Source organism: Notechis scutatus, chromosome 3 (assembly GCF_049901735.1).
Source record: "Notechis scutatus isolate UNSWTSFEM ecotype Mainland chromosome 3, rNotScu1.2, whole genome shotgun sequence".
NCBI lineage: Eukaryota > Metazoa > Chordata > Lepidosauria > Squamata > Elapidae > Notechis > Notechis scutatus.
The window spans coordinates 79,202,268-79,346,446 of NC_142011.1; the positions used below are offsets into that span (position 1 = coordinate 79,202,268).

The window sequence follows — 144,179 nt, forward strand, 5'->3', positions numbered from 1 at the left end:
TTTTCTTTGTTTTGTTCTTTGCAAAATAAAAAAAGGCTGCTAATTCATTTTAGTTTTAGGAAGACAGCCAAGATTGTTCTCTTTCTTGCTCTCTTCCTCTCATATACACACATACATGCATATACATGCCACAGCCAGAAATGCACAAACACTGGGAGAACAACTCAGACAAATGGACTCCTCCTCTATTGTAAAACTTATTGTATTGTTTCATCCCTTTATGTTTTTTTCTCCCCTCCTCCTGCCCTCTTTCCCCTAAATATATGCATATATATTGACTTTTTGAGGGGAGAGGGGAGAAGGAAGAGGGGAGAAGGGAAGGGAAGGGAAGGGAAGGGGAAGAGAAGAGAAGGGAAGGGAAGAAAAGAGAAGAGGGGAGAAGGGAAGGGAAGAAAAGAGAAGAGAAGAGAAGAGAAGAGAAGAGAAGAGAAGAGAAGAGAAGAGCTTGCATGAAAGAAAATACTGTGTGCTCTATAAACAAGAACAATTTGGCCAAGGCAAAATGTGCCACTTAAATCAAACTGTTCCAAATACCATACACCGTAAATTATAAGGTGTTTCTCAGCACGATGGCAGACTATAGATGTATAAACTTGCTCCTTCCAAGACCTTGCTTTTTCCACGAGCCTCAGTTTTGGGGGGTTACCATGGGGTTCTTTCCTGGCTATTGCCAACTGTTTAAGCATGCTGCCCCTGCTTCTCCTGTCAATATAAAACTATATCATAATTCTCCTTGTTCTGTTAGTCTGTATCATTTCTGAACTATAGTGTGGTTGAAATTCATAGTGAGCTAAATGACCTTCAGCCTGTCCCTACAGTTCACTAAATAACTTCTGAGGAAATAATGAGTTGATACAATTTTGGAGTTACTGAAATAACGGAGATCAAGGCATTTCCTCTGTGCAATTGATAGACGTACTCAAAATGCCTGAGATAATAAGAGCAAGAGATTCTACCTAGCTGCCTAAAGCATACCTGTACTGCAAATATATATTAGACTGGTATCAATTTAACCAGTATGATTGCTCCCCCCTCCCCCGAATCTTGGAAATTGTGAGAAGTCTCTGCAAGAGCTCCTTAGCTCCTTGATCATACAACAGCAGCTTCTCAGGTACCCTGCAGTGAGGGAATGACTATTAAACCAGTTTAGGTCTGCAGTTAAGATATGCCTTAAAGGCAAAGCACGGAAGGCTCATCCACTTTATGGCAGCAATATCTCAAAATATGCAAATCTGAAATGGTCTATGAAATAACACAACCTTAAATCCTCAACTATCAAATTATAGGTTATTGCTGGCACTCAGAGACATAAAAAAAGGCAGATAGCTTCAAGGCAATCCCTCAGGCCTAGAGTTATATCTGAAGCAGAATGAGGTTACTAACATGCTGAGTTGCTAGCATGAGATATACCATGTGGGAGATTTACACTTTTGAATGTTCCTTTATACTACCTTTTTTTTTAAAGTCATGTCTATAGAACCAAAAGACACAAGGTTTATTTAGAGACTTCTCTGCATTATCTTTTCTGTTTGAGGGTGGTTGATGTCTGGCTTGGTTTGGTTGCCATAGTAGAACAGTCAAAAATGATATATTTTTTCCCAAACGGAAATCTCACTTTAAAGAACTCCTATTTAGTGTACTTTAGATGTAGAGGATCAAATTTCTACCTGGATGTTTCCCCACATAATGAATAAGTTTGTTGCATCCAAAGTAGCCCAGACAAAGCCATAAAATCCACTGCTCCTCAGTCATATGAACACACACACACACACACACACACACTGGATTTTTGTTTTTTTTAAAAAAATAGTGTTACCAAATGTTGACTGCAAAACCGAAGCAACCATTAAATGTTAGCAGACACACATAGAAAACTAATTCTTTCCTTCCTCCCTCACAGTGATCATCCAGACTTTTTCAGATTAGATCTGTTAAACCTACTATTCAATTAGTGTCTCATGAAATGATGGGAGAAAAGTCAGAAACATAAAAAAGGCAGACAAATGATGTTTCCATCAGGGGATGAAGATGAACAAGAACAAACGTTATAAAATCCAGACTGTCCAGCATCATTCCATGGCCAGCCTAATCTTGCAACCCACATGTTAAAGCCAAATAAGACCCAATATGATATGGGGGGAAATACCGTGTTTCTCATAAAATAAGGCCGGGTCTTATATTTTTTTGAACCCCGAAAAAACAGCTAGGCCGTCTATTCAGGGGTGACTTAATTCCCCCCCTTGCATCCTCATATAGAGCGCCCCGCAGGCAGCCTCGCCACCAGCCGCTCCTAACGGGTGATCATGGTGAAGCGCAGAGAGGTCCCTACTCCCACCAAACACCTTTGCTGCAGACCCAAGACCTTTGCCACCCGCCGCTGTTGCTTTCCCTTCTGCCCATTCCGCCGCCACATTTGGAGCTGCCACTTCCGTGTTTGGAGTGCCGCTGCCATTTGGAGTGCTGCCGCCATTTGGAGCACCGCCGCCACGTTTGGAGCTGCCGCTTCCGTGTTTGGAGTGCCACTGCCATTTGGAGTGCCACCGCCATTTGGAGCACCACCATCTGTTTGGAGCTGCCACTTCCGCGTTTGGAGCTGCCGCCGTGTTTTGAGTGGCGGCGGCGCTCCAAATGGCGGTGGTGCTCCAAACAGCGGCAGTGCTCCAAACGCAGAAGCAGCAGCTCCAAACGTGGTGGCAGCTCCAAATGCGGACATGGCAACTCCAAACAGCAGCAGTGCTCCAAACAGCGGTGGGGTTCCAAACGCGGAAGCAGCAGCTCCAAATGCAGCAGCAGCTCCAAATGCGGAAGCAGCAGCTCCAAACAGCAGCAGTGCTCCAAACAGCAGCAGCGCTCCAAACGTGGAAGCGGCAGCTCCAAACGCAGCGGCAGCTCCAAATGCAGAAGCGGCAGCTCCAAACGGCAGTGGGGCTCCAAACAGCAGTGGGGCTCCAAACGTGGAAGTGGCAGCTCCAAACGCGGCGGTGGCATGGGCAGAAGGGAAATCAACAGCGGCGGGCGCTGAAGGTCTTGAGTCTGCCGCAAAGATGCTTGGCAGGAGTAGGGAGCTCTCCGCGCTCTGCCATGATCGCACATTAGGAGCACCTGGTGGTGAGGAATTGCTGCCCATGGGGCGCTCCTAAGTCCCCCCGCCTTTCCCCCCATTTTGCATGTTTTAAAATAGGCCTAAATTTGGGGTGAGGGGCTTAATTTAATTTTATGCCTAGAAAACATGCTGGGTTTTCCTATTGATGGAGGTCGTATTGTTGGAGAAACACGGTAGTAGATTAATGGTTCTATGTTTGTTACCTTGAGCTACTGAATGAAAGATAGGATATAAATAAAAGTTTAATGCAGCCATACTGCATTAAGGTAGTTTAGATCTGGAAACCAAATTTATTAATGCTAATACTATTTTTACTGTCAGGTTAGAGTAACAGAATCTTGAAGGTCTGAATGTGTTTTTGCTTTACATTTAGGAGAATTGGGAAGGATCTTTCTCAAATCACACTCCTGCTTTGGATTCAGATTTCTCTTATCTGACCTTTGCCTTCTATGTGACTCTTCTTCCTGCTCCTCAAGGTTATTCTCACAGCCTATTATGCATACCGTCTGGGACAATATGACAACTATAATCCAACAGATCTGGAGCAACAATTTGGAGGAGATTCACTCAATGAATACAGACACCATAAAGCAATGAAATCCCTGGGTTGGGGAGAAATCAAATGTGTTGGAGTCAGGGGTGGGATTCAAATTTTATAACAACCGGTTCTGTGGGCATGGCTTAGGTGGTGGGCATGGCTTGGTGGTCATGTGACTGGGTGGACATGGCTTGGTGGTCATGTTATTGGCTGGGTGTGGCCAACTCAATATTACTCACATCGAGGCACGCATCTCCTCATCTGGCCTCTCATGACTGTGGGGATGCGGCAGCAGTCGTAAGTGTAAAAAAGGGTCATAAGTCACTTTTTTCAGTGCCACTGTAACTTTGAATGGTCACTCCACACAAGCAAAGGACCAGCTAAGGAGGGGAAAAAACTCCAGAAAAGTTCCTGAGACAGGAAGTCTAATCCTGCCAAGAATGTAATAAGGGTTAATGGAGAGGCAGTTTCTGTAAGCAACACCAGAATGTTTCCTTCCTGCCTTCCTTACTGTAAGCCATCCAGAAAGTATCCGTGATATCAATCACTCCGAGACATTTCTCTCCAATTGATTTATTTAGAAACAGATCTGGCATGTCAAAGGCAATTTCCCAAGTGAAATTATTTTCGTGTGTTACACAGAATCCACCTTCTCTCCTCCCTTCTCTCCTCCCTTCTCTCCTCCCACTTCTACACTTCATAAATCACGAGAACCAATTAACTGCCACTGGAATTTCTTAATACGACATACAGAATAATCTTGAACTTTTCAACTCCTCCAACTCTCTTTAAAAAATGTGGCAGCTGAATTTTAAAGCTGACAGGTGTCCCAGCTTGAAAATTCCTCCTCCTAAAAGAAAGGGGGAAAAACAGATACAGGGGTTAACACATTTTCTTTAACGCCCTCTCCCCCCACAAGGACCCCTCAGTTTGTGGGGAAAATCCTCATGGAATTGGTTAACCAATTGATCAGCATGAACATCCCAACTCTTTACCCAACTAGCATCCGAGAGAAGGTATCTTTTCCATGAGACCAAATATTGCAATTGGCCACAGTGTAATCTAGAATCGATAATATTTTGAATTTCCCTCTGTACCTTTAACGGTTAAGGGGGAGCGATTGGCAGTGGTATTATCATTGATGTAGTAGCTGGTTTTAGTAAACTACCATGGAATACTGGATGAATTTTCCCCAATAGTCGAGGAAGACTTAATTGGACAGTGACCGGATTATCTTTGAAATTGGGAACGGACCCGAGAATTTTGAACCCAGATTCTTACTGGCAGTTTCAACCTAAGATACTTGGTTGACAAATATACTTTGTCCCCTACTTTAAAAGGCGGTTGAAGGGATCTATGTTTATCCGCCTGTTTTTTATAAATTTTTGCAGCTTCGGTCAAAGCTTTTTTTGTATCTTCCCATCCTTTCTTTAATGAGTTCATCCATTCTTAGGGACATGGATGAGGGAGGTTGTCTAGGTAACTCTGGCATCGGGACAAAATCCATTCCAGTGTTGATTTGGAATGGAGTTAATCCGGTGTTGCTATGTACTGCATTATTATAAGCAACCTCTGCAAAAGGTAATAACTCAGCCCAATTTTCTTGTTGATAATTTACATAGCATCTAATGTATTGTTCAATCATGGATTTAGCCCTCTCCACTGCTCCGTTACAAGCAGGATGGAAAGCTGAGGATAACCCTAGAGAGGAACCAATGGATTTCAGAAATTCCCTCCAAAATTTTGCGGTAAATTTTACCCCTCTGTCTGATATTATTCTACGAGGTACTCCATGTAGATATGTTTCACGAATAGCTTTGCAAGTTTTTTCACAGATGGAAGTCCTTTGCAGGCTATAAAATGGGCCTGTTTAGAGAATAAGTCAATTATAGTCCAAATGATCGTATTCCCTTCCCTCTTAAGTAATTCAACAATAAAGTCCATTGCGATCTCTTCCCAAGGTTGGGTTGGTTCAGCAACTTGTTGCAGGAGGCCAGGGGTTTTTCCAGTTCTGTGTTTCACTGTGGCACAAATTGAGCAACTTTTTACATAGTCCTCAACATCAGGTTTCATTTTTGGCCAGCAGAACTGTCTTCTCAGTAAATGTAAGGTTGTTAGGAATCTGAAGTGGCCTCCCAGCCAGGAGTCGTGGCTATGCTTTAGTACCAGTAGTCTTAGGGTTGTGGGTACATAAAGCTTAGTCCCTTTCCAAGCTAGTCCATCATTCATTGTCAACTCGGTTTGATGGTCCAGGAACCAAGGGTCAGTCAATAGGGCCATTTTCAATTCTGTAGTCAGCTTATCTTCCAGGTGTTTGGGGTTGCAGTTGGCTTGGGCTCGAGTGGTCACTTGGCCTGCCGATTGAGTTTCCGAAATTAAGGCTTGTACTATTCCCTCTCAGTGGCTGTCAAACTGAGGTTTTCTGGACAGAGCATCCGCCAGTACGTTTTTTCCTCCGGGGATATATTTAATGTTAAAGTTGAATTGCTTGAAATATTGGGCCCAGTGGATTTGTTTGGGTGATAATCTCCTAGGGGTCTTTAGAGCCTCAAGGTTCTTATGATCAGTCCATACCTCAAAGGCCTCTGATGCCTCTTCTAGAAAATGCCTCCAAGTCAACAAAGCCCATTATATGGCAAATGCTTCTTTCTCCCAGACTGCCCACCTTTGCTCTGTGTCTGTCAGCTTTTTGGACACATAAGCGCAAGGCATCAGTCGGCCTTGAGAGTCCTTTTGCAGCAAAACAGCTGCCACCCCTACATCACTTGCATCCGTTTGGACAATAAAAGGCTTGGTTGCATCTGGGTGCTGGAGGATGGACTCAGCTGCAAAGAGTTGTTTTAAGGCCTCAAAAGCTTTCTGACAGTCCATAGTCCAAGCCAGGGGTTGACTTGGCTTCAGTTTGGTGGGTGACGGGCCCGTTTTTAATAGCTCCATCAACGGGAGGGCAACTTCAGCAAAGGATGGAATGAATTATCTATAAAAGTTGGCAAACCCCAACTTTCTGGGGGGTTGCCAGTCCAGCACTGCTTTCACTGCTTTCACCTTTCTGGAGTCCATTTCAATCCCCAGGTTGGATATTCAGTAGCCTAAGTAGTCCAACGACTCTTTGTGGAATTCGCATTTTGAGAGTTTCACATATAATTTGGCGGCTAGATGTTTTTCTAGAACTTGTCGGGCCAATTAAACATGTTCTTCCATGGTTTCGCTGAAGATAAGGATGTCTCTCAGGTACACGAGGAGTCCCCAGTAAAGGTGTGGGTGTAGCACCTCACTGATGAGCTGCATAAACACCGCAGGATCCCTCTGAAGTCTGAAAGGCATGACTTTGAATTGGAAGCTACCCAGAGGGCAGTTAAAAGCAATTTTCCACTCATCTCCTTCTTTGATGTGGACCCAGTAGTAAGCTTCCCTGAGATCTAGCTTGGTGAATATTTTGCCCTTCAACAGGTGTCCTTCATAAGGGGGAGAGGGTACATGTTTTTGACACATACGGTGTTCCTGCCTCTAAAGTCAACACATGATCTCAACCTGCCATCTTTCTTCTCCTTGAACAACACGGGAGCAGCTAATCTTGATTTGGCAGGCTCAATAAAACCTCGTTGCAAATTGCTGTTGATGTATTTCCTTAATTCAGTCATTTCAGCAGGCGTCATGGAATACATGTTTGATTTTGGTAATTTCACCCCGGGCTCTAATTCTATGGCACAATCAGTGGCTCGATGGGGAGGTAAGACATTACACTCTTCTCCACTAAAGAAGTCTTTGTATTGGTTGGGTACCTGGGGGTTATCTGGGAGAAGGTGGGATGCCAAGGATGCTGGCTCAGGCTCTGGGTTCAAGCTGACCGGTGGCTTTGTAGTGAGTGGAAGAGGGGGCAATGGGGTCCAATGAGGATTTTTCTGAATCCATCCTCCCATTTGATTGTCGGGGCCCATTTGTCTAGCCAAGCAAGTCCCTGTATGATTGATTCTGACATCTTGGGGGCCACTATGAAGTGTATGAGTTCACGATGGGGCCCTAATTCCATCTTGATCAATTCAGTCATCTGAGTGGCTGCCCCCCCCTCAATTAAGGTTCCATCCACTTGCTTAAATCTGATTGGGCGTTTTAGCAGGTTAGTCTTTATGCCCAATTGTTCAATGATGGGGAGTCCGATAAGGCATCTAGAACACCCAGTATCAATGACAGCTTCTAACTCCCTGGCCTCCCCCATGTTTGGTACCACTAACTTGACCTTGACTGTAAAAGGTATGGTGGGATCACTCACCATTGGGTCGTCTTCGCAGGTCGGGTTCTCGGGGATGTAGTGGCAGTCTGGTGGTCCATTGCTCCCATCTGCAGAGAGGGGGCTTTCCCAGCTGTGTTTGGTGAACCCGCCCCTGGCCGGAGGTCTTTCTTGATTCTTCCGACCTCTAACAGCTGGATTAGACTTCGACTGCAGAGCATGTGGTACAGGAGGAGGGGCCAAACAGTCTGCTGCTCTATGGCCGGCTTGGCCACATCAGTAACATTTCAGCACCCTGGTAAGTTGGGTACGAGCAGGTTCAGCTGATCCGGTTAGTGGTCTCCTAGCCACAATTCTCTTTGGCAGGGCTGCTGGAAGGGGTTTCCTGTGTGGGTTGATGCTGCGATCTAAGCTGAGAGATGCGACATATCACGATTGTAAGGTCTCTGGGATTCTCCTAATTTCACAGGCCTTATTTACTTCTGGATCAATGGCATTCTTTCAGGCCAGTCCATGAGGTGGCTTTCGACCCTTCTAAAGTCCCAAATAAATTCTGACAAGGGTCGCTTGCCATGCCTCATTTCCATTAACTTCTCTTCACTCTCTGCTACCCTGTCTGGATTTTCAAATCTGAGTCTTAATAATTGAATAAATCCTTTTACATCATGTAATTTGGGGGTTTGTTCATTGTGTAGTTGGGCCACCCAGTCTGAAGCATCCCCTTCATTCATCCCATTTGTTATGGCCGTAACGAAATTGCGCTCTGTGGCGTATTGATCTCCAAATTGTTCTATATGGGATCGGATTCGAGTGAAGAAGTAATTGAAATGTTCATGGCAGCCATCGAATACGGCCTTAAAGGGTATTTGGTCCGGCCTGGGTCATGATTGCAGAGGTGGCACAGGCCAGGCCCCTGCAGGTTGTACTGGAATGAAAGGAACCGGCCTGGTGGTATACATAGGCTGGGTAGGCCCCCTGTATCCTGGCTGGGTGGTGCTTCTCTGGAATAGGGGTCCCTGTGGCCTCACTGCCAGTTGGGGCTGCATTTGTGGTGGCCAGGAGGAAGATGAGTGTGGCCTGGTTCCCTGGTCGGGTGGAGGGGAAGTGGCTGCTGTCTGTTGTCTGGGCAACCCCCCCTTCAGACCAGGGCTGGGTTAGTGCTGACTGCCATTGGCATTGAATCCACCCCTGACCTGGATAAAATCCCCACCCTGGAGGGGTACTCTCTGCAGGGGGCAAAATTTCCTCTGGAAAATGAGGGGATTGCCTCGGAGGCTGCAACATGCCTCCGTCAGTTGATGCGTCTTTCTGGCTTCCTCCAACTGGCATCTGTATAGACTCCTCCCTCCAATCAGACAGAATAGCAATCTGCCTGGGGCTCGAGAAAGATTTCTCTTCAACCAGCTGGGTTACCTCTGGGTTATAACAACTTCTTAAGTTGAAACGCTTCGGTATAGCTCCCAAACCTCTTTCCTCTACTGTCATTCTGGAAGCATCCATCATCTCCTCCAAACAAAGGCTTGCAGATTCAATTAATGTTCCGGAGGGAGGGCCCCCATACTCTCCCCCCTGCATATCTCCAAGTTCGGCTGATTGTTGATAATTCTCCATCTCAGGAAAAAGAACTCCGGGGTATCAGTCAACCTCTTCAAAAAATAAAAGTTTGACTTCAGAAATAAATGTAAGGCATCCAGAAAGTATCCATGATATCAATCACTCTGAGACATTTCTCTCCAATTGATTTATTTAGAAACAGATCTGGCATGTCAAAGGCAATTTCCCAAGTGAAATTATTTTCGCACGTTACACAGAATCCACCTTCTGTCCTCCCTTCTCTCCTCCCATTTCTACACTTCATAAATCACGAGAACCAATTAACTGCCACTGGAATTTCTTAATATGACATACAGAATAACCTTGAACTTTTCAATTCCTCCAACTCTCTTAAAAAAATGTGGCAGCTGAATTTTAAAGCTAACACTTACAGGATTAGGCCAGTAATTTCTTCTAACAACCAGTTCTCCAAACTGCTTAGAATGTTAACAACCAGTTCTAGCGAATAGGTGCGAACTGGTCAAATTCCACCCCTGGTTGGAGTGATGAATCAAGGTGGAAACATCTCAAATTTTTTTGCCCATGTGTCATGATGGCATACTATTTTTTACACATCTCATGTCTTCAAACATATATCTGAAAGAGTCAGAGCTTTAGTGCAACATTATTTTCATCATAATCCCAGGGTCCATCTAGGAAACATACTTACTTAAATATACTTACATTTAATTTTAGCAACCGGGTTTTTTCCAACGTATCAATCTCCAGATGTTTTACAGGATTACATTTCCCATTTTTTTTCATGGCTGGGCACATCTGGAACCTAATGCATCTCTGAAAACAAGCTGCATGGGTAAAATAAATTTGGATCCCAAGCACTTGTATCCTTGAGCACAAGTTCAATAGGCCTATCACAGAACCAGGAAGACTTCTTGTGGCTCAGCTGGAGAAGCTGTCTTCACAATTCTCCATTGCCCCAATATCTGTCTCTTCTACTGCTTAATATTCTAAAGACACCCTGTGCCCTGGGACTCACTTGAAGTTGTTATGCCTCAATGTGATGATCCTGGTGCTTGAAATTTTAAAATGAATTAATTATTATGTATAAATTATGGAGAGAGAAAAGAGAGAGAGAGAGAGATTAATTGAGCCATATTTCAGTCAAATGATTGTCGTGGAAGCCATGAATGCTGACAGCATTGTAGGATAATTTATAAACAGCACAAGACCTCTGGGGCAGGAATACAGCCATTTTAATTAATTGTTCCATGTTTTTCTTAACAACAGACAGTGGAAAGGAATCAAAACAAGGGTGCTTTTTTTGTTTGGACCAAAGGATGTTATATATGTGGTAATAATAGAAACAGCTGGAGCTGTTTCATTCAAATGTCAGAATGAAAAGCTAGGGAGAGAGAGAGAGACAGAAAGTGGGAGAGATGACAACTGATGCAAGAAGATTAAGGTTTTAATGTTATTGACAGAGAAGAAGAAATATGGTAATATAAGTAACCCGGGGGAAATCATTTCCACACAAGAATAATCAATGAGGATATTATCTTCTCTATAGGTCAGTGGAAAAGAAATATATGTCAAACCTTTTAAAAAATACAGCATCGAGTCAAAGTTGCATGTGTATTTTAAAATGCAAGAAGGGGCATTTAAAACAGAACGCAGACACCAAAATCAATGCACAAATTCCTGCCTAACCCCAAATGTGAATTATCTGTGGTGGGGCAGTTGCTTGCACTAATCCAAAATGTAGGCCAAAGAATAGAATAGAATAGAATAGAATAGAATAGAATAGAATAGAATAGAATAGAATAGAATAGAATAGAATAGAATAGAATAGAATAGAATAGAATAGAATAGAATAGAATAGAATAGAATAGAATTCTTTATTGGCCAAGTGTGATTGGACACACAAGGAATTTGTCTTTAAAGAATTATTAAAATAGCTGCAGTTAGGGCTAAGACATGGGCCAGGGTCCAAAAAAATCCTGAAATGAAGACAGAAAATGTAAGAACACTGCAGACTTTGTTTGAGCTGTTTATTCGTTTTTGAAACAGATACCTCAGGAAAAGGACACATGATAAATGGCTGTGAATGAAAGAGGCATTTACGAATATGATGTGAGGTCAGATGTTCAAATTTCAAAATTCCACTAGGCCAGTGGATTGTGCTTTGGATCTCAGCCAGATGTGGGTTTTTTGTTAAAAAAAACAGCCATCAATTCACTTTGTTTCAATCCACTGGCTTTCTTCCAAGACATTCTGATAAAATATCCCCACATAATCTGTGATAGACTGAGCTAAACAGCCAGACGGCTATAATAGGAAGTTACTTAACCTCCTGGTTAGTTGGAAATGGGTTCCTTCTTTCTTTTCTCCCTCTCTTCCCACTTTGGGGGATTGTTTATTTGTTTATTTGTTTGACTGGAACTGCAAAATGAAGAGAGGGAGGCATTGCCAAAGGCCTGTCAAGCTTTCATCTTAAAAAAGGGGTGCAACTATTCAAATCTGAAAGACAATAAGACCTGACAGTAAAAGATGAATGCCTTCATATTTCAAATCAAGCCCTCCTGTGGCTTCTCCTTGTTAACAGAATCAGCTGAGCAGAATAAATAAATTGGAATCCCAGCATATCAGATCTGCAGGCCTTTACACAAATAAATTGGCATTAAACAGCTAGAATTCCTATTCTGTAAATGAGCAGAGTACTGGATTAGGTAGAGCTGCTTCCCAGCAGGAAACACAAACTAAGCACATATGTGATTGTGGGCCTTCCTTCAGGTCCTGAGGGAACTTTTTGTGATTAAAGGTTAAATCCTTACTTTCCAAGCTTGGTGTGAATCTTCTTTTCAATCGATTTTGGAAAGACTTGAAGACAATGCATCAACTTTTGGACATTCTGAAATCATGAAAAATTGGATCTGAAATCAGGAATATTCAAAGAGGCTCAGCTCACACGATTCCATGATATTTTTTTAGGCTGGGTTTTATTGCTTATGATGAGTTCAGTCTAAAAAAATGCAACTTATGTATATATTGGGAATGCTGATGAAGGTTAGGTCACTGGTACAGAGATGAGATGATTTAATGGTTGTGTCATGCCCCTGGTGGAGTCTGACTCTGAGGAAGAGGAGGAACAGCCAACAGGGAGTGGGAGTGTGGCTCCAGAGGTGATGGAGGAGGCTGGGGAAGGGCAGAGGCCAGCTGAGCAGTCAGAGGAGGATCCAGGCCCATCCCCTATCCATCCTAGGTCACGCAGGGAGGAGAGGATCAGGGAAAAGCGAGGTCTACTCTAGAGGAGATTACCATGATCGTCTTGGCTTGCAGGTGGGAGCTATGTATATAAGTTTGCAACTGCACAGTTAGAATTGCTGAAGTCAATTAGTGTTTACCTTGAGGCTTATCTTTGCTGGCATTCTTCCCATGGACTTTTCTCAGTTATTTTCCTGGAGTTTATACTTAGTTATCTTGGCTTGCTTTGGAACTCTCATCAATGCGGTTTGTTTTGGGTTTTCTGTTTGCCTCATTATTTACTTTTGTGACTTTAAACTGTGCCTAATAAAACAGTGAAGTTAAGTTGAAGGCTTTACCGGACTTTAATATATGTTTTGGGTTTTGGGTTATTTTGAGAGACTACGGGTCATCACAGGTTGGTAAATTGCAAGCAAATATCCAGAATGAAGAGCAAAAAAGAGTTATACTTTGCTGATAGAAACAGCTATTAATCCTGTGATCACAACTTTAAAATTGAGAATTTTCAGGGTGTCTGATACCAGCCAGATACTCTGCCTACAGAGTAAGAAACATAACCTTGATAGAAATATGTTTCATCTAGGGGTGTCAAACTCGGGGCATCATGGCAGCATCACGTGACGTATCGGGACATTTTCCCCCTTTGCTAAACCGGGCAGGGTGGCACCAGCACGTGACACATCTGACCCTCAGGCCACGAGTTTGACATCCCTGATCTAGACAAAGGAAGCTGAAACATTTTTAAGCCTGGGAAACAAGATATAGTCATGGCTAAATAAAAAATGTTAGGTACCAAAACCTGGGCCCAGATTATCTGTGGAGGTGTGTGTGTGTGTGTGTGTGTAAAAAGGTAAAGGTTCCATTTGCACATACGTGCTGGTGAATTGGAAACAGAAGCCAACAACCAACTTCCCTTCCTGGACGTCCTAATTTTAAAAAAACCCAATGGCTCCCTAGGACACACCATCCACCGGAAGAAAACACACACCAACCGCTACTTAAACGCACAATCCCATCACCACCCTGCACAGATCAACTCCATAGTCAAGACCCTCATCTCCAGAACCAAACGCCTAGCTGACAAAGACCACCTGAGAACAGAATTACACACCCTCACTAACGTATTAATTTCCAATGGATTCCAAAGAAACACAATTACCAACCTAATCCTAAGGGAGACACCCCTCAAAAACCGAGACACAGAACAGGACAACAGTATCACCCTCCTCCCCTACATCAAAGGCACCACAGATAAAATCAGCAAAATTCTCCACACAGTATCAGGATAGCCTTCAGCACTGACAAAAAAATAGCCAACATCCTAAGAAACCCCAAGGACAAGATCCAGCTAGAAAACCAAGGAGTTTATGAAATACCATGCAATAATTGCCCAGCCACATACATTGGACAAACCAACAGGAGAATAAATACACGCATCGCAGAACACAAGAACGCAGTCAGAAAAGAAGAAAATACTTCCACCCTTTTCCAGAACCTTAAAGCCACAGGACATGAAATTAATTTTGAGGGAACCAAATTAATCTCCAATACTGAACACTTCAGCAAGAGAATAATCAGGGAAGCCATCGAAATAGAGAAACACCCCCATAACATGAATAAACGGGATGATACCGCCTGCCTACCAGACATCTGGAAACTAGCCCTTATCAACAAAAGAGTCACAAAAACCAACACCGAACCCAATACAAGACATGATGCCACCACCAATCTCCCTCACCAGATTCAAACCCAAACCCATCCTATAGACGAAAGGCAACCACCATCCAGAAACCAGACCATGGCTGCATCACCAGCTGCCACACACCCCAACCCCCAAACTGACACACGCCATGAACACATAGCCAGGCCTCAAACTCAGAACCAAACTAAAACCCGGAATGTCACATCACAGCCACCCGCTCAGGATATCACATCACGAAACTCAGGAGGTAACACCACAAAACCTCAGGATGTTACAACACAGCCAATGACCCAGGAGATTACAGCACAAGACCCAGGATGTCACAACAGTAGAACTCAGAAGGTCATCACATAGCCCATTTACCCAGGTTGTTACAACACAGGAGGCTGTTAGACACACAGCCAATACCTCAGCCACACATGTTCCTACGAAAAAGCCAACCAATCTGCAAACATCAACTCCATCAACCAATCAAGAAATAACAACACAGCCAACCTTCCCACCGTATTTATAGAGAGACGGCAGCTCTGATCACGCTTTGCTCGGACAAGCACGAAGCCGAAAGCACCAGCCTGAAGATGGCGAGTGGGACCTCGTCAAAACGTCACCAAGATACTTTCAATCTTACACAGGAAAAGACCCGAACACACCAAGACCTGTGTATATATGTATGTATGTGTGTATGTGTATGTGTATGTGTATGTGTATGTGTATGAATGTATGTATATGTATATGTATATGTATATGTATATGTATATGTATATGTATATGTATATGTGTATATATATATATATATATATATATATATATATATATATATATATATATATATATATATATATATACATATATACATATATACATATATATATATAATTAAAGTACTCCTTTACTCCCTATATACTTGCAAGCCCAGCTGTGTATAACTTGATTCTAAAACTTTTAACCAAAATACCATGAAAAATGTGCAACTGTGGATAAGCCAATCGTTAAAATTAAAATATACAAAATATACAAAAATATTCAGGATCATCTTACCCTGGATGGGCTTATTCACTGGTATATGCAGTATTTTTTGGAAGTGGCTCAGGCAGACACCTCCCTAATTTATTGGATTATAAAAAGGAGGGAAAAGGTACTGCACAATCAGATTACAAGCATCTGTTATTATAGCCAGTCTCAATCAAAATAGTTCTAATCTTTCTGTGAAGTTGATTTCCTGGTATGATCTACCTAGTGAGATAAAATCAGGTTGCTCCAAAAGTTAACTAATCCCTAGAGATTAAGATTGAAGACATGGATTGTTCACAGACATATGATATACAATCTGTGCTAGACAGAATAAATTAAAGGATCTAAAGACATGTCATAGAGGTAATGGGGCAGAATAATATCACTCCTTAATTTCTTTTCTTGTACTCTTCTGTGCTTTACACTGTATTATATAGTTCTTAGTGGATGATAAAATGGACTCTATAATCTGTTTAATAACATTTAATCAGCTTTCATGCATGCTGTTTAGATGATGTATTGATAAAACAAGCTTTTTATGAATAACCAGAATATTATATGAGGAACAAGCTTTGGAGTTTTTCAGAACTAGATGTTAGCCAGCATGCTAGATGGGAAACAAAGAGGGACTAGAGAAAGAAAGGAAAAAAATGACTTGATGTAGCTACAATACTTTTAATCCCATTGGTTTGCAAAAACAAAAGAAAAGTGATTGTGCCGCAGAGTGATTAGATCAGATCACGCTCCTGTGGGAATGTCCATAATCAGTGTTTGACATTTGTTTAATCTACGTACTATAACAGACACTGACTTGATTAATTTTCATTTGCTCTCCTTTCATCTGACCAAGTCACTATTTCCTATAAATCATAAAAACCCAATGAAAGCTTTGCCTCAGACCTAAATTAAGAAGAATAAATGTTTTTTTAAATGGGAAACATGACATGTACTCTTTGTGTTCCATGTCAACAACACCTGTAATTTCTGACAAAGAGTGAGGGCCTTGGGGGTAATTGTACGTAGCTCTATCCCTCTCTCCCTGCATTAGAAAAGACAGAGATTTATGTCCTGGTATTATTTTAAATATTAAATTGCATTTCTGTCTGGTACATTCCACTGAAATCAGCAAGACTCAATCAACATGCATAGAAGTGCACTATCAATAATTATTTAAAACTCTAGGATTAATCTGCTCTTCAGTCAAAAGGTTCATATATTCTCATCATTTTCTGCTTTCTGTTTGTCTGTAGCTGTTACCCCTTTCGTGACCAAACGTGTGTGTTACCCACTTAACAGGGAACTACATCATCAAAAAAAATCCGTATGCTGTTGGCACTTGTAATATTGACTGGGTTCACATTTAGGTTTTCATATCATGATTTATTGAATCCAGGTTGGAGGTCCAAATCCAAAGGTAGTAACTTTTCAGCATCTCGTGATCTAATTACCACAAAGCAGCTGTAGAAGATAGATAGCTAAAGATGGCTATCTGTCTTGTCTTTGACTATCACTTTGATTGTTCTTTCTCTAAATGGCTGATGATCTGATGTCTTTTGTTCCAGACACATACAGTACATGCAGAGCACATATTCCTTGAGTCTGTTCTTGTACTATTTTTTTTTTTTTACTTTTTGGTAAAATAATTCTCTTCAGTTATAGTTATAAAACCAGCTTCACTAGTCATTGCTTAGATGAGACTTCTGCTCTCAATATTCAGAAGTGCACACAGAATGCTTCAATCTTCAATGTTTTGTGCATTTTATTTATTTAATTTCTATAGCTACCCATTGCAGACAAGTAAGTGTGGGTGTGGTACAATCATAAAACAATGAAAAACAATTGCAATATAGATATCAATATTGCTAGGCAATGGAGCCATTCACGCACTCAGGGTCCAAGGTCCAGCTATCTAGCTAGGTCTTCAAGGCTTTATAAAAGGTCAACCGGTCTGGGTCATCTTAATCTCTAAAAGAAATATGCTCTAGAGCAGGGGTCACCAACCTTTTGGACCTCAGGGACCACCAACTCATAATTTTAAATCCCACGGACCAGAGACCCTGGGAAAGTCCCCCAAAAAGTCTGCAGGAAAATTCCCCACCCCGTTTTCCTACTGATCGATCATTCTTTATTTGGGATCGCAGGATACTGTCTCCAGCTCCATTCTCAAGGGGAAAGAGAGAAACAGACTTTTGGCTTCATGCAAGGAAAGCAGCAGAAGCAGCAGAAGTCTTTATTTCTCTCCCCCAAATTCTGCCAGAAATGAATCTTTGTGAGACTTGTCGTGCCGGCACAGCCTCTTAGAGAAGGATGCCTTGCAGGGTCCCAAAGACTCATTTCTGGCAGAGTTTGGGGGAGAAAAAGAAAGATTTTTGCTGCTTTCCTTGCATGCAGCCAAAAGCAGAAGAAGAAAGAAGTGGAAAGAAGTAGCCCGGTGGCCAGGCTAGGCACGTGGGGCATGTGGGGCAAGTTCCCCCCTCCACCTTTCCCCCTCCCCTCACTACCTCCTGTGTTTGCAGTGCAAGCAACGCAAGCCTTGTGTTCCCGTGGACCATGTGGACAGTCCAGCCTTGTGTTCCCATGCAGCCTGGATTAGTTGCTTTGGGGGTGATATTTCTCTGCGGACTACCAAAATTTTCTCACAGACCACCAGTGGTCCCCAGCCCACTGGTTGGTGACCACTGCTCTAGCAAACAGGTATAAGAATGAGGGTACATTTCCTAGTTTCCACCAACTGACATTTCTTGATTGATGGGACCCATAACATGTCCAACCTGGTGACAGGCAGAAACAACTGGGAGGAGACACTTCCAGGTAACCCAGTCTCAAGCCACGGAGAATATTAAAGGTGGCAACCAGCACCTTGAATTACACCCAGAAACAGAAATTACAACCGATGCAGCTCATGCATTAGGGTCTTACGTGTGCCGAACAGCAAGCATCATTTATGGACTACGTAGTTACATTGTGCACCAGCTGAAGCTTCCAAATGCTTTTCAAGGGCAGCCCCATGTACAGCACCTTCCACTGATGCAGACTAAAGGTCATGAAACAAAGCCTCCCAGTCCAAGAAAGGGCACAACTGGCACATGATCCAAAGGTGTTGGGTTCATGCGTTATACCAGGGGTGGGATTCAACTGGTGTAATAACCGGCTCAGTGAGCGCACGTGCATGCGCAGCATTGAAAATCATCTTCTGCAAGCCTCTCGTCTTCTCCTCCTGTGCAAAATCATCTTCTCCTGCCGCACAAAGCAGCTGTGGTTGAAAAAGCAGGAAATAAAGGACAGCCTAGAGCCCGAGCAGGTGGGTGGCCCAAACAGAAGAACAGAAGATTGTCGGAGCAAACTGGTTCTCTCTCAGCTGACCTTCGGAGCTACCGGTTCAGTAGAACTGGGCCGGACTGGTAGAGTCCCACCTCTGCATTATACTGAGTCTTGCTCATCTGTTCAATCCAAAATGGCTGTGTTTTCCAACATAGTTATATAAACAAGTCAGATAATGTTTTAGCACAATAGGTAAATTTGATCAATGAGTCTGAGAAATTCTGGTCAAATTGTTACACAGCGTTGAGCATTCATAATAGCAAGATCTTAACTTCCAGCTAAATGCTGATTGCTTCTAAAGAGAACAGTCACAGATGGATAAGTATAACTTGTGTTAATTATACAGAGTGTGCCTATCTTTCTTTCATTTCTTTTTACTCCAAAATAAAGATACAGAAGTGGACTGGGAATATCCTGCCTGGAGAGCAGAAGTTTAATTTTTCAACTCCTTCTCCCTCCGAACCTCTCATGAGTGATTCCATTGGCAGCCATATGATCTTTTCAGTACAGCTGGGATTTTATGGATGCAAAGAAAACAAGAGGAAAATGTTCTTCATAAACCTTCACTACAGGGGCCAAAACAGAAGTATTAAGCTAGTGAGCTTAATCTTTTAATTAAATGTAAGCATTATTATTCAGCCTTTGTACTCACTTTGATTTCTGTTAGCTGTCTCATATGGAGACAACTCTATTGCTGTTGACCTTGAGACTTCGTTCCTGAACACACTTACCGTGTTGCCGGCGTATAAGGCGACTTTTTGCCCGAAAAACATGCCTCCAAGTGGGGGGTCGTCTTATACGCCGGTATATCCACTGCCGCTTTCGGATGCTTGTTGGACGCAGCGAAGGCGCCTCTGGCTTCCCGGATCCCCTGCGCCGCTTCCGCTTCATCCCGCTCGCCTCGCTCCGCCCGAGGCTGCAGCCTTCCTGCTCTTCCCACGGCCCCTGGCACTCCGCCCTGCCGCTGCAGCCCCGGGATTTCTGGAGGGCGTTTCTGGTGGTGGTGGGGGTCGTCTTATACGCCGGGTCGTCTTATACGCCGGCAAATACGGTATGTTGAAGCAACTTTGAATGAAGTCCATGGCACTTTCTTTCGAGTTAGCATGTTGACAATCGATGTGTTATTCATTTCTAGTCTGATAGGAATTTACTAGGTAATTAAAATATGATGATTCCCCTTCCCTTTATCTTGTAGTTTAAATAGCAAGAAAAATCTGCACTTAGGCTATAAAAGCCCAAAAGAAAATTAGCTGAGCTTTATTTGAAATGGATGCTTTTAATTGCAATGTCAAATTTTAAATAAGGTTCAATGGAGTATTAAGAATCTTAAGTATTAAGACTATTTACTGGACGATCAATCTGAAAATGATCAGCTTTGCATTTGTCTGATAATCTGCCTTCCACCCATCTCTATAATTTATTTATAAAGTTTCAAGTTTATTCATTTTTACATTACATGTACCAGCTTGCAATCTATAGAACAAGAATTTACCATGATCTATGTAAGCTAATAGCCTATCTTGCATTTTTTCCTCTGATCTCTCTGTAATAGCAAATATTTCTTCCACTATAGACTTGAGATGTGACAAAACAAAACAAAATGAGGGAAAGACTTTAACTTTCCATGACTAACTCTTCTCCCCCTTTATTGGTGTGAATGTGTTTGAATTGTTATGCTTGTTCTTCATGGACTATCCCACCATTTCTCAGATCTGATTCTGGAGCAAATCTCTTCACCCTAAACCATAGTGAGTCTTGCAATAAATTGTGCATGCCATAGGAAATGATTCAAGAAAAGTCAGTTTGCAAAAAGTGGATCTTAAGTGTAACTTCCTTCAGTGATGGAGGCAGAAAGCCTCTGTATGTCAATTGTTCAATAGCTTGAGTTGTTGCATTAATTGTATGCACGGCCATTTCCCTGGCCATATTAAGTACAAAATGTTGCATTAAATAGAAATTTAAGCCAATCAAAGCAATTGTCTTCTGTTCTTATGGAAAGAAATGATTCATCAGGACAAGATCAATAACACAGGTAGTCCTCACTTAGAGACCACAATTGGGACGAGCAACTTCATTGCTAAGTGCCACAGAAAATCTAAGTAGAAAACCTAAGCTTACCACATTATTTTCCATTTGGTTGTTAAATGAGACATCATGTGATTGCAATTTGCAATTTTACTCCATTTTCTCTGTTAGTGATGGATACTGGTTGTGAAGCACATGAATGGTGATTGTAAACGCACAGGACACTGCAACAGTAATAAATTTTAGGATTTGTCACAAAGCTTTTTTTTTTTACACCACTGTATTTTTTTTAATCAACTCCAGTCAACTCAAAGGAGCATGATTAGGACTACAAGATTTGGGCTGCAAAAATCTGGATCACCACTAGATGGGAACAAAAAAAAATATAGAAAATCCTAACTCTCTGATGTCACCTAGTGACTGTCCAGATTTCTGCAGCCCAGAGCTTGCAGTTTTAGGTATGTTTAGTATCCAGGGACAGAAGGAGATTTAGAACATCTGGAGGAAAATGGTTTCTTTATCCTGGGCTAATAGAATCCCATAAATATGCAATCTGAACAGTCTTGCAATGCATTTTTCAAAAATAGGTCCTCCCTTCAGCTTAGATCCCTTTGGGTGTATGGCCTTCAAGTTGTAGAATTCTCAGCAATGGCCATAAGAACTGAGAAGTTTTAGGAGCTGGTACAAGTTCACTTTAAAGAATACTGGTTTGGAGCATCTTGCAATAATCTAATCTTTAAATATAGTAAACAGTTTGATACTTGTGAAGTCTGACACGAATGCTGTCACATCTACATTTTCTCCACACTATGCATGACATTATCAGTGTCTGTCATCAAGTATTGCCTCTCACCAAGTGTATTTTTCCCCCCGAATCAAACAAAAAACAAAGCTAGTTATTTTACCTTTGGCTCATGGGAGAATTCCTCTAGCAAGCTGATCATCGTATGTGTTTTTTATTGACATTTTTTTCCCTAGCTCTGTCATTTCTTTTTCAGATGATGTGATCAGAGGAAGTATCCCAGTTGTGTCTGCATCACAGATTTATCTAAAGGCATTGCCACAGTGGTCATGTTTTCACATCTCCAGAATAGATGTTTAGACAAATTTTAGCACATCTATCTCAGTTTTATATCTCTGTGTTGCACATGTTTTGAAGGCAAAGGTGTTCTTGCAATCTGGAGAGAACATCTTTTAGTGAAAGCTTTTAACCTGCTGGGCTATGTAATTCATGCAAAAGTCTTTTTCAGCTGCTCCTTTCGATTCAGAATGCAGTGCTTTTTCGGCTTTATAAAACAAGGATATCAACAAAGTGTGGTGTGCTTTAGGCCTCTTCAGATATCACAGAACTGGAAAATGCTGTTCATCAACATCTGCTTTTAGCATCTGGAAAACAGCTAATAAAAGGGATGAATAGAGAAAAACTACATAGAATTGAGAAAATACAGCATGTGTGTATATGTATGTATGTATCTATGTATTTATATGTGTATACATACATATACACATATGTATTTTGTGTACAGTATGTGTGTATATGTGTATGTATATGTATGTGTGTGTATATATATATATATATATATATATATATATATATATATATATATATATATATATATATATATATATATATATATTCTTAAGTTTTCACGGGTACTTACATGTATGGCATTCAGCTTTGTTCGGGTATTTTCCCATGTCATTGTAGTTGTGCTTTTAAAGTTGTAGTAACGTTTCGGCAGAATCTCATCTGCCATCATCAGGCTTCTGGTTGTGTCCGTCTGTGAGTCAGGCCCCCACAGTTAACTAACAGAACACTGCTTAACCAACACATATTTCATATACAAAGGACAAACATACAAACAAATTGAAGGAGCCCCTATGGGATCACCACTGTCACCCATCATTGCAAACCTGTTCATGGAAGAATTCGAATCCAGAGCCCTGGCCAATGCCATCCACAAAGCCAAACTATGGTTAAGATACATCGATGACACATTCGTGATTTGGCCCCATGGAAAAGAAAACCTAAACAATTTCCTAACACACCTAAACAGCACACACCCCAAAATCAAGTTCACCATGGAAACGGAAACAAACAAACAACTACCATTCCTAGATGTACTAATCTACAAAAAAACAGATGGCACACTAGGACACACCGTATACCAGAAGAAAACACACACTAACCGCTACCTCAACGCCCAATCCCACCACCACCCAGCACAGATAAACTCCGTGGCTAAAACACTAATTACTAGAACCAAATGCCTGGCAGACAAGACACACATTAAGACTGAACTATGCACCCTGACTAAAGTACTGACAGCCAACGGCTTCCACAAAAGCAAAATCACTGGCTTGATCCACAAAAACACACTGAGACATAATAGAGACCCAGAAGATGAACAGACCTATGGAACAGCTGTCCTGCCCTACATAAGAGGTACTACAGACAAAATTAGTAAGATACTACACAGACATCACATCAAGACTGCCTTCAAAACAGACAGAAAAATAGCAGCTATCCTTAGAAACCCCAAAGATAAAATTGACCTGGAAAACTAAGGCATATATGAAGTCCCCTGTGCATCATGCCCGGCCACATACATTGGACAGACCAATAGAAGAATAAGTACCCGCCTGGATGAACACAAAAATGCAGTCAAAAAGCTGGAACACACTTCCTCACTAGTCCAACACATGGAAGCCACAGGTCATAGCATCAACTTCAATGGCACCAAAACCCTAGCCACTATAGAAAACCACAGCCACAGAATCTTCAGAGAAGCCATAGAGATTGAAAAAAGACCTGAAAGCATGAATAGAAGAGATGATTCCACCAGACTGTCAATCATTTGGAAGCCTGCACTCACAAACAAAAAAATCTCCACACCACTAGCCAGGCAAACACCTGGGCACAAACAGATCCCCCCTGATACCTCCAGCTCAAACACACCCCAAACAGGCACCCAGATGAAACCTAGCTTCCTAACAAATGATAGCCGTCCATTTACCCGGAGCCAAGCTGCACAAAAGGCCTCCAATAAAGGAACACAATGTTGCCAACCAATCAAGACACAAAAAGAGCCACTAAACAGACAGAAGATATTAGAAACATCAATCAAGCAGAACACAGCAAACTCCAAGACCAATAAATACAGACCTAGATTCCCAAACAATCAGGATGAAGAAAAAACCATTCTGGCACAGCAATAGGCTGCCCCAAATTTAAAACTGAAACAACTGTGGGGGCCTGACTCACAGATGGACACAACCAGAAGCCTGATGATGGCAGATGAGATTCTGCCGAAACGTTACTACAACTTTAAAAGCACAACTACAATGACGTGGGAAAATACCCGAACAAAGCTGAATGCCATACATACATACATACATACATACATACATACATACATACATGTGTGTGTGTGTGTATATAATTTATATTTAAAGAAATAGAACTTTAGAATCCAAATCTTCAAGTAGCTAAAAGCCTTTTCAAAGATTGAACATAAAAGCATTTCCTACTTTTAATGCAGATACCATCTTATCTGCAAAAACCCTGACAGCTGCTAGATGTCAGCAAAGGATAACTATTTAGCCCTTCTTAATTGTTATCTAGGGATGATCTGAATTTTTTGCAGCCTAGATAACAGATAACAGATAATCAGAGTTGGAAGGGACCTTGGAGGTCATCTAGTCCAACCCCCCACCCAATGCCCTACACCATTTCTGACAAATGGCAGTCCAATCTCTTCTTGAAGTGATGGAGCTCCCACAACTTCCGAGGGCAAGCTGTTCCATTGGTTGATTGTTGTCACTGACAGAAAGTTTCTCCTTATTTCCAGATTAAATCTCCCCTGGTTCAGTTTCCATCCATCATTCCTTATCTGGCCTTTGGGTGCTTTAGAAAATAGCTTGAATTCTTCCTCTCTGTGGCAGCCCCTCAAATATTGGAAGACTGCTATCATGTCTCCCCTGGTCCTTCTCTTTACTGGACTAGCCAAGCCCAGTTCCTGCAACCGTTCTTCATATGCCTTAGTCTCCAATCCCCTAATCATCCTGGTTGCTCTTCTCTGCACTTTTTTTAGAGTCTCAACATCTTTTTTATAATGTGGTGACCAAAACTGGATGCAGTACTCTGGGTGTGGTCTTACTAAGGCTTTATAGAGTGGTATTAGTACCTCACTTGATCTTGATTGTATCCCTCTGTTAATGCAATTTAGGATTGCATTAGCTTTTTTGGCTGCTGCTGCACACTGCTGGCTCATATTTAGCTGGTTGTCCACTAAGACTCCAAGATCCCTCTCACTGTTACTGCTATTAGCCTGGTTTCACCCAGTCTATGTAGTAGCACTTAACTTTTATAAACCATTTATCATCGATGTGATCCATTGTTACCCATAACGTGGCTCTTTCGTCCTCTATTAATATGTTGCATATTTTCTGGACAGCTCCCATGAAAACTGCTGCTTTATACTGCTGGAGAAACATCTCTTTCTGCACTCCATCCTTGTTACTCCTTCACAAATCATAATCTGTCAGGTGTCTGCAAAATCAGAGGTAGATTTCTGTACAATTATTTATTTGGTTCTTTCTTCTCTTCTGTATAGACGATACAGCATTTGTTTAATGCATTTTATGCATGAACTTTAAGCCTAGAATTCAATTCAGCAAAGTAAATAAAATAATCTTAAATTACCAAAAATCAAAAGTGCTGGTATTTTCAAGAAAACCAAAGCAGGGCAGTTTGACAGTAAAAAGAAGTAAAACCAAACAGGTGCTTTAAAATCCTCAATGATGGTTAAATTATTGCTTTAACACTTCATGAAAATAATTAATACTGGCAGCTGTAACATTGTTTGAAGCTAAAATCTTTGTCCAGTTTTTATACAGAATACAGGAAGGACCTTATATGAAGAAAAGAAAAAACCTTGAACAAAAATGTGAAGACCCATAATTGTGGCTCCAAGTGCGGAACTGAATCTCAAGATAGAAATGCCCCAAATAGGGCATGGTTGTTAGATATGATATATATTCTGACTGAAGAAGCTCCTTCCTTCAAAACTAAAGAAGTTTCTTGGATGAGAAGTGAAACATCCTCAAACAAAAACAAAGAAAGGCCAGTCGCCTTTTGAAAAAACACCTTTGGGACAGCCATGATCTGGATGGCTGAAAATCTCCATAGATATGAGATATTCTTCTGCCATGGCTTGGTTTTGCTCATTCAGAAGGATGATCACTCCTCACCATGGATATGAGAAGTAATCAGAGGTGGATGTGCTCTGGATTAGCTATATACTTGTTTTTATCTTCCAGTTTGGACTAGGAAAAAAAACAGTCTTTGAAAACTTGAATTATATTGAATATCAAACCGATGTTAGCATCCTTTCCCAGAGCAGCAGAATCCCGGAAGCAAAGGCATTTGCTAATACAAGCTATCTTTCATATAACAACTTTTCCCAGATTGAGGAAGGATTTTATTTTTAAGCCACAGTGGGCTTCCATCTGCAATACCACAGGGTAGGTTCACCAAAACTCCACTCGCACACTTGCCCCTCTGGCCTTAGAGAAATAGAAGCCTTCCAGTATGGAAAGTATTCACTGCAGTTTTTATAGGGATTTGCTGAAAGATTACACACTATGCCTGCTTCCCAACCTCCCAGGAAAGACTGTGTGGTACTTCATTAACCTTCTTTCAGATTTCAACTATGCAATCAACAACTCAGTAGACAAATTCAACCGGACTGCAATGAAAATATAGCAACAATTAGTGCCAACCTGAGAAATGTTACCGCCTGCACTCATTTTTATTTATTTCATTTTATTAATTTCAGCTTTCTAGCTTTATTTCTGTGATATGCTGATTTTTGATGACCATCATCATAAATCTGACTGGATTTGAGTCTTGGGCTGCAGAAATGGGCTCTGAAAGATTATACATCCTGAAGCTCAATAACACCTCCACAGCCAGGAATTTCTCTGCTTTATTTTACCACCACCTAATGAGATTAGTATTTTCTTTGCTACCAAGAAGCAATATTGAAATTATCACTGCTTCTAGCAGGCATGTGACATGTATTTCCTCTCTACTTTTATCTTGTTAAATCCATCTTTTCCTAAACATTGCCAACTGCTTGGTGTTAGCATTACAATGATTCTGCAGGACCTAACTATGCTTGATTCAAGGCATGTTTCACTGCAACCATCACAACAGTTTTCATAACAGCCTGCTAGCTTTACATGGCCGCTTTAAACCCATTCAACACTTCTGATGAAGCAGGATTTCATGAAGTTAGCTACCAATAATTTTCACAGATTCACCAAAGCTGTTCGGAGAGCAATACCATGTAATGGCAACTTCAGAGGTAATTTGTTGCTTTCGTCTTTAGAATTACCTCATAAAAGTGTAGATACCTTATAGGGAAGATAACAATTTCAGTAAAAGTGGCTGCAAAGATTTGTTCAAAAACAAGTTGGATGCTTTGGAACATATTTTGTGATATGCATTCTTAACCACATGAGACCTAAGCTGTTTAAAGTGGTTGCATCCAAGGCAAATGGAAGTAAATGCTCATTTTGTTAAAAAGGAAGGGTAAGGCATGTTTCTTTGAAAAGACAAGTGGTGACATGTTTTGAGTGAAATGAACTATTTGTATTAAAATGAGATCTAGGGCTCTAATTGAATTGCAAGCAGGGAGGAAAAAATTGAGGGAGGGAGGAAAGAAGGAAGGGTCTTAACAAATAGCTGCCATATTTTTGGAGAACGTTTGTGATAGAACATCATCTCTAACCTAAAACATTCTCAAAATGTTAGACTATCCTTTATCAGCTGTTGTTTGGTGAAGGTGGAAATTACAGCCAAATAAATATAGCAATAGCAATAGCACATAGTCTTATATACTGCTTTACGGTGCTTTACAGCCTTCTTTAAGCAATTTACAAAGTCAGCATATTGCCCCCAACAATCTGAATTCTATTTTACCGACCTCAGAAGGGTGGAAGGCTGAATCAATCTTCAGACGGTGAGAATCAAACTGCTGACAGTATGCAGAATTACTTCATTGACCCACTGTGCCACCACAGCTCATAATATGAAGGGCTTCATGTCAGGGAAAGTAACTCTAGACATTTTAAATGTGCAAATTGAACTGCTTTGTTTGCAGATGTTCCAATCTCATTTTTGTTCCTAATGAATGGTCTAGTTAATGATTTAAGGTAGATTAAGGCTGCACTGTGGGATGATCCAAAATGCATTACATGTCACAGTTCCAAAGAAACTCCCCAACTCCATTCAGTACTCAGAGACAAAGTCCATCCAAGTAAGAATTTATTGAAGAATTCATTTTGGCACATCTAGGAAAACCCAAACCTGAAACTTCCGGGTTTTCCCTTTCCCAAGTGAAAATCAAAGATGCATCCCCTGCATCCATCAGCCCATCACATGGCCCAATCAAACATTGTTCTCTCCAAAGCCAAACCTTCACCCATTCCCATCCAGGTGCAAGATGACACGTCCTTGACTTTTGAGAAGAATGTTGTTGAGTCTAATCTACTACTCACTAAGAATTCCCCCCTCCCAAATTCCCAGACACTAATTGTGGCAGCCTCGAAGCCTCTAAGAAAATATATAGCTAATACAACTATGGCTTCCAGGGCTGACATTACAATTTGAACAGGTCTATAAGTTCTTCAGAGAATATTCAACAAATGTAAGGCCACTGTCAGGAGCCACAGAAAATAATTGAAAGTGAGAAATTATGAATTATAATCAAAGATAGAAATGTATAGAATCAGGTCATCCCAACAAACATATTGCTTAATCAAGGTTCCAGCCAAAAGGACATCTGATTAGCTTGTTTTGTCCAGGAAAATTCAGTTGTCATCTTGAAATTACTTCAGTGCCAGAATGTTGCATTATGGAATGTTGAAGACATACTCTACAAGAGACCCATTTGCTTCCAAAACTGAAAGTTTTTGGCTCTAATTATTGCAATCCATGACATCCATTGTAGAGTTGTAATTGCAGGAATGTTCCAATCTCGGATGGCAAACCTCAGATAAAGAATGTTTCCAAGCAAATACAACTCAAGCAAACAAAGTCACTAATCTATGGATAAAGGAGGATTAGAGAGGGGAAGTAAACATATGTTAGACTTTAACTAGAGATAATTAATTGTATGGATTACTGTACTAAACAGTAATGAAAGTTAAGCAGTAACCAAGTTAACCAATGATGGAGGATAACTAAAAATGTATATAAATACAAGACTATACTCCAATAAAGATCATCATGATTCAGTTGTTCATGATCAAACAACTCGACTGCGTCATTACAACAATCCATCAATAAACTCAGATTGATATGAAAAGTGTATTATTCAGTTTCCTGTTTCCCAGTTAAAGACAGGCTTTAAATAATTCCTAAGATATGTGAAATCCCTATTACTAAAGGACTTATAGCACTACAGAATGGGCTGCTAGTATATTTCCAGTTACTATTTTATCTGCCATATTGAATGTTGAAGTAAAAAAAAATGCTGATAACATAATCTTTCATTAAATTAAGACTTTTGGTGTTGTCATTATGTAGAATACACAATGAAAAATATGTAAGCAGCCTTTGGAAAGAGGCTACCTTGTAACCAGCACGCTCAAAAAGCCATTCAATTTTATTGACTTTAATGACATGCAAAGCTGTCCCTTTATGCCCTTATAGGGTCTTAGAGAAGATGTGTGTCAGTAAGAAATAGATCACATTTGCCTGCATGTTTAATTGGAAGGCAAGCATTTGTACCATTCAAGAGCAACGACAATGATTTGTGCAACACAGGGCTGCTGTGGTATGATTTTTCTGTGTTTTATTACTTTATGTATAACTGAATAATTGAAATCAGCATTCCCTCTCTTAATCTATCACATGCAAGAGCCTGTCAAGGTATGTGTTAATTACATATGAGGCTGACATTTCAAGCATATTCTCATTATTTGCAACCCAGTACTGAAAGAGAACCCTTTAGGGATTGGAAACAAAGTGGCTTTAACCATACCTTCACCAAAGACTCTACAATCCTGTGCTACAGATATTCTCTTCTATTGCCCCGAAACCCAATGCTAGAACTAGTTGTTTCAAGGGTGTCTTCTTGACAATTGTTAGTAGGGAAAAGGTGATGCGTGCTAATAAAATGGCAGCTGTGTTCCCTATGCCTTCTGGAACAACCCACAGAATATGGTCATAGATCCAGACTATAAAAATCTCATGGTACCCAAAAGGAAGGAACAAGCTACAAAAAGATATCATTTGATGCCAAAATCGCTGAGCATACACTTTAGATTCCTAAATATTCATAACTGTTACCCAGCATTTGTCTTAAAAGTTTGACAATACATCTGTTAAAGTTTCTATTGTTTCCTAAGTAGCATTTGTAGGCAACATGTTTAGTTGTGCATTTAATTTTGACTCTTCAATTTTTCAGCCTTTACCTGCTTTTTTTAATGTACTACATTGAATCCATCCCAAAACAGCTTTTCTTTCTTTTTTCTTTTGAGATTTTTAACATGAATAGAGCAAACTCTCATTTTTTATTTTATGGACGTATATTGTACATAAAACGGGGAGCAGGACCCTCAAAATTCTTATTGCGGAGCTGCTTTTTATCCAGACAATGGTTTGCACACACACAAAAAGGACGAGGACAGGAAATATTTAAGCTGACTAGACTGCCTTTAACTAAACATGGAAAGGCTTCAAACTGAGTAGAAAACTGCTAGCATATTCATTTGATTCTATCCATTCTGACCTCCAAGCCTTTGGCCCTCCAGGCAAATTACCGTAGTTTTTCATGTATAAGGCACTCCCCTTTTCTTACCCAAATTCAGAAATCAATATTTTAAACATTAAATAGAAGACATTTATTTTGCAGAGTAAGACATTCGCTTACTGGTACTGGTATTTATTTTTTTTTGTTTTCTGACATTTTTATGGGCTCAGAACATTCCGACATTACGCTCCCTGTCACATCTGGGCACTAGCTTCACGCTCTCCACAGCATCAGCTGACTTCAGTTACATGATTGGAGGAAACCATGTAACTAGCTTGTCTCTGCAATTGGAAGTTTCACAACTACCTTGTGAGGTAGTTTGCAGAGATAAGGTATTGGCAGTTTCGCAACTGCAGTTCTCCCAGCCCCCCATGTATAAGAAGCCCCTCCATTTTTAGGTAAATATTTTAGAGAAAAAGTATCATACATGGAAAAATACAGTATATAGCTGCCCTTATTACTTGTTTTCTAGTTTTCACATATTCAGGCAAGTGGCGAATAAACTTTCTGCCTTCATTGTGCTAGTGATAAATAATCCATCTGTCACTATCCCACTATTGTAGTTAAAACTGGATGACATCCCAAATGCAGGAAGCCATTGGGGCTCTCTCCGTTCCACTTACGACTTTGGATTTGCTCTTTTTGAGAATGCTTTTGAAGAAAAGCAGGTTAACTTGGATTAATAAATAAAGTTGTTTGGTAGCGTAACGGTTACTTTGGCAGTGGCACACTTTTCCCCTTCCTTCTGAAAAATGAACGCTTCCCATTAAAATCCATAGAATATTGTTTATGGTCCCTGGGACCCACTGCATCACTCAGAAGTGTATCTTATTACAAATGTGTATTATATAATATTTGAAAGGGATATGATAGTATCCTAAGGATTTTAAAATGATATTTGTACTGTCAATCATATGGTAGAAAGAAAGTACTTATTCTTGGAAACTAAATTATCTTCTTGAAGAAAGCAAGCAGCTCAACATATACACACACATACACATGCACTTGCACACACACACACACAAATAAAAGAGCCAATACAAATGCTTGCTGCCCGTTTTTTATTAGTAGTAATAATATTACAACGCTCCAGCTAGAAGCTATGGATCAGAACGGATGGTCTTGAATAATTTACCCAGAGGATTGACTTCACTTAACTAAGAGGTCTCAGCATGCCCTTACTGAAAAATAAAAATTGCACATTTCTTATCCTTCGCTTCAGTTAAAAATAGGTACATTAGGTTTCGGCGTTTATACAAGTGTCTTTAACTGTGAAACAGAAACAACATATTTAGGAGTTTACCATCTTTATTCCCCTAAGCCTTATCTTCTAATCCTAATGGCATATTGCTCCCTACAAGAGAAGGGGGGCAAAAAAACAGTAAGCTTTACATAAATAGTTCAAATCTAAAGACATTCTGCCTATAAAATAAGTTAAAATTGTAACAGGACCTGCAAGGTCATTTTTGTTGGGCAAAGCAATCCTATACTCAGATGATGCTGAGAATGGAGACTTGGAGACATTTGACCAGTAGAATAGTCCCTGTAAGTTGTCCACTGACCTATAATGTGGAGGAGTATAAATTAGGGTTAGGACGTTCAAAGAACCCTGGCCACATTCTCACAACCTTTTTCTTATACTTTCCCTTCTTTTAAATCCCTTTGTTTGGGGTCTGTGGGTTTTTCCTTGAGACATTGGCTTCTCTGTGGAGATGTTCCCAATTCTTTTGGCTATCAATGCAGTATTCCCATTCATTGTATTGCTTTGGAGCCTTGAAATATCCCTTTTGGTAATCTGGCAGCCAACCAGTCCTTCCCATTCCTTGCCCCTGTTTTACCTGGGGTAAATGGGGAATGAACCACAGAATTGTAGTTTGTAGTCTAGGTTTTTTTTCCTCCTTTACTTCTCTGAATGAAGGACTCTGCCCTGCCATCTCATCACAGAGACAAAGTTGATTGTTTGATAGTCTGTTTAATGATGTCTCAAAGCAAAATGCCAGTTAGGATTTGGGGAAGAGAAATGTGGGCCATCTGCTTTATGAGTATTTCATAAAGGGCTGCTTCTACATAATGCTCCTTTCTTCTTGTTCCTCAACATTCAGGATTCTGCCCTCTGAAATGTGTGCAACGTGAGATCAAATATAGACCCCAAGTTACGCATTCTTTCATCAGATCGGTGATTAACCTATTGATTGTGGCTTGATAACACACTGATAATTTGCTATAATTGGGTTGTGAGCCACAATATGTCCCAGAAATAGGCAACATAGGCAAGACAACTGATGCACTCATGGATTTCCCCCCTCCCATTAAGTTCAATGGGAGAGGACATAACAGATCTGGACCTAGAGAAAAACCGCACCTTCTGTGGGAACATGGTCACAGATTGTACTAGTATGGGATGTGACCAAAGTTGGCTCTCCTCTGTTCAACTCCTATCTCTGCTACGCTCTACCCTTTCTGTAAAGGTATCTTCATTAAGAGAACACCTCTGCCTGCAGAGAGCTCTATAGCACAAGAGTTAATATTGCAACATAACTGGTATTTCACCAGATGGCAGAGCTTCCACTAAAGTCTACAGCCCCTCAGCTGAGAGATCTCCAGTATAGGATTGTGCCCTCTGTGCCTCTGCAGCAAAAGTATCATTTTAGTACAAATGTATTTAGTCATCTAGCAAATGTGGACATTCACGTACCTCTGTAAACAGTTTAATAAGGTTTATTATATTTCTGAGAAATGTTATGTGTTTACAGCAGATTTTTGAGCTACATCTTATATATGGTAATAAATATATAACAATATCTATGTTCAGTTCCGTCACACATTTGTACTTGAGGAGAAAAATAAAGCGAATTGCCCATTAATATAACGTTCCTTTTAGTTTCAGGAATGGTCATATTTAGATGTAAACAAAACCGAGCGAGTCATTCCAGATGAGCTACACCCAAAACCGGTGGAGGGTTTCATGATGAATTGCAACGGTCCTGGTAGTAAATACCTAGAAAGGGGTTTAAGAGACGAAGGCAAAAGAATTTAACAGATGTCTTCAATTCAACTAAACAAGTATTCATTAATAAATAATCTATAAGAGGGACATACACTTATGCAATTCAATCATAATATGACCAATCAAGTATCAGTATAATAGTCAGTCAGTCAGTCAGTCAGTTTACTTTATTGATTAGCCCTTGGACCATATCAAAGAGCAGAGTTCCAAACACAAATTATTACTAAAATCTGATAAAAACTGTTTAAAATGGAATTTAATAAAATACAATTTAAAATGAAATTGGAATAAAATATGATTTAAAATGAAATTGAAATAAAATATGACTTAAAATAAAATTGGATTAAAATGCAATAATTTAATATATAAATAAAATATGATAAAATTATATTTCAGTATCACCCCTACAATCTACCCCAATCATGCTTACTGTTAAAAAATATTGCCCTTTTACATAAATTATGTACTTTGGAAATGCTTCCCAAATTGGGTAGTTTCAACATTAAAATTTGATAAAGAAATATAATATTTGAAAGTACATCAAACAATCCTTTTTCTTTGAAATGAATTCAGATATATTATCTCCATATATTATCTGGGATTCATGTTTCTCCCTGGTGCTCAGGCCAGAAATTATGATTTCTGTGGAAAATATATATTTGTAATGCTTAGCACATTATCATCACACTTCATGTATTCAGTGTGGTACTACCATTTACATACACACTTACTGGAAACATCTAATCATAATACTTCTTTTTCCCATCCATCACATGCCTCTAAAACTTTTAAGATTTACAAGCAAGTAAAACACGAGCCATTTAAGAATAAAAGCCTTCCGACCTCAACAACTTTTCTATTCTATTGTTCCTCATATTTCTTTAAAAAGGACAAGCATATTCAGTGTGGTCTTTATGCTGCCTATCCCAAATTATGACAGGGTCACTGTGAGGGAGGACATAGAATTAAGAGGTAAATCATTTTGTATTGCTTTGTGAATATATTATTGCCTGAATAAACTCTGACCCCCAAAACATCAATACCAAATTTTGCTGTATTAGACTAAACCATATCATTACTTAATGAAATTGTGATACAGCCACCACCTCATTATCATGATTTTAGCAAATCGCTAATTCACCATTCATCAGTGACTCTCTGATTTATATACTTAAATCGCTGGCAACACCAGCAGAAACAGAACTTGAATAAAAACCTAGAAACAATCATCATAAATTGTCTAATAATCGCCCTTTAATTTATTTTCCATTACTGACGCTATATAATTACTTGCAGATATTAGATGCTCTAAAAATGTATAAAAACAACACCTACCCTAAGTGGAAGCTACGTTAAAAGTAATGGATTATGCTAGAACTAGTGCACATAATAGAGCACACTATTTAGAAAACGTTACATCATGTGATGATGAATTCTAAGCACCGTGCTGTAAGAGTCACAATGATTAAATGCCATGAGAGCATATGCTAAAGCCAGGTTGTAGAAATGAAAGGCTTTCCGTGAAAGAGCTGCAAACAAAGACCTATTTTAGCGGAACGGTGCCTATATTTCAGGTTCCTTTCCTCCCGGATCAAATCCAATGGTGTGTGTAAAATGGCAGAATTCATGCCCTAAGGCTGCATACAAAGATCCTTAAATATGTTCACAGTAGAAAGGATACGTTAATTACAAGTTTTGAAGGTTCAGGGGGGAAATTAATTAATTAATTAATTAAAGCAGTGGGGAAAGCAGCTTTTTGTGAAGGGCAAGGGAAGAGAGGGAGAAGGAGTGGAGTATTTTAAAGACACTTCTTAATAGTGATAAAAGTCTTTACTATGGCATTTTATCACTCAGAAATGAAGAGGAGAAATTCCGGGACATTTTGACAGGCAATAGTGGTTAAGTCAACTGTGTAGTGGCATTTACAGGACTTAATGTGAATATGCAAGCTATACTCAAATAATTCTCTGCAATGTAAATCAGGAAAAGCACGAAAGATTTTTGATCAAAGTAGATTAATGTTAGATCATCAATGAACAAAGATAAAATATTAGCTATGTGTTGTTTGTTTTGTTTATTTTGGAGCAACTCACTGTTCTGCCAAATGCTTTTTACATTTGGCTTTAAGTTACATGACACAAGTGACTGAGTACCTAATACACAGTTATTGCAAAGAACTGGACATTGTCAGCTATTGCTTTAAAGAATTCTAGAGTCTTTAAAACACTCTCTACTAAGCAAATATATGTAACTTACAGAAATCAAAAATGGCCATTAATAAAGGTATTAGAAATGCCTCCTTAAAGCCTTCATGCTTCTAAATTAACAAACCAAGAGTGCTAAATATATTCTCCACTTCAGCACTTTTAAAATAAAATTAAAAAATCCCTGGCTCAATGACAGATTAAACTTCCATTCAGTTTAGAAGAATTAATTCCATATAGATACTATTCTATGTATGCCGCACAGTGGCTCAGTGGTTAAGACACAAGGCTTGTCAGCTGGAAAGCTTGCAGCCCAGATTCGAGACCCAAGCACCACACAATGGGGTGAGTTCCCGTCCTTATCCTAACTCCTGCCAACCTAGCAGTTTGAAATGTGGGTAGATAAATAGGTACCACTTCAGTGGGAAGGGTAACAGCAAACCATGACATCATGCTGGCCACATGACCGCAGAAGTGTCTTTGGACAGTGTTAGCTCAATGTCCTTGAAACAGAGATGAGCATTACCACCTATAGTTGGCAACAACTAATGAAGTAAAATCCACAGGAACTCCTTATCTTACCTTACTATTCCATATATGTTCTGCCCCTCCAAAGAAGCATCTATTAAATATATGTATAGTTAATCCTCAACTTAAGACCATTTTAGCGACCATCTTAGTTATGAAGATGCTGGAAATTATCCAGTCCTCACACTTACAACTGAGTTGCGCACCTACGACTGCTGCACATCCACAGAGTCATGTGATCAAGGCACTTGTCAATGGGCATGTATTTATATGGGTTGCACCATCTAGGGATCTCATGATGACCTTTTGTAACTTTCCTAGCTGGCTTCCAATAAGCAAAGTCAACGGGGAAGCTGAAATTGTTTGACCGCTGCATGATTCACTTAACAACCATAGTGATTCACTTAACAAACACAACAAAAAACATAAATTTTTTTTGCACAACTCACTTAATGACTGCTTTGCTTTAGAGCACAAGTTTCAGGCCCAACAATGGCTTTAAGTCAAGGACTACTTGTAATGCATTACTCTACAGGTTCTGCCCAGAAGCTGCAGCTATTGATTTCTTCTAGATAAAGAATAATCACTTGCAAAATTAAGTTTGCCTTTGCTAATGTGTCAAATGCATTGGAATAGTCCAAATAGAAAGCCTTTGTTCACAGTTATCCATCCAAACAGTCAACTCCTGTTTGGATTATTGCAATGTACTCTACATGGGGCTTAAAGACCATCAAAAGTTGCAACTGATGCCGAATGCAGCAGCATTCAGTGCCACCACCACCCCTCCAACTTTTGGACACCAGGGACCAGTTCCGTGGAAGGAGGATTTTCTGTGGACCGAAGGAGGCGTGGTTTGCAAGCTGCCTGCATCCCACAGATGGGGCTTCTTTACTTGTTTGCGTGGCCCAGTTTCTGGCATGCCGTGACCCGATACTGGTCCACAGACCGGGGCTGGGGGCCCCTACCCTATGGTATACCCAAGTAACACCACTGCTGCATGAATTGTGCTGGCTTTCAATTGCTTTCTGGGTGTAGTGCAAGTGTGATTAAAACCCTACATGACACAGAGCCAGATTACTTGTAGGACCGCCTCTCTCTCTAAGGGTTTCTGCCTAGATTAAATTGGGGGAAAGTTCCAGGTCTTCTCCCTTAAATGTTGCCATCGGATGAAAATCTCAGAGGCATGCCTTCTCAGTGGCTGCCCCAATACTCTGTAACACTTCCCACCAGAGTTCAGAGGAATTGCTACCTTTTCAGCCTTCTGGGATATGCGAAGGCCCGGTTGTTCCCCCAAGCACCGGGCTAGAAGTGGGGGTTAAACTGTGAAGTTGTCCAATCTGGCACCTGGGAGGAAATGTATGCTTTTAATTATGGGTTGTTGTGAACTGCCTAGAATCTTTGTATGAAATAGACGCCAATTTAAATCCTGTAAGTAAATAAAAATGGATTTCAATTGGACTAATTAAGGAGTAGGGGGGAAAGGCTGTCCTAGAAAACATGTATCCAGCCAGGAAAGTTGGAGGACAATTCCTGAGAAAAGGATTTGAAGTCTTCTTTATTAAATTACTTTCAGTTTAGACAGGATAGGAGAATAAAATAGAAAAAGATAACAACTGCATTGCAGAGAAGAAATCTATACTATTTTTTTTCCAAAAGGCAATCATCTGAGGATAGCAATTGTTATGATGCATTAACTACATCCCTGATTAAAAATTATAATTATAGGTAGTTCTTAATTAATGACTGCCTTTTAAAATAACTGTTCAAAGTTACAACAGTGCTGAAAAAGTAGCTTTATGGCTGGTCCTCGAACTTCTGAGTGTTGCAATGTTCCGCAATTACATGACTGCCATTGGCCAACTTCACATCCGGCTTCCAACAAGCAACACCAATGGAGAAGCCAGCAATAAGTTGCCATTTGTGGTCACTGGGTGTTGCACTTCATGATTGTGGATGATTTGCTGTGGAACTGATGTGGTAAGTTTGGCGTGGTCATGTAATGTTTCACTTAACAACCATATTGCTTAGAACAGAGTTGCTGGTCCCAACTGCAGTCATTAAGTGAGGACAACTTGTAATATAAGGAGCAGCATTTTGACAAAATCTTCCTAAGCTTTAAATGCTCTCTACAGCTTGTCACAGATGTATCAATAGTCTTTGTTTCAAGAGTCAAGATGTTAAAGCATTTTATGTATAACCCAACTTTCTCTGATGTGGCAAGTCAGTATGACGTGAAAGCAAATGCAGTGTGTCATGAGAACCAGAAAGATCCAGGTTCAAGTTTACTCTCAGCCATGGAAACTCCCTGGGAGTTTTAACCTACTTGGTTGGAATTGCTATTGGGAGGATAAAATAAAGGGAGATTCTGTGTAGCTACTCACAACTCCTAGAGAAAAGGTAGACCTATTAAATCTAAACAAATAAATAAATGGTGCCTTCCAGACATGTTGGACTACAACCCTACCTTATAACAGCTCTCTAGCTTCTCAGGCAAGGATTGTTTCCAGCCTTGCTACTAAGGTCTTCTTAACTGAAGATGTTGGCCCTGAATTATGTTGCTTCTCAGCAGTACGGTTCATCGTGGAGATGTTTCCCCATCAATATCTGGTTCTGATTATTTCAAATTACTCAACCTGAGGTGGTAATTTTCTTTGGAACCATGTTGTGTATGGAAAAGGAGACAGAAAAAAAAAAAAGAATTCAAAGGATTTGAATCTTCCCATATCTTATTTGAAAAGCAGATTTGATTAGGGCATTAAGAAGACTCTGTACTTTCCTTGAAGGAAACAAGAAGAAGAAGGTTCCTGATGATAATTTAATATGAGCTTTGAATTGAAGAGTATACAGTTTCAGTTCTTTCCAAAGGAAATACTGATGAACAAATGTCTGATGGTTAATTGTTGGAAAGAAATTACACATTCAGAACTGGAAATTAAAGACTGGAGCATTTCCAAGAAAGGCCAGTTATAAGAGGGAAAAAAGAAGAAGTCAGGGTGGATCTTTAAAGGGAGTAGAGATTTACTGCAAATTTTATGCAACATCGTAGAGTTCTCAGCCCTACAGACACCTGCCAGCAATCATCATCCTCTTTCTCAAAGTTGTCAAAAAGGCTGAAGCTTCCTTTTTTTTCTGACAAAGGCAACTGCATAACTATTGTGCATTAGAATTAGTACATTAAAAAGATAGGACAAACATTCCGAATTTGAACTGTGTTCAATTTAAAATGCCCTTTTAAACGTTAAACAGGCTAACGGCCCACACTGGTATATTAAACAGGCGAATTCAGAGATTTCTGGAATGATTTTGGGTTCAAAAGAGTTGGATTCAGAACACTTTTGCATATGTCTATTACATGACATTCACATCTTGCCTTTCTACTAGAAGTTCAAATGGGTTAACATGGTGTCTCACTTCTTTTTATCTACTATAAGCCTGTCAAACTGAAGAGCTGAGGGAAAGAACACCTGACTCAAAATTCTTAGTCAGAGAAAGACTTGAACCTGGATTTTTCCGATACAGTATTGCCATTTTTATTAGACTATTACCATATTTTTTAAAAAAAGTTATGCAGAGACCAACATCTGGAAATGTATGGCTCAGTGGCTAAGACGTTGAGCTTGAGACATAACCACAGAGACGTCTTCGGACAATGCTGGCTCTTTGGCTTTGTAATGGAGATGAGCATGACCCCTAGAGCAGGAAATGACTAGCACGTATGTGCGAAGGGAACCTTTACCGTGTGTGTGTGTGTGTGTGTGTGTGTGTGTGTGTGTGTGTGTGTGTGTTTTCCAACATAATAGCATAAGGCAGGCAGGATCACTAACATGTTGAATTTTGGGGATTTACCGCAGGCTTTTACCACAACTAAAATTATTTCGGAATGAAGTAACGCAGCATCAGAGCTGTGGGGTATTTCTATATAATGGCTATGTTGAAGGTGTACCACATCCTGATTACTATGGTCCTATGGTAAGGAAATTCTATAGGCCAGGAGTCGCCAAACTTTTGGACCTCAGGGACCACCAAACTCATAATTTTAGATCCCAGGGACCACTAATCGGTTCTGTGGGCGTGGCCTAATTTTTGGGTGTGGCTTGGTGGTCATGTGACTGGCTGGGCATGGCTTGTATGTAAATATTATAAATAGTTATATAAATATTGAATTTTTTATAAAAAAAGAGAAACTTTTACCCAAAATCAGGCAAAGGAGGCAGGCAAATTGAGTTGCTCACAGAATCACAGATTCATTCAGAGATCTATCTATCTGCCATTGGCTAGCTCAGTCTGTCACATAAAATTTGCTTGCAAGCAAACTCATAAAATTTGCTAGCAAGCAAACTCACAAAATTAACTCACAACACACCATGCATGTAAATATTGATATTTTTTTTTATAAAAAAGAGCAACTTTTACACAAAATCAGGCAAAGCAGGCAGATTGAGTTGCTCACAGAATCATTCAGTGGTCTATCTATCTGCCATCGGCTAGCTCAGTCTCAAATTTGCTTGCCGTGAGTCTGCACTGAATTTGCTTGCAAGCAAACCTTCAGTCCTAAGGGAGGTTTGGCTGTGCTGAGCCGAAGATCTAAAGACTAGCTAGAAAGCAAGAAATCCAACCATTTCCTGCTTCCTAGCTAATTTAAATCTCCCGGCACAGCAGAACAGATGATGGTCCAAAAAAGGAAAAATAGCAATTTAGCAGGCAAGTTTGTCAGGTAAGGTGAGTGGGGGGGAGGGTTCCTGCGGGCCATGTGGGTGGCGCAGGCACTTGTGTTTCTGCGCAGCCTGGATTAATTGCTTTGGGGGGGGTGCTCTGGGGGTGAGATTTCTCTGCGGCCCACCAAATTTTTCTTACGGCCCACTAGTGGGCCGTGGCCCACCGGTTGATGACCGCTGCTATAGGCAATTTATATTGGGTTTATATTTCTAAAAAAATAATACCTATGCTTAATTTTGGTCCTTTTTGAAAGTCTGTTGAATAAAAATAACATTCTATCTAGCCTAGAATCAGTTCTAATAATGGTACATTCGATGCTTTGGGGAAAATCCTTTTGATTTCTTGTAAGTAGCATGGGTTATTTGGAGTTCAAAGTTTATCATAATAGTCTTGTAATTCTCAACTACTCAATATACAGCAGGGGTAGGTATGGCCTATAAGTTCTCAATCATTATGAGCAATAGCCAAGTATCAGTCCAGAAATAAATGAAAGGGTATACCACAGCTGGATTATTAAAACCAATGGCTATTACTACAATGTATAGCAGCAAATTCTATAAGTTAAGTCAGAATCACAGCAGATAAAGCCCTTGATTGTTGTTGCTGCTCTTAAATTTGCCCAAATAATCATTTAACAGAATAAAAAAATGACTTTGGGTTGTGATGCCGATATTGTCTTCTGAGCATTAGACGATTATAATAAAATTTTAGCCTAAGGATCCATTTTGTAAAGTTTATTGTTCTTTTAGAAGTTCAGTATGACCTTACATCTCTTTGACTGAGTCCCAGATATCAATATCCATATGCTGATCAATCAACCAAGATGTCTTCAGCATAGAACCCAAAAGTGTTCTACTTTCTAAAACATTCAAAACTGAATTGGGAAGCTGATGGAAAAATTATTCTGAACACTATTAACTAGTTGAAGAAATCGTTGTAAAACTGTTCCAGATCATTCACTGCAAATAACAGCTTTTTAAAAATTAGCTCAAAATTGGGAGAAGTTCTAATAGATCTCTTCTCCTACTTATTAAAAAGACCACCAAAAAGGATTGGTAGAGATGTTCATCCATGCTACACCAATCTATTCCAGCTTGGGATTTCATTTTCATTATATTATCATGCACCAACTTGGTGCCCCTCAGAAAACAAAGGGGAGAAAATGACTGTCCCTGCACTAAAATGTATACGCAGCAATCGGAAGCTACAAATTACGTATATAAGAATTCGGCGGGGGGGGGGGTGGTTGGGGGGGGACTCCTTCCATTCAGTGGTGTCCAATAATGGGAGATTGCTTGGAGAAATCCCTGTAATTTCCTTGGGCAAGGTTTTCCAAAGTGGCTTGCCACTGCCTCCTTCCTAGGGCTGAGAGAAAGACATTGGCCCAAGTTCACCCAGCTGGCTTTGTGATTAAGGCAGGCAGAACTGAACTCACAACTTCCCAGTTTCTAGCCTGATGCCTTAATCACTGCACCAAACTGGCTCTCATAAGAATCATTTTAAACACATGTAAACTGCTGGATTTGGAGTTACTACACTGGAATGAAACATTAAAAGTTAAATTTTCAATTTAAAGTTTAGTTATCAACAGATTCTGCCACAAAATCCAACAATATGGAAGCCTAATCACACCCTTGCATCCCCTACATTGTTTTTAACATCAGACCACAAAATGTCAAATATCAGCATCATACATACCTGGTGTCATCCCAATCAGAATTCATTCCAGAGATGGTCCCTCTAACATCAGACGAGTATTTGTAAACCACTAGCAGGCACTGTTTACAAAGTTCAACGATTCGTTGGCAACACTGGAGTTGATCGGCAGTCACAGCTTCTGTGCTTTTACTGAATATTGTCTCCCAAGAGCTCCTGTTGGCATGGAAACAGACATGACCTCATGCTTTCCACCACAAATGACAATCTGAAATCTTTACGTGAGAAATTTAGCTACAGAAAAGGAAGTGAATTAATGTATGACCTTGTTAGTTTACAGTAAAGAGCTGGTACTGTTTCACCCACAGTTGGTGGGAAATAGGAAAATACAAATTAATAATTCAGCCTTTGTATTTCAAAGGCCTCACTAGTCAGTTTCTATGGCAAAACTGTTGTTGAGGAGAACAGAGTTTTAGGATGGGGATTGTATTCTGCTTTATTCCCAGCAACTATGGCCTTGAAATCCAGCATCATTGTCATTTTGCTCTGGAAGGAGCAAAAAGTAATTCAGGAGACACTAGCTCGATACCCAGGCTTCTCTACAAAACTATGTGGTCAGGCTTAGTATTTGGGGAGGAAAAGAAGGGAAAAAAATTCTGCCTCTGCCTACCACCATCCATTGGTATTTATCTGGCTAGCATCCTGTCAGTGTGTAAGAGAGTTGAGGGCTGTTTGGAAACTGAAACAGTATTTGCTGTGTGAGCAAAAAGGAGACAGCAAGGAGACTGGGTGTGGCTTAGCTCAACTGTTCTGTACTAAAGCTGGTTACTGCTGTGAAACTAAAACTGAAACTGAAACTCCTCTCCTCTGCTTGTGTTTTGCATTTGGAACAGATTTCTTTTCATGTGGGGAACAGTAGAACGCCTTAGCATCAGAGCATGTTAAAAATAATATAGGATATACTAATGTTCTGATGGTCATTTTGAAAAATCCTTTCTTAGTGAGCACCTAGAAGCCAAGAAGATCATATGTGCCAAATTTCAAGTTTGTAGGCTTTACAGTTTTGGAGATTTTGTGATGATGTGTGAGTGGTATTTCACTTTTATATATATAGAAGATAGGAGCTACTTCTGCTTTTGACTCCAGAGCAGCTTTCTACCTTCTAGATCTGATCAACTTCAGCTCTGATCATCTCTTGCCAGGATGACTGTTGCCTATGGACCACCAGATGATTAGTGAACACGAGAGCTGAGCAAGCAACCAAAGTAGCAAAAAGTCTGTGCATGTGTTTGTGTAAAAATTTTAATTCAAATCATTACTTCCCCAAAAAGCATGCCTATGATTTTAAGCAATTCTGTCTTGATTAAAAAGTCCTGCACCCATAACCTTTCCAACACTCAGAATATAAAATATGAAAGCAGAGAAATGAATATTTTTGAGAAAGTTTAAATGTCAACATTATTACTCAATTATCTATGAGGAAAATAAATCTACAGCAGTCACAAAAGAGAAGGAGCCTTGTTTTTATTCAAGAAAAACAATTTCTGTGTCTGTCTTTTGTGAGTGTGTATACTCTTACCCTGAATTACAGAAACAGTTCCACAGCCCTTGGCCATGGCTCCAGAGCAGGCGATTAAACACACGGTTAAAAAGTCGGTACAAATGTAAACATTCCACATCTGAAACTCTCCAGATATGCTTCAGGACAGAGCGAATACTGACTTTCACAATGTCTAAAACCTACAAAAAAAGATTACATCGACAAAATAAATAAATAAAAGTTATGGAACAGTTTAGAAAGCAATTTGAAAATTATCTTGCAGGTTCTAGGATGGATTAATTTTTTTAAAAATACACATTTAGAACTTCATTTGTTGCACATTACATCAAATATATGCAATCAAAAACATGTTATTTATTTATTTATTACATTCAGACGCTGTCCAAGGTGACTCCAAACAATTATAAATTATTTATTAGGCATAAGTCAATTCCTACCACTACAACCACAAGAAAAGGAAATATAAAAGGAAAGGATGAGGCAACTTCTAGAAACGTAAGGATTTTTTTTAATTGACCTTCTCTTTTATAAACCAGAACTATTTTCAGAGGTATAAAACAACTGCTATTAGGAGGTATAAAACAACTGCTTCCAGAGTTACAAAATTTGACTCCATTTACCATGATTGTCGAGCTGTAGCATTTTCTGATAAAGGTCGAATTCAAAGGAAACTTGTTTTTCCCATTTGCAACCCAAGCCAACTAAACACAGTATTGATTGGCTATAAATCTTTGATGTCATGAGATGACCTCCGGAACAGTGTTTCAGTGATCATGATAATGACAATGAAGAGGTTTTTGAATCAGTACATCAGTGCCTCAAACTGAGAAAAAGTCTGCCTGACATGTACAAAAGGGGAACAAATTCAAGTGATCTAATTTCAGTGTCCTGATTAATAAGTTTTCATGCCACTGGTATTCCAAGCATAAGCAAATGCTGAATTCAACCTGCTAAAAAAAAAGACAGTCTCTAACATTTCTGCACTTCAATATTCATTCTTGATTTCCTATAAGGCTAATACTATTTGTAGATTCTATTTTTCTACCTAAAATCATATCCAATGTGATGATCCAGGGCGTGGCACAAAGGCAACATAGTCACATAAGCAAGAAAAGTCCCTTTAATACCTCCAATTTTGCCCCCAATGTCCAGTTACCTTTGACTGGAGAAAAAACTCTCCCAAAAACAGTCTTTAAATGAAGGAAATTCAGTGCAAAAACAAAGTACATATAAACTGTAAATAAAAATCCACACAAACCACGCTGCAGCAATTAACTGGACAGACAAGAATAAGAAATTGCAGACTTCAAAGGCCAACAAAACACACACACACTTGGGAAGACACCAGGAACCCAGATAAGCCTCGACCACAAAAGATAACTCACAATTTGCTTCCCGTGAGTTACTGTGCACAAACTCTCTTTTTAAACACTATGTTCCTAGCTGCAGCTAATGAAGGGAATCGGGGCCCTTTCCTCCCCCGTAAGCCATGCAACTCACATTGTTAGTCTATTTGAAGTATTTCTTTTCTTTCTTTCTCTCTTTTTTTGATGGATATGTACTGTACTTTACCATTCAGTAATGTAATATATGAAGGACTGATTTCTGTAATTAAATGACATAGGACAGGCCTATTAAAGGCCTATTAAAGTAAATGTGGCCACTTAGATGCAGACCTCACTGCTGGAGATATATACAAAGCTTTCGAAGAGAAATCAAAACTGGCCACATGAAACCAAGTCCTTCTACTTTAGAACAGTAATGACCTTATTTCAATTCCTTTCAGCATTGACTAGATGTCATAGACCCACGTCTTGCTGCAATTAACATATCAATTTCGATTTTCTGTAAATGAATGTTAAGAGATTCATAGACTTTATACTGGACCAACATATTCCATTCAACATCAAATGTAGAACTTTAAATATAAGAACATTGCAGAAACTATTTTGTGGTTTTAAGGCTAATTGACAATGAATTAAAATAAAGGCTGGATTTAAAGAAAAAATATTTAAGGATTCCTGGACTAGAAACTCTGCCCAAAGCAATATAGACAGAAGGGTGGACATACCAGGGTGTACAAATGCCTGGAAATCACAGGTAATTTTATACACAATGCAGCAGAACAGAATTTAGACTTAGACTTACAGGGACAAAAAAACAATTTTCTATTTGCAGAGATGTTTTGTGTTGCATATAGTGACTGCAGGGTTTTGCAGACATGTTCATATTCTGTAAGAACTGCAAAACCTCAAATAGCTCTACCACTAATCTATTGACAGCATGTTCCAAAAATATACCCTTCTTTGAACTCGCCAAGTCAAGATAATATGATCATAACAATTATGGTCACAAATCTAATACAATGGAAGCAGATTCAAAAGCAAGTTTCTATACCAGCCCTCCCACGATATGGCTACCAAAAACCCTTCTATCTTATGTGTCCTGTACCTTTTGTACAGCAGAGCAGATCTAGCCACAGACACAACTTTTCCATTAACTTAATCCTTAAGTAGATATATACCAAAATATTGGTTTGTATTTCTGATTTGTCAAAATTCCAATATATTGTCTTTAACTGATATCTTGCAAATATATATATTTTATACCGCCACTTTCTCTTTGTTTTTTCTTCCTTTTTTTAAGCACCTGTCCTTGCTCCTATAAAAAGCATTGTTTTTTTCAATGGGGTCACAGTGTGTACTCACACACATTAAACTGCAATGTCAGTGTCAAAGCTAATCTTAAAAACAAGATTAGGTTTAAATACAGAGAAGCCTACAGAACCGTCTCCTTGCCAAAAGAAGTTAGGAAGCTAATTGTACCTCAGATAATATTCATTCTTCCGGTATCAGGCATATTTTCTCCAAAAGAACGCACTTTCTACATGATGATCTAGTATGTCATCCTGACCTAACCAGTGTATTGAAATTTCACTTAAATCAGTAGAAGAAAACTGGTGAGATATGATGATGTTTTTAATGGGGTCTCCTTTAACCACCTACAGGAAAATACAAGTTGGGATGGCTTCAAGCCTGGGAACAATTGACTAGTAAGCACAATTGTGGGCACGACAAGGTAAGGAAAAATGAAACAGCACAAATATTTCTTATTTTTGACACAGCAATACAATTACTCTGGAATGTGCCACCTGCTCAGATGAAATGAAGAAACAGCACTACTCTGTCTGTCTGATACTCATTCTTAAAAATATGGAGGACTCCTGAATTTAAAGGTACAGTATGGGCAGGACTTAATAAAGCACTAATGACTAATATACCGTGTTTCTCCAACAATACGCCCCTCCCCAATAGGAAGGCCCAGCACTGTTTTATAGGCATGTGGTGAAATTAAGCCCCATCACCAAAATTTGGGTCAATTTAAACCATGCATTCCCTGCCATTTCTCACATTGCTTGAACAACATGAGGTGAAGAGAAATGGGGGGGAAGGGTGGGAGGGGAAACTTGCCATTAGAAGCACCCCGCGGGTAGCCTCAGCTAGAGCATCCCACAGGCAGCCACGCCTCGCCACCAGACCGCTTCTATCGGCCGATAGAAGTACCCTGCAGGCAGAGTCGCCTCGCCACCAGCTGCTTCTATCGGCCGATAGAAGCGGGTTCGTGGCAAGGTGTGGCTGCCCGTGGGGCACTCCTAATGGCCGTTGGGACACCCCGTGGGCAGCCACGCCTCACCATGAGGCCGCTCCTAATGGCCGATAGAAGTGGCTGGTGACTCTGCCCGTGGGGTGCTTCTATCGGTCTATAGAAGCGGCTGGTGGCGAGGTGAGTCTGCGCATGGGGTGCTCTAGGTGGGGGTGTGCATGCGGAGAAATTAAGTCACCCCTCGAAAACAGGGCCTAGCTGTTTCTTCGGGGCTCAAAAAAAAATAAGGGCCAGCCTTATTTTATGAGAAACATGGTAGTTGTTCACATGGTTAACAGAGAGTGAAAACAAGAAGTTGCTACTCACCTTTCGCTGTTTCACAGAGTCTAATTTTATTAACCAATATGATGCCACTTTTGATTTATGGTATTTCCAGTTATCCATTATCTATATCAAGGACAAAAGAATTTGAGTTAGAAAGGAGAATGGGGTAGTTTCTAATCAATTAACTATACACACTGCTCATTTTTTCACTCATTCATTTTGTCTACTGTAACATGTCAAATGCAATTGAATTTGCTTCTCACCTAGACTGCTCTACTGAGAACATTGCCCACTATGCCAAAGTAAAAACATCGTAATAATTGATGCACAAATCTGAGGATTGCCTGCAAATTAACCATGACGCAACAGTATCTATAAAGAGGTCAAATTAGTCGGTCTCACAAAATCTGCATCATGCATCATGCACCATCACTACGATGGGCCCACCCCTTTGTACATTCATCATAATGTTACACATGCATCTCAAAGATGTGGTACTTGCAGCTGCAGGTATCTAATGTGATCAAGGTATCTCACCTGTCAGATAAGTATATCTAATGTAAAAACATTACCTTTCTAGATCAGATCAAGGGCTCACTTAGCTCCGTTCATACAGTGGCCAACCAAACACATTCAAGAAACTCACAAACATATTCAGGAAAGCAATCTCCTTCTTTTACTATATGACATTTAAGATGTGCTATCTCTGATTCAGGCTATAGCCACCAATATTAATAGCTGGATTCTCCATGAATGTGCCTTTAAATACCATTTAAACTGAAGACCACTTCTATATCCAATAGCCATCAATTCCACACTTTGCCTAGATTATGCAAAATTTAAAAAAAAATCACTTGTCTTTTATTCGTCTTGAATCCCTCCACATTTAATTTTAAAGGTGACTCCAAGTTCTAGCACTGTATAAAGGGGGGGGGGACCCTTCTACTTATGCATATTTTTCTTCCATGGATTTGTATAATTAAATTGTATGTCCTCTCTCAGCAGATCTCATCTTACTCATAATAATTTTGATTAGAATTTTTTAAATTTTGTTTTCATTCTACTGTGTCAACCCTGAGGGCTGGTCATAAAAACTATACCTTGCATTCCAAATTAGTTTAAGAGTGTTCGCTGAATTGCTGGATTATAAAAAATAGAGTAATTCTTTATCTAATGATTTGAGGCATGGAATTTCCTTTTTTAGAATGCTTGCATGCTATGTTAGTACTTCATTGATAGAATATTATTTATTAATGTCATTAATATATAACAATAATGTAGGGGTGATGTTTCAAATATTTTACCCCAATATTTTGCACATACATTATTTACTCTGAAATCATTTGTCAATTTGAGACTTATGCACCCAATTCTTTGGAGACTTATGCACCCAATTCTTTGGAGCTCTTGTGATGTTCCATTTTGAATTTGCTACCATGAACTATGGACAGTTTAAATATCATAAAAAAAACTGGCTATCTCATGGCTCATTTTTAAATAGACCAAAGATGCCCACTCCTCTTCTAAACATTGCTCTAAACTGCACATTTCTATTTAGGAATTAGCAATTCAAAAAGATCCCCATTGCTCCTGAATTTGCTAAATGCTCAAGTGGAAATTTCTTAAGTGTTCCTAAGTGTAAACAAATTTTCTATTTGTTTTGTTTTATAGCTGTCATTTTTCTATACAGATATAGGAAGCAAAATTTTGCAAACATAGCGTGATGTGAAAGCATTTCTTTGAAACATAACATTTATTTTAAAATACTATGCTATAGATAGTTCTACTGAGTACTATTCCAGTTGTGCCACTAGATGGCACAAATACACTGCTCAAAAAAATAAAGGGAACACTTAAACAACACAATGTAACTCCAAGTCAATCACACTTCTGTGAAATCGAACTGTCCACTTAGGTAGCAACACTGACTGACAATCAATTTCACATGCTGTTGTGTAAATGGAATAGACAACAGGTGGAAAGCACAGGCAGTTAGCAAGACATCCCCAATAAAGGAGTGGTTCTGCAGGTGGTGACCACAGACCACTTCTCAGTTCCTATGCTTTCTGGCTGATGGTTTGGTCACTTTTGAATGCTGGCGGTGCTTTCAATCTAGTGGTAGCATGAGACGGAGTCTACAACCCACACAAGTGGCTCAGGTAGTGGAGCTCATCCAGGATGGCACATCAATGCGAGCTGTGGCAAGAAGGTTTGCTGTGTCTGTCAGCGTAGTGTCCAGAGCATGGAGACGCTACCAGGAGACAGGCCAGTACATCAGGAGATGTGGAGGAGGCCATAGGAGGGCAACGACCCAGCATCAGGACTGCTACCTCCGCCTTTGTGCAAGGAGGGACAGGAGGAACACTGCCAGAGCCCTGCAAAATGACCTCCAGCGGGCCACAAATGTGCATGTGGCTGCTCAAACGGTCAGCAATAGACTCCATGAAGGTGGTATGAGGGCCCGACATCCACAGGTGGGGGTTGTGCTTACAGCCCAACACCATGCAGGACGTTTGGCATTTGCCAGAGAACACCAAGATTGGCAAATTCGCCACTGGCACCCTGTGCTCTTCACAAATGAAAGGTGAAGAGCACATGTGACAGACGTGACAGGGTCTGGAGACGCCATGGAGAACGTTCTGCTGCCTGCAACATCCTCCAGCATGATTGGTTTGGCAGTGGGTCAGTAATGGTGTGGGGTGGCATTTCTTTAGGAGGCTGCACAGCCCTCCATGTGCTCGCCAAAGGTAGCCTGACTGCCATTAGGTACCGAGATGAGATCCTCAGACCCCTTGTGAGATCATATGCTGGTGCGGTTGGCCCTGGGTTCCTCCTAATGCACAACAATGCTAGACCTCGTGTGGCTGGAGTGTGTCAGCAGTAAATATCCATTGATGCTATGGACTGGGCCGCCCGTTCCCCAGACCTGAATCCAATTGAGCACATCTGGGACATCATGTCTCGCTCCATCCACCAACAGACTGTCCAGGAGTTGGGGGATGCTTTAGTCCAGGTGTGGGAGGAGATCCCTCAGGAGACCATCCGCCACCTCATCAGGAACATGCCCAGGCGTTGTAGGGAGGTCATACAGGCACGTGGAGGCCACACACACTACTGAGCCTCATTTTGACTTGTTTTAAGGACATTACATCAAAGTTGGATCAGCCTGTAGTGTTTTTTTCCACTTTAATTTTGAGTGTAACTCCAAATCCAGACCTCCATGGGTTGCTAAATTTGATTTCCATTGATAATTTTTGTGTGGTTTTGTTGTCAGCACATTCAACGATGTAATGAACAAAGTATTTAATGAGAATATTTCATTCATTCAGATCTAGGGTGTCTTATTTTTGTGTTCCCTTTATTTTTATGAGCAGTGTATGTTATTTTAAAAGGAATATGCTGAAAGACTAACAATATCGATGCTAATTTACATGTGAAAGTAAAAGAAGTTTTATATTCTCCTCCCTCCACCAAGGATGGAAACTTCCAACAATTTAAATTATATTCAGATGCCTTTCTGCCCACACCAAAAAAAAAAAAAAAAAGCAATAGTGCAACAATATTCTGGAAATAAGCCAATCTTTCCAAAAGTTAATTATTAATTGAAAAACAGTCCCATGTAGTAGCTATGGAAGATACGTAAAGGATTTTGTGTCATCTTAAAGAATAGTTAACTTGATTGTGGCATAAGCTTTTGATCTGTAAAACTGCTTTAGCAAAGACATGCAATAATTGAGTTGTCATTCATATTTTCTAAAAACTTTTTAGTACCTGACTTTCTAGCTTAGATTGTATCTTCCCCAACTGGTAAGCTGTTAGTTTGAAAAAAGTATGTAGCTCACACAAACAAGCCAGGTTACATACTATATATTCACAGCAATTTGCCCCAAAGAAAATATTTTTTTCCATTCCCAGATCCCAAATACCTCATGACTTTAAAAAAAATTCAAGTCAGGTAGAAAAGCTATCCACATTCCATCTACACCAGGTATGTCCAACCCACAGCCCTGGACAGCTAGTAATGCAGTCCCACAAGATCATAAACTTTTTTAACATTATGTGATTTATACACCATTAACTATATTATATATTATATATGTGACCTAAAACAATTCCTCTTCATTCAATGCACATGCACGGACACCCATGATCTACACCAGTGGTGGCAAACCTTTTTCGGCTCCCGTGCCAATAATTGCAGGCGCGTCATGCACTTGCGTGCCAGCACTCAGAAGGCAAGGCATGCTGGGGCCCCCACACACACACCCTGCACCTGTACGCACGACCCCCTTGCAGCGCCACGCTTCTGCGAATGCGCATGATTCCCCTTGCCGCATGCCACACGCCTGCACGTGTGCGCAATTCCCCTTGTCACACACTGTACATCTCTGTGCATGCCCGTGCAATCACTCCTGTGTGCCATCTATTTGCGCATGCGTGCGTGATCCCTCCACACGCCGCACGTCTCTCCACATGCACCCACGACCCCCAGCGTGCGCTGCGCATTTCTACACATGCACATATCTCCCATGCACCCCCCACGTATGCGCGCAAGACACCCGACAATCAGCTGTCAGGCGGCGGCGACACGCGCGCATGTACAGTGGGGCTCTTCCAGGCGAGCTCTTGTGTGTCAGGGGAAATGGCTCTGCGTGCCACTTCCGGCACGCGTGGCATAGGTTCGCCATCATGGATCTACACTGTTTACAGATTGGAATACAAGTAGTCCCCAACTTACAACAGTTCATTTAGAAACCGTTCAAAGTTACAACAGCATTGGAAAAAAAAGACTTATGACCATTTTTCATGCCTATGACTGTTGCAGCATCCCCATGGTCATGTGATGAAAATTCAGATGCCTGGCAATTGACTCACATTTATGACAGTTGCAATCTCCTGGGGATCATGTGATCCTCTTTTGTGACCTTCTGACAACCAAAGTCAATGGAGCGGCCAGATTCACTTAAGGACCGTGATACTAAGTTAACAACTGCATCAGCAGTGGGAAGAAAGGTTGTGAAATGGAGCAAAACTCCCTTAATAAATGTCTCACTTAGCAATGAAAATTTGGGGGTCAATTATGGTCATTATGTTGAGGACTATCTGTACTTGTGCTGTACTGATTTCAGAAGAACAAGCCTCCCATTTGGTTTCATCTCAGAGAGGGAAGGAAAACTGCAAACTTGCTGAAAACAGGCTTCAAGGTGTTTTTTTTACCCGTCCCTAAACTGCTTCCATTCCAGTTCGTCATTGCAAGAACTACCATTTAGCTTGATAAGCATGTGCCAGAGACTTTTTTTTTTATTCCTATACTTCCCCACATACACACAACACACACACACACTTTCAAGTGTGTCAGGTTTTTGGCTGCCTCCATGCTTGCAGGCAGAATGTACCTTGTTTACTGATTACATATAAATCATTTTGGCAGTTGAATGGGATAAAAACGCTCTTATCAAATCAATCAACACCTCCGATTTCTCCAAGGAAATTTTCTGTGAGAATATTTTGTCCCATCCTGTTTATCACTCGGTTATCGCTGCAAAACATGGTGTCGGCAATGCCCCACCACCACCTCACCTGCAATGGCAAAGTTTGCCTTAGTGACAATGTTCTTCTGCGCTACTTACATCGTCAATGATCAGATCTGCTTCTTCATTTGTTTTCCCTGGGTATCGTATCTTCATGTCACTGAAAATGGCTAAAGTTTCCTTTGTCAATAATTCTTCCTGTTCCCTTGTTCCCTGCTGCATTTCACCCTGCCAAGTCAGAACAATGGGTATGAGAGAGCTGAAAAAAATCTGTTTCAGTGCCAGAGACTGCAAAACCATTCAGTGTTTAAATTGTCAGTTCTTTCCATGTGAAATTGAATGAACAGGTAGCTCTTTAACAGGTTGAGAACTAGGAGTGTCAAACTCAAGGCCTGCGGGCTTTGAGTTTGAGTTTAAACAAAATAATGGTTTGGAGAGCAAAAATGGATGATAAAATAATTAATCTCGTTGCTCTTCATCTCCCCCCTCCCCACTTGAGCACTTCTTTAAATATTTGTTATTACAAAATAAACATGCTTTGCTAACTTACCCCAGATGAATGAACTGAACCTGGGTTGGCAGTGTGAGACACTTTGATAGTAGATGGACCTCTGTTTAAAGAGTGTGACCTGTTCGCAAGTGATGACCGAGAGAGGTGCATTGATGGTTTGGTTGTGAAAGGGCGTTTGTCAGCTTGCATTTGCATAGCCAAAGCTGAAATGGATCGCGGGCAGCTTACAGAACGCCGGATAGGACTAGTTGAGGAGGCGGCAGACACATAAGATGGGACTTTTTTAAGAGGCTGCTTCCAGTGCATTCTGCCTGGAAATGAATACAAAAGAGTCAACTCCTCTCCCAAATCACAAATATAGACTAAATAAAAAATCTTCCAAACTTGCACACTCAGGATATATTGTGAATTTTGTGTGGATTTTTTTGACTTTTCAACCCAATGTTGCAAGTGGCCTCTAAATACGTTTCTGTCTCTTATTTTCCAATACCCTGAACTTCTATCATGCACCTATGCAAAAACTGATGGGGAAAGAAAGAGAATCAAAAAGTATAATTAAGAGAATTTAGTTTTCTCTAAACTCACCTGATTTCTCTAAACTCACCTATACTGCCTAGCGGGAGTATAAATGGTTCACTTTTCCTATCCCTATAAAAAAAACTCTCTCTCTCTCTCTCTCTCTCTCTCTCCCTCCTCTCCCTCACTCACTCACTCACTCCCTCCCTCCATTAAATTCAAGAAAGAGACATCCTGGCCCTGTCCTTTGTATCGCCACCCTGCACACACTGCCCCCTCCACACACACACACACACACACACACAGGTGTTAACACTTATGCTATCAAAACAGACCTAATAACAAAACCACCCACAATCTCTTTCAAAATCTTCCCTCAGTTAATTGTGCATGTTATGGTATAATTCAATATCTCCTGAATTATAATCAGTGGAGCTTTCTGTTAAGCCATGTATAATACAGACTTCGGTGCTGTGAGAGCTTCATTTGGATTCTCTCTTCCTGCGTTTTGCTCATTATCAAATATTATTACTCCACCAAATTTGTTAGTCCAATTGCCTGACTTATTTGTTCAGTTCAGACTAAGGATGCTGAATTAACTCACAGCAATCCCAGCCAATAGAGCCAATTGGGATGGATTGTAGTCTCTTTGCTGTTAAATTATGAGGACTGAGAAAAACAATCAACAGGCATGTGGGGAACGAGTGGGTTTAAAAAAAATGGAATGTGCTTTAATTCTTATTATAACAAAAATGTTCTGCCTCCCCATAACAACAGAGCATGTATTAATTTCTGAAGTATTTCAAGGTATCACAGATTGCACATTTAGAAAACATTCCCAATCAAGCGGTCTTATAAAATTAAATGACCAGTAAATCTCTTTTTTTAAAAAAAATTAATATAAAAATTAATCAATTCCATTCATATAACTTACTGGATCGCTCTATTAATTTCCTATCTTCGAGATCAAATGTGACATTTTTCTCTTTCTTCCCATTTTCATCTTCTTTCTCAGCTTCCTCTTCCCATTCAGAGATGTCACTGCTGCTTTCATGACTACTGCCACTGCTGTCATTCTTGTTCTTTTTCATGAATTGTGCACTTTCTGGCATCGAATACAGAGGCTGAAAGAGAAAAAAGGAAGAATGTAATAAGCCTCTGCTCAGCCTTCATTTGTATCAATTCAACCTGATTTAGAATCTGCAAGGAATGCTAAGACGCATAATATAAGACCTTAGACTGGTTCCACCCTTAGAATAGAAGTGAATTCTGAGACTAGAAATTCAACATATCTGAAGGAACACTACTTTGAAGAAGCCTGATTATAAAGCAGCACCATTAAACCTATTTTAAATACCTTTAAATTCTCAAGATCTGTGTGTAAGATGACCAGATGTAAAACAGAAAAAGGATCCTAGGCCTTTAAGAGTCCAGGAGAGGAAGGGATTTCAGGAAATGAAAGCTATGCTCTCTGAAATTCCCTGTGTGGTATACAACTCCTAAGAAAGTGCTTGAAATTTCTCTGAAGGAAAACAGCAAGGCACAATATTCTTATTTTAAAAGCCTATCCACCTTGGGCATTTTGGAGACAATTAGTTAAAGTAGCACAAATATATGCGTATTTGTATATATAAATGATTCAGGGTGTCTTCTCAAACACAGAGAGGCCTACTTTCAATATTTTTGTGCTACTGTATTGGAGTTTTTCAACAGATACTCCGTGAAAAAGCTAATAATTTAATTTAAAACTATACAGGGCTTCTGAAAGTTCAGAATTTCCCAACTTTCAAAGTGAAGCTTTTGATAGACTTCCTATCAGAGATCACCCATACCATATTTGTCACTATAAAATTCCTTCCTAATTTCAAATATATTCTCAGTACATCAGTAACATAAGGAGATATCAGATTACACTGGAAGCTGTAACACTGGAATCTCATGATTTATTGCTATGTTAGATGACAACAACGCTAATAGCAAATAAATACCACCATGAAATAATTTCCATGATTCACTCACCCAAAATATAGCTATAAATTAGTGTCAGAGGAGAGGGGTCATTAAAATATATCAAACTATTTTATACTTAGACAAAGCTATCAGTGCTGTCTACTTTGACTAATGTAGCAAAGGAATATAAGGAAAAGCTTTATTATAATCTGCAGATTTACTTAATAATTGGAAAAACTATAAATTAAAGGTGGGACTTTCAACATACAAAGAATGTATTCTCTCATGAAACAAAAAGAAATTCACTTCATTGGATCTTCTATCAATGCAAATTTACACATATATTTGTGGAATTAGCATGGCCAAAAAGTTAAAATCACAGACATATTAATAAATCAGCTTTCCCATATTGGCTTATATTAAAAAGCTATATATTTAAGCAACATGCAATTTTACCCAGAAATGAAGCAATGATATGATTCCTCCCAATAGAGAAATTAATTGGGATGGGAGAAAGCTATCTAAGATTTGGGATTTTATACATACATACATACATACATACATACATACATACATACATACATACATACATACATTCCCTAATATGGAATGCCACAACTGTTTGCCTTTGACTTGGCAGTTACTTCAATCTCAGTTGATTGTCCCAAAGTGCTTTTTCAGGAGGCAACTGGATTTTCTTGTTTTTTTTTCTTTGAAGACATTTTGCTTCTTAATCAAGAAGTTTCTTCAGCTCTGACTGGATGGTGGGGAATAGAAGGATTTATATTACTTGCAGACAGCTGGTCATTTACATTATTTTAGAGGGTCGTTGAAGCATTTGGAGGTTTATGTGTCCTCAGGGTGACCTGAGTAGTGCAAATAGGTATGGAGCCTTTTTGGCTGCAGGATGTTTTCTGCCCTACAAGGCGGCTCCACACCCATTTACACTACTCTGGTGAGCCTGAGGACACAGATAAAGTGGCCTCAATGACTCTCTAAAAAGAATGCAAATGACCAGCTGTCTGCAAGGAATATAAATCATTCCATTCCCCACCATCCAGTCAGAGCTGAAGAAGCTTCTTGGATTAGAAGCAAAATGTGTTAAAATAAATAAGAAAGTCCAGTTGCCTCCTGAAAAAGCACCTTTGGGACAACCATGACCTGGATGACTGAGAATCTCCAAAGACTTTTAAAATCCCAGTTGATTCAGTTGTTCCAACTTCTTCTACCATATTTATCAACAGAGATAAACATGTATGAATAGGCCTACACAATGGCTTCCTGCCCCATCAAGTATCGCAGTGATGTATTCTTTTTAACATGCATTGAAGCATTTGGAGAGTTAAGCTACATATGAACACTAACAACAGCAGAAAAAATAGAATGAGAAGTTTTATGAATAATAATGTATTAAATTAATATGCTGCCCAATTCCTAGCAACTCTGGGCAGCTTACAAATTGTGAGCCATTTAAAAACAAAGAAACAAAATAAAGTAAACACAAAACAGAGCAAATAGTCATAATCAAGGACCCCATATGTTCAAGTATACTCCCGATTTAAAACTTTGGCAAATAAAGATGAAAGAAAAGAGTGTTTGCTACAATTATTTCTAACGGAAATTATACATTTCCCAAACCTGCCACAAAACTACTTGTTTGTATTCCTGATTCATGCTCATTAGCTTAATGATCCAACACAAGCCACTACAATACAGTGTTTGGGTGCCTATGGGACTCTTAGAAACTGAGCGTATGACGCCGTTCTTAAGCGCCTCTTTTGCAAGGAAACGAAGCTGGAAAGTGTTGGAAGCTTAAATGGGCTGGAAGCTTCGTTTCCTTGCAAAAGGGGAGCTTAAAAACAGAGCCATCCATTCTATTTCTAAAAGTCCCATAGGCGCCCAAGCACTTTTCACCTGAACGGAGAACTGACGCAGGCTGGAAGCTTCGTTTCCTTTCAAAAGGGCTGCTTAAAAACATAGTGGATAGCTTTTCACTTTTGGGGGTGAAAAGTGCTCAGTGGTGGCAGAGAGGAGTTGGGGGAAGAGAGGAGCAAGAGAAAGGCACCACAAACACTTTTCACACCCAGAATGAAAGTTTCTCGGGTCCGTGATCTCGTGAGAGTTCAGGCACCCGGTCTCTGCAAAAGAGGATAGGTTCCTGAACTCGTGTGATATTACAGCACCCAGGAGCTTCCATCGACTCTCCTCTCCCTCAAAGGGACAAACCACAGAAACCACAGCACAGGGAAGATAGATCTTATAAGATAAATTAGTCCAGCCTGGCAGGAAAGGAGGGGGAAGCATGAGGTATCTTAGTGGTTGGGGAAGCCTTGGGGGCCTGTTCCATGACTAGGGCACCCATAGCCTTCTCCATCCTGAGATCACTCATGTGCACTTAACGCATTGCTCATTCGATTAGCGAATGCCTGGGCAGAAAGCAGGGAGTGATCTTGTTCAAGGTACGAGTTTCACTCTTACGAATCCTCGAAATACTAATGGAATGGACAGGGCCCATTACATTCATAACTCGAGGACTACATGTATTTCATTTACCTTAGGAAAGGGCGAAGGGAAGGGGAGGAAAGAAAGGGAAAGGGAACAAAGGACAAAGGAAAGAAAAACATGTATAAAAGACAGAAAAACAGCCAGAGCAATAAACAAGGCCACTTAGGTATTCTTCTTTCATACAGGGAACAGTAGAAGGTATAGTTTGTTGTAATCTGCCTCCAATATTCTCCTCAGCTGAGACTGTTAATCTTTATACCAGCTGATGGCTAGGAATTATCAGAACAGAAGCAAATAAAAACTTAAATAAAAAGTAGGTCACTTGACACAAAATAGTTAATTCATCTTCCAATGCTCTGCCACACGTACAGAAGAGGATTAGGATATACCCTGCAGTCCTCTGTATTCCACAGAGCTGTCATTAAACTGACATCTCAAAGGGCTACAAGGCAATTCATCGTTAAAGATATCTAAATGCCCCGTTTTTCAGTGAGACTAAATTTACTGAAAGGATTGCTGTGAATCAATAGTTACCGTCATCTAATGGGTAAGCAACCTGTGATTGTGAATTTCTATGTATCTCATAGGAGAAGGAAGTGGGGAGACAGATGTAGAAAATCAGATGTCCTCTAGAGATTTTGGACTGCAACCTTTGCCCTTAGTAAAACTGGTGGACCAATGAGATAACGAGTCACCTCTTTTGCTAGTTTCCGTCTCCCATACAAGGGACCTTCAAACTCATCTTACTCTCCACCGTAGTTATAGTCTGTCCAAAGTCTACCCAAATCAAAATTAGAGATATCTGAAGGATCCAATACGGTATTCTTTTTTTTTTTTCTAATTTCAGCAAACATATATTTCTTGATAGCTATTAAAGAACACTGGATCTAGTATTTTGTTAAACCATGGGTTTGTTTGGTCATAGTCACTTTGATTTAGGTGATATATTTGGTTTAAACCTATGTAGAAACTCGGGCTATAAGACAATATAGAAAACTGTTAATTGGATATTTTTGGGGGGGCAGGGTGTCACAGTTGTTACAAAAACAAAATTCCACATGGCAGTCATGGAAATGGAAAGTTTAGGAATTGTTTTCATAAAATAAGGTTTGTTATTATGAGACTGAAACTGTGTGGTTATTGGCAGTCTTTCCTACTTCTGGTCTACAACTCTTGTCATTTCATGGATGAGATGGCTAAATTTAGGTCATGATATTGTGATAGATTGCAGGGGGGGGGCTGTAATTCAATACACAAAAGATACGATTTTTAATATCATTTGAAGTGACACAATCCCCTCTTTCTTTCACCTAACACAGAAGCAACCAAGTCAGAATTATGCAAAACTGCCTTAAGAAATCTTCCAGACAGAGGATGAAATATGCATATGAGGCATATACATATTTTGTGAATGAATATCCAATAACTACAAGAAGTGTGATATTAGCAAGCATAAAAGTATTAAAGCAATGACTATGAAGAATTTCCAGTTAGAAAGTACAGTATGCCCTCTAGAGGACACAAACTACCAGTTTCATAGATAGGAAGGGAGGGAGGGAAGGAGGATTTTGTTTGCAATCAGTGCAGTTTTGGCATGTCTTTTATTACATGAAATTTTATTAATATTATTGTCCAAGTGTAATGCAACCTTGGACAACAGTTCTGACATGAGTCTTCTTGCCTGCCTCTGTCTACAATCCTGTTACATTCTCAAAGTTATAAAGTCCCCAACTTCAGTTTCACTGTATTACAATATAAACAGTGTTAATATAATTGCACTGTAGTGCTGACACAATAGTCATTTCCTTTTGATGAAGATAGAATTCTAAGCTTTGTGGAAGGATGGAGTGTTGTATCTTCTTATGAGCTGTGATAAGTTCTGGTCAGCTATGCCAATCTGGTTCTTAATCTGAAGGTCCTCCTAGAGTCAAACTCCAGTTGGAAGAGCAAAGGTGGTTGTGTCTTGGACAGCTTTGTGTACTTGTCAGGGTCTTTTCTTATTTTCTTTTCTGTTGTCTCTGAGGACTGTTCTTGGCATCTTTGTAGATTATCTTCCTTTCAAACAGTCTATTTCCCTGCTATCTAACTGGTATCTGACTGAGCAGATGGGGCTATGCATCCACCTAACTTGTTTGACCAGAGCTTCTCTGCTCCATTTGTGTCTTCTAGTTTCTGGAGAATCCTTTGCTGTTAGGTTTTAGAGGACCTTCTTTGCCAATTCTTGGTCTTTCTTTCTTGCTGGGAGGAAAGAAATATGCCTCCAGACAGCATGGCATAGAGATATGTAAAGACCCACTACTCTTTCTGGCTGTTCCACTGAATAAGTAGTTTGATAAGAGGATTTTTAGCTTGGCCTTTGGCACACAGCAATTGTGCAATTGTGATATTTGACTATGTGTGAGTCCTTGATGAGTGAATTTAGATATTGGAGATCATGCCTCCAAGTATCTTTCTAAGCCATTAGTGCAGTGGTGGTGTTCAAATTTTTTTACAACTGGTTCTGTGGGCATGGCTTGGTGGGCATGATGTGGCATTGTGGGCATGATGTATCTTGGTGGGTGTGGTGTGGTGGGGCATGGCTTGGTGGGAGTGGCAGGGGAAGGATCCTGTAAAATCCCTATTTCCACCCCACTCTAGGGGAAGGATCCTGTAAAATCCCCATTCCCTCCCCGCCCCACTAATCTGCTCTCCAGCTCCATTCTTCTGTGCAGGGCTACAAAAGAAGACACAGCCAATCAGCTGGGACTCAGGAGGCAGAGAATAGAAGGGGGCGGAGCCAATCAGAGGTGGCATTTGCCGGTTCTCTGAACTACTCAAAATTTCCGCTACCAGTTCTCCAGAACTGGTCAGAACCTGCTGAATACCACCTCTGCATTAGTGGATGTCTAACTATTATCATTTTTACTCAACTCATGGGTGTAATGAAATCCCTATAGAGAATTTAAGGAGGTTTTTTTCTGAGAGGTTTCTTTAGCCTGTAGCTCCAAGGTTCAGTTTGGTTTTCTTAAACCTTCACTTAAGAACAATCCCTTTTGAGGTGACCTGAAATTAAAGATCATGTTGGCTTTCACATGATCTTGCCAACTATTGTACATTCTTTTCACATTGTGGTGAAAGATTGAGTAAGATTGAGATGCCTTTAGCAAGTGTGTCCTCGCCAGGAATTTGCTGCAGTCCTGAATATTGTACAGTTGTCCGTATCATTCCTAGTCATTTCATAGACCACTGAAAACAGAGAACTAATTCTCTTAAAAACTGAATATACCAAATTTTCCTAACTTTGTAGATAAGACAAATCTTTTAAAAATTGTTCAGGAAGCAGCCTGGATTCTCCTCTCCTTTTCTGAACATGTCTACTTTCCTATAAAAATATTAGATTTAGAGAACTCTGCTTTTCACGTCTTCTTTTCTACTTGTTAGGGAAATTCCTTTTCTTCTTTCTACAGTTTCAATGTTTCTTTTTCTTTCCAGCTTCATGTTTTAAGTTCTTCTCTACTTCCATTTGTTATGATTCTCCTCCTCCTTTATTTTAGTTCTATTCTAATTCTACAAGGGCTTAGAATTCTAATTTCCTAAACTCCAGTGAGTTGATAGATCCCATAAGAGTCTTTTGGCACCACAGAATCTCACTTGCTATCCCATAAAATGTTGACTGCTGCTTGGATAAATAAATAGGTTTTCCCAATAGCATAGAGTAGTGTTTTTCAACCTTGGCAATTTTAAGATGTTTGGACACACACAACCTGAAGCCCAGACATCTTAAATTGTCAATGTTAACAAACACTGGCATAGAGATTAGTTCTGCCCCCTAATGGTTGTGTTTCAGTAGGTATTGTGTCAAATCCGGAAGCTAAAAATGCAAATAACCTGTCAGTCCTTTTAATATTTCTGCTATAAAGAATTTAAATAGAGGAAAGGGGGGAGGTAATATTCCAGTCAGGTAGAAAATAACATTATTTAAAGAAAGAAAGAAAACAACTTATATTATTAGTTTTGGTACTACTCAAGGCTGCCCTCCACTGTTCTTGATCCCATCGCAACATGGCGACAGGACCCACTGATTGAAAGTCTAAAAGTTTCAAACCTCCTTCTCAAAAAGGCCTCTGGATCTACACAAGCTGGCTTCACTTTCTGCCCTGGGGTAGGTGCTTGCCCGATACTGCCATAACCAGAGGACACCTCGCCTGGTCTTTCTAATCTGATTTGTGTTAAAAGGAAAAGCTTTCACAACTTGGGATGGACTTCTGGAAGTGACTTTCACACCCTTCACACCTCTTTTGCAGATTCTTGACTAAAAATATTCTTCTATTTCTACAGAAACAATCTGAATCTTAAGCAAAATCCTTTTCCCCGGATATCCCCCAGTGTAATTCCAGGTACATCAGAACTATTCAGAATATGGTACACTGCTGCTTTATTTCCCAGCTCAGGCACAACTTTTTGGGGGAGTGGGGTCATCCTTGGATTTCTCTCTTTTTCTTTTAAAGGAACAAGACTTTCTCTTTATCAAGGAGGCCTTTTGCCCATGTGATAAATAAAAGCATGTCTCCCTTTGAATGTTGACTAAAGCACAGATGTTGTCCAATATTTAGAATGGCAGAAAGGCAAGCTATTCCAAAGAGAGATTTGTAGAACAAAGCTTTGTGCCTCAAATTTAGTAGCCTAGAAATGCACAAACAGCAATAACCTTTTAATTTTTAAAAAATAATAAAAAATATTTTAAATTATAATAAAGCAGGATAATGTTTGTAGAAATAATAGCCCTTTGTGGGCATTCATATAAACAAATGCATTGAGGAGCGAAGGTTTGAGGTGGATATGTTTCTTCAAATATTAATTTTTTTAAGAACCTGTACCTTTTTCAGTGTTATCAGAATTAGATAAAAAATACAAATACACTGCCCCTTCTACAAGGAGGACCAAATACACTGCCAAATTTCAGATACAAGGCATTTTAGTAGACGAGAATATATACTGTATAGCTTAGGTTGACCTGTGGAATCATTAGTGTTCTCAGAGCTTGTTTGTTTGTTTGCAGACTTTGCATTACCCAACTAGCTAACATCATCAGTGCAATAACATTACCCAATTGGGTAATGAAACATCTGCTAGCAAACAACCAACCTCAGAAGGAGTTTTACCATGGATCAGATCCCCTTTACAAATTTGAGAAGACACAGAAACTCGTTTGGTGGTTTAATTCTGTGATAACCAACAATGCAGAGGCATCCTTTCCTAAGAAGCCTGACAAATTGTAAAAAGAGTGGTTTATAGCCTTTTACCTGAAGTGCCATCAACGTTGATTTTCAGGATGGGAAGACAGAAAATTAACTGCACACATACACTTCACTAACACCACAGGAAAGCTCTTTAAAGTGTGACAGCATGGTTGAAAAACCACTATAAAGAGTGGAGAACAGCATGTAGCAAACTAGTATGACCGAAGGGCTGCTGATTAACCATTGAATTGAAAGGTAGACTTGTCAGTCATGGCTGTCAATCACTCAACTGGTTCCCTTCTCATTCTCTCTGCTTCAACCTAGCTTCTAGCAACATGAAAGCACAGTAACCTTTTTGGCAAATGAAATACCATTTTGTAATCTTCCAGAATGTTAAATTGCTCATGAAATTTTATGACAGTGGCAATCAGCTTCTGGTTGTTTCAGATGAAATTCAATTTGGGAATGTGACAAACAAAACCGATCCAAAAGAGCCCAATTCAGCTCAGAATTCAGATGAACCAGATGCACTTCATTTAAAAATATAGATATCATTTAATTTCATTCAATAAATACCTTTGGTCCACGTGGTCTGACAGATTTTCCCATTAGTTTCTCATCATCAAGTTCACACTGTTCCAGAAGATCCAATATGTCTTCTTCCTGAAAAGATACGTTCTTGAATAAATGTGAAAAGGTCAGAATGCACACAACATTTAGTATGATGTGAAAACCGCCCTTTCCCCCCCTTATCAAACAGTGTCTGGATCCTAAAAATAATGTCAATGGAAACTTGCAATTATTCTTGTTGAGGTAATTACAAGGGTTGAAAGAAAAACTATGACTCCACCTCCAGTTTAAATAGGGCTATTTTAATAGCTTCAAGGATTATTTTCCATTTTAATTTATTTGACTATTTGTATTTACTTCTTCCCATAATCACCACCATTCGCTACATACTTTTGCCAATGATGTCCAAATGAATTACAGCTGTCACAAAAGAACTCCACACTTTAATCTCTTCAACCAGGTCCTGACAGTCCTTTCCATCTCTTCCACCTCTATCCCTCTGAAACAACAATTACACGGAATTTGGAAGCACAAGAAAAGAAATTTTGCCGCAAGGTGACAACACAAGACCTTAATACCTCATGAGCCATGACAAGAGGCAATTGCAAAGTTGGATCTCACCTCTTATTTCATCCGTCATAAGAGTCCAGACTTGGTTCTGTGCAACTTCCACCTTTTCCCAAAATTGAAGGAATACCTTAGTGGGCATCTGTTTGACTCAAACGAAGAGGCAGAAAGGACTATCAGGACCTGGTTGAAGAGACAAAGTGTGGAGTTCTTTTGTATGATTGTCCACTGTTGGCAGAAGTGTGGAGTGAATGGTGGTGATTATGTGGAGGAGTAAATACAAGTAACAAAAGTGCTCAAATTCAGGGATTATGGTCTGTTTTCTTTATTAAATTATCCCTATTTAATTTGAGTTATGGAGGCGAAGGCGTCACTTTTTATTCAACTCCTATATAATTGATTTTGCCATATTTTATTGATAGGTGCCCAAAAGCTAAACTTTTAAGTTGAAAAAGTTTTGATTCCTGACTAGGCAGTTGAACTCAATAATGAACTTAATCCACGGCAGTCCTACATATTTATAGAACTATGAGTCTATGAACACTAACATTCCACAATGAAAAGACAAGATAATACTAGCTAACCACAGCTGAGATCATTACATAGGAATTCCAGCACAGCTGTCCATGCAAAGGCCATTTGAAACAAGCATGAAATGAACAAGCAGTTTAGCGTTTCTTTAAAAAGCTGCTTGAGGTTTCAAAACCAGGCAACATCTATCAGATCTTTTGCCTGGAAATGTTGAAGCAGGGGTGGCAAACTGGCGGCCTGCAGGCCGGATGCGTCACATGCAGGCCACACCCACCCCAGCTCTGCAAAGGGAAAACCACTGCGATATGTCACGTGACAGCAACGTGACGACGCAATGAGTTTGACACCCGTGAACTGAAGTAAGACGACATATTTTTCAGGGTGCTATTTGCAAACTTGATAGATGAGTAGCCAGAAAAAGCATATGGGGAACAAACTATGATTGGATGCAACATGCAAAGACATTACACATGATTTATGAATCCATGATGTATGGATCCAACCATTCTGGTTTTTAAACCAACATTTAAAAGTAAGCAAATGCTGCAAAACCAGCAAATTATACATTTTTCATCAAGCTGTGTTTGAATCATTAGTAAAATGTATAAAAACAATGTTGATTTCACTGCAATATAAACACAACTCTGTACGACAGTACTACAAATTGTATAAGAATCTAAACATTTTGGTATTTCTACTCAGGAATCAACTATTTGAAACCATTAAGTCAACAACAGCACTACTGATACCTTCATCCTTTTCAAAGGGTTGTTTATTTCCCGTTGAAGTGAAGCTGCCCTCCCAGCAAGAAATGTTTGAAAAGCTGTAGCTAACAAACCTTCATATTTTTCAAGTAGAAGTTTATCATCGGGAGGGTAAATACGCCTACAATATGAATAAAAGAAAGGAAAAATCTATGAGATGCAAACAATTCCACAACCCATTATCCTGTATAATGAAGTTAAACAAAATGTATAGCTTCTGTTGTTTCAAATATATATATATTTATTTATTTATTTTTCCGGGTATTTTCCCACATCATTGGATGGCAGATGAGATTCTGCCAAAACGTTGCTACAACTTTAAAAGCACAACTATAAAAATTGGTTTATGTACATAGAGATTTTCAGGGAGAACACTGACTTGGTAATATATTTAAGCAAAACACAGACTGTGAAAACACTTTTTCTACTTAAAATCTACTGTATTTTCACTGGAGAAAGGAGACACTACAATGAAAAAAGCAAAATGGGAATAAAGCTTGTCTTTTTACAAACAATAAGCTTAAGTGTTTGAATACTCACTGTAATGTCAATCAGGATTGCATGAGACACGAAACATTATATATTGCATTCATAATTCAGAGACAGAGAGAGTGAGTTTGAGAAGGACATTACAAAAACCACAAACATTGCATTAGACACCCATTACTTTCTTTCTGATAACAACTATCAATTATAACCCATTTCCTCCTTTCCATTCAGCTCCCTGTTCCACTCCAACCACACAAATTGTAATTTATTATTAATATCTAGCTTGGCTAGTATGGGTTGCTGGATAACACACACCAAAAAAGTTCCAGACTTCAGGACAGATGCCTGCCTGTCCTTCTGCCATTTACAAATTCTGAAATACACCAGGTACATTAAAGCTACTGCATAGATAAATACACAAAGTATTACAACTACTTTGGAATCTCACTAGATCTGCTATGTGTAATGGCAATATGCAATGGATGCTTTGTCTGAGAAAAAGAAGTTGTTTCCAACATACAACTTTTCTCTGTGATGGTACATTTCAAAACACATTACAGAGTAGGCTACATGCAGTATTACAAAGTTTACACATATTGAGGCTATTATTTGGCGCTGTTAGAATAGCGGGGGGAAGGAAATTATTCCCCAATGGTATTGCTAATGATGATTCAATCCATGTTATACACACAATGCTTTTGTAGCCAAGCATTAATATTGAAAAGTTGAAAGAGAAAGGATTAACATTTTCAGTCTTGTTGTTTTGCTTTGTTTCTTTTGTGATCAAAATATTTAAAAATAAAATAAAATAATTACTAGATTTCAATGGCGTAAAGTGAAAAGGTTCCTAGGGATATAAAAAGGCTAGGGGGCTGAATTATACACTGTCTCTATTAGTTGCCCATACTAATCAAGAAAAAATAAATCCCCTAAACAATTCTGAAAGTCAGTTAAATTCCTTATAGTCACACCAAGACCAATAGTTTCTAGCAGCAGACACGCAAGCATACTTTAATTGTGTATCTTTAAAATGTGGCACAGTGGTTAGAATGCAGCATTGTATGCTAACTCTGACCATAGTTTGAAGCTCAGTCCTGATGGGCTCAAGGCTGACTCTGCCTTCCATCCTTCCAAGTTTGGTAAAATGAGGATCCAGATTGTTGGGGGCAATATGCTGACTCTGTAAACTACTTAGAGAGGGCTGAAAAGCACTATGAAGCGGTATATAAGTCTAAGTGCTATTGCTATGTTGCTATATGCCATCCTTCAAAACCTGATTTTCTGGAGCATCTTAAAACACACAAATATCACCCAAATTTTTGAAACAAAAGAAATACGAAACAAAACATAGCAATAAAAACATTTAACATTATATCATTCAAAGGAGTTCTAATAAAAAGCTTCCAAAAACACTACATTAAACACATTACCAGATTAATATATCAGAAATAATAATCATGATTTTTTTTTATGATTCCAAACTAACAAACAGGTTGGTATCAGGAGAATATAATGCTAGAAACCCAGTGGGTGATGAGAGATCAAATCAATTTTCATTATGTTGCAAGGACTGAATTTAAATTAAAAAAAATTTAAATCAAGGTAGTAACAGCCCAAATTTCCTCTATCCTTACTATATATTTTATAAGATCTTATGCAACAGCACGTCAACAACTTTATCTGCAATTTGATTAGATTTATTAGATTTCAGCTTTTTTTTCCTTTTTAATTGGGGAGCAATCAGGCATCATCAACAGTTATACCAGATATTCTGCTGCTATATGCCAGTAAAACACATTATAAAGCCCTTAAAACTAGTTCTCTATTTTCCATCTTTCCTGATGCTGCATTTTGAGATTCATTTCAGAAGAAACACGCTTCTGTATCTCATTTTTAAAAAGAGCTATCATGATTCTTAAGGAATTCCTGATGCATGACAAGAGATACTTCTGTAGGCCATCAAAAGTGACTTATTTCAAACTCTGTCTTAAAGTTTAACAAAAAGAAAAACTCAGTTAAGATCTTGCTTTTATAATTTGAGTTTGATTGGGGAAAACATTATTTAAGAAAGTTGGCTTAGTTATGGCTTTGCTTTCACACTACATCTGTCTTTATACTGAGATCCATTTTAACCAGAAAAGAAATCTCTCTGAATAGAGGAAATAAATATCTCTGAGAACTATAGAACCATGATTCATGATGTTGCTAGCAATAGTATTTTGAAAACAAAAAGCCTAAACCCATGCTAAGGTCTATTATTATTAGCCCATTTCATCATTCAAGAAGAAAGCACCTTTATGCAAGCTTGATACAAGCAAAGTGAATTCCATTCTAAATCAAATGAATCCAAGATAGACTTTGAATTAGGAATCTAGGGATTACATAGTTACCTATAATTTCCCATGTGCCTGTTTTCATGCTCTTCTTTGGAGATCTGCCTGCGTACTTGTGCAAGTCTCTCTTTCTGGAAGCCAAGAACATGTGGAAATGACTGAACATACCGCTAGAGAAAAAAGTAGAAAACATGGCTCCTTTATTTATATAGACATAGATGTTTTAAATTACCAGTTCTTCTCTCCTCCTTTCTAGAGAACGCCGTTGCTTTTCCCAGTCAGAAGATATAGGTGACAGTCTTTTCATTGACCCTTGGCCGTACAGTCTCTTCTGAGCTTCAGCTTTTTGCTTGGCTAAATTTTTTCTTTTATCGCTTGTCCTGAAAAAAAAAAAAAATACTTGAAAGGATCAACAAAAGCCAACCCAGTGGGGTTTTCAGCTTTTCTGACACAATGATGTCAGCGTCCAGGCAGTAGGCTGCTGGGGCTTCGCAGGGGTTTGGGAGACCCTCTAGCTAAGATTCCGCACGGTTTGGAGAACACCCAAATCCAACTCCTGGCTTGCCCCACCCACCCCGCCCTGCCCCTCCCAGGAGTCCCCACGTGGCCAGTTTTGGATGCAGGGTACGCGTGGGGTGCAAGGTATGTGCAGAGGCTTGGGGAAGGCAAAAAACGGGCCTCCCGGAAGTTCACGAAGGCCTTTTTCCGACTCCCAGAAAGCCCCCGGAGCCCAGGGAGGCTGTTTTCATCCTCCTGGAGGCTTGAGGAAAGCTTCCTGAGCCCAGGGAGGGCACAAACGCCTCCCCTCCCCCCTGGCCGTGGTGCAGGAGACTGACTAGGTCACGCCCACCATGGCCACGCCCACCCAGCAACCAGGCAGAGAACCTGTTGCTAAAATTGTTGAAGCCCACCCGAGTCCAGGGCTATCTTTATTATTAACGAATAGCAAGCTCCTTCTTTTTCCCATACCTACCAACCTCCCAGATGGAGAAGGAGAAATACTTCAGTTTACCATGGTTGCAGAAGTAGAGGGCACCCATTTTCTTCCTTTTCCTACATGGCAGCTATTCCAAAATACCGGTTTTGTTTTCATCTACCTGCACTGGCAAGCCAATGAGTGCTTGGTACTAGCAAGCTACAGTACAATGGAGAGAGGAAAGTTGCTACTACAACTGCTCTCCCCAGGATAGAGCAGATGGGAGCTATCTCTGTCAGCCAGACAATGAACTATCAGAAATAGGTTCTCCTCAGAAACAATCTTCCTCAGCTGGTTATTAATCTCAGGCCCTGATAGGATGCTGAATGCCTGGCAACTGCTAGACCATGCTGCTTTCAGATGCTTCACCTGGTAATACCTTAACAACTAACTCCTCCTAAAGACCTGGGGCAGATGATACCAAACAAGATATTGGAATTCCTACCAACAACTAGATCACAGGAATACACAATGTCCTCAGAGGACTCATTTATAATAAACTGTAATTCTATGAAAGAAAGTAATTCTATGGCTTTAGGCATTTTCATGCTCTAAGAGAATATGCACAGATATACAGTAGTACCAGTCTCATTGTAATCTTTTTAATCCGATCAGAAGGATAACAGAGACATGAACACGTCCTTCTTCTGCCTCAAGAATCATTAAAAAAAATCTGGCCAGACCACTATAGTGCTTGGATTAAACTAGGATTTAACTTACTCTTTTCCAGTAATGACAAAGATTGTATTATATCTGGATTAAATACTCAGTCAAAGGGTTTAACTTAAATTGTATGAAAACAATTTTTGTAAAATATGGTAAATGTATATCTATTTCTTTTATAACCAAAATAAATAATGACAACTGGCCTATGCATATTTACCTGATGTTGAGAAGCTGTAATGCATTCAAAAGGACACCTTTTTTCACATCATAATCGATTTTCTGGTCAGTACCAAAGCTGGGGGCTCGATTAATCTGAGCAAATGGGGGAGGCAGAACATTTTCAGGAATGTTAAATACAAATAATATGTACAAAACTTTCCATCACTCACACATATGCATGTATCACTGACCAAGTTTTCAAGATCCTTACTTGCAAATGTACCAAGTAAGCATATTTGGTATATGAAAAAAAAATCCTCTTATTTTTAAAGGAGGTAAGATTTATACAAATGCTGCAAATTTGACGGCATGTGAAATATCCAAAATAATGAGTTACATTTAAAATGTGTTTATCTTGCCTGTATTATTTACCCATTTGCTATTATAATTGGAGCATGAACACTCAATCACAGGTGTAGGTAGAATTAATATTTGCCCTATGCAGTGTAACACATTTTAATTCATATTTCAAAATGTTTGTAATGGTTTGTATTATTAAATTTTAATCTGTACATAAACTAATAATGTATAGCTATTAAAACCAAAAAAAGTCTGAAAAGCATGGGAACGTATGTGTATACAAAAGCTTATTAGTGCTTTGTAGAAAAAGGTGATATATTCCTTCTAACAGAAAAATTGAGTAAGGTTCAAAAATATAGAATTAGTTACATTTTATTTTCTTTCCAATAGAATCAAAGTTGAGAATTCATGGCCCTTTTAGGAGATGACCAAGTTGAGCCAGAAGGAGGGGTCAAATAAATCACGGAGTCCCTTGCACCCACAAGAAATCTAAATCCAGCCTGCTTTGAATTCCTTTGACTCTTATCTACCGCCAACTAGTTTTAACCATTAATAGTTCAGATTCTTGTAGAGAGAAGATACAATAAACCCATATATTCATTTGAACTGCTTGGGGTCCTGTTTTCCTGCACTTAATAGCCGTCCAATACTATATCTAGCAGCTCAGGCAGCGTGGCCAGTAGAGTGAGGGATATTTGAAATTGTAGTGTAATAACATCTGGTGAGCCACAGATTCCCCCATCCATGCTATAGAATATTTCATGAAATAAATCTGAACTCCATGCTATTTAAAATCACTGAATGTAAGCTATAATATATACTGTATGGTAACCTATTTCAACAGCACATCAATAGAACTTGATAGAATTAGCTAATAATAGACCAATCGATTATTTCTGCAGCAGACTACAGATCATAATAATGTTGCTACTCAATGAATGCACCACAATAATGAAGGGATTAAGTGCTGTTCAATATCTTGGAGACCATAGCAATTAATACAATTATGTGGGGTTGGAAATTATCTTCCTCTTGCAATACCAAGCCAGCAGTCACACGAATTCACTGCAAAAGTTTTGCTAGTGGCATTTTCTCAAACAGCAAAAAAGCAGTTATATTTTGATTTTTGAATTTGAATTTCCCCAATTATAGTAGGTATCAAAAACTAGATAAAATGTTTCACAAAACCTAGAAGTTCTCTACTCTTGATCTTTTGCTTTTGTTGCTTAATATAATGTTCATAGGTTTCTGCAATCCAAATATGTATTCTAACAGAAAATAATTACAATGCACTCTCCTCTCTAACCAACAGGAAGATGTTAAGCCACAACACTCAATTCTCACAAATACTGAGCTGCTTAAAAATTATCTCCCAGAGTTGGAGATAAGCCAAAACATGCTACATTGTTATTCTGGAAATATTTTTAGTATACTTTGCTAAAGTATCGCTCTATTGACTACATTGCCTATGACTGTACATAGCTGTAGGCCAGCAATATTGGGGTGTTAAGTTTTTCTTCCCTTAGCTTAGATCCTGAGAACAGGAAAAGTAAGAAATGATTTATTAAGGTAGTTTTAATTGTTTAGGCATTTAAAATCAAAACTAGTATTTTAAACTGGACCCCAAAACAAATTCTTGATCTATAAATGTATTTTCTTTGTTTGTATATTCTTCTTTACTGGCTTCACTTAACTGCAAACATCTGCAGTCTGGAAAACTCAGATTATCAACACAGAGGACATCACAATATATTCTGGTGTCAGAGTTGCTTTGCAGAGTAAGATGGGTGGCATATCAATTAATTTGAATGAATGAATGAATGAATGAATGAATGAATGAATGAATGAACAAACGTATGTATGTATGTAGTTTGGGTATACATTATAACTTCTCAAGTTGATGTAACATCAAACTGGAAAAAGCCATTCCTAGCTACAGCTACCATGTCATCACCCAGGAATAAGCTTCAGTCTAGAATCTTTCCTAACTATAGTTTTCTTCTTTTGTCCATTTCCCAAAGGCACCTTTTTATGTCCAACCACCTGGTTGTATTTTCCCAGTCTTTTTACCTGGGAACTTTACTCATTCTCTTCAACAGCTTTCTGTTCTGACAACTATGCCCAATTATGCAGCAGTTTACAGTTGTTATTGAGATGTGTTAAAACTGCAGGTCCCTCATTCCTGTATTCAATATTGACTAGAGATCCGAAAGTAGCGGTCAACATATTTGATAGAGAACTACTTTCAAGCACATTAAAATATCTGTGATTTATTTACATTATTTAAATTTCTTGGAATTTAAAGGCATTTGAAAAAATATCTGACCGTAATAGGATCACCAGGGCCCTGAAGAAACAGGTTCTGTTCAACATCGAACCCCTTACAGTATAGATCTCTCTCTCTCTCTATTCGTATATTGCTGATTGCAAATGCTAATACAACATTATCCAGACAAATTAAAGATGAAACAAAATAGACAAGATTACTTTATTTGGAACAGAGCATTTCATGTCTTATCCACTAGATGGTGTAAAATACTTGTAAGATGACATACAAGCTTCTGCTAGAGGAAAAACTATGTGAGCATAGCTGGGGAAAAGAGGTCTTGATTCATGGTTCAAACATGTAACTAATATTGTCCCTATCATGTTTCATCTGAGAATATTTTTATCGTACATTTCTAAAAATATCAGCCTTGATCTAAAAAGCTGCTAGTTAATTGCAGAATACACAAATAACAGGTGTCATCATAATCATTGTCATGATTATCATCCCAAATTACTCCATCTCAGGATGAACCCCTGCCTTCTCCTTAGGGAGAAGATGACTGGCTCAAAGTCAGCCAGTTGGCTTTGTGCCTAAGGCAGGAATGGAACTCATTGGTCTCTCAGCCTCTAGATCAGGGCATTTAATATTGTATTATAGGTTGTGTATACATATTCATATATTAGTTTGTGTATGTACAGAGTATGCATTTTCAGGAGCCATATTTGATTGCACAATACACTAAGTCATCCTCTTAATTCTATTTTTAATGTGCTATAAACCAGTGGTTACATAAAGGTAACGGTTTCCCCTATCCAGTCATATCCAACCCTAAGGGGCAGTGCTCATCTTCATTTCTGAGGGATTAAGCGTTGTCCGAAGACACTTCTGTGGTCATGTGGCCAGCATAACTATATGCCAAGGCACACAGAACATTGTTACCTTCCCACTGAAGTGGTACCTATTTATTTACTCATATTTGTATACTTTTGAGAACTGCTAGGCTGGCAGGAGCTAGGAAAGTAATGGGAGTTCATGTGATGCTCAAGTTTCAATTCCAGACTGTCTGCTTTTCAGCTGACAAGCTCAGCCTCTTTAATTGCTGAACCATCACTCTCACTTCTAGTGGTTAGATAGGAACATCTGATTTTTAATTCAACAATGGTATTAACAGTGGCATACCAGTTGTTGTTGTTTTAACCTTCATACACTTATTGAAATTATTGTAAAGCTGCTCACCTCTAGTAGCCATGGCTTGAGTTTCTTGTCCAGCAGAATGTCAAATCCCAGCACTTCAAAGCAAACGCTGTCACTTCCAGGGGGTTGCCCTGGTCTACACATACGATAAGCATGAAGGACATGTGGCTCTGCTACTATAAGTGTCTTCACAACTAACTCCTGGGAGATTGTGCAAAAGATAAGAACAGCAGACTAGCATCATTGTGTTTATTTGAATTTTACAGAAAACCATTACGTTAAAACAGCAAAATATGATGCTCTAACAAAATAAGAACCAATTGATTGTTGGCTGTAGTCTAAATCACAAAAAATCAAGCAGAAATAATATTTAGGATCTAATCAGGACTGCCAAAGTATTATAATAATTTGTTCTAAACATTATTCAGTTCACCTGGGGGTGGGGGATCTGGTATTTTGCCCATTTCCCCTCTCTGACATAATGACAAGATTCTACACATCAGGGGTCCCCAACCACCGGGCCCCGGACCGGTACCGGGCCGTGGAACATTTTCTACCGGGCCGTCGGTTTGCTGGGCGCCGCCATCTTGTTTTGATGAGAAAGTGCTTCTGGGTGAGCTTTTCCAGTTGGAAAGCGGCGTTTGGGTCCTGAAGGAATCCTCGCGCCTTAGTTTCATTGAAGGGGGGGGGGGCGGCTTCGAACGAAACTAAGGTGCGAGGATTCTTTCAGCACCCAAGGCAAGGCGAGCCGAGCGACCGTCCCGAAGCCATCCCGAAGCCATCCCAAAGCCCATTGACAAAGGTACAAAGGAGGAGTTGAAGGTGGCGGGGAGAAGCGGGGGACAGCTGGCTGGCGGGTCGCTCAGCTCGCCTTGCCTTGTCATGCGTGCTGATGCCGGTACCGGGCCACGGATCATTTTGTGATGCCAGTACCGGGCTGTGGCACAAAAAAGGTTGGGGGCCACTGCTACACATAACACTTCTGTCTTTTAGTAATTTCACCATATAAAAAAAATTAAATAAGAATTTCAGTTGCATGCATCAAAATCCATATTATGTCCTGGTCCAAGAGGAACTGTACAGAGCATTGCCACTATGATGACCAAACACAGAACAGCTATTGCATATTAGTTTTCTCTTACTGAAATATCATTCCAGAATTTGGAAACGTCAAGGTGATTTGTTTGCAGAAACTCAGTAAACCACTTTATAGAGCGCTTACTGCCTTTGTCTTCTGTTTCATCCCGTTCAAAATGCTCATTATGCTTATTCACAGAGTAGTTGGTCAGATGCATATACAACTGGCTCTGAAACAAAAATCAGAATGTGATTTCTAAGGGACAAGTAGAGAAAGAGAGTTTACAGTTCTATTTAAAGAGAAACTTCATGAAGATGATGCTAATGAAGCAGTTTTTTTACACTGCAGAAAAGATACAGCATTGCTCAACAATGATTTACAAAAGATAAATATAAAAAAGATGAGTATTGTAATCAGTTGTGATATCAAATAAAATGACAGAACAAGTGTGCATACAGATTTGTTTAGTTTTTTTAAAAGTTAAATAATATGGAATACAACAGAAGAATAAAAAATATGCATGATATGGGGGTGAATCAACCTTGTAGTTTTTTTCTTGATACAGAATAGTATTTACCTAATTTATTTGTTGTTTATTTATCTTATTTGTTTATTTATCTTGTTTATTTATCTAATAAAAATACCAAAGTTGGAAATTCAGGATAGACAAAAGGAAAAACATCTATTCAAATTTGCTAGCATACAATTGGGTAAAATGAATAAACTGATGAAGAATACATCTTTCTAATCATGAAATCTCTGAATTGTCCCCAGGATCAAAGGCTAAACATAATCCCATGGAGAGTTCTAAAGGAAATGAATTTGCTAGACTCTTTTTAAATCAGTGATTAGGACTGAACATGGAACCGAGAAGCACTAGTCACACATCCACGTTGGTTGTGGATGAATATTGTGGACCCATTCTGGCCTTTTTAGGCCTCTCAGCAGGTTCTGATACCCTCAACTATTGTATTCTTCTGACTCTCAACTCAACAGAAATTAAAAACAAAGCCAAATATAATCATTCCAAAACAATTTCTCTTGCAATCAATGCCTAGCTGTTCACTATTACAATACATACCGTAGGTTTGCCTAAGCATATATTATTGCACTATTTTTATTCACCTAACTTTTACTTACCAGATTTGATTCATTGGGTGGATGATATTTCTCTGTGCCCATTCTCACTAATCCATCATGATATAAAAATATTTTAAGTGGATCACATGAAGTTACCAGAATGTACACCCTTAAATCAAATTTGTAACCTTCCATAAGGAAGGGCTTGTCAAGATATTCTTGAACTATGAGGTGGTCCTGGGAATGAAGTTTTTCTGCATTTCTGACAAGGGAGATCCTGATAAAAGGCAAAAAAGAAAAACTGAAGACTTTTCATTCCGGCTAATTATTTATTAAAAAAAAATAATGTCCCTTAAATACGTAGTAAGATACTGGTTTCATTTGTTTTAAGCTAGGTCTATCAAACCTAACTTCTTAGGCATGTACACCAAATCTATTATACTGTATAGTTTACCATGTATTTGAATACCTCTCAAGCTATAATTATTGTGCAGTTACATAAATTAGTTTAATAAATAAATAAATAAATAAACAGATTATTACAGGTAGTCCTCACTTAATGATTACTCATTCAGCAACTGCTCAAACTTACAACAATGCTGAATGAGTGATAGTTACAATTGTACCTTGTAGTTACAGCTTTTAAAGCAACCTGCAGTCAGGTGATTGTGATTAATGACTTTCCCTGCCAACTTTCCATAAGCAAAGTCAATGGGGAATCTAACAGGAAGTTGGAAATTGTGGTCATGTGGTGTGCTTGTGGTCCTTACTTAATGACAGCACTGGGACAGTCAGAGCTATTATCATTAAGCAACAAAGTTACTTGGGTTTTGTTTTTTTTATAGCTACATGCCTTAAGGATAGAGTTTCCAGTCCCAGTTAGCGTTGTTAAGCATGGACTACCTCTATACGGAAACAAAACTAACAAATCCAGTCCACTATTTGGAAGGAAATGTTTGTTGCCAGTTTAGTAGCAACAGCCTGCTTACTGTCCTTGTTTTTAATGAATAGCATTTTTAGAAAGTCAATATCTAATTATAATTCCAGTAATATAAACAAGTGTCCTCATGTGGAAGAATTGGGTTACCACCGCACCTACCCATGTCCCATGGCCCCATTAGCTGGTTTGACTATGAACGTTTTCTGTCGGCGTTTTCTTTTAAGTTCTTTTACATAGTTCTGGAACTGGGTAAACTCTGCTGGAAAAATCCACGTCCGAGGAATGAAACTATATTCCTGTGGCTGAGATTTGATCATTCTGGAAAAAAAACAGAAGAACAAAAAAAAAAATCCAGTGCATTTTCATATCTGCGGTTTCAATCTGATTTAATTCAGTGTTTAGCAGTAGCAAACTGGACAAAGAAAAACATATTCATATATTGTATACTTAGAAGTTATATAAAGGTAGTCCTCAATTTACGATCACAATTGAGCCCAATATCTCTGTTGCTAAGTGAGATGGTTGTTAGGAGAGTTTTGCCCCGTTTTACAACCTTTCTTGATGCCATTGTTAAGTTAGTAACACGGTTGTTGTGAATCAGGCATTCCCATTGACTTTGCTTGAGAAAAGGTCACGAAAGGTGATGACATGACCCCAAAATACTGCAACTGTCATAAATATGAGTCAGCTGCCAAGCATCTGAATTTTGATCACATGACCACGGGGGATGCTGCAAAGGTGGCAAGTGTGAAAAACAGTCACAAGTCACTTTTTCCAGTGCCCTTGTAACTTTGGTCACCAAACAAAGGATTGTAAACCGAGGACTACCTTAGTTTAATGGCATTTATCACCACATATATTTTGGATTGCCATTGAAATGGTTTATTGGAAGCCATAACTCAACAGGATAGGTGCCAAAATTAAGATTATCCAACAGTACATATTACCATTGTAAGATCTGAATTTCGGTGTGTGTTGTTACTTCAGTAAATCTGCATAATCTCTTTTTGTTCAAAATGTGACCTTCACACTCAGAATCTTTCCCAACAACTGAGATGGAAACTTTAGGAACAAAACTGTATGTTAAATTGCTTACAATTTATTTGTACTCCCTTAAAAGAGACGGAAAAATATGAAAAGATTGTTCTAAGAATTACCACAGAAATGAAAGGTATAAATAAGGATCTTCATATTCCCCAAAGGTTGTACTAAAGAAATGTTGATTCAAGTCAGGTACTACTATTATATTCGTCACTTTACAATAAATAGAATGCAAAGCAAAACAAGAAGAAAACCATAACAACTTTCCTGTCATTCTTTTAATTTGCCTGAGAGATTATATACAATTACTAATCGCTTATATGGGTACAAAAAACTTGCAAAAATGGCCATCTGCAGATCCAGGATTGGAGCCAAGAGTGTCAGGGTCTGTGTACAATAGAGAGCCTGTTACAAAAGCAACTAGCTAATTGTGGAAAGAACACTTCAAAATGAAAACAGAAAAACCCACAACCATCATGGCAATTTTTATAATTGTGCTTACAGTTATTATAGATCTCAAGTAATGGCAGTACTGTGGTTCAGGATTGTGGAATTGCCTTATTGCCTTGCTTAATCACACAGCACAGTGATTTTTTATTTATTTATTTTTATTTTTGATACAGGTAGTTCTCAAGCTACCACTGTAACGGAGCCTGCTCATCACGATCGTAACTGGTAACGATTGTAAAACGGTTGATCACATAACCAACCTAATTTGGTGGTTATTAGGTTGTTAAGTGAACCAGTGGTTGTTATGAGTACCATTTTGTGGAAAAAAAATAGTAGGGAATGCCATTTTTCGCAAAACCATCATAAAATGCAGGTGTGTGATCGCAAGATACTGCAGACAGCCATAAATGCAGCCTAAATGTCAAGCCTCCAAAGCACAGTCATGTGACCATGAGGGAGAAAATGACTATCAAAACTTTGAATCTGGGTCGTAAGTCTCTCTCACATGCACACACACATGCCCCATAAGCCCGTCAGAACTTTGGACACTTGTAAGTCAAGGACAACCTGTTCTCTTAATGTCACATGTATAGTCAAACTAAGATTAGGCTCATATCTTCACCCCACCAATTGATCCTACTATTTGATGACTCGTATCCTAAATATCTGAAAAATGTGAACTGTATTTGATGTGGTAGAAACTGGTCAAAAAGTGATGAACAAAACGCCTTGTTTGCTGAAGTTAACACTTCAATACAGGTAGTCCTTGACTTACAACAGTTCATTTAGTGACCATTCGAAGTTACAAAGGCACTGAAAAAAGTGACTTATGACAATCTTTTCACACTACAGCATCCCCATAATCACATGATCAAAACTCAGATGCTTGCGACTGGTTCATATTTATGATGGCTGCAGTGTCCCGGGGTCATGTGATCACCTTTTGCGACCTTCTGACAAGCAGAGTCAATGGGGAAGCCAAATTCACTTAACAACCTTGCTACTAACATAACAATTGCAGTGGTTCACTTAACAACTGTGACAAGAAAGGCCGTAAAATTGAGCAAAACTCAATTTAACAAATGTCTCACTGAACAACAGAAATGTTGGCTTCAGTTGTGGTCGTAAGTCAAGGATTACCTGTAACTCTGAAGGTTGCTATTGAAAGTCAAGACTAGGTCTTCTCTAATCTGAGGCCCTCTGGATATATAAAATTATATCTTTCATGATCTCTTCTTGGGATCTCTTCTTCTTCAGCTGAGAATGCTCAAGAGATATATTTTGAAGGGTGCTATTTTGGGGAAGAGTGAGCTAGTTTTCCATGGGGTAACTGTTCTGTGGGCGTGGCTTGGTTGGTGTGGCTCCCCTTAATCTAGAGACAAACCCAATTGCGCAGAGGCTACAGGAAAAATTATTAATCAAACCTTCAAGTGAAATTAGAAGAGATCCTGAATCGGCCTAGGAGCTTTATCAGAAAACAGCCTAACTCTCACGAGGCTGAGCATAAACTGGGGAACGCTGTAATGGAGCCACGTGATGGAAGGAGGAGCGTTCTTCAGTAATTAAGCTCAGCCTACAACAGCACAGACTGAAGCACCTCCCACTCTCTGGATGATCCGAGCAGTTCTAAGGAGAATCTCCATTTCCATCCCACCCCGCTAACCTGCTTTCCAGCTCCATTCTCCTGTGCAGGGCAACAAAAGAAGACCCAGCCGATCAACTGGGACTCAGGAGGCAGAGAATAGATGGGGGCAGGGCCAGTCAGAGGTGGTATTTGCCAGTTTTCCAAACTACTCAAAATTTCTACTACCAGTTCTCCAGAACTGGTCAGAACCTGCTGAATACCACCACTGGGAATATGGGATGCTTTCTTCATACAACTAAATCCGTTTTCTATTTGGGAGGAAATCCTGTTAAGCTGCAAAAGTCCTAGATGAAAGGGGAGGGGAGAGAAAAGAAACCTCATTCTACAGAGCCCCTTCTGTTTTTCCAGGAACCTGGAAAACAGACAATTCAAGTATCAAACAAAGAAGCATTCGTGCAGGCTTGTCTTCCCTTGGTTTAAGGCGTTAATAATGCTCAATTAATTGGTTCAAGCTCTTTTTGAAATGACAACTAAAGTGATTAATGTCGGAACTTTTTTTCTGCTTGCTGAGCACTGAAAGTATTGATATGAATGCTTCCCTCTTATTATACTATATGTTTTAGGACAGAGAAGAGCAAGCCCACAGGCAATAGGTTGCATGACTACCTAGCCCATTTCTATACCATGCTGCCCTGCCCAAAGTTCCTGAGATCACACCACTGAAATGTATTTATTTTTATCCCTATATTATTTTTTATAAATAGCTCGAGGTAGCGAACATACCTAATACTCCTTTCTCCTCCTATTTTCTCTCCACAAACAACCCTGTGAGGTGAGTTAGGGCGAGTAAAAGTGATTGACCCAAAGTCACCAGGCCAACTTTAGTTTAGTTTACTTTATTGTCATTGCACCTTGTACAACGAAATCAAACACCATCTTCAGTGCACATCATGACCATGACCATGACCATGAAAATAAACACAAACACACCTCCTTCACCCTTCACACATTGAACCGGAAACCCCCGACACCACACCAACACTGCACTATACAGCAAAACTCAAAAGACCTACTGCCCTGGGACAAAAGCTGTTTTTCAGCCTATTTTTCCTTGTTTTTATTATTCTGTACCATCTGCCAAATGGTAATAGTTCAAAAAAAGGGTTCCCAGGATGAGATGGATCTTTGAAACTGTTTTGAACTTTCATAAGGCAGCAGGAGCTATAAAGCTCTTCCAAAGAGGGGAGAGAGCAACCAATAATCTTCTGGAGTGCTGTCCTATCTGCCACTGTGCAATTGGCAAATCATACAGAGGTGCAGTTTATTAAAATGCTCTCTATGGTGCAGTGGTAGAAGGTCAACCAGCAGTTTTTCATTCAGTTGTTGTTTTCTGAGAAGTCTCAGGTAGTATAATCTCTGCTGGGCCCTTTTGACCAGGGCTGCAATGTGAGCACCTCAGGTCAGGTCCTCTTTTATGGTAACACCCAGAAACTTAAAACTGGCCATTTGCTTCACTCGGTCTCCATTGATAAGCAAGGGCTGGATGTCTGATCTGCTCCTTCTATAATCCACAATAAGCTCCTTGGTCTTATTGGTGTCGAGAACCAAGTTATTGTCTCCACACCACGAAAGCAACCAGTCTACCTCATCTCGGTAGGCAGACTCATCTCCCCCGGAGATAAGGCAGGTCTAGAACTCAGAGTCTCCTGGTTTCTAGCCTGGTGCTTAGACCAAACTGGCTAGCAAAATTGCTGATTTTCAGTTTGACTTTGTTTTCAAAGTAATGTTTAAAATAGATGTGTTAACCTCTACTAATCCTAATCTATTTATTACTATTTTAAAAAAAAAAAAAAATGAGAATTAAGAGTTATATTACATGCACAAACATACACACACACCATGATTATAGCTGAAATCAGTATAAAGCAGCTTTTTGAAAATCTAATTATGCTTCTCTGCTACCTTGGTAAAAATTTCATAAATATGAAAGAGATGAGGGGGGAAAAGGCATTATCCTTTATGCTGGTAAATTTAATAGTTGAGTGTTGTCTAGCGACTCTCAGCATAAAGTAAAAATAAAATTAAGTATTCAAATGTATATAAATATGGATTGCATATTTACAACATAGACATATTTGAATAATTCCTTACAAGAAAACCTTTTTTCCAATTTGAAATATTTTCCTGTTGCCTATGAACGAACACAAAGAAAACATAATCAAACTGATTAAAAAAGTAACTTTTCCTGGATCAGGCTAAAAAGCCATCTTGTTTGCCATGCAGGCTAACTGGAAACCTTCAAGAAGTTTTAAGGCATAAAGCCGAGGTGGGAAACCATGGCCCCTTTATGACTTGTGGGCTTCAATTCCCAGCATTTTTGGCTCAGGAATTCTGGGAGTTGAAGTCCACAAGTCATAAAAGGGTTATCATTCTCCACCCAAGGCATAAAGCATGCAATTTTCTTGCATAGTTGCCCCTGAACTCACATCAAATGCCACTTATGGCAGCTGCTGGACATGTGGCTGCCCTGTAGCTATTGATAGATCCATCCTTCATAACTCTTTGGAAGAACCACCAAAGACTGGTAGAGGACCAGTTTATTTTGGACTTTAGGAACTGGATGACATTCAGGAACTACTAATGACTACTTAGATATCCAGTAAAAAAAAAAAACTTAGTAGCTATATTTAAATGTCTTAACCTGCATTGTAACCAACTGTTTTCCATTATTAAAAAAAAGAAAAATTACTTGGTCATGTTTCGTGCCAAGAAGTCCTTCCTACAGATTTCCCCCATTCCAGGAAAATGGTTGATTCTCTGGTTAAAACAAAAACAAAAGCAGAAGACACACATTAGACAGGAATTTCTGATACAAAGCTGATATATATTAAAGCTGAAGATCAGTCAATAACTGTAAGTCAAGATAATGTTATTAAATATATTCTGAAACTTCTGACGTTTAGTAAATAGTGTATTGACCAGAAATACATACAGGTAATGCTCACTAATCAACTTTCTCAATTTAGCAACCATTCAAAGTTACAATGTTTTTTTAAAAAAAACAGGTTTGCAACCAGTCCTCACATTTATGACCGTTGCAGCATACCAGTCTTTTGATCATGCTTTGGGTGCTCTGCAAGCAGCATGCATTTGCAGCCATCAGTGTCCTGCAGACATGTGACATTCTTGTGCTTCACAACCAGCTTCCAACAGGCAGTTAGGAGAATGGGAAAGTAAAATTGCTACGACATTGCCGTGCAATATCTTGCTTAATGACCATATTGGAAATGACATGGTCATACAATTTTCAACTTAGTAATTGTGGTGCTTAATGGCAGACTTGCCAATCCAAATTGTGACCCTTAAGTGGAGGAATACCTGTATGGGCTTCTTAGCAATCTTACATAGAGATGATTAATCTTTCTCTTTTTCTCTCAGTTTAAGAATTTGGTCCCAGATCACTGAAATCCTGAATAAACTATTGATTAGGAACACAAGGGCTCTTTGTTTCTTACTATTTCAAAAAGAAAAAAAAATCAAATTTGGAGTGGAGGAGAATGCAAATGAAGTAGGCATATTGCAAAATGCTAACATAGCAAGTGCTTTTGTTAGGATATTTCATTGGTACGACTCCCCCATCCAAACAAGAGGAAGAACAAAAACTAGATAATGTAAGAACCATTGGCTTACCGGAGGCCTCATACAACATAGTAGAATACTTTATTTACTTATGGAATTTATAAGGCTGCCCAACTCAAAATGTATGGTTCTGAATACAAATTTGAAAGACTGATGCATTGAGAACCAAATAACAAAGAGAAATGTATGAGACAGCTTGGAAGGTCTCCTTGACAGTAATGATCTGCTCAGCAGGAACTATTACTCTAAGATAGTCTAGCACATCTAATTAATATAGCCAAGAGATTTTAGCATAAATCTGTGTAAGTCTCCAGTAATCGAACTCTATTGATTGTGTCTTTAGCTTTGTCCTGCTAGATGGCAGTACCTAGCTAAAATTGGTTATCTCAAACCAACTAAGTACAGTCTGATCACTTGATAAGGATAACATTAGGGTTGTGGACTAGACAGTGAAATAAACACTCAGACACTATCCTAGAAGAAGACAAGGACAAACCATTTTTGTATCATTGCCAAGAAAACATAACCATGTCCATAAAAATACCAGAAATCTAGCTAACATCTATGATACCCTGTTCTAAATTGACTCATGTATAGAACTCAGTTCCAATTGTGACTGTCCATGCAATTTGATTTCTGCTAAAATGTGACAGGGCTCTGCTGCTATAGAGAAGTAATCTTGAAAAAAGATACACAGTGGTTATAAAAACATAAACTTGCCTGGGAAAACAGAAAGGGATAAGAAACTCAATATAACAATACCTTGACATTCTTTAGTATAAGAAGTGGGGACATAGAAAACCTATATCAATAAAGTATTAATATTTCTTGTGTTGTCTGTTTCCCAACTTAGACTATTTCAAAGAGTTGACAATTGTCTAAGCTATAAATACTAGAATCTTTGCCTGGAACTCTGAACCATACTTTGATCATACTTCTGCCAAATGTATTTATTGAAAATAGTTTGTTTTCAATTTTGAGCTAGGATTAATTGACCTGGACTACTAAGAGAAATCCTGAACATATAACAGTTTACTACTTTAATCAATGTCTCAGCGATTTCTGATTTTTACCTGGTAGTTCTGGAGATCTGCAATTTTTTCTTGCTGCACAGCACAGTCATTCCAGATAAGGTTTGCAGTCTCGTCATCATCCCGAGTCTTCGCAAATCCCATTTCGTCTATTGCTACCCGGACTACAAGACAGAAAGCGATACATGAAAATCAACAGAAACAATTAGATTTCTCAATATCCAGAGAACTAACCTTCATTTTCCAAATTTGGATGTATAGCAGATATTAGCCCACAACATTATTATTAAAATTACTGACATTATTCAGTTCACAATATGAATTTTGGTAGTTCTCAACTTACAAACATTTGTTTAGCGACTGTTCAAAGGTACAACACTGAAAAAAATGACGTATGACCGTTCCTTGCACCTTCTGATTGTGACAGCATCCTCACAGTCACATTGATCAAAAATCAGGGTTTTGGAAACTGGCATGTATTTATGAGGGCTGCAGCATACCTGGGTCATGTAATTGCCATTTGTGACCTTCACAGCTGGCTTCCAACAAGCAAAGTCAATGGGGATTTGCTCAACAACCGTATTAACAAGTAACTCAGTGATTTGCTTAATTGTGGCAAAAAAAAGTTGTAAAATTAGGCATGATTCACTTAAGAACTGTCTTGCTTAGCAACATAAAATTTTGGTTACAATTTTGGTCATAAATGAAGGATAATACATAATAATACTCCCTACTGTAGAAATATAATGATTGTGTGTTAGGTTAGGAGCAAATACTGGATTATAAAAGAAATATTAAGACTTTTTAGCTTTCAAAATAATTAAAACCTCCAATTGATTTTTACTTGAAACAGTAGGAATATGTTGACTCTGACAAGAGTTGACTTTATAAAGCTTTCTTAGTTGTTGCTTTTCTAACTAAATTTACATAATGGAAGATACAAGATATGATTCATTCTCTTCTTGGTTAATTATTGTGTGTTAATTGTTGTGTGTTAGGATTAGGGTTAGGGTTAGTTGTGTGTTAAGAGGCAATGTTTGTATTTTTCTTCATTTATGCCAACTAAAAAAATCAGACAAAATCTAAGTGATCACAACTATAGATAAGCAAAAGCAGAAAGCTGAAAGAATAGTAGATAATATTCAAGAACGCTGAATGGTTAACATTAAGGCTTAAATTGAAACAAAAAGAAAAAGAAAACCAAGGAATCTTGTCACATTTTGTATAAAAGTGATAATTATAGCAAAAATATGGTATTGACTGGAGAGATTATAACAGCACATCATAATCCTCCAATTAAAAACAAGATTTTCCCCAGGTGAAATGCTAAGTTCCAGTTAAATGTGCTCTCTTTTGTAATTCACGTGTAAAATTCATGTGAAATTGAATGACCATACTGAGCTTAATGCATTAGAATATTGAAAAATATTAGATGCTAGATGTCTACGGAGATGAAATGCACCTTTAGGGTTAACTGCTAGAGCAATTTACCAAGACAAAAAAAATACACTCTCCATCCACCTTTCTTTATTTTACCATAGGATTAAATGTAAATTAAATAGAATATGTAGCTTGATACCAATTTCATATTTTGTGCCAGCAATATTCGCAGTAATGGTTGCATGTTTTTTCTTCTCTCTGACTTTTCTCCTTATTGAGTTTTGGAAAGTTAGGCCTGAACTCAAAGTCAAAGACGTGGTTCCTTGGTTATCTGTTAAAAAAAAAAGGGTACAGTAAGTCATCACTATATACTTTTTTCAGCAAATTGAGAATACACAGAAAATCATTTTACCGTATGATCTTAAAAACATAGCAAAGTTAAACAAGCTGTTAAAAAACTTTTGAAATACCAATTATAAAATTTCAATTTGAAGTGACAATGCATCACACACATCGCTGAACTAATTTACAATCTTCTCAATCCTAGCAAAACTACCACATGATCCTTCTGCACTGTAAACATACAATCCTTGCCTAAACATATACCCGTAATGTGGTGTAATGTTTCAGATTTATTTCAAGAATGATATTTTAAAATGGCAGGGAGTACAAAAGCAACTCTTGCTTGCAACTCACTAAAACATCACCTGTTCCTTGGGTTTCCGCTGCAGCTAAATGAACTTGAAAGCAGATGCAGTTGTTTTAATAAACAAGTCAAGTTCTATGATTACATTTCTTTGTGTCCAAAGCAGTTGTTATGTAGGAAATATCAACACAGCATGGTCCCAATATGGAAGTAGCTTGATAAGTACTTAAAATCCATTGCTGTGCCCCCACCAATTTCCCTGTGTCTTTTTTAAAAACATAGAGAAGCGGCACCACCCCTAATGGGATTATACCTGGAGGTCCATTATCTAATCATGCATATAGTATTGCCAGGACTGAATAGAATACATAATATCTGAACTGCCCAAAAGTTGCTTGTTTAACCCAAAGTATAAGGTTTCTGTAATAAGGTAGCTTACCTCCTTCATTAGGCAAGGATGGCATTATATCTGGGATGCTGTAATTGGAGAGCTACACACAGTGAAGGAATTTAAGAGGCTTTCCAAGCCAATCTTCTTTTCATACCATTTCAGTTCAAGACTGCAGCAAAACCCAGATTTAAGAAAGGAAAACCACCTGTATTTAAGTAGAAATATGTCCCAATTACAAAGCATTCTTTGCAGATCAGTTTTTAGCATTCAGATTTTCATAAAATTTCTTTGAAAGACATCTTAAAATATGATGAAAGGGCAGATGAAGAATAAAATGTTTAGTTTCTTTATCTCATTTGCAGTAAACCCTGACGCAATCTTATAGAAAGACTCTAATTGGGGGAAGAGAACTTTTGAACACATGTACATTTCCTTGTGACGTTATTAGGCAGAAAAGATAAAAACCACTATATTGTTTTAGACCAAAATCCTGAATTTTTAATAATATGTAATGATTAATTTTAATAATGATATGTTTTAATAATAAGTATGTCATAGTTGTCTTTAAGGCTAAAGAAACAATATATCCATGTAAGGGGGGGAATCAGAAAAGCCATATGAAATGATACCGCACATATCAAGTTATAAACCTACAATTAGTTCCTTAATCTTTCCCAAAGAAAATCCACCGCCAGATGACACTTAGAAACTCAAGCATTGCATTCTCTGTCCTATTCTGATGGTTGTTTAGAAGCAACATTCAACCTTTTGTTCTCTGTTAGTCACTGCAAGTTGGTATTTATCTAAAATTATATGGACTAAAGACATATTTTAACAATAACACGGAAGAGCCATATTTGTCAATTCTCAAAAGAATCTACGTGGTTTAAAAAAGGTGGAACAATTTCCCACCAAAGCATTTTAGAATGACCGTCAACCTCAAACAGAATATTACCCTTTTATTCAAAGGCGTATGATAACCTCAATAAGTGCTTTCATTTGTACACCTTGAATTAATTAACTCACACTGACCAGTATGGACTGGAAATCATCTCTGCTATCTTCCCTACCTCTTTCAGTTAAACAGTAGTGACAAATTAGAATGATAGGGCATGGAAGAATTGGGGTCTGAGATAGAAGAAATAAAAACTCGAAGGAACACCATTCGTTTAGCACTGTCAGAGCTGTGAGAAGTCACTGAATAAATTACAAGTTGAGGACTATCTGTAGATAAAGGATGAGATATGGGGATGAAGATACATTCATCTGTAACTTTATGTGGGTAAAGAGTTATTAAATTTGTAATTGTTGTAATGAGGGTTAGAAGTCACTCCTTCATATAATTTTATTTTGTCAGAGTGCGCACAGGAGATAACCCAGGAGCAAATACAGTAAATGGAGGTTTGTATTTTAAATAGTGGGTTTATCTACAAAGAATATATACACACACACGTACTTTAAAAGTCAGACCTCAAACAGGAATCAGCAATTACAGCACAGAAAAACAGGGGGCGGGGCGAGAGAGAGATACGGGGCCTCTTCTTATTACAGGGCCTCTTCTTATTACAGGCTCCTTAAAGTAATAGCCCAAAAACCTTGCTGACTCATTCCCAGTATTACATCATCATAGCATCTGGTCATCATTACCCTGACATATTTTTCTTTATCATATTCTTTTTTCTTTTTCTTCACTTTTTCTTCATTCTTGCTACTCTTTTTGCTTTACATTTAGTTTGCATTGGATTTATTTTTACTATTGTAAACAAAATCTTTAATTAAAAAAAATGCATAAAAGAGAAGGAAAAACATACATGACTTTCAGGCTGCTGTCTGAACACTATTCTTGGTGCATCATGACTAAAATTGACCTGGGTATCTTAATCCATCATGCATATCCCAAATCAGAAAGTGTGTTTACTAGCACAGAAACACACTTTAAGCAGAATTAAAATCATGTTTCGAAGAATCCGCATACTTGTTTATCCTCATTTAGAAGAGGTATATAAGTGTCCAGAGAGCAAAAGATTTAAACAATCTGAAGAGAAACCAGAATAGGAATACTAAAAAGTTAAATCCTTAGAAGATGGGGGGGAAACTATACTCAAGCTATAAAAGATGCTAGAGATAGCAAATTTTTAGAAAATTACAGATTCTATCAATCAACAAATGCCACATTATCTCTTCCTTTGAGAAGAAAATTTGGACAAGATTCATGAACAATACCCTTTCAAATATGTTTAAAATGAGATGCACTTGGAAAATATTTGTAGTTAAAGTGGGTTTTTTTTCTAAATCTTTTATTTATTGGGGGGGTTCCTTTTTTCTTCATGTGTAGTGAGCTGTTCACTTTTATTTTATTTTATTTTATAGAATAGAATAGAATAGAATAGAATAGAATAGAATAGAATAGAATAGAATAGAACAATTTTATTGGCCAAGTGTGATTGGACACACAAGGAATTTGTCTTGGTGTAAATACTCTCAGTATACATAAAGAAAAGGTACATTCGTTAAGAATCAAGAATCATAATGTACAACACTTAATGATAGTCATAGGGTACAATCAATCAATTATGTATGTTTGAAAATTTTGAAGGAAAAAAAGAGTCAGGAGGCAATGTCCCAAAATGCTTGCTTTCCTCACACACACACAAAAATAATCTTACAGTAATTATATCCTGTATGCCTTTGAGAAACCTAATCTTTTGCCTCTAATTAGGTTTCCCTGACTTCCTCTTTCTGCTTTCTAGTCCTTTGCAAGGAAGGACCATTTGTCTTCTCTCTGTGTTTAAAAATACAGAAGGGAATCAAAACACAAAGCCTGGGGGGGGGGAGGAGCAGCCCCCTAACCAGACCCCTCCTCCCACCCACAGAGAGCAGCTGCTCTTTCGACTCATGGTGCAAGGGCTGTTTTGTGCTTAACTGGACATTTCTTGCATTGCTTGGTGGCTGCTGAGTGGGGCAGTCCCAGATCCAAGTAAACAAATGATTAAATTTACTTGTTCTTACTTCCTCCTTAAGCATGAGTTACAGGCAAGGATGGAACAGTAGTCCTTGTTTAATGGCTACAACTGGGACTAGCAGCTCAGTCATTAAACAAAGCATTCACTTCCTTCAGCTTTCCTTTGTTGGCAGACCTGCAAAGGTCTTTGTCATGCCCTTGGTAGAGTCGGACTCTGAAGGAGAGGAGGAACAGCCAACAGGGAGTGGAGGTGTGGCTCCAGAGGTTGTGAAGGAGGCTGGGGAAGGGCAGAGGCCAGCTGGGCAGAGAGAAAGAACCAGGCCCATCCCCTCTGCATCTTAGGACACACAGGGAGGAACGGAGAAGGCAACAACTTGACTTACGAGAGAGGAAGCGGCCATGATCCTCCTCATTGGTTGCAGTTGGGGAGACTAGTATATAAGAGAGACGATTACAACGCAGCGTTGCTAGAAGCAAAGTTTTATTTTGGGCTGAAGCTTTGGTTGGCGTCCTTCCAACAGACTGTGCCTTATCTCCTTGAATTTGGTAATTACTTATCCTGGTTCGTTGTGGAAATTTTGTCATTGTAGTTTGTTTGGGTTTTTTATTTCACCCCTATCTGCTCATTAAGTTCGGACTGTATTGCTTTCTTTTGAAGACTATTTTTGAGTACGTTTTATCTCCAACTGAGAATTATTGAACAATGGGTCCAAGTTGGAGGCATTAAGGGACATTTATTTACGTTTTGGATTTTGTTACATTTGTGTTACACTCCGGGTCATCACAGTCTTAAATGTGAGGATTCGTTGCAAAGTTACATTTTTGTCATTGGGGGAATTGTGAATGGACACTAAACGAGGTAGTCGTTTAAATGAAGACTACCTGCACTAGGGATTCTATGGGCTTTTACTCCTATCAACTATGAAGAAGAAAGAAGAAAGAAGAAAGAAGAAAGAAGGAGGAAGGAGGAAGGAGGAAGGAGGAGAAGGAGAAGGAGAAGGAGAAGGAGAAGGAGAAGGAGAAGGAGAAGAAGGCATGACCAATGAGAGGAAGCTTAGCACTAGGCAAGCCTGGTGAGTTACAAGCTGGCTCACTGAAAAGCTTTGGAGACAGTGGACTGAAAAGAGTGGGAAACTTGGAGCATCAGTTCATATGACTAGGACAATGACTAGATTAGAAATAAATGTAATATATGAGAAGCAGCTGCTGTCTCATGGTAGGGTGTGAAAGCTGCACAAGTTCCTTCTTTGTTTACTGGCTGGTTGCTGAGAAGACGAGGATAAAATTGCCCTCTCCCTGCCTGAGGGGCATCTATGGAGAGTACGTGTAAAAAAAAAGTGTCAAGATGATGCATCTGATCACAGAATGTACCCCCATCTAAATAGCCGAGCTTTGATCACCCAATTGTGACTTCCATCTGTACTTTTTCACATGCACTCTTTTGCAGTCACCCCTGGAAAGGGATGAACCCCATAGACCATGATGGCTGGAGTATTCTGGGAATTGAAGACCATACATCTTAAAATTACTCAGGTTGAGAAATATTGCCACGAACCAAATGAAGCACATGACCAGGGCAGAAGGACAAATTCTAATTGCCATCAAAAGTGGAGAGAAGGCTTCTTAGGAATGAAGTGGCAGCTGATGCCAGAGCTGAGAAGCAAAGGGAAGGGTGACAATAAGAGCCCCTTGGGACTGCAACAATTGGCTTGGTAGTGGCCTGATATCTCCTTTGTGTCATTTCAAACAGCCTAATAGAACCTCAGTGAAGCAACTGAAAGATACCCATTTCTTCAGATGAAAGATAAAAACAGCTTTCTTTTTTATTTAACAAGCCAGATTCTCCACGTGCACAGAAGTACCATCACTCTTTAGCATGATCTTCAGGAGTGATCTGAATGCAGCTTGGTTATGTCGATATTGCTAAGGATGATACTACCACAGAATATCTTTGGTGGAGCAGAATAGGCAAACGGACTGAGAATTTTCTGAGGAACCCCATGCCAGAGAATGGGTTCAACGCCTTGGCAATACATTGTAAAATCAATGCCTAGGGAAGTTCCAGACTTTAGTTGTAGAAAATGGGCGTTGGTTCTTACCTGATACGCCCCTTCTCGGCGAGCCGCGAGGAGCATCCAGAGACTGGGATGTGCTTCTGAGTCCTCTTCTTGCAGGCTGAGCTTTAGATGAGGAAACGCTCCGCCCCCTCACGTGGTATTGCGCAGCGTCTCCCCAGTTTTTTGCGATAACGAGAAGAGAGGTTATTAATTCTTTCTAATCTACTATTGGCTCCTTGGCTGAAGCAAGAGTCCCCACCAGACGGAGAGATTAGGGTGGGGCTGGATGCTCCTCGCGGCTCGCCGAGAAGGGGCGTATCAGGTAAGAACCAACGCCCATTCTCCCTCGAGCCGCCGGAGCATCCAGAGACTGGGACATACCAAAGCTGGGCTGTCCTACGGGTGGGACTCCGTCTGGCCCGAAGGCCCCTCCGGATCACTGATGACCCTCTGTAAGACCCGTCGGCCAAAAGAGGCCTCCGCTGAGGCGTACGTATCTATTTTATAATGTCTGATAAACGGGACGGAGAGGTCCAGGTGGCTGCCCGACAAATGTCAGCGATGGGGGCTTGCGTGGCCCAGGCCGCCGAGGTGGCTGCACTTCTGGTGGAATGGGCGGTTATTCCACCCGGAGCGGGCAGGGAATGGGAAAGGTAGCACCTCGCAATGGTGGCCCTGATCCAGCGACTGATGGTGGAAGGAGAAACCTTAAGCCCCAGTGACCTGGGTTGAAAGGATAGGAAGAGGGATTCCGACTTTCTCATGGATTGAGTGCGATTAATATATATACGCAAGGCCCTTCTAACATCTAGGGAGTGCCAGAGGACCCCCCTGCCCCTGGAGGGCCTAGGGCAAAAATTTGGTAGAACCAGTTCCTGTGACCTATGGAAGGGAGAGTTGACTTTGGGTAGGAAGGTGGGGTCGGGACGAAGGACCACTCGGTCTGCATGGAACACGCATAGATCGCTCCTGACTGACAGAGCTGCTAATTCCGAAACTCGACGAGCAGAAGTAATAGCTACTAGAAAAACTACCTTAAAGGTGAGAAACTGAAGGGATGAATCCCTCAAAGACTCGAACGGGGAACGAGTAAGAGAAACGAGGACCTTGTTGAGGTCCCATGTGGGGAACCTGTGAACAGTGGGAGGGCACAGGTTGGTGGCGCCCCTAAGGAAAGATCTAATTCGGGGTGATGAGAAAGGGAACCGTAGTTATCACAGGAGACCACGGTTGAGAGGGCAGAAAATTGTAGTCTCAGGGTGTTAGGTGCGAGCCCCTTGCGAAGGCCTTCCTGAAGAATTCTAGGATCTGAGCCACAGAGGGAGAGAGGGGATCAATCTGAGACCCGCTACACCACTTGCAGAACCCCTTCCAAGTGGCATCATAAATTCGTGTAGTGGAAGGTCGCCTGGCGGCCAAAATAGTGTCGATGACTTGACTGAGGGCTTCTCACTAGTCAGGCGGATCCGCTCAACCTCCAGACGGCTAACTGGAGCCATTGAGGCTCCGGATGCAGAAGGGGCCCCTGAGAGAGGGAGACCCAGTCCGGGGGGATCCTCCATGGGGGCGTTACCAATAAAAAGCGGAGGTCCGCAAACCACGGTCGCCTGGGCCAATAGGGAGCCACCAGGAGAAGGTCTGCCCTCTCCTGAATGAGTTTCTGTATTACTCTGGGAACTAACAGGAGCGGAGGGGAGGCATATAGGAGCCCTGGGGCCATGGGCAACGCATGGCGTTGTGATTCTCCGACCGGTGAGACGGATACCGGGAGAAGAACCGTGGAAGCTGAGTGTTGGACGGGGAGGCGAAAGGGTCCACCACCGGAAGGCCGAATATTCTGGACGCTTCCTCGAATAGGGATGGATGGAGACACCATTCTGCCCGGTCCACCGTGGCCCTGCTCAGCCAGTCCGCCTGAGAATTGTCTACTCCGGAGATGTGTTCGGCTTTTAGAGATAGGAGGTTGGATTCTGCCCAGCGGCAAAGGCGCTCGGCTTCCCTCATTAGCTGTATGGACTGGGTGCCCCCTTGCCTGTTGATATGGGCCTTGGCCGTGACGTTGTCCGTGAGAACGAGAACGTGATGTTTGCGGATCTGAGGAAAAACTGCACAGGGCCAGATGGACAGCGTGAAGCTCTAGCCAATTGATGCTGCACCTCTGCTCGGTCGGCGACCATTTGCCCTGTGCCGAGAGCGAGTCGAGATGAGCGCCCCAACCGGACAGGCTTGCGTCCGTGAGTGACGGAGAGTCATTGAGGTTCCGCGAAGAGGTGGCCTCTGTTGATGGCGGGATTGGTCCACCAGAGAAGAAACGTGAGGACCCTTGGAGGGACCCTGATTCTGGCCTTCGAGTTGCTTCTTCCGGATCGTTGGAACGGGAGCAGGAACCACTGGAGGGATCTACTGTGTAGACGGGCCCAGGGAATAATAGAGATGGGTGACACCATTTTGCCCAACAATTCAGAGAGGTCCAGCAAGGCCACCCTCCTTGAACGCCTGCTCTGTTTGACCAGGGCTTGAATGCTAAGGAACCTCTCCGGAGAGAGGAAAACTCTTTGAGAAACAGAAAAATTATGGCACCCAAGAGGTTGATTCGGGTGGAAGGGGTAAGTTGGCTCTTTGCCAATTGACTAGAAACCCGTGTGCCCGTAGAACGGAGAGGGTGACCCTGGTATCCCTGACTGCCTGGGATTTGGACGGGGATAGAATAAGGATAACGTCCAAGTAGCAGTGGAGGCGGACGGCAACGCTCCTGAGATGAGCCGCCAGGGCCGCCGGGACCTTGGTGAAGGTCCGGGGGGCCGAGGCCAGTCCAAAGGGTAGGGCCACGTATTGATAGTGAAGGCTATTATGACAGAACCTGGGGAATTTGTAATGGGAGGGCCTGATTGGAATATGGAGGAATGCCTCCGAAAGATCTATGGAAGATAACCAGTCTCCCCGCCTGGTGCCTAAAAGAATTGATTGCAAGGAGTGCATATTGAACCTACGCTGGATAAGGTGACGGTTGAGCCGTTTCAAGTCCAGGATGACTCTCCAACCCCCAGAGTGTTTGGGCACCCCAAAGAGATGGGAGTAAAAGCCCTTTTCTCTCTGATTCGGAGGGACAGGTTGAATGGCCTGGATGTCAAGAAGATGATGGATGGCTGTATCCATTGGTGCACGTTTGGAGGGATCCCTTGAGGAGGGGTGATGGGATGAAATAATCAGGGGGGGGCGGACCTGAACTCCAGGGCGAGACCAAACCTGATTGTGTCCCTAACCCTTGCATCGGATGTGGATATGTCCCATTGGGCAGCGAAGTGGCTGAGGCGGCCGCCAATGGGGAGGGAGGAAGAGGCTCCACCTTCTGCGGTAGGGCCTTCCTCCCGATCCCCGAAAGGGTCTCTTGTAGCTGCCACCGCGTCTGGTCCTGTCGCCCGGGACCGTGCGGTCCTGGGATCGGAAGGAAGGGGTCTAGGGTATCTGGGCGGGAAGGGGGGTAGATACTTTCTCCTACTGCGGCCCTCGACCAACAGTGGTTCCAAGCTGGGCCAAACAGTTTATCTCCCTTAATGGGAGCAGTGGCCAGCTTGACCTTATTCTTTACGTCCGTCTGTCAGTGTTTGAGCCAGCATGCGGCGAGCCGTGACGTGCGATGTGATGGCCCTGGAAGAGAATTTTACCGACTGGTAAGTGGCGTCAGCCGAGAACTCGGCTGCAGCCACTAACTTCGCTATGTCCTGGTGTGCTCTGAGATTGGAAGCGGGGACGTGTTCCTTGAGCTGACGTGGCCAGCGGATAGAGGACCTTGTGAAAAAGGAAGCGGCCATAGCTGATTTAATGGCCCAGGCGTCATATAGGTGGGCCCTGCGCAGCGCCAACTCCGCCCGCATGTCATCAGGTTTCAAGGCCTCTAGGGCCTCACAAGGGGTAGAGGAGAAAACCAGACCCACAATGGGGTCATCAACTTCCGGAATGTTCAGAAGGCTAGATAGTGCCGAATCGAGATTAAAGAATCTCTTGTCTTGGCTAGAGGGTGTAGGAGGGGTCCCTGTGGAGGTGAGTTGCTTCGCTACCAGATCCACGAAGATGGAAGGGGAAGGGATGACCTCAGCTTCCACCACTGGTTGGGTGAAAATGGAGTCCTCCGGGCCCTCTGGGACGGGGGGAAGGTTTGCAGGGGACTGGGGAAGAAGGCCAGAGACATACTTGGCCTTAAGGAGGAGGGACTTGAACATGTGCGGCTTGAACAGCCCCCCAAAAGTGGGTTGGTCGGGGGAAGTGCCCTCGTCCTCCGACATCTCCCCTCCATGATGTCAGCCTCTAAGAGGGTTTCACTGTAGCGGGAGGATCCCATCTGGGAGTCCTCTTCCTCTTCCCTGAAATCCCCAAAGTCCCCTTCCTCCTCCACCTGGGCCCCAACCGGAGGAGGGCTGTCCCTCTGAGAGAGTACCTGATCAACCGGGGGGACCGGTTGTGGAAGGGATCTGATGGATAAAGAGTCGTGCTCGGAGGCTCATGGAGAGAAGCCTGATCTGGTCATGTGTTGTAGTCCCTCTGCAATGCTCTGGCGGATGGCTGATTCCATCCAAGCCCTGATGTGAAGCGGAACCTCGGAGGTAGAGGGTTCGTCCTGGCGCAGACCAGCAGCAGTGGGTGTAAAAGTGGTTGGAGGAGGAAGTATTGACGGCTCCGGGCGGGACTCCCTGAACGCCTGTCAGACTCTTTTTCCAACGCTTTGTGGCGCCTTGAGGCGTCACGTTGGGAGGCCTTGGAAGGTTCCTTGTCCTGTCTAGAGCCCTTAGGTTCCTTGTCCTGCCTGCGCAAGTAGTGGGACTTTGCCTTAGCCTTCAAGGAAGGACGTTTAGATGGATTGTCGTCTGCCATGTTAGATAATAAATACTAGCAAGGGCGGTTGGCTCGCCCAGATCAGGCCTGGATGAGGCCGGGTGACGATGAAGCTGGCCCGCTCCCCCTTTTGGAATTTGTTATGTACAGAGATAACAGAAATATATATACTCTAATTTGTAATTTTTCTTCTCCCTTTATTTATTTTTATGTTTTATACCAGGTGAATATACAGGTTCTCCGTATACCTCTATATATCTATGAGAAATATTGATGTACAAAAAGAATTTTTTTTTTTTTTTTTTTTTTTGTATTTGTATTTCACATTAGGTGACAATATGCAATACATTAGCTTCAGGAGCTATACAGCCCCTGGTTTTAAAAATATCATTTTTTTTTTTTTTAATGTCATTGTAACTTTGAACAGTCACTAAACAAGCTGCTGCAAATCAAGGATAATATGCATTGTAGCCACAGATTTTTCAATGGGATTAAAACCCTCTATCAGGAATTGAACTCTTGGTGTTTTTTTTTTTTTTTTTTTTGAAATCTATATAAACAGTAACCGTAACAGGGAGAACTGTATCTCAGTACAGGCCAATCAGTCAAATAAACGCCTGAGGCCTAGAGTTGAAGAGAGGGCCTCTGGCAGCAGGCCTCCAGACAAGAAAAAGAAAACCGGAGGGGGGGGGCTGCAACTTCGCCCCGAAACGGGCTGCGGGAGGCCAACAAGTAATAAAAGAGCGGGCCAGGTGGAAGAGATGGGCAGCTAAGCTTTAACCCAAGGCCTGGAGCTCCAATTCACCGCAGCTAAAGTATTTGAAAATGGCGCCCGACCACGATGCGGAGCCAAAATGGCGGCCGCAAGCTGAACCGTCGGGACGCCTTCGGGACGGAAAAGGAGGGCTTGCTGGTCAGCTCAGCTCCTAGGGCCCTAGGGGCGATGACCCTCCCGATCGGCGTTTAGGGTGGGGGGGAATCCAGCAATAAAAGAAATGCGTGCCATAAGGCAACGCGGAGGCAGCGACGCGATCTGATAAGGGTGGGGGGGGGTCGCGCTATCGCGCTGCGAGCCCACAGCTTCGCCCCAGGGACGGGGAAATTTTTCCCTTAAGTCCAGACCCTTTGCGCAGGAGGAGGAAGGAAAGGCAAACCTTATGAAGACGAAGTTGGAATAGGCAAGAAATAGGCAAGAAATGTACGATCAGCCAAGGAGCTCTCTGAAAACACAGCCTGACTCTTCGAGGCTGAGCAAAAGACTGGGGAGACGCTGCGCAATACCACGTGAGGGGGCGGAGCGTTTCCTCATCTAAAGCTCAGCCTGCAAGAAGAGGACTCAGAAGCACATCCCAGTCTCTGGATGCTCCGAGCGGCTCGAGGGAGAATTAACCTGTTGGCCAGACGAAAGAAACAAGAAACCACTTTCCTATATAAAAAGTGAGTGTGAAAGTTAACTGGAAGATTCCAATGTTTGTGTGGGGACATTTATTATGTTTATTTAGAAAACAAAGTTATTAAAATGAATGGCTTAAGTATCTTTCAAGCTTTGCAAGAGGGAAGGATATAAAAACTGAAAATATTTGCTACCCCCACCATTTCCCTGGCTTCACTCCAATTTGTCACTTTGCCCTCTGCCCCTGAAGCCCCATTAAGCACCAGTTGTCAGCAACTACTATATTTTCCCAGTTCAGAGATAGCTGGATACTAATTAACATGAAGCATTATTGGCTGAGGTTCAAATACGATGAGAATAGAAAGGAGTGGTAAAAAAAGAGGGGGAAATGGCTCACAAGGTGTATCTTCATTTACTTACAGGACCAAATGCCCTACAAGGAAGAGAAGCAGCAGCAAAGGCTGAAGAATTGCCCTTCTTCTGTTCTTACCAAGCCCATCAGAGCCAGCTATCCTGTAAGAAAGAGAAGAATAACTCAATACACTGGGAATGGGGGAATTCCATCACAACTGGTGCCCATGTACCGTGTTTCTCATATAATAAGGCTGGGTCTTATTTATTTTTTTGAGCCCCGAAAAAATGGCTAGGTCGTCTTTTCGGGGGTGACTTAATTCCCCCCCTTGCATTTTCGGGTGGGCGGCGACGGCTTGGATGTTGACCTCGGTGTTGGTGGGGCACTTCGTATCAGGGTCAACGCAGGCAGCACCATATCTGGGTGTGCAACAAAAGTACTTCCTAATGGCAAGCCCCCCCACCATTCCCCCCCATTTTGAATGTTTTAATATAGGCCTTAATTTGGGGGGAGAGGCTTAATTTCATTTCATGCCTATAAAACATGCTGGGACTTTGTTAGGTATAACATTGATACCAAATATGGTTTGGGTGAATAAATATATAAAACTTAGATATCATGGTTTAAGTGCTTATCACTTTAAGCACAATGCAGCAGGCAATTAGCCGATTAAGGGTGCGGTTAGAAGTTACAATATAAGGAAGCATTAGAAGCTGGAAAGCTAACTGTCTGTAACTGTGAGGTACTGTAACTGTGTGCTGCTGCGACTTACTGTGTCTTACTGTGACTAACTGTGATTACTGACTGTGAGTGCCTGTGACTGAACTGTTTTTGTTTGCTACTGTTTGCTGAATATCCAGCGTTTGTTTCTCTGGAGAGTGAAACCGGAGGAGGAGGAAGATATCTTTATCGGCTGATAAAGATATTGCAAGGACTCTTAACTTGGACTATACTAGTGAGTCTTACTGGATGGAAATACTGTGAATGACTTAATGGACTGAATGACAATGCTTAAACTCTAACTGGATTAAAAACTATTTAAACTACAAACAGTGTTTGTGTTCAGTGTGTGTATACTCTGGGACCCTTCCTGGTTTGACTACTGCTGCAATACTCTTCTAGGGGTTAATCCCCAAACCCTAACATTGGTTATGGGCCCAGCAGCATAGTCTAACTAACCAGGATATAGCAGAGAGAGTTGGTGTGAGTTGCACATTACTGTAAAAACAAACTGTTTTAATTAGTTTAAAATAGTCAAAATATCTGAAGAGTAATGGCACAAGTAAATTTGTCACAACTGTCCATGATATCCAGGCTGGATGGAACAAACTATGTTTCATGGTCAATGAAATGTAGTTTACTTCACGCAGAGAAGGTTTGTGGGACATTATAGCAAACCCACCAGATGTGAGTAGCTGGGATCCTGCTAATGATGATGATAAAGAAAAGTTACAAGACTTTAAACTGAAGAATGAGCAGGCTTTATGCATCATAGGACTGACTCTCTGTGATCAGCAGCTTGTCCATATTCGTGGAGAAGAAAATGCTGCAAACTGCTGGGAGAACCTCAGGAAGATTTATGTTCGGGACAGTGTAGGAGCACATATAAATCTTACACGGAAGCTTTTTCAACGCATCTTCAGAGGAATGGAGATATGTTAGTTCATTTAAACTGTATGAAGAGCATTTTTCAAGAATTGCAAGAAAAAGAGCTTATATTTAATGAACTGCAACAAGTCTACATAATATTATCTTCATTAGATCAAAGCTATGATGACTATGTGACTTTGTTAGAGGTATTGCCAAAAGAAAGCCTCTCATTAACCGAGATTACAGGCAGGCTACTAGAAGAAGCCAGAAGAAGGCGTGAGCGTGACGAGCTGAGAGAAGATAAGAAAGAAGAGAAATTATCTTCAAAGCTTGAAAGAAACCAGATTAGCAAAGTAAAGCACCCGGAAGAAGAGAATTTATCTTCAACAGCATACACAATTAAAAAGTGTTTTAATTGTGGAGGCAGAGGACATTTGGCAAGATTCTGCAAAAAGAGAAAAAGCCAGAATGTAAAAAAGCCAAAGAAAGCATTTGAACTAGCCACGTTTAGCAACTCTGATGTGAAGAATAATTTATGGGTGGTTGACAGTGGCGCATCCCACTGCATCACAAGAGATAAGACAAAATTTATAAAAATGTCTACAAGTTCTCAACATATATCTCTTGCTAATGGCTGGAACCTGAAAGCGAAAGGTCAAGGTTTTGCACGTTGTCCGTACATAAACCAGGATATAAAAATGTTGTATGTACCGCAACTAAAGTTTAATTTGCTTTCAGTAAGGGTATTAGATAAATTAGGTTATGTAATTACTTTTAAGGATAATAATTGCATAATTGAAAAAGATAACAAAAGGGTAACTGCAGCTTTAAATGGAACGTTATATGTCTTAGACAATAGTAAGAAAGGGGAGGCACAAACTGTATTTAATAATATAAAACCTCATAATGAATGTATCCATTTATTGCATAGGCGTTTGGGGCATGTAAATTTTAAAATGCTAAAACGTACAGTTGAGTTATCTGAAGGAATAAGGTTAAAACCTTGTGATAAATATTTGCGTTGTAATGTTTGCTGTGAAGATAAGAGCAAAGTATTGCCTGCAAATAGGCTAAATGGTTTCAAAACAAAAGAACCTTTAGAAGTAGTATTTGCAGACATAATAGGTCCAAAGAAACCCAGTATGGGGGTGCTAGATATATACTGAGCATTATGGACCATTATTCTAGATATGGGTTTTGCTATTTAATGAAAAGCAAAACTGAAACATATCAACATTTTTTCAATTGGCTTAGGTTTGCTGAAAGAAAGTCTAAACGACAACTGATAACCCTGGTGACAGATAATGGTACGGAATTTATTAATAACAAATTCCAGAACAGACTTAAGGTAGCTGGAATAGAGCATAAGAAGTCTGCTCCATACAGGCCAGAACATAACGCTTTTATTGAAAGAAGAGGCCAAACACTACAGGAAATGGTTAGAACAATGTTAAATGATTCTGGGTTACCTGATTCTTTGTGGGGGGAGGCTACAATGTGTGCTAATAACATATTGAACAACGTTGTTAATACAACAACAGGTGAAATTCCATTCACCAGATGGCATGGCAGGAAACCTGACCTAAGTTACCTGCACACATTTGGTGCACCAGCATGGGTGCATATTCCTGCACAACTCAGAAAAAAAGGGCAACATAGAGCTAAAAGATTTTTCTTCGTTGGTTATCAGGCAAACCATAGGGCATATAGATTTTGGGAGAAAGGCACATCTAAAGTGTTATGTAGTGCTAGTGCCCAATTTCTAGAACATGAAGGATGGGAGAAATTAGAACAGGATGTCAATAAAGATGTAATTATTGAATCCTATAGAAATCCCATTAGTTATCCCTGTAACTTTAAAAATAAAGTAAAGAGACAAATACAGGATGAAATAGTGCCCATAGAGGAAGAAAAAGATTCAATAGCTGAACAGGATGAGGAAGATGAACAGGTAGTAGTTCAACAAAGTCCTCCTGTAAGCCCTGTAATTCCCAGAAGAACTACACGTGTATCTAGACCGCCTGATAGGTACCAGGCTAACACAGTGTGCCAGATTAATCAAGTTCCTAATTCTGTAGAAGAAATTAAAAAGTATCCTAATAAGGAAAAAGAAAAATGGTATGCAGCAATGAATAAGGAACTGAATTCATTAAGAGATATGAAGGTGTATGAAAATGCCAAATTACCTGTAGGAAAGAAATCCATTGGCTGCAAATGGATATTTAAGGTAAAAACAGATAAGGATGGTAATTTAATCCATAAGGCAAGGTTAGTAGCCCAAGGTTTTAGGCAGAATGCTAATGACTATGATGAGGTGTTTGCACCTAGTCTTAAGGCAGCAACCTTGAGAGCAGCTTTAGTGTGGGCAGCTAGTAAAAACTATATAGTTAACCATCTAGATGTGGAAACTGCTTACTTGCACGCCCATTAAAACATATTATTTATATGAAAAAACCTGTTGGTATTAAAAGTGAAAATAAGGATAATAATGATTGTTGGTTGTTAAAGAAAAGACTCTATGGTCTTAAACAATCAGGCTATGAATGGAACCAGTATATTGTAAAGGAACTAGACAATATAGGATTTAAAGCTGGTTTAGCCGATCCATGTCTGTTTAAGAGAGAGACAAATGGGAAAGTATCATTATTATTACTATTCACAGATGACATTGCATTGATAACTGAAACTAATGATGAAGCAAATAAAATAATAGCATCATTAGGAAAGAGAATAAAGATCAAGCAATTAGGGGAGATAAAGAAGTATCTCGGTTTGAATATAAAGAAAACACGGAAAGGTTTTAAGATATCTTAAAAAGACAATGAATTATTCATTGTATTTAGAACCAAAGGGTGATTTAATTTTGAGTGCTTATGCAGATGCTAGCTTTGCATCAGAAAGAGACACTAGAAAGTCGACTTCAGGAACAGCCATAATGCTGGGTAATACATTAATAGGCTGGAAGTCAATAAGACAACAGCATATAAGTTTGTCTACTATGGAGGCAGAATTCTCCTGTTTATCATTGTTATGTACAGAGTTAATAATGTATAAACAAATGTTAATTGATATAGGTATAACTGTAGATTATCCTATAATTATACATGAAGATAATCAGGCAGCAATTCAAATGGCCACAAATATTGGAGTAAAAACAAGGAGCAAGCATACAGATCTAAGATATCTAAACGTGAGACAATCTGTAAGAAGTAAGATGATTCAGCTAGAGTACTGTATGTCGGAGGACAATTTAGCTGATAATTTTACTAAAGCCCAAGGTGCCAGTAAGCACCAGGAGAGTTGTGAAAAATATGGGATTAGATTGTAAAGGTATTATATATTTATTTCACCCAAAAGGGGAGTATGTTAGGTATAACATTGATACCAAATATGGTTTGGGTGAATAAATATATAAAATTTAGATATCATGGTTTAAGTGCTTATCACTTTAAGCACAATGCAGCAGGCAATTAGCCGATTAAGGGTGCGGTTAGAAGTTACAATATAAGGAAGCATTAGAAGCTGGAAAGCTAACTGTCTGTAACTGTGAGGTACTGTAACTGTGTGCTGCTGCGACTTACTGTGTCTTACTGTGACTAACTGTGATTACTGACTGTGAGTGCCTGTGACTGAACTGTTTTTGTTTGCTACTGTTTGCTGAATATCCAGCGTTTGTTTCTCTGGAGAGTGAAACCGGAGGAGGAGAAGATATCTTTATCGGCTGATAAAGATATTGCAAGGACTCTTAACTTGGACTATACTAGTGAGTCTTACTGGATGGAAATACTGTGAATGACTTAATGGACTGAATGACAATGCTTAAACTCTAACTGGATTAAAAACTATTTAAACTACAAACAGTGTTTGTGTTCAGTGTGTGTATACTCTGGGACCCTTCCTGGTTTGACTACTGCTGCAATACTCTTCTAGGGGTTAATCCCCAAACCCTAACAGACTTCCTATTGGGGGAGGCCGTATTGTTGGAGAAACAGGGTATTATTTTTTTTCTTCTGTGCTTTTCACTCCCACAAAGTAGACCAGACTAGGTAATCAACTCCACAGAAAAATTCAGAGGACATTTTATTGAGATTGGGTGTAACAGCAGAGCCTTACAAGTCTGTAATATATTTCCCTTCATATAACCCAGTGAATCATAGAGACATCTGTCTGAGCCACTCTAAAGGTTTCTTTGTTTCCCAGGACTTAAAGAATGTTAGCCCCCTTTGCTCAGGTAATGGGACTTTGGTGTAGCGGGGGAAGGTGCTGTCCTAGAAACCAGGAGATTGTGAGTTGTTGTTCTGCCTTAGGCATGAAAGCTTGCTGGGTGACCTTGGGCCAATTATTCTCTCTAAGCCCAACTTAACTCACAGAGCTGTTGTTGGGGAAAAGGAGAAGAAAAAACTATTAAGTATGTTCACCACCTTGAACTATTTATAAAAAATAATAAAGGCAGGATACATATATAAGTAAATAATTGGTTCTTGCGTATTTCTGTCAAAGTCATCTACAGGGTTATAGCTTAGTAGCGTACATGCCTGAGAGAAGGGATTCTTTCACGCACTTTTGAGACATAAAAGCAAGGTATAAATGCTTTAATAAATGCATATTTCCCAAGTCAGATCAATCTATAATTTCACAGATTCCAAACAAATCATATTTATTAACTAAGTCACATTTAGAGGCTACAAATAAACAAGTGTTTTCTGTAATGTGTAAACTAATCTATGCTCTCATTCTTTTTTCCTGTGCAATACTCACATAACTTGAGTTGTTAATATTCATGTAACTGAGTTTGGCAATATTCATGTAACTAAGCTGTTGATTAATAAAAGTTTGCAGGATCTGCTGATGCAAATTTCTCTGCTGTCAACAAAATCTATTTGGACATGAGATTTTATCAGTTGCGGTGAGCAAAAAAAGGAATTACAGCCTATTTTTATAAAATATATACACAATCTTTGTGTTTTTACAGTCTCTTTTCTCCGTACCCAAGCAGTTAAAAATAAACAAGACCAGAAAATGGAACCAGCATTGCATAGCATGATGTTACTAGATGTTACTAGATAAGCAAAACTATTGATCTCTGAGTTGATGGTCTCATAAGCAGATCTAAAAGAAAGTCCGGGAGTACACACAGTATCAGGATCAACTGGGTAGAGATTTCAATAATGCATTTTTCATATATGTTTCTAAAATAATGGCTGGTAATTACCATGCCTTCGTATTCAATATGAACCAATCTACTAAATCTTAGAATGTTAATCTGGTTCTTTCAACAAAGGCTTGCATGTTTTTAATTACCATCTGCGAATTGTGCAAAAGATGTAATTATTGTGGTTGGCTCACTTGCTCTAGTCATGCTGATCAAATAAATAACAAAAACAAGAGTAGGTAACTACTGACTAGCAATTTTCTTTGACCTTGGAAACAGATAATAAACCAAGGCCTAACAAGGGTGAAACTAAACAAGATCTTGGAGGCTATTAATTCAATAATTACGAATCAGATGCCATTTTTTTCCTGGAATGCTGCATGGACTGAGTTCTAGAGAAATTGAGGTTCTATCATTGCGAGATGAGTTAGGTTGAGATGACTGGCAAAAGTTACCCACCAGTTTTTCATGCTTAAGGCAGGATCAGAGTAATTTCTACAACACGGGTGTCAAACTCGTGTCGTCATGTTGCCATCATGTAACATTTTATGACATTTTTTCCCTTTGCCAAGTTGGGATTTTTTCCCTTTGCCTGCACATGATGCATCTGGCCTGCGGGCCGTCAGTTTGACATCTGTTCTAGAAGATGTAGTCAAACCTTTCGCATGACACAGATCACATTTTCTAGAAGTACCAAGAATTGTGACCTGACAATGAGTAGCACCATCAGTATTATTTTGCTGAATTTAATGACTAAAGAAACCATGAATGTAATGTAATTTGCTAGTCTAAGGTGTAAACTACAAATTATAACTTATTTCTTTATTTCTGCAAATCAGCTCAAAAGCTGTATTATATTCTTCAGAGGCTAGAATCCTGATTCATGTTATGGTTAACAATCCATTAAAAAAAGCTTATTTAGACATTTTCCATAATCCCAGCATTTAGTTAAGTACACTTTATTACTGTAATTACATTTGTCATGATATATCTCAGGAAGAGACTATTCTTTCCTTCTCTATTTATAGTAATATATGCCTCTGGAAAGAGCATCAATAAACACTATTTGTTTTTTTAAAATACAAGTAAATCTTAATCTCAATTCATTTGTTTATGATGATATCCTATTCTGTTTGCAACTAAGTTGCTTTGAAAATGTTCTTTATCTCTTTCCAAAGCATCTTAGTTGTAAGCGATATAATATGCAGAGCCTCACTAACATGAACATCGGTATTAAATTTTATTCAGTGTTTCCTCAAACCCCAATATAGCATATACTCATTCTGAATATAATTCATGTTGAAAGTCACATGAACATAGGAGGAGGACAGGATCTAAATTAAATGGAATTTTAGGACAAATTGCTGAACTTCAGACAGATGGTGTAGGACAAAAATGAAGAAAAGCAACCTTAGACAAAGACTACCACCAGATGGAGAGCTCTTACCATTATTGCTCAAGAACCACTGCAGAGCTATTCCAATTCCATCTTTACCTCTTTAACTAAGTTTCAATAGACAAACGATAAGACTTCTGAGAAAACATGCAAGTTTACAAACAGAGAAGGAGGGAATCTAGACCCCTCCCTTGATTAAATTCAGGAAATAAAGCAGGCTAATTACATGATAAAAGTCTGACAAATAAAGGGGGGGGGAAATGGATGAATTGTTAACTTCAGTTCATTTTTATACCAACATGATCCTCAGCAATCAACAGTTAAGGAGGCAGGAACAATGACATAAATCCACGTCAACAAGACGCTCTAAGAAAAATAACTGCTGTAAGGATAGATTCATACCTGAATCTGATTCCATTATGAGCAAGCAATTATATGAACTTCTTTTTTTTTCTTATTGAAGCATCAAAATCAATTAGCAAATGAAATAAGGGGAAAAAGCACTAACACAGGAGAAGCATCTTTAAGAAGTTTCTTCAGTGTAAGTAGTCAAATGGCACCATCAGAACAAGCTCAGAGCAAGGAACAACAGACTGGCTTAAACAGAAAAGTAGCCTTTAACTTCAAAGCTATTTTATAACGGTAAGTGCAAAAAATTAATTTCTGAGAAAGTCTTCAGCTGAAATATGGTGGACTTAAGAAATTACATTTGGAATAGGTACACCATAGAAGTTTTCTCAGCTATTTTCAGTTGAGTGCCTTTTCTTGCTATCTCCCCTGAGGAATACATGCTGTTTTTTAATTGTGGGAGGATATCTATTATGTACATGATGCTTTACCAGAAAAAAGGCTCTTGTCTCAAGGGCTTATAATCAAATAGAAGCACACATGGAAACAACAAAGAAAGGGAATGAGAAAAATAGTAAAGAGTACACAGTTAATGTCGAGGTGAAAGGAAGAATACATCATTCTTTCAAGTGACTATAGTTTGGTTTAGTTGTATAATTGGAATCGCATATACAGGACAGTCTCCTCACTCAAGCATTTTATATATTAAACAGTTACTTGAAAGAATACCAGACCTTAAATGGAAACATCAATGCAAGGTATTTTCTCTCTTCAGCTCAAAGGGTAAGACCCTTGGAACTGAAAGAAGTACATGTGCAACAGAAAGATCACAACCATCACAAAGACAAAAAACATCAGTATTCGCAAATACTTCGATCCACATATTACACAGATATACAGGTAGTCCTCGACTTACAACCATTTGTTCAGTGATCGTTCAAAGTTACAACGGCACTGAAAAAAGTGACTTATGAACCTTTTTTTTCAGTTAGGACCATTGCATCATCTCTGTATATCTGTGTATTTTCAGATATTGCTGACAACTGACATATATCCTTCTACTAGACATAGACACTGAGGTGCTGAATTTCATTAGGGAGTCTAGAGATTTTCTATCTCTGCCCAGTATGTGCTTTAAAAGACAAATTATAACCAGGGAGACATGAAAAATATCAAGGGAGAAATGATTGTAAAGATATGGAATCTACTTCAATCCAGTCTGCTTCATTATTTGTTCAGAAAAACACAATTAACCTTATTGCTTTATCTTTTTAATCTTCTGTTCATAGCTATTGTAAGGATAAACAAAACAAATACTTCAGAAATTACATGCTGTACAGACTAAAGATCAACCAAGCAATTATTTTGTCTTTTCAAAGCACATTATCTGAATCCAGCATGTTTCAAAACTAAAAACTAAGAATAGATCTTGGCCGCAAAAATCCATACAATCCCTATTTGGTAGCAAGAAGATATAAATACATCTGCATGTTGGCAGTCCAAATGTGGCATCCCTACTATAAATTCAATTACAATGTATTAAGGACTATACAGTGAATGTCAGAAAATAAAGATTATCTTCCTGTTTGCTTAAGAAGCTGAATACAGCTCAGAAGCAGCAGTTTTTGAGCAAAAAGCGGGGGAAAGGATATTCATACTTTATTTAAATATTCAATCTAGTACATTTTCTCTAAGTGTAATGCTCCATAAAGCCTTCTGAAAATAACTTTTTTTCACAGTGCTTTTAAAATAGCACATCTCTGCCCTAAATTTCCCACCTCTTAAAATAACATCCTGCTACATAATCAGCTGACACTCCTCCACTCACAGTGTAGAAGTCATTTGCTGATAATTAACCCATTTGTCCTCTAAAGAATTATTTCACCTGCTTCATTACATTGACTGACCAGGAACTCAGAGATGGGAGGCATTTTAACAATTTTTGCTTCTGCAGTTTTTACACATCTACTTACACATCCTTCACATTTGCACAGAATTTCTCATCTGTTATCTAATTGTAATGAAGCAGGGATGTAATAGATTCACGAACTGAAAGGATATCCTAAAGAAGTCAAGATTTGCTTTCTCTTGTCCTTGAATGCAGGATATAGAAACATGGGCAAGTTACAGGAAAGCAGATCTAATAATTTCGTAACAAAAAACAGAAGTTTAATATTGGAATAAATTAAAGTACTTAGAGAGGTAATAGACTCCCTTATAGTGGATGTATTTGTAGAGAGTTGATTAGTTTAATCTGGCTTCCTATCCGGAACCTGAGGTTAGATGTGCCTTTTCCACCTCTATGATCCTCATAAGAATCATCTTTAAGATGAATCAATTTATTCAGAGAAGGATTTACAGAGAAAGATTTTTCTCAACAAAAGACAGTCTTTTATGTATGATTCTTTTTATTCTTTCAGGTCAGTGCCTCTGGGGCATGTATTTATCCTACATAATTTTCTGACTTTTGCATATGATTTATCTATCAAACATAAGAGAAACTGTACAATCAATGAAATCTATCGTCACATCAAGTCATTTCTTATACATATAAAATATATTAATAGTATTTCCATTACACAGATGCCCATGTCAGAATGACGCTTATCCATTTTATATTCTAAACCACTGCACTGAAGCTAAGTGCCTTCATACCAATTCGATATCCTCTTTCTTGGATTACAGAAAGAATCCAAATTCATCAGTCATATTATCACATCCAGGCCTGAATGTACTTTGTATGGGCTCCCATTCCTGTAATTAGGGATCAAGTGACTTTTAGAATGACAGGGAATGTTCCAAGATAAGGTCCTTCTTTTCATTTCATGCGAATACATATTTTATTGCATTATTCCAACAATATCTTAGAGAAGAGTTGGAACCCAAAGCTCTTGAAAGTAGGAAACGAAAACAGAAGTCGGGGGCCCCCCAGAGAGCAGCTGGAAAAAGGAGTTGAAGGTCCAGCTCTTCACTGAAAGTCTCGAGATCCTCACTGGTATGGGCAACCAAAAGGAAAGCCTTTTTATTTCATCTCCTTTTTGCAAGGAACAATGCTGAATCACTAGCAGCAGCTGCTGCTGCTGCCTCCACCATCCTCTCATCCTCATATGACACCCTCCCTTCCCAGTGGTGCAGCATCAATTTCACCCCACCACCCCTTTGTGTCTGTGTTAAGCTAGAAAAGGCTGCCAAAGCATCTCTCTGCTTTACTCTAGAATAGATGCACTGGATAACTGCCCCCCACATACACACATACAGAAACTCAGGTTGGAGACAAGAGGATGAGAAAATAACGTTCAGAAATTACCTGCAAGCAGCAAGTACCGCCCCCCCATCCAAGGCTGTGGCTTTCTGGCGGGGTCGTGATGTTCCAACAGGCTCCTCTCGGCTATAGGACGTCGACAGCCCCTCTTTCGCGGATTGCCTTTCCAACCCGCCCTTCTCCAGCAGCACTTTCTACTCTAACGCTCGCCAGAGGCCACCTAAATACTGAACTGGAGGGCGCTGCGGTAAAGCTGAGAGGCCGGAGCAATCCACTCACCATCTAAAAAAAGGGGAGGGCAAGCTGACTGCACGACAGGAGCCGTTACAGTTAAAGGCGGCTTTGGGGCTTTCACGTGCTCCGTGTGGTAACAGCAGGTGTGGGGTGCTCCCCGTGGAGTAGTGAGCCAGGCCTGAAGCACGGCCTGAAGGAAGAGGCTTCGCTTCTTACCGCGTCCCCCCCGCTTCTGTTGGGAAAATGGAAAGCCCCGCCTCGGCTCCGCTCCCTCGAGCGGCTTTAAGCAGGGGGCGATGCAAATGGGTTTGAGCTCGGCGACTGGAGAGATGGAACCTCCGGGGTCGAAGTTGGCCTCAACCACGTCTGGATTTGCTCTGCCTGACCCCCCGGGAAGATGCCGTCGTAAATAGAGCCCATCGATTTCAATGGGATCGGCGCTCAAGCAGCAAAGAGATTGCAGCCGTCGGCTGCTTCCCACCTTCTCGCGCGCTCCTCGTCTCGTAATCGCGCGTGCTCCTATTCTAAGGATGACATTCCTTTCCCAAAGTGGCCCTCTTCATTTATTTAGAAAATATAACATTTTTTTTAAAGCTAGATTAGATCCATATAGGCAATATTTTGCCCACTCGTGGTTGGTGACAAATTACCTCCAAGCGTCAGGAGTTAAGTAAGAGGTTAGGCAAGCATATATTGCAAATAATATATATCCTTCTCTTTGTAGATCCTTTACTTTTAAAAAGAGTGGGGCAAAATCGGTTACAAGGTTCAAGAGAGATCAAGGGTTTTTTTTTCCTTATCTACTACGACATACAAGTTTTGACTTTTTTTTTTTAACGGGGATGGGTGGAAAGTGCATGCTAAGGGTAGGTAGATAGGTAGGTAGATAGATAGATAGATATAGATATAGATATATAGATACAATTAAATTGTCTTCTGCCTATATCTTTCCTGCAGTATAACATGAAATCCAAACATTTTCTACCAAAATTCCCCCCTCAAATCAGCTATTAATGCTATTATAATGAACGAGCTATTAATTAAGACGATACTATTGAAAACGTATGTTTTCTAAATAAATTAAGAGGGCCACTTTGGGACAGTGGTTAAGGCACCTAGATAGAGACCAGAAGACCATGAGCAATAGTCCCTCTTCAGGCACAAGCCAGCTGGGTGATCTTAGGCTAGTTTCAGCCCTTGGAAGAAAATGGTGGCAAGCCTCTTCCAAAAATCTTGCCAAGAAACTTGCATGGATTTTTCTAGGCAGTCAACAGGAATCAAGATTGACTCAAAGGCACAAATATATATAAGCATATGTAATACTTTATAATAAGTAGCAAATACTATTTTATCATAAAAACTATACACAATAAGCACCTAATTTTACTGTATGTATATGTGCTGTATGTATAATAGAAAAAAAGTAAATCTTATTGATGTATATGTATACAAAGTAAAATACCTAAACCAAAGTATCAAAGTATTTTTGAATATGTATACAGTATTAAAGGTCTATTAAATGTGAATAGTTGGATGGAGAGAGAGAGATATATACTAGTATTATATGACTTCACGTTGTTCAAATTGTGTTTCAATTTTTAAACAGTAAATTAAACCCAGGTCATATGGGAATCATTCTCTGGTCTTGGTTCTTCAATTGATAGAAAAACCCCTACATTTATTTATTAATCAGGTTTATATAGCTGCCCTCCCACACACAGTGAGTCCTGTGTGACAGACATGAAGAAATATGTTCCTAAATTATACAACGTAACACTGAATAATCAATGCCGTTGACATTATTTTATTAAAAATCAATTGATATAATTCAGTCTTAATGTTGGCTTGGTGGTTTGCTTTGACTGTAATTTTAAATGAAAAATTAGAGCCCATGACTCCAGATTTTATGAAAGACATCTCTTGCAATAGGCAAAAAGGAGGACCCATATGTACTTAATGAATTATTCAGAATGGAAATCTCTAGTGAATGTTCCCTCTGGTAATAAAGCTTTCTTTACTGTAGAGATGCTATACAACTCTACCATTTTGATAATTTATAATCTTGTGCTAAAAATTATTTTAAAATGAATTGAAAATTATTCCCATCTACATGAAAAAAGTCCTTTTTTGTCTAACATATAACCCTATAGTAGTATTTATTCATTTTCCATCCTACATACCTCAATATATTTTTTGTTTTTCACAATTTAAAAACAGCGTTGAATTATAAACCAAGCTCAGGACCAAGGAGAATGCCATTTGGTTTATGGCATATACCTACATGCCCAAGTAGTAGTATGTTTTGTCATATGACTTACATTTTTACATAGCTAATGCTCTCTCGCTCTCTCTCTGTCCCGCATACACATACGGAAAAACTATCAATATGATTATAAAAAACTAATATTTTTTTTCTTGAGTCTCAGCCCATTCATAGCTTTGTCTCTTGCTTCCTGAAAATAATCTATTAATAGTAAAGTACCTAATATTCATATGAAAGCAAAAGCAACACAAGAAAAAGAAATCAATTTTAAGGCAGTAGCTGAGTTTGCTGTATGTGTATGTGTGCAAATGTATCAGTTTTTTTTACTCCTGGCAACTGCCTGGACTAGTCTATGAAATTTCCTGGCATGACTTTTTCAGAAGTAGTTTCCGATTACCTGCTTTCTAGGGCTAAAAGACAGTGATTGGCCAAAAATCACACGGATGGCTTTTGTGTCTAATGTGGAACAAAAATTCATAATCTCCCAGTTTGTAGCCTTGTGTTAACCATTACACAAAGTGGTTCTGAGTTTGCCTACCCATGATTAATTTAAATATGGTTTACTCAACTCATTTTCTGGATCTGCCCAACTTTGAGGGCTACACTCACACAACTTGGTTACTGAAGAGCCAAAGTCATTAAAATCATATTTATATATTTAATTTCTTAAAATTCCACCTTTATTATTTTTATAAATAACTTAAGGTTGCAAACACACACAATATTCCTTTCTCCTTCTACATAGTTTTTCCCCACAACAACCCTGTGAGGTGAATTGGGCTGACAGAAGAGTGACTTGCCCAAAGTCACTCAGATAGCTTTAATGCCTCCTGGTTTCCATGATAGCACCTTAACCACTACATCAAATTGGTGTGTGTGTGTATGTATGTATGTATATACACACACACATACATCAGTGGTGGGATTCAAATGTTTTTACTACCGGTTCTGTGGGTGTGGCTTGGTGGGCGTGGCAGGTGAAGGATACTGCAAAATCTCCAGTCGGATAGTATTTCCCATTCTCCGAACTACTCAAAATTTCTGCTACCGATCCTCCAGAACTGATCAGAACCTGCTGAATACCACCTCTGATAGACATGATTATGATGATTATATTTATTATCATCATCACTCTTACATCCTCTATAAAGTGATTTGCTGCTGCTTAAATCACTTCATCTGAGGAACCAAAAGATAAAAATTTACTTTGGAAAACTTAGTGAGTTTATAGAGATTTTCCTCTGATGTATTACTGTAAACAGTGATGTTTTAATTTCCTGGTTTATATGTACTTAATTAAATAGTAGTGCTTATAATGCGATTTTTTATATTTGTAACCTATCTGTTCCTATTTTTTTCTTACAACAATAACTTTGTAAGATAGGGTTGGACTGAGAGAATGACTGCCTTACCAAGTGAACTATGTGAGAATGGACTAACATTTCCATTTCTCTGAAACTGAACTAGTCTAACCTCTTAAATACCAAATTATATATATTTATATATATATTTATTTACAATAACTAAAAATAAAAAGGCCTAGAACTTGTATCATGAACAAAGCAACTCCAGAAAAAAATGAGTAAAATTAGTCAAAATATATGTGTTCTCTTTCCATCAGCAAAAAGACTCATTCAAATGTTGGGAAACATATCAGCAGGCTACTACCTCAGATATAAACTTATATTTCAATATGTTATCATTTTGATTATATCACATATGAACCATGAATAATTCCTTGTACGTGTAATGCATTCAAAGTGCTGATATGTATACTGTACAAGGAGAATCAGTTAAGGTGTTGAACTAAGAGCAGAGAAGCCCAGGTTCTAGTCCATCCTTAGGCACAGAAGTCAGCAGGATAACCTTGGGTCAATCATTTCTTCTTAGCACTAACCACTGTATGGTTCTGCCACAAATGCTAGAAACAAAGCAACAATTGGTTTTATGGGCAAGAAGAAGAGATACATTTTTGACTAGCAACAATCAGTATAATTGTAAATTTCAGTCTCAAAATGACGGTAACCGAGTGAATCCATATCAAATGAATTAACATTCACATTTTTGAATTGCATCTCCATCAGTAAGTCTTAAATGTCCTTTGTGGATAGGGCAGTGCATATATGCAACATTTAGAGCAAAAAAACTAGTTTCTAAAAGAACCTTCTATTGGTTGGCAGAAACAGACAGCCAATTTCATTATTCCAAAAGTATTCTAACAATTAGCAACAATTTCATTCAGATCCTTGAACTTCTTCTAAAGATAAGTTATCTGGGAATCCCGTGATTTCTTTCAAGATTTTTATAAATACAGAATTTCAGATATAGTAATCATTCCCCTTTTAGAAGTGTCCTACCTGGGTTTCAGGACTGGCACCAGTGATGATTCCAGGGCAGGGTGGTGGAATGGCTATTGTCATTCAAGAGGTTCTTGTGGCTTTCAGAGATGCTGTTCTGCAGATAAGCAGATGTAAGGCCATTTGTAAAGTTGGTCTCTAGGAAGCAGATGGATTGTTGCTGCTATACTTACTTACTTCCTTGCTGTGTAGTGGTTTATTCCTTCACCAGTTCAACTCTGTATTGGAGGTGTAGTTTCCCAGATATGCTGTATGGTATTAGGAGACTTCAAACTGCTTTTCTTGAGTACAAAATCTGAAGTGGCTTGGTAACTCATAGGCAACCATAGACCTGAATCAGGTCATCAGGGATCAACTATTATCGTATATATGTTTTACGTATCATCACAAAATCTCCAGAACTGTAAAGCCTACAAACTTGAAATTTGGCATGTATGTTACTCTTGGCTTATAGGTGTTCACTAAGAAAGGATTTTTCAAAATTACCATCAGAGCATTAGTATTTTGTATATTATTAATACGCTCTGATGCTAAGGAGTTCTACTCCCCCTCCCCACCTGAAAAGAAATCTGTTCCAAATGCAAAACACAAGCAGAGAGGAGTTTCAGTTTTAGTTTCACAGCACCAATCAGCTTTAGTACAGAACAGTTGAGCTAAGCCACGCCCAGGCTCCTTGCTGTCTCCTTCTTGCTCACACAGCAAATACTGTTTCAGTTTCCAAACACACTGACAGGACACCAGCCAGATGAATACCGATGGATGCTGGTAGGCAGAGGCAGAATTTTTTCCCCCTTATTTTCCTCCCCCAAAACTAAGCCCAACCACACAGTTTTGTAGCGAAGCACAGGTAATGTGTAGAGAGGGGGAGGGGGAGGGGAGAGATAGAGGGAAAGAGAGAGAGAGACTGTGAGCGAGTGTAGTCGCTATATGATCAGAATTTGAAGGATATTAACATCTATCTCTTGTCATGATCTAATGGTCTCTGTCCTTCATAGGGAGCTTGGGGAGAATCCTGTAGCTGTAAGGTATAATTTGATTATGGTTTAGTCGTTAGAATGAGAGAGTGACAATGACTTTGGTTTGTCCCTGTGTGGCCTCTTGTAGATCCCTAGAGATTCCCTGGTTCTGAGAGAACCTTGGAAGATGATACAGAAGAAATTCATAGTGCCATTGGAGAAAGATGAAGAGTGAGTCCAACAGAATATGCAAAAGAACCTTGATTTAGCACCTATTTTTCCACTGTCATTACATCCACAAGTTGACAACTGATAGCCTTATTTCAGATTACTAATCATTTGGAGGGAGGGATCAAGGAAACATCTGAAAGGCAACTCTAAAGCTCAAGATATCTGGTGGATAAAATTGCTCTGGTCTGCTGTGAGGTAGACTCAAATTTTGCATGCCCTTCAGAGTTGACTGCAGTATGGTCTGGCTTGATTATCAAGGAGATATTTCAGCCTGTTAGCTTTGAAGTAATAAGTTAGGTCCGTGATGGCGAACTTATGGCACGCATGCCACAGGTGGCATGCAGAGCCATTTGTGCTGGCACGTGAACTGCAGGCAAACTTACCTCACTGCGCATGCGCATGCCTCACAGCTGATTTTTGGCCAGTTTGAGGCCTTTTCCGACCTCCCAGAGACTTTAGGAAGGCTTCTGCAGGCTTTGCAGGACAAAAACTAGGCCTGTTTTGTCACTTCCTGTTTTTCCGGAAATGCTGGAAGTGACGAAACGGGCCTAGTTTTTGGCCTGAAAAGCCTGCAGAAGCCTTCCTAAAGCCTCTGGGAGGCAGAAAAAGGCCTCAAACCGACCAAAAATCAGCTGTGAGGCACAGTGCAGGTAAGGGGTGATGGAGGTGGGGATTGCATGTGCATGCATAGGGAGTGGCGGGGCGTGCATGGCCTTCTGGGTGCTGGCACATGAGCGCGAGCATGCAAGCGCATGCACAACTTTTGGCACAGGAGTCCAAAAGGTTAGTCACCACTGGGCTACGTCCTTGAGTTTGGGGGCATAGCCATCTATTTATTAGCTCATATTCATTTGGGTTAGTTAAGACATCCCAGGAGACAAGATCTGGTTGAGTCCAAATGATGGTGAATTCATCCTTGAGTAAAGGGCTAATTCTGCTTTCTCTTAAGGAGGCAGTAATCCATCCCCTCATCAAGAAACATAGCATTGATGCTGGATAACTTCTGACCAGTCCTAACCTTCCATTTTTTGGAAAGAGGATTGAGAAGATAATCAGAGTGTCTGGCGGAAGCAGATTATCCCGAAATCTTTCAGTCAGGTTTTAGGCCTAGACATATTAATGCATCTGCACCTGACAAAGGGAATAATATTTCCCCCTAAATTCATATGAATCTGAGTTTACCAGCCTTTAGAAAGACCTGTGAGAAAGTGTGTTGCCTCCAACACAATATGTTACAAGGTTTTTTTTAATTAAATCCTCTGCTAACCATACAGAGTTTCATGGTGATCAGAAAGTTATACTGAATGAATGAATGAATGAATGAAATGCTACTGAACATAGGAATTAAAATTTATACCAAAATAGACATGTATCCCAATACCTGCCATGAATTCAGTAATCTCAAATAATAACATTTCAGGTTAACTGAAAGAGGAGCAGAATTATGAATGTTTTATTCTAACCAATCACTGCAGTTTAAATTGAAGGCCAAAAGTATACAAGATTAAATTCCTAAAAGTATATAGGATTAACAAAACTCTCTTTTTAATGAAACAAGAATTAGGATAATGCTCTGGCATGCCTATGAATTATTCTGCATCATTGACATATGATATCTTAATTTCTGTTCCATCTCCTATATTGCCTTCAATATTTAGCACTGCAAAATTCACAAGGCAGCAATTCCAACATCAAATTAAAAAGAAAATGAGCAATAGGGCATATTTGATGTACATACATACATACATACATACATATATTGCTCATTTTCATATATAGTATTTATATTTATATATGATGAGCTAAATAAACTACATACAAAATACAGAGCTTTGGGGAAATACATAATAAACTAAAACAAATTTCAAAAACATCCAGTTTACTGATTTCCTAACATTTAGCAATGCTAACACTTCAGCAATACATACATTATTTTGAGAAATGTGAAGGATTTTTTTCTGGAAATAGCAGTTCTGAATACTTATTCCTAACACTGTCCTTCATCCTAAAGTGTCTGTATGGCTTAAATTATGAATGAAAAAACATCAATTTTCAAAAAATTGAAACATCAGTTTATTTGTTTTTATGTTAATTGATGAAAAAAATAAAAGACTACGTAAAGAGACTCTGATGTCTTCTCCATATACACTTATCGGAAGCCTACACCCTTGACAATCTTTTCCTATGCGAGGAGATTTCTAATGCTTTCAAAAGTAATATCTTGTTTCCAGTAGTATATTCAGTAGAAATTACATAGCAATAAATTCACTATACTGTATATTGAATTGTTCATTGATTACTGGAAAGTAAAATCCAAAAGTACAAAAGTAAGCATATGAAAGCACCAAAGCCTCACTACCTTCCCTTCTACATAAATACTCACAGTCTGCTTCCAACTGCTCTGAATTGACCTAGCCTTTCCCATCAGACTCAGCTCCCAGCTTTTTCAAAGGCCACATGTAGGTTCACTAGTGTTTACAAAAGTTGTCCTAGGCAACCAAACAGAACATAGAGATTTAAAGGGACCAATTTCAAAGCTATATACTGTATGAACTTCACCAAATATTGCTTAACTCCCACAATCTTAAGCAAATATTATAGAAATTTCCCAGCTGATGGGAAAAATATAGAAACACATTTCAGTTCCTTTTTCTTTTTCTTCTCCCATGTTGGCTTAGGAGGAAATATTTTCTCTGTATATAAAATGAATGATTAAATATGATCTCCATCTCTTTTTAAAATACCACAATATCACATTCTTCATTGCATGTATTTTTAAAAATAAAATCAGTTTCCTCTAATGACAAATGTATAATACATTTATTATTTGGGAAGGGGGTGGTATGGCAGTGGGTAAATCTGAATATTGTGGGGGAGGAGATTTCAACAGATTGACTGACACAGTTCTTTTAGTGGTTTAATGATATGGCTAAATACATCATTCCTTATCACAGATGATTCTGTTGAATTGACAAGATCTTGGAATGGTTAGTTAAGGATTTTTGGGTGGAAGAATAGTTAATATGGTTCAGTAGTACTAGTTCTTAAAAAAATATTTCTTGATCTCAAAACTCATTAAAAGTACAGAGTCACAAAATGTGGAATCACAATCTAGCCAAGCATATTATGTGAACATTCTCTGTGTGACTAGTTTATGGTTGAATGTGTTGTGCAAATGTACAGTGAAAAAAACAGATACATTGAACAAACCATGTTTAAAATAATCAACAGTAATCCTGTTGTAATAAGACAACCATTTTGTACAAGGCAACAAGTACAGGGCTTAGTGCTGTAATTAAAAAAAAAAAGTAAAATAAATTCTGTAAGCCTGAAGATTTGCATTAGTTCATATGAGGTCATATAAGGACAAAGGCCCTGTTGAACACAGCCTATGACATATTCTGTTTGTGAACACAATCCTCCACCTGCCCAGAAGACTACTCAAGTTATAAAGATTGCCAAGCAGAGTCATAAGGGACTGAAAGCAAAAGTGTTCCTGCTCTTTAAATACTAAATCTGCAACCTTATATTTAACAATAAGTTCAATAGGATTTGCTTGTAAGTAAACATGTTTTAGGATTGCAAGATTAGGACCTTGTTAAAGCAACCACTATGCATAAGATCAGCCATAGGATGAGCATGCAAATAAATAATTATTTAACAACTTGACTATATTTACAGTACTTCCAAGCTGAATTGAAATTAACCATTATTTTACTTACAGCTTTAATAAAACCAGGTCCTCAAAGTTATGTATTTATTGACCTTTCAAAATCAATTTTAGATCAATAAAAGCTTAAGTTTATTTTTTTAAAAAACTATTGTTCCAAACACTCAGATCTACCAGACTCCACACTAGCTTCATTCCCCCCCAAATTAGGTCTTACTCTGCATCTGTTCTAAAAGCAGATTTTATACAGAAAGCAAACCTTTTTCCTTCTGCAAAATCAAAAGTTGGTAGCCTGAGACAGTCATTTGCAACCTGCTAATGAATCAATTCATTGGATCCCCTTGTTACATTAAAATGATGTATTAAATAAGCTATAATTCAGTCATTTCACATAACAAATTAAGTCAAAACTGGGGGGGAACTATGAATCTCTATGTTAATCTCAAAAGAGAATAAATTCTGTGTGGTCTAGTTTGGATTGCTACAATGTATTTTTATAGTGCTATTTTTGTAAACAGTTTGGAAAATTTAAAACAGAGTTGGCACTAGCCAATACGATGACGAGTGCCTCATCCTGTTCAAAGTACTAAGGATAATTGATGAAAATCAGTGGAAAATAAGTATTTCAGAGAGAAGATATGCTGCTCTTCATTATCTGAGCATAAACTGACTTATTGTTTTGAAGAATTCGTCTTGTAGAGTTTCTGGTTAAACAACACAATCTTGTATTTAATGGAGCTCATATGATGCAGTACCAAGTGCACATACCAAATTTTTGTCATTCCATTTCTTTGGAAGTTTTCAGATTGTCAGTAAAAAGTGTATATATTGTATATTCACATGCAGAGAGAAAAATGGAATCAGCTATTAGATGTATAACTTACAATGGTAGACATGGAAATATATCCTGAATATAGATATTTCTGATTCCATAGGCTATTACCCACACTCCAGCAACATCCAACAATTATTATGCCACTATAACAATAACAAAGATAGCCCTTTATTGTATCAGCAATGGCTGGCAATGCTAGAAGATATTATTAATCATTACTAAGGAAATAACTACTTCTACCTGAAATGCTGGGGGACTACTGGCATTGAAGGATAAATCTATGACAGCTTTCTGTATTTACTCTTGACTTACAGGCATGATAAGCAGACTCTTATTCAAGGCTGTGTTTGAAGATAGGTACATATCATCATGATTTTGACTGCTTTCTCTGATAAACTTACTAAATTCCTCTTACTCTCCAATCTTTTATTGACAAAAGAAATGCATTTTCAGCATCCCAAATGCATATTCCACAATGATATACAGTGGAGGTAGAGTGAGTTCAATAGTAATTGGTTCCTGAAGTTGTTTAAAACAAAAGGCTTCCTAAGGTGTAAGTGCTATTCCAATTGTTCAACTTTTGTATGCTTTCCTTATGTCAGTGCTTTAGTCCTTCTCACTATCTGCCAGCAAGGAATAAATGGATGTATGCAGCTACTGTAGATGAATTTCAGACTGAGGGATTGTTTCCTTGGCAGGATTTCTGAAAGTCAAGAGGCGGTGCTTCTATACTCTTGCCCTTGGCTATTTGCTCCACTCCCTGAAGGCCATTCTATGCATGCTCTCTCATCCCAAAGAAAACCTTTATATTGTTGCTGAATTATGAAGCCATGCAGATCCTTCATCTATCAACAGATACTTGGGAACATCCTGTCCTTGAACTTGAGTTTCATATAATTTCCTTTGAGTATGTTTCAGTTAGCAATGTTTCAAATATTTATGCATTCATTTGTCTATCTCCTTAACTATAGTAAGCTTCTCTATTTCAATAAGTTATATTAACAGGAATGTTTCCATCAATGTTTGTACTAGTCCACAGACTATATCATAGCAGTTGTTATTTGCTTTTACTTTTGTCTTCATTTCTTGATGCAGAAAGATTAAATGTGGCATGGAGGGATCTGAATCCATACCATTTAGATGGCCTTAAGAAGTATTGTAGAAATGTTTTGATTCTACAGCTATTGAGTTATTTGTATTATGTCTGGATTGTATGGTCAAAATGGCAAGTGTGTATAATGGGCTGAAAGTATACAGTATTTGCAATAAAGCTGAGTATCCTCATTGCATATAGGAAGTCCCTGAGCACTGAACACTAATGAGAATTCTAGGAAAGCAATGGGTATGTCTTTTATCTTTATTTTGCATTTGGATTCTTATATGGCAGTTTTTACCTTCTGATACAGCAGACTAAGGTAGGAACTATGCAAACATCACGGTAATGTTTATCGAGTAATTAACTAGTCCTGGTGTCCAAAAAATAGGGCTTGTCCCAATCACACACTCTGTAAAACAGCCCCAATTTAGAAAGTCCAACAGAAACTTAGAAGCTTCTGACCTTAATCCAAACTTTTTCAATCTAAATAATTTACTCTCTCATCTGGATCCATCCAATTATTTGTTGAGTCTTTTCTTTCTCATAGTCATTTGCAAGAGATTGAGTTATATGTCTAGGCTGTGGCTAAAGATGATTTCCGAGTGTCTCAGAACAAACTGAACCCTTCTTGTTCTTCCTTCTAGTTGTGTTACATTTGAAGGTTAGGTGAGGGAGAGCTGCTACTTTGTTCACCTGAATGAATGATATTGTCTAAAATAAAGCACAATATGAATGTTCTGTAATGTAGCCATTATCCAAGGTATAATGTGAAGCATCTGAAAACAAAAAAATACTCCAGAGTAGCATAATATTTTCAGATTGGTCAGACCAAGTTAAAACTGATATTTTTCCCCTGTTAATTGAGACTAATTGGTATAAAACCAGAGATCATTTACATACTTAGCTCATTGATTTTTAACTTTGTCTCCAGTAGATTATCCTATAGTGCACACCAGGAAGAATGTATTTCCTTCCTCAACAATAGATAATGTGAAGTTTATCCACTACACAGTTTTTCAGAAAAGGAAATCACTGAATTTTGTAATCAACCAGGTCCATATCTAACAGGCATGTCCATTCAGATTTTGGTTCTCCCTCATAGGATAGGTAAAACAGTAAACTTCCTGAATAATTCTGATGATTTTAATGGGGAATCTTTTCTGAAATCTTGCCAAGAAAATGGTGGGGACTTAGCCTGGAAATTACTAGGAGTCAACACTGTCTTGAAGGCACAAAAAGATAATTCAAGTCATAGTATGGTGAATGAACATAACATAGCTACATTTCTCAGTCTAAATAAGTAGTTAATATTACCAATGTTTATGCTGATTTTTGGCGGTAGAAAGAATACACTTTTTATTACAAATACAAAATACAATTGTATACAAATTATGCTACAGTGAGACTGGTTGTAAAGATCAAATATTTTATTTTAGAAAAAGCAAAGTCGAGGTAAAGCTCTATGCTACATATAAATATAATCTTTACCATTTACTATAGTGGTTCCCAAAGTATCATGAGAAAGAGTTAAATGCACTTACAGAAAATGGCTGAAACATCCATTCATTATAAGTCAAAACTGTCTTGCAATTCTCCGCCACTCCAGCCACCATCATAGGAACATTCCCTGTTCTCTCCACTTTATTGGGGTTTTTTTTGAGGGGGGGAGTTTGGTGTACTACCAAATACAGTATTAGTCTTTAACCACCTGTCACTTTTACTTTCTAATAATATTTATGGAGTTCTTTCTTGGAAATGGTGATTCTGAGACTTTGCTTTTCAGTAAAACAACTACCACTTGTTATTTTTAATTATTTTTTTCAGAAATTAAGTGGGGCAGAGAGTATGGCATTGAGGACCAGTAGGAATGTCCCTAAGCATAATGTTAGGGATTTAAATTAAATTAAAGAAAAGTAGTAATAGTACTGTTTCTTCATCTTCATAGAGAAAAGAGCAAAGCATACTGGAAGAAAAGAAAATTGCTGGACAGATGAAATATTTAAACATTCTGAAGTTAGAATCATTAATTAAAATTACTGAATTGGGATCAGGTAGAGGATGTAAACAAACTACAATTTGAAGAAAGTGCAGAGAAAGAATATGTATTTTTGAAGAACATAGCTAAAATTAAATTACTAATGTCCTTAATAGCATGATACTACACCAGAAAGACAGAAAAGCTAGGGTGGGTGCGTGAAGAGTAAAAAGTTTGCAGAATATGGCATGCCAAAAATATGAGTAATTTGAGTAATTTGAGGGTCTGATTTCCATAGAAATGTTCAGTCTGAATATTTTGAAAAATTCCTCCCACCCATCTGATAGGTCTCTTGTGGGACCATAGTGTAATAAGAGTCAGGAATCAGGGAAGAATTGGAATAGTATACAAGAATAGTTTCCCAGCTAAGAGGCACTCCCTCTGGGGAAGACATGATAAAATTCTAATTTAAGTCATGAATGTATGACATTTTTAGAAACTTTAGATTAACAATAGGCAGTATTTTTCGACTGAAAAATCTAGTGAGCTGGAAAAAAAAACAGTAGGTGGTAGGGATGACTTGAAAGGAGGCAGGGAAGCACTATGAAGATTAGTGGCTTTGCTACCAGGATATCATGATGGACAGATTGATAGAAAGGAGAAAAAGAAGATATTGTGAATAATGGTGACGATATGGTGAAGTGAAATCAGGGTTAGGCGAGTTGATAAAAAGGAGTGAAAAGTTGTAAATATAGGTGGGTGTACAGTGGAAAGATTATGACAGAGCAGACTGGATGGAAAGGTTGTTAGATTGATAGATGGTAAATTTTGCCATGAATGGTCAGTAAAGGTAGTTTATTTTCATCATGTAGGTGCAATTGTCTGGTTAACAGAGAAGCTATAGTACACTATAGAAAGATATTCTTGATTTTTCTAGCCTGCTTATGAATATTTGGAAGCGATTGGGATTGTTCTAGTGAAGTCAGTTTTGTGTGACAATGATGTATACCTAATAGCAATATTAAATTGCAAAGCAGCGCCTGTAAACTGTTGAATTTATTGTTATCATAAGAAAAATATTGTAATATACTTTTTTATTAATATAATATGGCTGCAGCCAAAACACAAGCATTCAGTACCAATTATATGAAGTACAGTTTCACTGCCATGGAAACAAAATATGACTGACAATTTTCATTGTATAGTATATTACTCATTCTTAGTATTAATGCATGAGATTTAGTTTTTTTGAGCAACATTCTAGTCACAATACTTTGAAAGACAAGCCAAAGGAATTTTTGTTGTTCAGCTTGCTAAAAGTGGAAATACCTGGATTTGCATTTTATTAAAACAAATAATCAAGTATTGGCTGAAGTGGGACAAATGGGCATCTTAGGAAGTACATTTCTAATTCTTAAGCAAGAAAATAATAATACAAGAGAATCTCTTTTAATATCTTGCTTGCTGAAAACAACTAATACTGAACATGAAGCTGAAAATGAAAAATGTATCAGGTTTTTCCCTTTTCAGTACTTCTGTAAAATCTTGTATTTTACAGTTCAAAAATATGTACCACAATTTTGTCTGTTGCCTGTCTACATTTTATTCACTGACAATGGAAGTGTGAAAGAACTGCTTTTTCAAAGCAATTGAGAATCACCTCAAAACCTCCTGATGTTTCCCCCCCACATCTTGTTTTATTAAATTTTTATTGGAAAACTGATTGGTTTATTTATTACTTTAATTTGTAAAGTCATCTGTCTCAAATATGCACTTATGTATGCACAGATAGTGTTCCAGTGATACTTGGCTCTTACTTGAATTTGTTACTTGGTGAAATAAAAACTATAATCATAAATCAGTACATCATGCAGAGAACCACTGATTGCTAAAATTATTGTAGATAATGTGCATGATACATTTAATTTTATCTCTTCACAAAAGTTACAAATTTGATGGTAAAATATATACTTGGATATTGTTGAGTAAAGACTTCTGTTTTCACATAAAAGTATTACTAAATAAAAGTATTACTAAAGACTTCTGTTTTCACATAAAAGTATTACTTTTAAAAGTCTTTTGAAAGTATTGAAGCTAAAAGATGGTTATTATGTTTCAAAGAATAAAAGAAAGGATTACATGTTTCACATTCATTGGAATATTTGGGATACATTTTGTAATTTTTTAAAGCTGGAAACAAAAATACTGCAAAAGTAATGTGCTACAAAAAAAACAATCCTGGAAATTTTGAATGCAAGCTGAGATTCCTAATTTTATTAAACTTCTAAAAATGACATTAAAATGTTCTCATTACTTAATTTGTTAATTAATTAATGTTACCATGAACATTATAAAGGAGACGTGGAGATTAAATCTGTGGTACACTGGAATTTATTGGCAGATGAATGGAATTATTATTTTCCAGATAGCTCTCATAAGTCTATTCATAAATGCAGGTACTGTAGTCCTCAATTTATGACCACAATTGGAAGTAGAATTTCCATTACAAAGTTAAAAAGTGCAATTTCACTTAACTGCATTGCTTAGTGACGGTAATCCAACTGAATCCCACCAGTCGATAGCTGAGAACCCACCTCAATCCAGACCATTCCCAACTTGGTCTCAGCCAGCCCCAAACCTAAATTCTTCTAAGGTAAGGACCTACCTCCCCTTCAACTCCCCCCAACTGCTTATTCCTTGCTATTTTGTCTTCTGGAAAAAAAAAATCTCACTGGACTTAAGATTTTACTGCCAGTTTCTCCATTGACTCTGTTTGTCCAAAACTGGTTGTGAAGCATGCAGATGGTGAACACATAAATGTGGGATGCTGCTGAAGTTGTAATTTGAATGGTAATTAATTATATCAGTCATTGAATGAGACATAGCCAGGGGTGGAATTCTACCGGTTCTGTCCGACTCTATAGAACCAGTAGCTCTGAAGAGCAGCAGACATAGAACCGGTTCTATGTCTGCTGCTGTTTTGGCCCACCTGCCCACCCGGGCTCTTACCTGATCTTTATTTCCTGCTTTTTCAACCTCAGCTGCTTTGCGTGGCACAGCTGTGGTTAAAAAAGCAGGGAAAAGGTGCTTTTTGAAATGCTGCGCACCCACGCACAGCACTGCTCAGCTGTCCAGGCAGCAAGCTGACGACGTTTGTCACATGCGCGCAAAACATAAATCACCAAACCGGTAGTTACACCGGTCAGATCCCACCCCTGGATATTCCCCAGTGAAATGTAGGCACTCCATTACAAAACATAGAATAACAGAGTTGGAAGGGACCTTGGAGGTCTTCTAGTCCAACCCCTTGCTTAGGTTGGTAGCCATAAACATGCTGGTAGCCATAAAACGTATGTCTGAAGCACTGGCTGCACGGTCTAAGCCATGACTACAACTGGTCGGTCAGAAGGAGGTTTTACTATGAAGCCTCAGGAGTACCCACTGCTCAGTAGTTAATGAGATACCAGGCACAGCTCAAGAAAGAAGGCATTGTATTTTCCTTCATTCAGTTAGCATTAATGTATGTTGCCAGGTCATCCAGTTTGGAACAATCTTGTTACTTTATTCTTCAGTAACAATTGGTTATCTTTGGCTTCTGAGGCCAGAGTGCACCACTCTTTAATTCTCCAACAGAAAAGAATCACAGGGGTTTAGCCTTGAATATGGTCAGAAAGGATGGCACAAAATTCTCAGCAGCATTTTTCCCCTCTGTCCTTCACAACAGAAGAAATGAAGTTGGCCTTCTCTTATCAGAATGCTAGTAAATAGATAGTATCACACTGGAAAATAAACCCTTAACAGACTGAATTATAGTATTTGGTCTTATAAAAATATACCCAGGATTAGATGTGAGAGGATGGGTATAGATCACTGATTATTGGAATGAGAGCATTTTAGCTGGAATTGACAAAAATAATGAAATAGGCATCTTATATTTGAAAAATATTACTTGAAAGGATCTTCCACATTTAGATAGTCTATCTGAAAGTAGCATTGTTAGTTTTTAAAAAAATGCCATCATTGGTGTTTCAGCCTAAATGGCAGAAATCCCATCTGAACTCCATCAGACTCCCAAATATGTCCTTATCTTAAGGTGCATTTCACCAGACTGACTTAGTGCACTGATCAGGTGTAGGGAGACCAAGGTTCAAGTCCATCTTCAGGCACAGAAACTCAGTTTTTCAGCCCACCTACCTCACAGAGTTGTTGTGAAAAAAAAACAGATGGGAATTCTACTACCTTAAATACCAGAATAAAAAGCAGAATATAAATAAAACCAATAAATGTTCTAGGTGGCTGAACATTTATTCTCACATGTTATGTCTAGCCAGCATGTATTTTTGTCTTCATTCTGTTTAGGTCGCTCTTTCCAATGTCTACGGAGATTCTCAGATCATGGTTGTCCCAAAGGTGCTTTTTTCAAGAGGCAACTGGACTTTCTTGTTTTTCTTTGAAGACCTTTCGCTTCTCATGCAAGAAGCTTCTTCAGCTCCCGACCATCAAGTCAGAGCTGAAGACGCTAAACGTCTTCAAAGGAAAAAACAAGAAAGTCCAGTTGCCTCTTTTTTTTTTTTTAAACACTTTTGGGTCCCTAATTCCAACTATAGACAGCGACGCAAGATTGCAGCCACTCAACCCAAATCAATGCATGTTTACTCATAAAAGTTTCTCTGAAAATTATTCCCACACACGCAGAAGATAAGTACATGGATGGCGATAACCTAAGCTCATTTATTCTGAAGTCGCAGAGCCGCGAAAGCGGTAAGTTTCTCCTCAGCAGAGATATTTAGCACTACATTCCGATCTCCCCCCACATAAGTTCAGAGCAGAACCCGTCCCAGGCCACTGGGAACTCATTCTCGAGCAAGCCTAAATTAATTAATTAATTAATTAATTTGATTTGTCAATCGCTTACAAGATAATAGGTGTAAGCATAAACATGAGTAAGAATACAGGAAATAGGTTCGAATAAATGGGGACAGGGACGGTAGGCACAACGGTAGGCACTTATGCACGCCCCTTAGGAATCGGGTGAGGTCAATAGTGGATAGTTTTCAGGTTAAAGGAGTGGGGGGTTAGAGGATGTAACAACAGAGTTAGGTAGTGCATTCCAGGCATTGACCATTCTGTTGATGAAGTCGTACTTTCTGCAATCGACTTTGAAGCGGTTTACATTCAGTTTGTATCTCTTATATTGTTGTGGTTGAAGCTGAAGTAGTCATTGACTGGTAGGCTAAATGCAATAGTAAACCAGCTACTTTATTTTCAAATACGCCTAGTAAAGTAGCCGCGGCGTGAGGTAGCGAACCGATAGGTAGGTGGCGACTATTTCCAGTCGGATCAAAACCGGGGTCTGTCACCGGGTGCATAATGTGCGGAGGAACCGGGGAGGTTGGGGAGGTTTCTTTGTAGCGGTGGCACCTGCTTCCCACCTCCTTCGGGGAAGGGACCAAAACACAACCAGAATTATTCAGTTCCCACCGGGCGCTTTAGGCAAGCGCCCCAGAACCTTTCCCGACACAACCCCCAACCTCCACCCCGCAACAGCCCGGGCCGAAACATGCCGAAGGGTTGTTTTTTTTGCGGACGTCGGGCACGGAGGTAAGGGCTCCGACTCCGAAGGAGGAGGCGCTTCAGAGGCCGTCATTTCCGTCGTGTGTGAGTTGGGGAGGGAGCGAGGGAGGGACGGCGGCAAGCGGACAAACCAGCCGAGCGCTCTCGCTGCCGCCTCCTCGCTCCTCAGGCCGCCGGTCAGACCGCCCCCCCCTCCCCGCAACCAAAGACTCGGAGCGGAGAGGAGGAAGAGGAAGGCGGGAGCGCGGAAAGCCAAGTGCGAAAGGGGAGGGGAGGGAAGGGAAGGGAAGGGAAGGGAGGGAAAGGGCCGGTCCGCGTCAAGCCAAGCGAAGCGCCGCTCGACACGCAACTCGGGATTCCCGCCCTTCCCTCTGGACGGACGGCGCAGTCCGACCTCTCTTGCTCGCCCCGGTCCGGCCATGGGGAACGCCGCCACCGCCAAGAAGGGCAACGAAATTGAGAGCGGTGAGTGAGCCCGGAGGGGGGACGAAAAGGCGAGCTTCTGGCTCCGTGGAAAGCAGGCAGGCAGGCAGCTCTCTTTTCTCCTCTCCGCCCCGCCGCCGCTTTACCAAGGTGCGCCGGGACGACCAGCGGCAGGCCCTGCGGCCTAGCCTGACGGGTTGCGGCAGGAGCAGCTTCTCTTCTTTGCCCCGGGCAGCAGGCCTGGAGGTGGAGGCTGTGCTTCAGCGAGTGCCTTCTGTCCTCTTTGCTTGGCCTGCGGGGCCTGCTTTGCGTTAGGAGCCATGGGGGGTGGGGGCTCGTAGGTGAGCGGATTAACCCGTGTCTGAGAGAGGCATTGGCGGAGAGGGCAAGAAGGCAGCCCCGAGCCCCCGCAACCCACATCAACTCTCCCCACTTCCAGGCTCGCTGTAACTAAGCTGCTCCGCCGGAGGAAACAAAATTAGAACCGGTGGGGGTTTTTTCCCTTTTCTCCCCCGAATATCTATAGACTTTCCAGAGAAAGCTTTATGTCATACAAACCTGCGTGGAGAAGGAAACGCGCGTAACATAACAATGTAAACTGTGCACTGATTTGTCGGGTCCCCTGTGTTTCTTCTCAGGTAACAGCCCCAGAGATCTCCCCTATCCTTTTCCCACGATAAAGTCCTTTGCGACGGAGAAAGGATTAGTCCCAGCATCTGCAGTGTAAAAAGAAAGCTTCAAGCATGTTGGTTGTGTAGAAAGGTTTAAAGTTTCCTATGGGGGAGGGGGGACGTTAATTGATTTCTACTTCAAGGTAGAGTTCTAATAATAAACTTGGATCACCCAAAGTTTTAATAAGCAAAAGAAAAGCAAATGCCCCAATGATCCATTATTATTATTAGATAAATATTTGGATTAGTCTTTAACCCATCAGAAGGAAGCAGACGATATTTTGTCTTATGCTGTACTAATAATAACCATATTGATTGCTTTTATTTATATACTGTTTTTTGTTTTATTTATTTATTTGCATCCCACCTTTATTATTTTTATAAATAGTTCAGATGGAAAACATATCCATCACATCTTCATTTTCCCCATAACAATAACTCTGTGAGGTGAGTTTTGCTGAGAGAGTGATTGGCCCAAGGTCACCCAGCTGGCTTTCATGGCTAAGGTGGGACAAGAACTAAATACTTTCATGTTTTTAGCTTAGTGGCTTAACTACTATGCCAAACTGGCTCCTTCATTTCAACTTACTTGGACTCATTTTTAAATAGTAGTTTATTTTGATTAGATATATAGTCTGGCAAATAATCAGACAGTTTGCTTTATAAGCTTATCAGCTTAATAAAGTTTTAATTGGAGGAAGCTATGAGTCTTTCAAACAAAATTAAATATCTGGCTGAGTAATAAAGTAGTATGCCTTTTTTCATTTTTGAAATGACAAGAAAGCCAACAGTGCCACTGTTGGCTTTCTTGTCATTTCAAAAATGAAAAAAAGGAGTGAAATATGTTTAACACCATAATCCACTTCATATTTATAAAATAAAGTCCATGGAATTCAATTAAATTTACTCACAGATAAGTTTATATAATATCACAGCCTTAGTCCTACTTAGAGGAACATCTCAAGATTCAGGTACCAATGTTTAAGAACATTATGTTATAATGAATTGTTGTGTTCTTGTTTAAATAATAATATGGAGAATAGTTTTCTTGACTTCTAGTGAATGCTTGATATGATGAATCAGGTGAGCCTGACATTTGAAAAAAAGGCCCCTCTCATTTTGGATTTTGTACCTGAGAAAAGTATTTTCCTTGCAACTGTTGTTGAAAACTTTCCTTTCCTGCCATGGTACTTCTTGTGCGTGGTACATTAATGATATCCCAAATGAGCTGTGGATGCAGAGGGCTATTTATGTAGACATCATCTTAATCTTGTTTCCAGTGCTTTAATTTTTCCGGCTTTGTTTTGCTTCTGCTGAATGTAAGCTGTACATTGAAGGGCTTAAAAGAGACAGATTGCTGGGTTCTTACACTGAGATCCTCTTTCAATCTTTTACTTCTCAGATGTGTTGTTTTACAGTTCTGCTATCCCTAGCTAGCATTCCAAGAGTTTGAGGTCTGCTTCTGTAAGACGAAGCCTGACTTCTAAAGAATGACCTCCTACACTACAGTATGCTTTAGGTACAGAATAGCAACTTTTAGGCATCCATTTCTACCCAATGAGGGATTCTTGTTTTTTTCACTCTGGAATCCATGTATTTAGTGTACAATTTTGTGATTCCTTGAAGCATTTTGAACAAATTCTATAATCTTGTCTGGATTATGCACTGACCACTTTTCATTTCTTTTAAACTAATTAAACTGAAACTCTGGTTACCAATTTACAGTGCAAAAATTGGGTTTCCATGATTTTGAAGTCTATAAATTGGTCATCTCTTTACACTGTATGCATATAATTAAAAATGGTCAAGTATTAGGCTGTGGCCTAGATTTGCTGTTATATGGCAGTATTGATCATGGTGTTCAATAGCTATATGCACTTTGACCCTTCCCTCAGAGCTAATTACGGGTTTGCCTTTGGTGCATTGTTTTCTGATCTGGTTGGAATTTTGCAAAATAAGGCAGTGCATTGTTTGAGAAGAAAATTCTAGTGAAGAACTTTTTTAGGATTATATAATAAAAATTGTGGAATAGTAATATATCTTCTTCCTTCTTTATGTGATTTACTTTTTGATAGAGGGTGGGTAGATTGATGTTATTAAACTTTGGCCCTAGAATTTGTTATTTCTATAGTATAGCATTGGTGCACCTATTTTTTAAAAACCGAAATGTTTACTAAAGAAGAGGTCCACAATGAGAAATTCTGGCTTAACAAATTTGAAGTGTTGGATGATGACACGACATTGGGAGGGCATGATAGTGCAATAAGGCAACCTCTCCTTTGAATCAAGCTTAGCTCCTCGTGACTTCATAGATGTGCACAATACTCATTGGTTTAATTAACTGTGAAGCCAACTGTAGCATAGAAATAATCTCTCAAGGACCAGAGTTGGATGTTTTTTGAAGAAATGTGAAAGCGTAGTATCTGTAGGCTGATAATGTTTTGTGCAAACTAATAACATGAAATGATAGTGACTGTAACTAAATATGCTGTATGAAAATGAGATTTTTAAAACTCTCAGCTTGCAAGGAACTATTTGAAAAAAATCAGTCAGTTGACCAAAACAGTGCAACTTTTGTTGGTTGAAAAATTGAATTTGTGTTTTCCCCCTCAAATGAGATACTTTCAGAAATGTTAACCTAAAATATATTTATATATAAAATTAACAAATCTAGAATGTATTAATAATTTTTTTTAAATCTTATATAAACATTTATGATCTAGTAACTTTTGGAAAAGCAGAACTTTAAAAGCTAAAATACATTTCGAGCTAAGAAACAATGTATACTTTCAAAGAAGATAAGAAACTCTTTAATTTAATGTACCTGTCAACCAATAGGGAATTCGCTTTAACATTTCAGAGCACTAAATAAAATATTGAAATATTGATGGTTTCAGGATTTAAGGAAATATGGTTCATAAAAATTAACAAGTGATCATTTAATATTATAAATTTTTAAAATGCCTTCCTGTGTTGGAATCATAATTCTGATTATAATTATCCAATTCATAATCAGAATTATGTTCATCCTCATTTCAGTGAAACTATGAACTCCACAAGATTGAAAAAAAAAAATCTAAAAATGAATGTTGCTGGATAAATGTAAAAGTAGTCCTTGACTTACAACCACAATTGAGTCCAAAATTTCTGTTGTTAAGTGAGACATATGTTAAATGAGTTTTGCCCCATTTTAATGGCTTTTCTTGCGACATTTGTTAAATGAATGACTACAGTTATTAAGTTAGTAACTCGGTTGTTAAGTGAATCTAGTTTCCCCATTGACTTTGCTTTTCAGAAGGTCACAAAAGGTGATCACATGACCTTGGGGAACAGCAACGGTCATAAGTATGAACCAGTTGTAAAGCATCCAAATTCTGATCACATGATCATTACCCTTACATTGATGAACTGTGAGCTAGCTACAGTAATAAGAAATGTGCATTATTTGAAAAAAATAAGGCGAAAATTGTTATAGGTAGATTTCTGAAGCTTCAACTAGATTTCCCTGGTCTGGTGTATTTCCAGTCTGATTTCTTCCAATTCTGAGTGTTACGATCCTAATATTGTTTACTGTTTATAACCTTAATGTTTTAATTCTGGGTAAACTGACAGAGTTGTAAGCTAATGGGTAGCCTTAGAAATTAAAGAAATAAATATAATTTGAATTGTACTTGTTTTGCAATTTGTACTTGGGAAAGTTTTTCTTACTACTCCAACATTTTAAATTTAATTCACAGAATATATTCTATTTTATCTTCATAGAATTTTGTAGCAATGTCTTTAATTCAGATAATTTGAATAAAGCATTAATATTTATTTCACTGGACAGTTTGATCAAGAAGTAGTTGCAGAGAATCGAATATGGACAAATATGAAATAATACAAATGCATGAGTATAAAAGATGGTTGTAAATATGTATATAATTGTATATAAATGGAAATGGAAATAATAGGCAGCTAGCATTATACTAATAACATAAGGGAAAAAGGAAATTAACCGTTATGTGTATCTATACTATAGCTTGTATGGCCAAAATGATGGCCAAGAAATTTGCACTGTGTTCAATTGTTTTTAAAGTTTATTCAATAATTTATTTATTTAAAAAAAGAAGTGGGCTGCTGTGGGTTCACAGGAGTTTGGGAGATCCTCTAGCTAAGATTCTGCACAGTTCAGAGAACTCCCAAATCTCACTCCTGGCTGGCCCCACCCACCCTGCCCCTTCCCTCCCAGGAGTCCCCACATGGTCCGTTTTGGATGCAGGTAAGTGTAGAATTGGGGAGGGCAAAAAAAAGGTCTGATTTAAGCATGGTATATAAAATCATACATTGCAATGTCCTACCTGTCAATGAATACTTCAGCTTCAACCATAACAACACAAGAGCACACAATAGATACAAACTCAAAGTTAACCGCACCAAACTTGATTGCAGGAAATACGACTTCAGCAATAGAGTGGTCAATGTCTGGAATACTCTACCCGACTCTGTAGTCTCTTCCCCAAACCCCAAAAACTTTAACCTTAGACTGTCTACTATTGACCTCACCCCTTTCCTAAGAGGTCTGTAGGGGGCGTGCATAAGCGCCCCAACGTGCCTACCGTCCCTGTCCTATTGTTTCTCTTATTCTTCTTTTATTTTTCTTATATGTACCCATTTCATGTATTCACAACTATGTATACACTTATACTTATTATCTTGTAAACAATTGGCAAATCAAATAAATAAATAAATAAAATAAATAAATAAAATAAAAATTGGCCTCTCAGAAACGGGCCTGTTTCTGGCTTCCAGAGAGCCTCTGGAGCCCAGGGAGGCCATTTTCACTCTCCTGGAGACTCAAGGAAAGCCTCTGGAGCCCAAGGAGGGCAAAAAGCCCCCCTCCCCCATGGTGCAGGAGGCTGACTACGCCATGCCTACTATGGCCATGCCCACCTAGCAACCAGATGGAGAACCCGTTGCTAAAAATTTTGAAGCCCACCCCTGAGTAATTGTATCATGGACTAAACCATAATACAGTTGGTTTGTTTTTTTCCTAGCATGTTGTATGAAAGCAGCGATAATGTTTTATAAACCATAGTTTAGGCTCACTATATTATGTCAGTGCAAGTGCATTTTATTCCAAAATCAGAAATAAAAGGTTATGTATGTAGTGTGGGAGGTAAACCAAATTGTTTTACCACACTTAAGTCTTGGGTTAGAAAACAAATCCTTGTTTCTGGCAGCAGGTATTTTGTTGTTTGCTTCTGTTTCCTTTTTTAGAATTTTATCATTATGCTGAAATATTGTGAACTACAAATAAATATCCAAAGCTCAATGAATGAAAGCAGTTTACATCGGAACCTTTTGCAGGATATTGCTTCAGATTATCTTTATCATCACAGAATTCTACTACTTATAATATGTATACATAGGGAAACAGAATTGCCAATATTCCAAAAGCAATTACACACATATGTTTAATTGCATGACCAAATTATAAGGATGATTTTCAAGAGCCAAAGTTCTTCACAATATTGATCATATGTTACTTTGGCTTTTTGCAAATGTTTGGTGGTTTATTTTATGTTTACAGTTTTTGCTCTACCATTTCGACAAGGTGTATATTTCAATGTAAAAATTTAACCAGAACATAATATAAGTGTTTAATTGGTTCTATTAAATTGAATTAGGCTTTCTTTCTTGCAACTGGCAGAACAGGTAATCCTCAATTTACAACAGTTCATTTAGTGACCGTTCAAAGTTACAAGAGCACTGAAAAATAGAACTTATGAGAGTTTTTCAGTTATGATCTTTGCGGCATCCCCGTGATCGAATGATCAAATTTTAAATGCTTGGCAACGGGTTCATATTTATGACCAGGGTCACATGATCTCCTTTTTTTGACCTTTTGACAAGCAAAGTCAATGGGGAAGCCAAATTCATTTAACAACTGGATTATTAACTTTAACTGCAGTGATTCACATAACTGTGGCAAGAAAGGTCATAAAATGGGAGAAAATTCACTTAACAAATAAATGTTGCTAACAACATACATTTTGGGCTCAATTGTGGTCGTAAATTGAAGATTACCTTATTTTAATCTGAACACTAGTTCTATGGTTTCAGAACTTTTAACTCTCGAGGATAAGCTTTCCTCTGAAGAAATAGATAGAGCCAGAAATATACATCCTTTGTGTTTGTGCTCACTATTCTTCTTGTATAGATTGCCTCAGAAATAATAGTTGTCTCTTACTAGAAATTCAAAGTGATCACTCATAGAAAACTTTCAAAATTTTATCAAGAACAAATCTCGGGCCAAGATTAACATTATTCCCTAGTTCAGGGGTCCCCAACCGCCGGTCCGCGGACCGGTACCGGGGCGCGGAACAAGCCTTACCGGGCCGCTGGTTGCTGGGCGCCGCCATCTTTTTGGTAAAAAAGCAATTTTTCGTCAAAAGATGGCGGCGCTAGCGCGGGTGAGCTTTTCCGGGTAGAAAGCCATTTCTACCCGAAAAAGCTCACCAGAAGCGCGGCCGCTATTTTTGACGAAAATCACTCGTGACGTCACCGGAAGTGATTTTTCGTCAAAAAAAGATGGCGGCGCCCAGCTGACGCCGGAACTGGGCCGCGGCGTCGAAAAGGTTGGGGATCCCTGCCCTAGTTGATTACAAAACCATTGTATACAGAAACTTGTATTTTTAAAGAGTTATGCAAAAACATATTAGCCTTAGTTTACCTTAAAGTATCATAAATTGTAAATAGAGAGAGCAATTGGAAATATTTTTACGAAGGTATGGCACTTTTCATAGTTAGTGGCAAGCATGCTTATTCTCAGAATTGTAACTCATTCTTCATATTGATTAAATAACTTGCTCTAATCTAAACATGATATCACTAGATCTCTTTTTTATGGATCTTTCATTCTAGCTTCACAACTAGATAATGAGACCTTGGGAGATAAAAAGTATGCAGAAGTTTATTTGCAGTACTGTACACGTTTTAAAGTAATAAAAAACAAACCCACAATCATAGATATAGGAAATATTTACTATAAATACCTTATAGCAACTGCCAATATTGGTATTACAGATTAAAAAGGCCACCTGTAAATTGCACATTTTTCCCTGTGTAAACAGATATGTTTTGATTGAAAAGTAATTGCATGCAATTAATTTTTTTTTTGTAGTTGATGAAATGTTTTTAAGAATATGTTGCTTGTATGTTTTTGAAGTTTAATTCTTAGAGTTATGTATTATTACTAATCTTGATTTTAATGCTCAGTGGCAATGTGGTAGTTGAGACTCAGAAAAATTTGTCTCTTAAGTTATAGTATGGCATTCAAACGTGGTATTCTCAATGGCTCAGGATCTAAAAATAAGAAATAGACTTCTTTCAGAAACTATGACAAATGCTTTTTGCTGTAATTGGTTAAATCTTATTGCAAGTACCTGCTTTAATGTTACTTTATTGTAACATAGAAGTAATTTAATCATAGATGTGTGGCGTCAGTTTGTCTGGAATGTTACAATTGTTTCCAGTTTAGAAAATGGAAAACCTCTATACCATCCCCCTAGTGACAGAATTACTATTACCCAAAGTAGAAGTTGAATATTTCAGAGTTCTCAGGTCTGTTCCATTCTGTACATACCTAGTGGGGATGATGTATATGAACTTAAATTGGGAGAGGAGCCACATATAATCAGCATGGCATTTTAAAGTTATAAACAATTTACTTATGAATATTAGCAATTTTATCCAGTTGATTTTAAATGTCCTTTGAATATTCCTTATTTGTGTTTCTTTATGGGGTTTTTTCATTGTTTGCTTATTTGCGAGAAATAGCCAAAGCAATTTCACTTTAAAATTCATGAATAATTTCTATTCCTTTCAATTGATTTTTCTATTTTTGGTTATTAGATAAAGACACATAATAGCGGAATCTTTTAAAACCTTGTTGTTGTAACATTCCTGAATTTAAATGGGTAGACTCTTGTCCTAACATAGAACTTGCTAAAATGATATGATAGCCATACACAAACAAGATTTGTAATTTGTATACTGAAACTATATATAATAATGTGATAATTCAGAACATTTTAATCTAGTTATATTTTTTTAATTCATATTTAGTGTTCTAACGTGATAATTCTAATGCAACATATAAAGGTATATTATCTGAGCTCGTTAGAAGTTACTGTTTAATATTGTAAGGTATACTAATAAAATGTAGATTTTATGAACATACTGTAGTTGAAAGAAAGTTCTTTTTTAAAAAAGGAATTATATGTCTAGCACAGAACAGAATCCTAATAGCTTAATGCCTGATGGCTTAGAAACATATGCCATTAGTATCATGGCAAACAACTAAAGATCTCTAATTTTTAATTACAAAATATTATTTTGCAATCTAATGAAATTGTATCACACCAAAATAGTGAAACTGCCCGCAAATATTTGATTACTAATAACTAAGTAAGTACTCTGGGTTTTTTTCTCTCTGCTAAATATGTAATCATCAAACAATGTTGAAATACAGGTAGTTCTCAACTTAATCACTGCAGTTGGGACCAGAATTTTCATTGTTAAGCAATCCTGTTGTTAAGTAAGTTGGGCCTATTTTTTTTGTCACAGTTGTTAAGCAAATAACTGTAGTTGTTCAGTGACTCACACGGACGTTAAGTAAATCCTGCTTCCCACATTGATTTTGCTTGTTGGAAGCTTGGCTAGGAAGATCATAAAAAGCAATTACATGACCCCAATGTGTTGCAACCATCATAAATACATGCTAATTGCCAAGCAACCAAATTTTTATCATGTGACCTACCGTGGTTGTAAGTTTGAGAACTGTTCATAAATCACTTTATTCTGTGCCATATCTTTCACCAGCCACTAAACAAGTGGTTGTAAGTCGAGGACTGCCTATACATTGTTAGTTTTTAGTATCAGTGGCTATTCTGGAACAGTTCAGTACACAGCAAATTCTTACTAGTGCTAATTTTTAAACCTCATTTATTAAGCAGTGTTATATTAATATTTTTTGTAAACAAGTTCAAGTTCCATGAATTATGTTCTAATAAAATTGGCTTTATGTTCTAAAAAATGTTCATGTTTTTCACCATTGTAGTGTGAGAAATAACATAAAAATGCAGATGTGAAGCAAACTTTGCAGTAAAATAATTAGTCGTGACAGTATTTTTGAAAGGTTAAAAACTGATAGAATGTGAAGTTGTGTATAAATTTGAAATACAATAAGTTAACTGTCAAATTGGTGTGGGATGGCATTAGCCGTGTTGTTTAAAGTAATTTAAATTCTCTTTTTGAAAGTAGTTTGGTACTTCATTATCAGCTTTACATGCGTCTAAACATTATATTTTCATACATGGGAATGTTAATTGTTTTGATATGTTTACCCACATGAAAGAAAATTAATTTTCTTTATTGTTTAATCAGACAAGCATGTATCTTTATAAGTCTGCACAATGCAATACTTATTTGTCTTTAGTAATTACTGATTCTTAGTACATATTTTCCTGTGTCCCTGTCATTTTCTAATTACAGTAGCTCTGTAAATTTTAATCATGATATAAGTAGCTTTTCTTCTCTGTTTTAAAATAGAGTACCCCCAAATATTTTATTCATTAATAATTGATCTGGCATATACACATATTCTTGGATAGGTTTCTAGGTAATAGTATAGATTTGTTTTTAAAAAAATACTGAAAAGAAAGTTCTTTGTGTTAAATCTTTACTTCATAGGTTTCATTTTTGATGAAAATTTTTAAAGATATTAAACATGTTTCAGGATTATGGGAAAAACATAATTTTGAATTTCAATTTTACAATGCTAAACCATGCTGCTTTTCTTCTGAGTTTAAAATAATAAAATATTGTGCTTTTAACTGTATTTTGTACTTCCAGTTTGTGATTATAATAGTTACACTGAAAAGTTTATAAACAAGCTTGCATAGTATATAAAAATGGATACCGAGCACCTAGAAATATAGTAATTATTTCAGTGAAGTAATTTTGTGAATTATATTACATGAATATGGTATGCATATTTGTAAAGTTAAATAGTGAACATATGGTGGTGGTGTAAATAAATTTAGTTATATTAGTTATTGCAATGAAAAAAATAATTTCCAAGATGTTTTCCAAGGAACAGAGGAGGATAGACAAATGGTTGACTATATCCTAGGCAGGGGGCAAAACCATACAATAAGGTAATAATCCAATAGAGTATTTCAGTAGAGCACAGTGGGGGGAGATTCTTTGGGAGAGAGGAATTCATAATCCATATTGACAGGTGTTTGGGCACCTATTTAATTCAGTGCAGAGAGTTTCATCCAAGTTATGATGTGGACAATACAGATGTTGTCCATCTCTTGTAGAAAAAAAGTTTTGCAGAGCTTATTACCCCTCTACCCAAATAGAATATTTAGACTTTAGAGCATTTGCATGCTACATTCTCACTACCCCATTTGGTACCATCGGGGAGCAGAAGCAGAGGAGGAAAAGAACAAGGAATGAGGAGTCCATTGTATAGTTTCCCACCTCAAAGTGTGTGTATGGTGGGTATGCCACACATAATTTCTAGTCTTTTTCAAAGCTACCAACTGACCCATTTCTTTGTAAACCATTCTGGTCCTGAATAATGCCGTGATTGATAGTATCCAAGGCTTTTAAGAAATCAGAGAGCCAGGATGGATGCACCATCCCCATCCTGAGCTGGTCACAGGCCATCAGTAAGCACTACACATACCACCTCAATACTATACCCCAGTCTAAATCCTAGTTGGAGATGATCCAGATTGCCTGCTTTTTCCAGGGCCCTCTGAAGTTGGAGGCTGGCTGTTTTCTCAACAACTTTACCTAAAAAGGGATGATTGGAGATTGGATAAAAATTGTCCATTTCAGTTGGTTCCAAGGTAGGTCTCTTGAAAACAGGCTGTGCCATTCCATCTCTCAAAGAAGCATTTACTACAGTACTGCATCATCTATCCATATGTTCATTTCTTTGAGCCTTAACCAACTAAGAAAAGCATGGATCAGATATATTAATGACAGGGAACTGCTGAAAATTACTTGTTTTCTATCGGCAAAGTTCAGATTGGATGCAGTGTCACTTACATTTATGTTTGTCATATTTGAATACTACAGAGTATTTTTCAAAGCTCCTCAGATACCACTAATGGGTTACAGAGAAGTTAACATTGTTCTATAAGTACTTTGAATAGAATGGTTAGTTTTAAATTTATACTATTTATACACTTAATATTCAATTTGCAGCAACCTCCAAGCAGCCATCCTCAAAAGATATTTTAGGCTGTAACTCCTAAAACAGTAAAACTGAAAACACATTTGAAGAGTGCCAGAATGAGAATATTTTGCTAAACATTCTTGGTACATTCATAATCCGTAGTTTTGCAGAATTTTATATTCTTGGCAGCCTAAAATTCTTTATTCCTATATTTAGCAATTCATAAGCAGGGCTTCTGGCTGCTTTCGAATTGATGAATTCACAGAATTAAAAGGGGGTGTGACATTAATTTTAGGCTTACACATTTGAACAAATTCTAAGAAGCATTAACTTTGAAAATATAAATATATAACTTGGCCATTTTCCATAAAAAAATGAGCAAGTATAATTTTTAATTTGGTTCCCTTTATCTAGTTTTAGAACTTGTTAGAGATCAAATCAGTGTTTTAAGTAATATTTATGTAGAAATACTGAAAATCCAAATGGGTTCATAAACTTTTAAACACCACTGTAATAGGCTAGTTAAATTTGTCCTTTGTTTTATAGTTGCCAAAGGCTTTCTGGGATAGTTATATTTAAATAATCACTTGAAGTTCAAATTTCCAAAAATTTAAAGAATTTTATTGGCCAATAAAATATTTAGGATTCATTTACTGACTAGTGCTCCAAAAGTTGCTGGCTCCTTCTCTACAATTGGAAAGGTACAAATTCCAAACCATTGGTCCACATTTTGATAAAGGCTAAGCTGGTCATTCAAATACAGCATAACACCACAT

At 39.0% G+C, this 144,179-nt stretch overlaps 2 protein-coding genes and 1 long non-coding RNA gene across 5 annotated transcripts in view; 1 reads left to right on the top strand and 2 right to left on the bottom strand.

The window, feature by feature from the left end:
• Positions 1–31,609: 31,609 nt before the first annotated feature.
• Positions 31,610–112,323, bottom strand: TTLL7 (tubulin tyrosine ligase like 7). 3 transcript variants are annotated; one of them, XR_015748621.1, is made up of 22 exons: positions 111,925–112,323; positions 88,586–88,742; positions 87,700–87,831; positions 86,163–86,284; positions 84,200–84,267; positions 78,534–78,692; positions 77,495–77,711; positions 76,419–76,583; positions 75,319–75,477; positions 71,512–71,606; positions 69,885–70,032; positions 69,710–69,810; positions 66,816–66,951; positions 64,975–65,061; positions 55,659–55,848; positions 54,248–54,519; positions 53,797–53,925; positions 48,209–48,289; positions 44,258–44,418; positions 42,721–42,894; positions 38,771–38,955; positions 33,460–33,565 (listed from the first exon to the last, which is right to left on the bottom strand). XR_015748621.1 is itself a non-coding variant. In XM_087960536.1 (21 exons), the coding sequence occupies exons 2-21, from the start codon at positions 88,608–88,610 to the stop codon at positions 33,451–33,453; spliced, it is 2,736 nt and encodes a 911-aa protein (XP_087816662.1). In that variant the 5' UTR covers positions 88,611–88,742; positions 111,925–112,314; the 3' UTR covers positions 31,610–33,450. The 3 variants fall into 3 exon arrangements, 2 of the variants coding, with proteins under 2 accessions (XP_087816662.1, XP_026534236.1); XM_087960536.1 differs by lacking the exon at positions 38,771–38,955 and having other exon boundaries at positions 31,610–33,565; positions 111,925–112,314; XM_026678451.2 differs by lacking the exon at positions 38,771–38,955 and having other exon boundaries at positions 31,610–33,565; positions 69,710–69,783; positions 111,925–112,139.
• Positions 112,324–115,280: 2,957 nt separating this feature from the next.
• On the bottom strand, positions 115,281–120,348 carry LOC113419167 (uncharacterized). Its single transcript, XR_003371867.2, has 3 exons — positions 120,304–120,348; positions 116,734–116,830; positions 115,281–116,297 (listed from the first exon to the last, which is right to left on the bottom strand). It is a non-coding gene; the product is annotated as an uncharacterized LOC113419167 (long non-coding RNA).
• Positions 120,349–131,155: 10,807 nt separating this feature from the next.
• Positions 131,156–144,179, top strand: part of PRKACB (protein kinase cAMP-activated catalytic subunit beta) — an 87,486-nt gene continuing 74,462 nt past the window's right edge. Inside the window, exon 1 of the mRNA XM_026678429.2 lies at positions 131,156–131,535. Coding sequence (XP_026534214.1) covers positions 131,490–131,535 — 46 coding nt within the window. The 5' untranslated portion in view covers positions 131,156–131,489. The remainder of the gene's footprint in view (positions 131,536–144,179) is intronic.

Excerpts from the sequence above, each read along its gene's own strand:
- TTLL7 (XM_087960536.1), bottom strand. The coding sequence starts at position 88,610 with ATGCCATCCTTGCCTAATGAAGGAG. Across the intron at positions 69,811-69,884 it reads AAAGGAGGAGAGAAGAACTG|TCATTTCCACATGTTCTTGG; the intron begins GTAATTTAAAAC and ends CGGTATGTTCAG. Across the intron at positions 66,952-69,709 it reads AGGCACATGGGAAATTATAG|GCGTATTTACCCTCCCGATG; the intron begins GTAACTATGTAA and ends TTCATATTGTAG.